The 115,951-nt window shown below is 33.0% G+C and overlaps 16 protein-coding genes and 1 non-coding gene across 30 annotated transcripts; 10 read left to right on the top strand and 7 right to left on the bottom strand.

Annotated features, from left to right (window-relative positions):
• Nucleotides 1–6,187: 6,187 nt before the first annotated feature.
• LOC123887209 lies at nt 6,188–8,910 on the top strand. The gene has a single exon (XM_045936492.1). The coding sequence runs from the start codon at nt 6,688–6,690 to the stop codon at nt 8,236–8,238; it is 1,551 nt and encodes a 516-aa protein (XP_045792448.1). The 5' UTR covers nt 6,188–6,687; the 3' UTR covers nt 8,239–8,910.
• A 3,971-nt stretch (nt 8,911–12,881) lies between these two features.
• On the top strand, nt 12,882–17,851 carry LOC123885754 (golgin subfamily A member 2). Of its 4 annotated transcripts, XR_006801240.1 has the most exons (9): nt 12,882–13,134; nt 13,272–13,334; nt 13,931–14,039; nt 14,316–14,895; nt 15,963–16,095; nt 16,257–16,424; nt 16,510–16,620; nt 16,980–17,097; nt 17,283–17,841. XR_006801240.1 is itself a non-coding variant. In XM_045935069.1 (7 exons), the coding sequence occupies exons 1-7, from the start codon at nt 13,054–13,056 to the stop codon at nt 16,534–16,536; spliced, it is 1,161 nt and encodes a 386-aa protein (XP_045791025.1). In that variant the 5' UTR covers nt 12,882–13,053; the 3' UTR covers nt 16,537–16,966. The 4 variants fall into 4 exon arrangements, 1 of the variants encoding a protein (XP_045791025.1); XR_006801239.1 differs by lacking the exon at nt 16,980–17,097 and having other exon boundaries at nt 17,283–17,851; XR_006801241.1 differs by having other exon boundaries at nt 16,261–16,620; nt 17,283–17,843.
• Nucleotides 17,852–18,329: 478 nt separating this feature from the next.
• LOC123885753 (replication factor A protein 1-like) lies at nt 18,330–21,628 on the bottom strand. Of its 3 annotated transcripts, none has more exons than XM_045935067.1 (7): nt 21,154–21,628; nt 20,844–21,023; nt 20,431–20,698; nt 20,239–20,335; nt 20,041–20,162; nt 19,860–19,944; nt 18,330–18,644 (listed from the first exon to the last, which is right to left on the bottom strand). In XM_045935067.1, exons 1-7 carry the CDS (start codon nt 21,265–21,267, stop codon nt 18,641–18,643), a joined length of 870 nt encoding a protein of 289 aa, XP_045791023.1. In that variant the 5' UTR covers nt 21,268–21,628; the 3' UTR covers nt 18,330–18,640. The 3 variants fall into 3 exon arrangements, with proteins under 3 accessions (XP_045791023.1, XP_045791022.1, XP_045791024.1); XM_045935066.1 differs by lacking the exon at nt 18,330–18,644 and adding an exon at nt 19,583–19,768; XM_045935068.1 differs by lacking the exon at nt 18,330–18,644 and adding an exon at nt 19,583–19,768 and having other exon boundaries at nt 20,844–21,013.
• Nucleotides 21,629–21,757: 129 nt separating this feature from the next.
• LOC123885752 (SNAP25 homologous protein SNAP33-like) lies at nt 21,758–24,704 on the top strand. The gene is made up of 6 exons (XM_045935065.1): nt 21,758–22,083; nt 22,679–23,298; nt 23,657–23,750; nt 23,836–23,966; nt 24,220–24,317; nt 24,456–24,704. Exons 2-6 carry the CDS (start codon nt 22,753–22,755, stop codon nt 24,553–24,555), a joined length of 969 nt encoding a protein of 322 aa, XP_045791021.1. The 5' UTR covers nt 21,758–22,083; nt 22,679–22,752; the 3' UTR covers nt 24,556–24,704.
• On the bottom strand, nt 24,681–28,459 carry LOC123885751 (heparanase-like protein 1). Of its 2 annotated transcripts, none has more exons than XM_045935063.1 (9): nt 28,105–28,459; nt 27,462–27,737; nt 27,013–27,233; nt 26,398–26,546; nt 26,076–26,309; nt 25,790–25,979; nt 25,572–25,697; nt 25,378–25,480; nt 24,681–25,274 (listed from the first exon to the last, which is right to left on the bottom strand). In XM_045935063.1, the coding sequence occupies exons 2-9, from the start codon at nt 27,669–27,671 to the stop codon at nt 24,870–24,872; spliced, it is 1,638 nt and encodes a 545-aa protein (XP_045791019.1). In that variant the 5' UTR covers nt 27,672–27,737; nt 28,105–28,459; the 3' UTR covers nt 24,681–24,869. The 2 variants fall into 2 exon arrangements, with proteins under 2 accessions (XP_045791019.1, XP_045791020.1); XM_045935064.1 differs by having other exon boundaries at nt 28,171–28,452.
• Nucleotides 28,460–30,839: 2,380 nt separating this feature from the next.
• LOC123885750 (non-specific lipid transfer protein GPI-anchored 11-like) lies at nt 30,840–32,717 on the top strand. Its single transcript, XM_045935061.1, has 3 exons — nt 30,840–31,272; nt 31,393–31,419; nt 32,299–32,717. Exons 1-3 carry the CDS (start codon nt 30,969–30,971, stop codon nt 32,337–32,339), a joined length of 372 nt encoding a protein of 123 aa, XP_045791017.1. The 5' UTR covers nt 30,840–30,968; the 3' UTR covers nt 32,340–32,717.
• Nucleotides 32,718–44,826: 12,109 nt separating this feature from the next.
• Nucleotides 44,827–53,147, top strand: LOC123885749. Its single transcript, XM_045935060.1, has 8 exons — nt 44,827–45,275; nt 45,609–46,904; nt 47,417–49,156; nt 49,386–50,468; nt 51,015–51,119; nt 51,370–51,459; nt 52,054–52,170; nt 52,247–53,147. The coding sequence occupies exons 1-8, from the start codon at nt 45,219–45,221 to the stop codon at nt 52,754–52,756; spliced, it is 4,998 nt and encodes a 1,665-aa protein (XP_045791016.1). The 5' UTR covers nt 44,827–45,218; the 3' UTR covers nt 52,757–53,147.
• A 732-nt stretch (nt 53,148–53,879) lies between these two features.
• Nucleotides 53,880–56,904, bottom strand: LOC123885747. 2 transcript variants are annotated; one of them, XM_045935058.1, is made up of 2 exons: nt 56,525–56,904; nt 53,880–55,961 (listed from the first exon to the last, which is right to left on the bottom strand). In XM_045935058.1, the coding sequence occupies exon 2, from the start codon at nt 55,924–55,926 to the stop codon at nt 54,151–54,153; it is 1,776 nt and encodes a 591-aa protein (XP_045791014.1). In that variant the 5' UTR covers nt 55,927–55,961; nt 56,525–56,904; the 3' UTR covers nt 53,880–54,150. The 2 variants fall into 2 exon arrangements, with proteins under 2 accessions (XP_045791014.1, XP_045791015.1); XM_045935059.1 differs by lacking the exon at nt 56,525–56,904 and adding an exon at nt 56,366–56,502.
• Nucleotides 56,905–58,885: 1,981 nt separating this feature from the next.
• LOC123884184 lies at nt 58,886–63,078 on the bottom strand. 6 transcript variants are annotated; one of them, XM_045933216.1, is made up of 6 exons: nt 62,793–63,063; nt 61,976–62,042; nt 61,790–61,813; nt 61,494–61,690; nt 60,583–61,213; nt 58,886–60,464 (listed from the first exon to the last, which is right to left on the bottom strand). In XM_045933216.1, the coding sequence occupies exons 4-6, from the start codon at nt 61,593–61,595 to the stop codon at nt 59,077–59,079; spliced, it is 2,121 nt and encodes a 706-aa protein (XP_045789172.1). In that variant the 5' UTR covers nt 61,596–61,690; nt 61,790–61,813; nt 61,976–62,042; nt 62,793–63,063; the 3' UTR covers nt 58,886–59,076. The 6 variants fall into 6 exon arrangements, with proteins under 6 accessions (XP_045789172.1, XP_045789173.1, XP_045789170.1 ...); XM_045933217.1 differs by lacking the exon at nt 62,793–63,063 and adding an exon at nt 62,424–62,592; XM_045933214.1 differs by having other exon boundaries at nt 61,494–61,813; nt 62,793–63,078.
• Nucleotides 63,079–69,162: 6,084 nt separating this feature from the next.
• LOC123884180 (septin and tuftelin-interacting protein 1 homolog 1-like) lies at nt 69,163–72,707 on the bottom strand. The gene has a single exon (XM_045933212.1). It carries the CDS (start codon nt 72,583–72,585, stop codon nt 70,243–70,245), a length of 2,343 nt encoding a protein of 780 aa, XP_045789168.1. The 5' UTR covers nt 72,586–72,707; the 3' UTR covers nt 69,163–70,242.
• A 2,815-nt stretch (nt 72,708–75,522) lies between these two features.
• LOC123884442 (probable LRR receptor-like serine/threonine-protein kinase At1g74360) lies at nt 75,523–79,498 on the top strand. The gene is made up of 2 exons (XM_045933539.1): nt 75,523–75,934; nt 76,126–79,498. The coding sequence occupies exons 1-2, from the start codon at nt 75,862–75,864 to the stop codon at nt 79,350–79,352; spliced, it is 3,300 nt and encodes a 1,099-aa protein (XP_045789495.1). The 5' UTR covers nt 75,523–75,861; the 3' UTR covers nt 79,353–79,498.
• Nucleotides 79,499–80,420: 922 nt separating this feature from the next.
• Nucleotides 80,421–82,809, bottom strand: LOC123885120 (myosin heavy chain, fast skeletal muscle-like). Its single transcript, XM_045934376.1, has 3 exons — nt 82,654–82,809; nt 82,217–82,399; nt 80,421–81,858 (listed from the first exon to the last, which is right to left on the bottom strand). The coding sequence occupies exons 2-3, from the start codon at nt 82,319–82,321 to the stop codon at nt 80,500–80,502; spliced, it is 1,464 nt and encodes a 487-aa protein (XP_045790332.1). The 5' UTR covers nt 82,322–82,399; nt 82,654–82,809; the 3' UTR covers nt 80,421–80,499.
• A 3,527-nt stretch (nt 82,810–86,336) lies between these two features.
• Nucleotides 86,337–88,322, top strand: LOC123885285 (uncharacterized protein At5g01610-like). The gene is made up of 3 exons (XM_045934561.1): nt 86,337–86,621; nt 87,296–87,350; nt 87,664–88,322. The coding sequence occupies exons 1-3, from the start codon at nt 86,535–86,537 to the stop codon at nt 88,044–88,046; spliced, it is 525 nt and encodes a 174-aa protein (XP_045790517.1). The 5' UTR covers nt 86,337–86,534; the 3' UTR covers nt 88,047–88,322.
• Nucleotides 88,323–89,489: 1,167 nt separating this feature from the next.
• Nucleotides 89,490–91,182, top strand: LOC123885284 (eukaryotic translation initiation factor 5A-2). The gene is made up of 5 exons (XM_045934560.1): nt 89,490–89,720; nt 89,818–89,940; nt 90,026–90,082; nt 90,674–90,748; nt 90,864–91,182. The coding sequence occupies exons 1-5, from the start codon at nt 89,598–89,600 to the stop codon at nt 90,963–90,965; spliced, it is 480 nt and encodes a 159-aa protein (XP_045790516.1). The 5' UTR covers nt 89,490–89,597; the 3' UTR covers nt 90,966–91,182.
• A 1,316-nt stretch (nt 91,183–92,498) lies between these two features.
• On the top strand, nt 92,499–95,320 carry LOC123885283. The gene is made up of 3 exons (XM_045934559.1): nt 92,499–92,813; nt 93,696–93,818; nt 94,685–95,320. Exons 1-3 carry the CDS (start codon nt 92,579–92,581, stop codon nt 94,822–94,824), a joined length of 498 nt encoding a protein of 165 aa, XP_045790515.1. The 5' UTR covers nt 92,499–92,578; the 3' UTR covers nt 94,825–95,320.
• Nucleotides 95,321–96,625: 1,305 nt separating this feature from the next.
• Nucleotides 96,626–96,728, top strand: LOC123887755. The gene has a single exon (XR_006801755.1). It is a non-coding gene; the product is annotated as a U6 spliceosomal RNA (small nuclear RNA).
• A 550-nt stretch (nt 96,729–97,278) lies between these two features.
• Nucleotides 97,279–101,936, bottom strand: LOC123884187 (protein IMPAIRED IN BABA-INDUCED STERILITY 1-like). 2 transcript variants are annotated; one of them, XR_006800710.1, is made up of 10 exons: nt 100,943–101,741; nt 100,438–100,722; nt 99,994–100,311; nt 99,520–99,747; nt 99,193–99,290; nt 98,951–99,038; nt 98,321–98,839; nt 97,842–97,974; nt 97,605–97,675; nt 97,279–97,557 (listed from the first exon to the last, which is right to left on the bottom strand). XR_006800710.1 is itself a non-coding variant. In XM_045933223.1 (9 exons), the coding sequence occupies exons 1-9, from the start codon at nt 101,267–101,269 to the stop codon at nt 97,656–97,658; spliced, it is 2,016 nt and encodes a 671-aa protein (XP_045789179.1). In that variant the 5' UTR covers nt 101,270–101,936; the 3' UTR covers nt 97,279–97,655. The 2 variants fall into 2 exon arrangements, 1 of the variants encoding a protein (XP_045789179.1); XM_045933223.1 differs by having other exon boundaries at nt 97,279–97,675; nt 100,943–101,936.
• Between the last annotated feature and the right edge of the window lie 14,015 nt (nt 101,937–115,951).

Below are 115,951 nucleotides of genomic sequence, written 5' to 3'. Positions count from 1 at the left end.
AAGATGTCAAAGATTAAATTGACAGATTTTAATATACTTTAAAACTGAATGACGAATTTCATATATTCAAAATAATATTTTTATATTGATATAATTTATGAACTAAATTGAAGAGAAAGTGGTAGTTTATTCATTTTTATTTTTCTTAATTTTTTTATTATCTTTGTGAGGTTGTAATCACTCATTTTATAGCTGAACTTTTCCAAAAAAGAAGGTTCCAACTGCCAGAATTAAAACACTAGCTTGTGATTTGATTAAAGTTTATCATGCAAAATTATAACAAATTATAGTATTTGCAGCTATCTAATCACCCACCAAAGAAAAAGAGAGTTCTACTTTCTAACCATTTTAAGAACTTCAACCACTGATATTTCAGCTACATCTAAACTGACTAATAGAAACTTGAAACCTTAGCAGAGTGGCTAAAATATCTATTATACATCTTTAACTAACCTAAACCTTTTGATTATAATTTTTATATTGGTGCTTCTGATAATTACATGAAAATGATGTCTGCAAATAGAAGCTAAATAAAATTTAAACCCCCTAATAAATGTTAATGATGGGAAAAAAATTAATGGTACACAAAGGTTCAAAATCAAGTGCATGACAGCAATTATGTTCATTGAATTTACCTATATGTAGGCCATTATGTATAATTTGTGTCATTCTTCCTCACATTATGTACCAAATGTAAAAGTTAGTTACACCGTTAATTAGTTATGCTCACTGGCGGTCTCGAGGGTTGGCAGAGAGTGTTACAAGTCTCACATCGAATATCTGATAACCTGAATAAGAATTTGTCAGAAGACGCCGTTGTCTATCATGTAATCAACAATTATCATTATCAATATCAATCCAATTTCAAAATAACTCTGTTACATTTTTTAGACATAGTAATTGTTTTGAATACACCAAAATAGTCTCACATCGCTTGATAATCGAGGCTAATAGTAGTTTATATACAACACTTACACCTTTCAAACCACCGAGGCGCCTCTTCTACAAAGAACTAAATCGTGACGGGTTAATTCCAAAGCAGAAAATCTCTCGGAGATGTCGACTTGAGGTCGGATCGGAACATTGACACCGTCTGTGGAAAACGAAACCGCGCATGCTCGCGGGTCGACACTTTTTAGCCCCTTAGCCTCGATTGGGGGCTACTGTTGCCTTTTCTATAAAGATAAAACCGTGACGGATTAACCCTAAAACGAACAATCTCTCAGAGATGTGAACTTGATCACAGATTGGAACAGTAATCAAAAGAGTGATATACGTAAAATTGTTGATTTTGTCCAAAAGTAATTTCAGGGTGTTTGAAATATAAGACTACAGGCAAGGAATATGAATCTAGATCTATGATATATGATTAAAAAATAAAAATTGAAAAGCTAAGTAGAGGTTGTTAAAGAGGGTGAGCAAAGGCAAGCTGTGTCTAAACACTAAAGCACGTGTAAGGCTAATCACTCTATTAACTACCACCGACAGTGGTTTATAGGACTTAATCACGGATTAGATTGGTAGCATTTGAAATGGTTAAGCTAGCATAAACCTTAAGGAAAGTATCTTATGCTAAATACACTATAGAGTAGAACACAATACTAATAATGAGTTCCCAATATTATTATTTTTTCCTCCTTTTTGTAGTAGTATATGTGTCAATTCTGAATTGCTGACAATCTTACCTCTCAAGTGAAGCTTTTGCTCTGTTTATAGTATACTCTAGTCTAGTGTATCTATACCATTTAGTAATATTAGCATAAGATATGGTACTCAACCACTTCTATGTAAACTATATATGTATTCTCTTTAATTTTATTTTTATGTACATATATTTATTTAAATTTCTTTGCTAGACTCCAAATTTTTTATTTGCACCTAGTCAGTTTTGTTAGATTTGTATTTGTATGCTTGAAATTGCATGTAGTAACAAGCCTACTAGTACCATTTAGTACAACTTTTAAAAAAATATTATTGGGGATAAAAAAAGTTGAGACAGATCTCAAGATTCAGATAATGTTGATATATGTATTTATAGATTATCTACTAACAAAATTCTCATGACGATAATAAGAGTTGAACTCACATTTTTATAAAGTATGAATCAACTTCTTATCAACTGAATCACTTCTGTTGGCCCATTTAGCATAAATTTACTTTAAACCTTTAAAAAAACACACAAATTTATTTTAAGTGACTTGTGTGCTCTCAATTTCAAGCTTGAAATACTCATTTTTGTAGACTTTGTAAAACATGCATATATCTTGAAAATGTAGTTATTTGTTGAACAATGAATCCATCCACAGCTATATAATTGAAGTTAGTTAGTTCATTCATATTGATGATGTATCAAAAAAAGGCATAACATGTTAGATATAGATATGGGCTCAATTTCAAAAATGTGGAGTGCACATCGAGTACTGTAAGGTAAGGTGTGTGTGGTAGCTAGCTCCTACTAGGCACACCTCATAGCCTGCACATGTTTCTCTTAATTTAAAATTAATGTGGATGATAAAAAGTCCAATCATATTATATATATATTTCAAACATACTATATCATACTAATAATGTTCGATGACTCTAATCCGAATTCCTAATCCATTTGTATATGAGACATATATCATCTGCGTGTAACTGTAAAGACTAAATTATCGAACTGAATAAGACAGTAAATGGATAGGGAAAAACAAAAAGGAAATGATAAAAATGGACAAATTAAGTACAGCTAAGCAGTGTACTAAGTTGCCGGCAAAAAGGGATACAGATTAAGTGAAGTGATTACGGAGAAGTTGCTATAAGATTAACATATATATATACTAGCAAACGCTAGCTTCTAATAAGACATTCATGTTACGGTTACTGCAATGAACGTGGCCGGCTTTTGATTATATCATCACAAACAAAGAAAATTAAAGCCGGCATATCACGATTCACTACTGTTGCTTCATCCTTCTTAAAGATTTACATGCTGTCATCAATCTCAAAATCACGACAAATGATATTCACACACTAAATCCAATAGGTTCGTTCATTGGTGTAGACTTACGACCATGAAATAACTTTATAAGAGTCGGTTTGATTCGTAAACTGGTAAGTATTGAATAGAACGATATAAGATAGAATAATACATCATAAAGTTGAAGATATTGAGCAAATATTATCTTGTACGATGTTTAGCGGACAAAAGGATCTGTTGCATCGGAAAAAAAATGGGATTCACTTCCTATTTGCCACAAAGTTGCCATTTATTTTGGTACTGTAAACAACTTGTTCAGAGGATAAAAAATTGTTCCGTGGTTTAGTACGAGACAAAAGTTTAAGTTTTTGTCCACTCCCTTGACCCCCAATTTATCCTTCATCCAGTTCAAGGAACAATTTAAAAATCAAACACAGTACAACTAAAGTTGTCCGGTCTAATCATTTAATTTTTAGCAGATCAAACGCATCATAAACATTATGTTCAAATTTTTTCATGCCAATTTTTGTGGGGTAGTCCTTACTCCATATAGAGTCATTGGATTTTGACAGTAAAATTGGTTTCCTGAACTAGTCGGTCATTAACATTGAGCCGAACACTGAATTAAAAAAAATGAAGTTTTTCGGACACTAATTTTTTACAATCATATTTAAAAGAAGGTTAATTTAATTAAGTAGATGATTAATTTAATTTACATCTAAATGTGGTTAAATTCAACCAGACAGTGATGATATAAATAAATTATATCTATTCAACTAAATTAACTACGATTTTACATGCGATTAACTAAATGTTACATGAATAGTGAAAATTGGGTGTTCTTGAAGCACTTTTGAAAAAAGATTTCAATTAGATAATGAACTCATTGAAGCTCATGCATGAACTTTGATCCAATACACTATCGTCTTTAAATAAACCGGTCGTCATACGAGTCACGACGCTAGACAGCTTGTAATATTAATAGTTTATTAATTATAATGGTGGATTTAGTGATGCTTAATACTATCTAAGACGATACTTTAAAGTTGTTAAGCTCTTAATCATATTGATGCACCTGATTTTATATCCCTTGTACAGTTGTGAATGATTAGCATTAGCATAATAGATACAAAAGCATGCATAATGTGTAGACAGTAGTAGTAGTAGGATACTAGACACACTGTACACATAAGATTCATCTATAAAAAATAGTCACATACTACTAATTTATAACAGTTCAATTAACCAAATTAATTGAAGATTCATCTTCACGTGTTAGGGATTTTGACTTAGGGATTTTGCTCCCTATAACACTGTTTTGCTTATTCTATGATTGAGTAGTGTTTTTAAGGTAGTTTCTATTGGTCAGTATCTGTTAAGGTAGTTTCTACAAGATGGACTTACTCCCTAACACCGTGCAAGCTCTCATTTGTACACATAATTGGTTGCATGATATTAAGGAAACCAAACCTTCTGGTAAGTTTAATTAATAATCCTTCAGTTTTATTTGCAACTTGCATTTGCTTTTCAGTTGTTGACTTATCAAGTTATCATGTATTATGAATTGAAGATATGCCGGAAATATAAGAGATACAATTGTATGCAAAATCAAATGTTCAATAGACTTAGGTCGGGAAGTTAATTACTTAATTTATAATTAACTTTGTTTTGTATTTTGAATTGTTACGTTGAGAATTTAGTGTGTGATGTAAGCTCGAACTTTATTAACTTTGATGGTGCAATTTGTGATTCATCATCCACAAATCTCTCTACTTTTGCATTGATGTTTTTATAATAACAATTCTGAATAAATAAATTAATTCAACATTTATAAAATCAATTTTAAGTCAAAAACAAAATTACACTTATTCAGCATCCAACATATAAGAGGCAACCTAACCAATTTAAACAATTCCTGCATGCCAAGAGAACTTAGCTGTATCATTGTGGCCTTTGTGATCAAAGATGGCATTTTACAATACTTTATATCCATGATTCCAAAAGGATATATTAAAATTTAAAACAAAACTAAGATATATGAAGAGGCAGGTCATGCCTCACTCTTGGACTCACATAAATGTGCCAATTTTTAGTTGCATTACTATTCCTCTACTAAGCTAGTCCCTGCCTTACATGACTTTTTTTGTGGTATTACAATGGTCCATGACTTATAAATAAATATAAAAAATGTGAATTTATATTTAAAGCTAGGAAAGGATCAATTGAACTGCCCAAATAAGACTAAGAAGTTGAAAATAAAATAAGCAAACTCAACTAGAAATGACCCCACAATTTCTTTTTTGAGGACTTCTCATTTTTGTATGGTTTATTACCAAATTGCCCTTAAAATTTGCTTAAAGAGAATAAATAAACAGTGACATAGCATTTGGCTTTGATTGGGAAATGAAGCAAGCAAATGGATAGAGGACCCACTTGAAAATCTTTTTTAAAATCATAAAAATAAAAAACTACTTCACTAATAGAAAGTCCAAAGAATAACGGCCGTAGAGTGGAACCTTTCATTTGAAGAGTGTGTGAGAGAGAAAGAGTGGATGCATTTTCTCAATAACAAGACAAAGGAAAGAATAGTTGGAAAAATGAGTTTTTATTTTTATACCCTATATTTCACGCGCAACCGCAAATATTAATAGGATTATTGATCTCTTTTAACAAATATATTTTCATACGCATGATCAAATATTCATAGCAAGACAAAGGAAATAATAGTTGCAAATATTGGAGGTTTCTTTTAACAAATGCGATTATAAAGATTAATTCTTCGAAGTAATATTGTTTTTCAATACGTAGTGATCATATATCAAACTCTGAATCAAATTGCTAAATGATCTACATACTGGATTGAATGTTGTTCAAAATAGTTAAATGTTCATATATCAAACTCTGAATCATACTAGATCGAATGCTGTTCAAAATACACGCAGTTTGATGTTATTTTTAATCACAGCCTTTAATTTGAGATTAGACGATTTAAATTATACATCAGTCCAACAATCTCAACCGTTAATCTAAATCGGACGGCTAACAGCATTAAATACGTACTGCGGCAAATCCAATTCCCTATTATAGGTTCCTATGCTATAAGGGATGGTTACTTGGACAAATCATATACCATTGGATTAAGAGTAGCGTAGTATCCTTAGTTGAGTACACGTGCTACTAAGTGCTATCCTCTTCTTTTTTTCCTTTTTTTTTAAAAAAATCTTTGCTTCCATGCATGGATTTCTCCTCCAAAATCCAAATATAGGGAAAGAAAGAGAAAAAGAAAGAGAGGAAGAGAGAAATAAACGCTTAATAACCCTATTTTTAATTCTTTAGTTTTGTTTTTCTCTCTTTGCCTTAGCTTGTTTAATATCCATCATTAGCAACAAATGTAACAACACAACTCTTCAAACTTTTGATTTTTTCTTCAAAACTCAACTACCCAATAAGCCACTACTTCTACTTCTACTACTATAGTAATAACCATTTCCAAACACTTCTTTGCTCTGTTTTGTTTCACTACTCATTCTCTCTCTCTCTCTCTCTTTCACTCTTTCTTTCTTTACCTTTTTTTCTGCCTTAGATCTTGCACTACCTTTGGTATTTTCTTCAACTGATGCAGTTTTCTACCTCAATTATCTGATCTCAATTCTCTTACTTTTTCTTCTTTTTCATCTTATCTTTCATCTGTTCTGTTCTGTTTCAGTTTCAGTTTCTTGAATAATATTTCAATGGAAGAAAAATCAAAATATCAAATTCAAGAATTCAAACATGCTTGCAAATTCTGTAACAAAAGCTTCCCTTGTGGAAGATCTTTAGGTGGTCACATGAGGTCTCATATCAACAACTTATCATCTGAAAAAACAGAACAGAAAGAAAAAGTTTCAATCAAAATCAACAATGGAAGTTGCATTGATCATTCTGGTAGCTATGGTTTAAGAGAGAATCCAAAGAAGACATGGAGAAAGAGAGTTGCTGAATCAAGTGAAGATAGTTATGTGTATGATAAATTCTGCAAAGAGTGTGGAAAATGTTTTCAGTCATGGAAAGCTTTGTTTGGTCATATGAAGTGTCATTCTGATCAGAAAGAAAGAGTTTTTGATGATAGTTTGGAAGATCAAGATTCATGGACTAATAATGCTAAAGATGTTGAATCAGATAATGAAATTACTGCTCCAAGAAGAAAAAGAAGATCAAAGAGAACAAGAACAAGGTATAATAACATGGTAGGTTCTTCTACTGCTGCAACTGTTACAACTGCTACAACTTCTTCTTCTGTTTCTGAAGTTGAACATGAGCAAGAAGAAGTTGCTATAAGCTTGATTATGCTTAGTAGAGATGTTAGTCCTTGGAGTGGTTTTGCTGAATCATCTGATAATAATTCTGTTTACTTCGAAGCTCGATCTTCTGTTCGAACTAATCTTGTTACTAAATTCGATGCGAAAAACAAGAATTTTAGTACTACTACTACTGTTGCTGCTGCTGCTGCTGCTACTTCTACTATCAATATTGCAAAGTTGATGAAGCAAAGTGAGAAGAAGAGTTCTGTTTCCAAAAAGTTAAACTTCAAAGGAAAAAGTTTAGAGATTTTGGATACTGAAAAAGGATTCAAGATGAACAAAACTGGAGTTTCCATTAAAGGGTTTCTGAAATCAACAAAATCTGAGCTTGATTATGTGTCTACATTGGAAGATTCGGAAGTCGAAAATGGGAAAAGCAGAGTCAATGGAACAGAATCAGCTATGAACATGGGTGATCATGAAGATGAATTCATCAAGAATTTTCATAAGAGAGGGAAATTTGAGTGTACTACTTGTAACAAAATTTTCCATTCATATCAAGCTCTTGGAGGACATAGAGCAAGTCATAAAAAGACTAAAGGGTGTTTTGCTTCAAAGATTGAGAGTAGTGAAAACAGCATTGAATTTGTAGAAACTGATCTATCTCATGAACCAATAACTGAAAGCAAGGTCATGAAGATTAGTGATAACAACATTGAATATGTTCAAAATATGAAGATCAAAGGTCATCATGAGTGTCCAATTTGCTTTAAGGTTTTTCAATCTGGTCAAGCTTTAGGTGGACATAAAAGATCTCATATGGTTGTTGCTGCTACTGCTTCTGAGAGTAGAGTTTTAGTTCAAGAACAAGTTCCACAGATTAGGGACTTTCTTGATCTTAATCTACCTGCTTCTACTGAGGAAGAAAGTAATAGTCATGCTGATTCTAATAGACCTTGGTGGATTGTTGAAGGAAATCAACAAGAGGCACTTGTAGGGTAGGGACTTATCTAGCTAAGCTTCTTAGCTTAGTCCATCACTGGTTCAACTTTAGAGTGAAGTTTTTTTTTCTTAACCTTCGATTACGAGGGGAAAGGGCCCTGGTTATGTGGAGTTCGGCCAGGAGAAAAGTAAAGTCTATTCCAACCAGGACTCAAAGTGAAGATTTAAACTGTACAGAAATTGTTCTGCATTTATTTCATTCATTCTTTACATGATTCATGTACTTTCCCAAGGTATTTTTGTTTTTCTCATTTTAGATTTTTTCAAATAGTAAGTGAGAGATGAACTTTCCTCTTTGTTTTCTTTTTTGTTTTTGGGATACTATATGTTATATTGATATTTGATACTTTGTTCATAATTTGTGCAAAGCTTTAGTTCAACATTTTGATTCTCTTAGGACTAATGTTAGTAGATTATATTAGTAACCGGAGTTCGAATTCTAAACCTTCTGATTAGTACTATTTGAATGTCTCTCGGCTCACCAATCGAGTTGTCAACTAAAGGAATTAATTTTCTAAGAGATTTTTTTTTGTAGTTGTGTTGTTTTCACCCACTTGAGATGTTGCATTCCTATAGATGTACTAAAATTGTATAAATTCCAAAAGTGACATGGTTGTGTTGTGGGGTAATTATATATTTAACTTTGTATGAAAGACAATGAATGAGGTGTTGAAAAAATGGGAATAGGTACTAGAAGTGATTTCATTACACATGAAGAGATAGAAAGGTTGATTTTATAATACTACACATAAAGAAAGCATGTGAGCACAAAGGTGGTTGTTTAGTCACCTACCATAATACCTGACTACCCATCCATCCATCTCTTGTTTCCTTCTCTTACTTTGCAGGCACACAAGTGGTGTGCTAATAAATCCTTCTCACTAATTACTATTATGTACTTTCATCACTATTATTAATAATTCATCAAGCCTGTGAGGTAGATAGCTGGACCACTACTCTACGTAACAAACTCAATGAATTTACAGCACCACAAACTACTTTAGCTCACAATAAAATTAAGCTCAGCAGTTAAAGATACACTTCTTTTTTTCTTCCTAAATTGCATTTTTGGCTGTTTAACTTTTACAAATTTATAATTTTGGTCTTTTAACTTTTATAATAACATTTTTAGCCCCCTTACTCTAGCCTTTTTTGCAAAGGTTGACCCTCGCTAATTTTGACAAAGTCGACGCACACATGGGCAGTTACTCACATGCTACGTCAGTATGTCACGTGAGTTACTGTCCACGTATGCGTTAACTTTTGCAAAAGAGGTTAAAGTTAGGGGGTCAAAAGTGTTGTTATGAAAGTTAGGGGCCAAAAATGTAAATTTGTAAGAGTTAAAGGATCAAAAGTGTAATTAATTTTTTTTTATTAAATATAACAATTAGACGAGTTGTGTTTTGAGGGCTCATTAGGGATTTTCACAAAAAAATAGGGCTCATTAGGGCTAGAGAAAATTCAATGTTTTGAGAGCACTAAATAAGATGTTAAAATATTGCCTACCAATGAAATCTTCACATCACCTCTAGAATTCGAACTCAGGTCTCTGTGGGATACAAGTTGGATTCTTATCAACTGAATCAACCTACAATGAGTCAATCAGTTTATTTTCTATTAAAATGACATTAATGTGTCGACATAGTATATGATGGGTATGCGGGTCATGTATTTGGGTATAGATCTTGCTCGAAGACAAGACATATATCAAGCAATTCTAAAGTTTCTATTGATATGGTGACAAATAAAATAAATTTGAATGGAAGGATTTTCACATTGGTGAGGCGTATTAGACAATTCTTAGAATTGAGTTGACAAGTTCATTTGACTCACACATTCGTAGCGTTAAGAAAATAGAAATGTCGATTGACTTAAGCCAATACTTCTTTTACACTATTACTGCATACCCTTTTAAAGTTTAACCACGATGAAATCTTAGATTCATGTTGAGCTGAATATGATATTAATTTGGGAAGGATGAGGTGCACCAATTGATATGGATGTTGCTATTTGTGCTAACTAGTTGAAAGAGAGTGGAGCAATACCTATATATGTGCCTGTTAATACGTCACTCACAACTAATTTAAACTGCATTTGTTGGCAACTTGGCATTGGCATTGGCATTTGGTCACTATAGTATGTAGGGAGTCCTATGTTTAACTGTAGTTTGTTGTCATTTGTTGCAAAGAACAAATATGTTGTTTGGTTTCATTAGTAGAGATGAGTGATGCTGTTGGTTAACTGTAATTTGTCTTCTGTTGGAAAGAACAAACTGCGATGAAAGCTATGCAATCTGAATAGTTCTTATTTAGTTACTAGTTAGGCAGCTATTTCTCTCAAATTGATTCTTTTTCAAGGCCAATTCTAGCATGGGAGACCCGGGAATGTCTCCTACCAGTGAGAGACCAACTTTTAGCCATTTGATTACTTTGAAAACCAAATAAGCGGTTGGGATGCAACATGGGTTACTTGCTGCTACAGTAATAACAGCTTTCCCGAGCAAGAGTATAAACAACCATATTCGTCTGTCTCCTAACAAACTTCACTTCGATGTTTATGCACGATAACATAATTTTGATAATTGCTCTCACTTGTAAACACATTCAAGTCATTTCGCTAGGGACTTCTTAATACACCCCTCGTGCCTAGCCTTGTTGAGTTTGGGGCGCGAATATGAATGGTGGGTGACCTGATCAGAAATCTGATAGCAGGCGGCTCAATGAATCGTGGAAGACACATATTCAGATAATCTCGCAACTGATGTGATACTTTTTAACCCATTTTAATATATAAAAAAATAAAGTCTAAATGAAAGTATTACATGAAACATAAAACTATATTTGTATTAAACTGTTATTACATATAGCAGCCATACATCATGATATGTATTAGCATAATTATTTTGTATATTAAAAAGATAAAGTCTGTATCAAATCAAAGCAAGAAAAAAGCTAAAATACTTGGTAGTCTGTCAACTTAGTTTATAGATAGAGTCAATGGTATTATTTATTCAGAAGTTTGATTCTAAAAATGTTCATATTCATAGTGGTACAATTTAATATCAGCATTATAATTTAAAAAACTAAAATAATATTGAAATGGAGATTAAGATCAGATGAACTATTTGATAACAGTGTGCTTCATGCACTAAAAAATGAACATGTGGCAATTAGCTTGTTATTAGTATAAGGTAGGTGTCGTGATATAAACAACAAATGATTAGTTCAACTTTTATTGGATCTTGAGTTTTCCTTTTCAATTACAGTAACAGTAAATTAAACATGGGACCCTTCTTGATGTCAGAGGACATGTATATGTGTTCTGTAGCACTAGTTGAATACCAAAAATTGCCCTATTGAGTTATATATATTTTTGGTCAATATATATATATATATGCTGGTTTTTTTTTTCAAAGATACTAACTAAACATATATTAAGAGTTGAGGAACAAGAATTGCAGTTTCAAACTCGCACTTCAGCATATATATATTGTATAAATTCGGTAAGTCTAAAAACTATAAATTGCATTGTAACTTATGTCTAAAGTTCAATCATTCATCATAACACGACTCATTTTCCAATGGACTAGATAGAGAGAATCGATCCTCCTGACATCTCATATTCCCCACATTCCATAACGTTCTAGTAAGTTAAAGACATTTAACGGCTATCTGATTTGGACATTGATGGGCGTCGTCCGTAACACCCCATCACATTACTCATCCCCTTCATCAACAATGTAAGCAACATTTATTTTTCCACGTGAAAACTTCTCACTTACTAACTTGAACATTGGACAATGTTTGTTGGTACACATTCCACCAAATTAACATCGACCAAAAGCTGCTACAGTTTGACCAATCTTCTCGATCAGCCAGATCAACATATTACATTTATCCTGGCCATATCTTAAAAGTCACGGAAACAGTACTTGTAGTGCCATTCCCAAATCAAAGTTTGACCAAAACAAACTTGGAATTACTTAAATTAACATCACTTATTGAAAATTTTGGCTGTGAATTAATGTCATGGGCACTTTCTGGTCAAAGTTAGCAATAGCATGAATATGATGATATCATATTCAAATCTAACATACACCAAAACTTCACATTATGACTCCCTACTCAGAAGTCTTATAGTTTGGTTTGGATCTAAGTCCATGGGACCATCAACCATGGACATGTACAGAGAATGTAACTACGCACTACCCACTCTACCGACTCTAATCTCTTCAATCCTTATAATTGTGCCAGTATTGCCCTTTAATGCAGTCACATTTTCTGTTTATTTTTTTTTTGTCGGTGAACCTAATGGTTAGAATTTGACTCTTGAATAAGTTGAGCGTTTGAGATTCGAATCTCGACTCCTACATATAAAATGTGATGTTTTTACCAATCAAACTAAGTTCACGGAATTATCGAAATACCTATGAAATACCGACTGATAGATTGATTCTGATAAAATGCTACATTTTACGTTTTTATGAGTGTATTTATTTCCGAACAAAGGTCACATGTAGATGAAATGGGCCTTTAGTTATCACTACGGATGATGGACCTGTTGTGGGCCAAAATTGGGCCTTTAATTTGCACATTTGGTTTGTCTGGATATACATGTGGGGTGCGAAAAGAATCTCCCATAATCAAAACCTTTCAAGGGCTTTCATGTACTATTTCATCATCATCATTATCATCACATTTTCAAAATCTATGATCCAGTAATCGATACTTTTCACTGTCTTTGATTTCGATTTCCAATTTCAGTAGTTCGAACTTGGAACAGAGTCACTGCACAAATTCCAATTTGCTTACATAAATGTCAAATTGCTTCGCAACTGATAGTGATTTTCCCTTAATTGGGGAAGAACTTGTTCAATTGGGAACACCATTCAGAGAGGTACTTTTTTTTTTTTAACCTAACTATGATATCCATTGATTGCATTTATCAATTTATTAGTTCACAAATGCAGCTTATGTATAATTTTTTCTTTTTTCTTTTTACCAATTTTTTATTTTTTTGTCTGTGATTTGCAGCATAGAAAAGATAAGTATGTTTTAGAAAGTTCTCATTCTGAAAGCTCTCAAGTGCCAACTCAGGTATATCACATGCTAAATTGCTTTCTAGATAGCATTATTTATAGGTTAAACAATCAGTAATATCTGTAATCAAATTAACTCATAGCCCATATTTTCTTAAGACTCTATATGTGGCTCAAATACCGACTAATCCGAGGGACACCAATTGAAGCCAGAGCAATTGCTCTGTGTGGATTGGCCGAACTCAGGAAGTGGCACCGGAAGGATTTGAATCTGAGACCATGAGAGGCGCACACTCCAAGGTCCCAAGCCTTCACCACCAGGCCAACCCATGTGGGTTATTGTATTTTAGTTGTGGCAATCTTAAGGCAGTAGCGAGATTTTAATTCTAGTTAAGCCATGTTCTATTATATACACCATCTAGATAGATATTTGTCAAAGAGAGAGGAATGAACAATACGATGAACACGTGGTATAGGAACAATAGAAAGTGAAGTTGTACCTTCAACTTTGACTCCCTTGGTCTTGGTTATTGAAATCTTGTCACTAATTGTAGGAATAGACACATGAAATGACTACGAAAATTCAAAATGAGTTTTTTCTTTCTTGCAAAACAACATACCAAACATCCAATCTGATTTATGACATTGATGCAGATACTAGAAGTAGAACAACATGAAAAGTCACTGTCAATGGCTCATATGGAAGATAAGAAATACATCCAGAGGTTGGAAAAAGAGCTGCTAAATTGTTCTCAAGAAATAGGTATTTTTTTTATTTCTCCATTTTTCATGGCATACAAGCAGCTGTGTGGATCAAATATATTGCATTGATGAACTTTCATTGGTAAACCGTTTTTGTGACAGTTGATTGTCATAGGAGAGTAATTTTTCTTTCCTTCTTGGATGTTATTTTGGCCTGAATATTTCTTCGTAATGACTGTCTGATTCCATGAAACACATTTATTTATTGAACAATGCACTAACATTTTGTGGTTTTGGCACTCTTTAATTTGCATAATATATTTTGTACTTTATACAGATTATCTTCAGGATCAACTCAGTGCAAGAAACACAGAGGTGACCTATCTAGAAGAGCGTGTTTGCGATCTTGAAATGGAATTCAAGGAGAAGGAAGATTTACGAAAAGAAGTTTCCAGCTTAAAGGAGAAGCTGAAAATATGCATCTCACAGCAGCTTTCCTTGGTTCAGGAACTTGAGACTAAAGAAGTGGAATTAGAGCAGTCGGCTCTGACTATGGAGGAATCATTTTCATCCATGGGATTAGAGTCTCAGTTTGAAGTCGAGAGTATGAAGCTTGATATGATGACCTTGGAGCAGAGTTTATTCGAAGGAAGGAAAGTCCAGGAAGAAACTCTAGAAGAAAATAATAGAATGGGTAGATTGATCGACAAGTTACAGGATGCACTGCAAGATGCACAGAAAACCATCATCTCTCTGAATGAAGAAAATAAGGTAATTAAAGAAAAGCTTGACACTGCCAACATGAATACTAGATTATTTTCCCAAAAGGTTAAAGACTGGCTGGAAAACAAGGACAGACCGCAAATCAAGGATCAGTCTTCTTTGAGTGAACAAAGGAGCAAAGGAGAGGACACAAGGTACATATGTCAAAGTTTTGTAATATGTATACGATTGCTATCGGGCGAATGACGGGAATTGAACCCGGGCAGCAGGTAAGGTAATAGGACAATATATCCTAAAAAGCCATTCGGGAATGTGCTAACTAAGAATGCGGGATGGACCACTTCCGGACATAGACATTGCGCCCTCCTGGGAATTATATGCAAAATTTGTCCTGCATATAGGTTGGCTTAACCTTCTATTCGATAGATTAAGAGAGTGGAATTGCCACTTCTGCTTTCAAATGAATAAATGGAAATATGGTTGGTTATAGGGTTTCTCAATCTACTTTTCCTACTCTTTCATAAAAATTCCTATTTTTACTTAAATAATAAAACAAATAGAGGGCTACTTCACAAAGTCGTAATTAATACATTATATGATCATAATTAATAACGGAATGTATGGTATTTTGAATTTGTATGAACCCAAAATAGATGGAGTGGATTGAGACAAATAAAGAAATGAGTATATCCTTTACTAGTTTATGCAAGTTGATTTATATTTCATTAGGCTCCATGTTCCTCGTGCCGATATTTCAGTTCTTAATTATATCTTGAATGCAAAATTTTGCAGCCAACACACATATTGAGAGAAACTAATAACTATCTAGTTTCAGTTTGGATGAGATTCTAGCTTATGAAAGCTTTTCAAGTAAAGTAAGTATTTAGTTTCTAACTCAAGGAAAAGACCTTTGAAAATTTGAAGTTTTTAAGTGTTTATGAAGGAGTTAAGTGAGTGAGCTTCAAAAAAAATTAAGGTTCTGAAGTTGATTTCAACTTATGAGGGAAACCATTAGTCACGGGTATTGCAAGATCATTTTGACCTCTACTGTTCTGCAAGTACTTGTGGAAAACTGCATCCAAACTAGCTTTAAATTTGGCTATACGGATAGTTATGTATGAAAAAGACTTTATCACGTCTTTTTACTAAGCGTTAGTGATAATGGTGTTGTCTGATTGCTTTCCTTTTGTCTTCACAATTTTACAATTGGAGGTACACTTTCACTAAACTTTCTAGTGATCATTTCATAATATTTCCTCAGAATTTATGGAGAAATATTGGGCCCACTCCTTGGTATTTTGGCAATGAAATTAGATCCAGCTTCAGAATTAAAAGGGAAGATGGAGATGTCCTGTCAGATACAAGAATATGAGTTTCTTGTGGAGAAACTCAAGGTACGACCATCCATCCATTTAAGCTTAATCATTGAAGTGGTCTTTGTGAATTTGTTTAACACAGAAGAGAACAATACTTATTTGACATAATTTCATGATTTAAGTAATTCCTTTGTTCTTGGAGATGTATATAATATTTTGATTTTGACTTCCTTTACTAGGAAGAATTAAGAGAGGAAAAGTTGAGGGCAAAAGAAGAAGCCGAGGACTGGGTTCAGGAAATGGCAGAGCTTAGATACCAACTTACAGGTCAGCTAGAAGAAGAATGTAAGCGCCGTGCCTGCATCGAACATGCGTCCTTGCAAAGAATTGCCGAGTTAGAGGCTCAGGTATGAATTTAGAAGCTAAAATTTCTCCTTTTTCCTCTTATTCATTTGAGGCCATTCAAAGTTGTAACTTTTTTTTTTTTTCAAGCTTCAAAGAAAGCATAAACACCCATAACTGCTGTCAGATATCTCCTTGAAACATAGAGGCTGGCATTTTTCTAATTCTTTCCGGACCGGCTTTAAAGAATGGACCTTCAAGGTTTGTATCAATGTATCATCTCAAAAGTTACCATCTTGACATAAAAATAGTTTGCTAACTAGTAGTGTCTACGAAGTGGAATAATTCAACTTAGTGTTTGTTAGATTGAGTTCAAAATCCAACATTTAATTCTCATCTCGTGATTTTCTCAACCATATGGTTTGGGTCAGTGACCTTCGAGTCTTTGACCCAGTTCCCTTGTATACTAGAAGGGGTGTGTAGTAGTTCTGGGTCCCCTTATAGCTGTTTGATAGTTGCTACACGGTACTTATGAGTTTATCTTTCGCCTTTTCATGTTAAAATTTAAAAGAACTCGTCTCTAGTCTAGTCATGATTTGTAACAAATTCCTGGCTCCCAGCTTTCCTGAGTAGGAACCAGAAGACGAATATTTTTGATGCCTAATTCAACGGAGAGAAAAAAACAACAGAAGTTTGTAATGATGACAAGAACATAGTATAGAATGACAATGCAATGAGGTTCGTTTCCTTTGATTCAGTTGTTAAAAAAATGGAGTTTGGTACATTCTTTAATACAAAATTATTGAAGTTTTCTTCATGCCAATTTCTATGTATTATCAATCTTCCACTTTCCTTTATGACTCTTGTGAAGTGTTTGTTTCTTAAGATCACTTCCACTAATTTGAATTGCTATTCTTCTGCAGGGATTGTAGTTTAGAAAAGCATCCGTGGCAAGAAAACTGATATAAATCGACTGTATTTTTTCTCAAGAAAAATTGAAATCTAGGATTTCTTCTAGTGCCTTGGTGCCAGCTTTTACTGAAGTGAATAAGTCAAAAGATTCAAAAGAAGCAAACTACATGAAACTCCATTGTATGACACCAATCCCACCTTTGACCATCACCGCTTTTGTATGACTCCATTGCTGTTGTTGTTGTTGTTGTTGTTGTTGTTGTTGTTGTTGTTGTTTGATGCCTTCATTCATCTCCAGGGCTACAAGGCTACAATATATACTCCCTCCGATCTTAAATATAAGATAAAGTTTATTTTTTAATTTCAGTATTATTAGTTGTTACGTATTATTTTTTTTAAGTTTGTTTTAATTTTGTGTCAAAAAGTTTTGTTTTAATGTAAGTATTATTGTTATTATCTTTTTTCAAGTTTTTTTATTATCTTTAGTAAATTTAGTCTAATTATGATTCCGATTGTAAGTCTATTTAAAGACAATCATATTTGAAATAAAAGGGAATTATCATTTATCATAAGATTTCAAGAGATTATTTTTCGGGTGGATTTCAGAGCTTTTATCCAACAGGTTCGTCGCTTGCAAACTTATGTTTTGTTTTAAGGCTTAGCCCTTGCTAATCCTCATGCTTCCGACTGCGTCAGTTAGCTATGATTTTTTATTTTTTTTTATTTTTACCATCAGTTTAATCCGATTCGGTGATGACATTAAGTGATCTGGTGATGATATTTTTATTTCACCATACTTCTTTTAATTGGAATTTGGATATTGAAAGAAAAGGTTATGTACCATTTGTTATATTTTTATAGTTTGGGGAGAGAGATTGATAGTTAACTAGTGTAAGACCCGTGCGGATGCACGGGTTTAATTAAAATATTTAATTAATACATAATCTAACAATTATTTTCAACCATAAATAGTAAAAATTATAAAGGATAAATTTTTTATAAATAAATTAAAAATAAAATTTCTCAAAGGTAAGACCAGATTATTAAAACTAATTGATATTTATATTCAAAGTCCGTACTACAGACACATGTTGCATGAGCATAAATAAATAAACTTTCAAATCATTGAAGCTAATGATAAGTTATCAAACATAATGACAATAAATCAGGTTCAATAACTTTGTCGATAAAACACATCAGAGACATGAGATTTATCACAAACAAAGTATTTCATAATATATATTTATCTTGAATGGAGGTCTTGCACATGATCGTAGATATGATGACCAATATATTCTTAATCCTTTAGCTTCTTTTTGAATCACTTTAGCACATTTGAATATTTGATCACAAAGTAATGATACAATTATTATCTGCACAGACCAACCCAAATAGATAAATTTCAATTCTAACTATAAGTAAATTACAAACCAATTAATATTCATCATCAGGAATAAGGGCATTCCACGACTTAATAAAATTACATACCATATATTAAAGAAAAATACCAAGACCTAGAAAACCATCAACAATTAATCATTAATATCAATCAAACGATACCGCGTCTACGATAATCATCGCAATCTTCACAATCTGCCAGATCTATTTCAACGACCTCAATATAAAAAACAATCTTAAATTCTTTCTCTCCAAATTGTTGTCCCATTGAAATGCAATTTTCAACAATATAGGGTTCAATATAATTAGCTAAATCCTTGCTAATGGGTAAATTGGCCAACCTTCGAGATAAAATGAAAGATAAAATAGAGAGATAGAAAAGAGGAATCTTGAAACTGTATTTATAGATAGGAGATACAATAAAATCACTTTCGGTTGGTATAGGTTGAAGTCCAGCCAAAGGCTGAACAAAAAGCTTATAGAATCCTTGTACATGAAGTTCTATTGTTATTGCTTTTTCATCGGAACTATTTGCAGACACTTTAGTAGTTTCTGCACTAATTGTGTGGTTATAGATTTTGCTAGGAATTTTAAGTTTCCATAGATCTAACATTTGGAGTGGAGTAAGGTTTGTGGGATTATTTGAGGAAGAAGACATTGAAATGGAGTAAGGTTTGTGGAGTAAGGTTTGCACACGTTACCTTGGTGTGAATAATCTCATCTATGAATATATGATTTTATAGAGTATAGATAGGAGAGTGTTAGAAGGTACTCCCTCCGGCCTCGTATCTAAGCAAAAGTATCATTTTTATGTTCATTGAAAAAATGATGTATTTAGTCTAAATTTTAGACTAAATACATCCATTTTTCAAATAATCTAAAAAAGTTATTTTTAATTACATATAAGGCCGAAAGGAATACGGTATGTTTATAGATTAAAATTAATATTTGCATTGGATCCTGCTCCCTCCAATCTTAAATATTAGTAAAAATTATAACGTATTTGATCAATAAGTGAAGTATGTTTATGTATTATGTACTCATAGCATTAATTTGCTCAATACTTTTTTCGGAGTTTGACATACCAGCAATGGCTAACCTATATAATAAAAATAAAACATAAACATATAAGATAGCAATGAGAAAAATCTAGTGCATACATTAAGATTGGCAAGACAACAATAGCATACCCCTTTCTTAACTCGGATGTCTCTTTAATCTCAGGGTCAAGAAAAATCCTTGTGGTATTCATAACATCTTGAATGGAAACTTTCCCTATGATTGGAAAAGATTGGAAAAAAAAAAAGGGATATTATTACACACTTGTACAACCACAACTAAGAGAAAAGAACTAAAATAACAAACACTCACCTCTAAATATTTTAACTTTGGCAAACTGTAGTGCAACAACGTGGAGACCGGAAGGACAATTACCAATTAATCTTTGCAACTCATCAACATGATCACCAAACAACGCGCATTCACATTTACCACTGATCCGATTGAAAATTTAGTGTGCAAATAAATTTAGGCAAAAACCAATATTAACCGACTTAAACTTGGTATTACCTATTGTCTGTAAGTTCAAGCACAACCATCTTGATGACTTTGCCAGCACGAATATACTCCCTCTCATTTGATATACCAGAGATTAAACCAATGACATCTACACAATGACATAAGAAACAAATAACTTGATACACAATGACCATTAATCGATGAAAATTACAAAATTTGTAAGGTTCTTCAAATCAAAATTACCTATTAGGTAATCATAGTTAACAGAGTAGCTAGCCACTTCAGCAAGATCGGTGAAAGAAAATCCCAAAATAGGAATATCAGAACTCGCAAAATTCTGAACTTTGGTATTCGATCGAAAAATCAATTTGTAAGGATGCAGAGTTGTACGATAAAATCCAACGACTGGAACAACATCAAAGTTTGATAGCTTATAAACTTCCCCTTCCTTTAATTTATTCTGGAATAGGTAAACCAATTCTTTCCTTATCAAGGCATGAATCTTACCTCCATGTGTATTATTCAAAGTTTCGTTATTTATAGATCAACCATCACCAAGAACACGAGAAACATATCAAAACAAAACCAAAAAAAAATAATCATACACAATAATCAATTCTATGAATTAGCAAACAAACCAAATATTACGAACAAACCTTCTCATCTATCAGCACCATTTCCATAGAGTTCAACTCATTAGGCTTCATAAAAGAAGAAATTGCCCACATACGGAGGACACGAACTTTGAACTTCCATGAATTATGCCCAGGAAGAACATCGCACAACATGTCAAATTGGGTTGCCATTTCGAAATCGAATTGGATGACTGATTCAGCCTCAAATGCAATGGAAGAAGAAAAGAAATTATGGATATTTATAAGTGAGAATCACAAACAATAACACACTGTTGAGAATAGTCTTATTCAAATGATTATAGAGAAAAGAAGAATCAGAATATATTCTTACCCAATTGCTAGAAACAAAGCCGCATAGTATTCCCATAATCAGAATCAATTTACGCGCGCAAAGCTTTTGAAAAACGAATCTAAAACACCCTATTAAGCTGGAACAATCGCACATGATAAGCTGGCAGTGTTTCTGTGAGCATGTTGGTGTGAAAGCTCCTGGAACGGCGAAGAGAACGGCTTTTTTGCCTTTTGTTAGGTCGGAAACTGTTATGGTTTGGACTTCGCCGGCGGGGTCGAGGTATGAGAAGGTGGATTCGGGAAGTTTGTCGCCGACGGAGATGGTGGCGGAGATTTTGGATGAAGTGGAAAATCGGAGAGGTTTTTGTTTTGAAACGGTTGAGTTTGAGGGGGAGGGTAAAATTGGAAGAGAGGGTTTTGGTTTTGGGAGATAAGAGTGATGTGGTGGTGGAAGAAGAGAGGAGTCTAGAGAAAGAGAGAGATGTATCCATTGATGAGAATTTTGAGGTACAATCTAATAGTAAAAACCTTATTTTTTCTAAACAAACAGTGGTCCAATCAAGGAGAGTTCAGTATTTTGAAAACTGGATGATTTTTGGCTGAAATAATTCTCGACGAATGGGTTTGCATTGTTAATATATAGGATTCAATTCCACATAGACATAGCACATCATGCACCTCAACGGCTCAATTCAGAAACAACAACAACCTATAATAATAAATAAATAAATAAATAAATAAAGAAGAGCGCATCATCACCAAAAAAAAACACGTTTACAAGAAGTTTTTGCAAACTGTGTTTTGTCTGCACTTTCCACTCTCCACAATCCGACTTTTTCTTGACGCGATTTTCCAATTCTCCTTACATTCTTCTAAACCCTCTTCTCTTCTCCGAGGATTTCTCATCAATTCTACACATTCTTATAATTTTCCTTTACGATTCTTTCTACATCTTCCGTTAATTCCCAAGGTACCCTCTTTCTTTCTCTTCCACAAGTTTCAATTTTTATTATTATTCTGCTAAATTAATCACTTAAATCCATCTGGGTCATTTTAGATTTTTCTTGTAATTATCGTATAGTCAACATCACTTCAATTTTCTTTCTTGTTTCATGTTCTTCTTTAGGTTTCTTCAAAAAAAGAATGTTCTTTCATTTTCTAAGTGTTGATTTTTATAGCTTCTTCTTGATTTTGCTTTTTTGAACTTTTAGGCAACTATGATGCAAATTTTGTACCTTTTTTTTTATGCATACTGGTTTTTTTTTTTTTGCAGTCTTTGTCAATGGTTGGTGATTGATTTTCTTTCTTTGTGTTGCTTTACTGTTATTGTATGAATGTTTTTATATATTCTATCTACCCTAGTTTATCTGTTTTTCCCTTTTTAGTCAATATTAGGTTATATAAAGTCAAACAAGTTTTAATTATTTGTATATGGTTTCTTGTGGTATGATAAAATTAATGGTTTTGTCATAAGTGGATTAAGAATATGATATTTGTGTTGCTTTTGCTTATTGTTGTTGTTGTTGTTGTACATTAACTGAATAGTACTTGCTTGCATATTACAGGGAGAAAATTCAATATATTTGTTCTTATTGATGAACGGTTTACCTTGATCTGTTTCTGATTCAATTCTGCGAAAATGTTCAATTCAAAGCAATCTCCTGTGAAAGTTGGTAAGCACAACTCCGTTAGTCCTGTTAATGATGTTAAAACCTGGTCGAACCCGTTTGATTCTGATGACGAGGAAAAGGATAACAAAAAGTATAATTCCTCAAAGAAGACTTCTTCAGAACGAGCATTAGTTACTTTAGAAGTGAACACTAACCCATTTGATGACATTGATGACACTAAGAAATCGTCATCATCTACGTATGCCCATCAGTCAGCAGACCGGAACAGTAAGAAATCTTCATCATCTATGTATGCTGGTCAATCAGTGGACCAGAACAGGTACAGGAATAATTTTCGTGATTCTGGCGGATTAGAGAATCAATCCGTACAGGAGTTGGAGAATTATGCTGTTTACAAGGCTGAGGAGACTACGAACTCGGTCCACAATTGTTTGAAGATAGCAGAGAATATAAGAGAGGATGCTACCAAGACTTTAGTCACCCTTCATCATCAGGGTGAGCAAATTACTAGGAGTCACCAAGTTGCTGCCGACATTGATCGAGATTTAAGTCGGGTATAATCTTCTTAACATACATTTCTTCAACTTGCTCCTATATGGTGGTTTCTTCATGTTGTTTTTACCTTTGTGAAAAAAATTGTGTCGCTTTTCATAGCACTCTTGTAATGAAACCCTTTCAAATTGGTATTGTGGACTAAGAGACAGTTTTGATAAACTTCTCCACAAGCACTAATAGAAAAAGAAATATGATAAGAATCTTGCAATACTATGAGTATTTAAACAATAGCTTCTCTTATAAGTTTATAACCACTTTTTCATAAGTGAAGAACCATAAACTTATTTTGATTTTGAGCAAACTGAAGCTGTGCCTAAAATTGACTAAATTTTTTACGCTCTTATAACCTGCTTCCAGGGAGAAAAGCTTTTGGGAAGTCTTGGTGGCCTCTTCTCCAAAACTTGGAAACCAAAGAAGACACGAACAATAACAGGCCCTGTTATTTTTGGAGGTTAATATTTTCTGTTTGTGTTTTCTTTTCCAATTTTAATTATTTTGGGTTGTGTCATTGACATAATGTGTCTCATGTTATGTAGATGATCCGGTTAGAAGAAAGGGAAACCACTTGGAACAGAGAGAGAAGTTGGGATTGACTTCTGCATCCAAAGGGCAGTCCAAGCTGCGGACTCCACCTCGGGAACCAACAGCTGCACTTGAAAAAGTCGAGGTTCGTATCAACTCGGTGAAAGATTAAATTGTTGCATAAATCCTATGAACTTAACAGAGCATTAGTTTCTGATATAAATCCAATTAATATTTGTTGGTTACTTTCTACTAGTTTGCATCAAATCAGTTTTATTCGCTGCCATTAATAATATTGTACACTCTCTTCATCTTTCATTTGTGATTTTTCTCATTACCTTGCACTTTATTGAGTGTTGATAAAGAATTCAAATGCTAAATAAAATGTCTTGAAACAGTTTGAAAAGGAGAAGCAAGATGATGCACTGTCAAATTTAAGTGATCTATTGGGAGAGCTTAAAGACATGGCTGTTGACATGGGATCGGAAATTGAAAGGTTTGCAATCTATTACTTTGTTTTATCTTAATCAAACTACAAAGTGATGGTTGATTTGGCATCTGTGTCAATCTTTTAGAAGGACTTTACTTGTTCTAAGGTTCTCATAATTAATAATTATTTTGGTAAATGTTGCAGGCACAACAAAGCCTTGAGTCATCTAGAAGACGATGTGGATGAGTTGAATTTCCGAGTGAAAGGTGCTAATCAACGCGGTCGTCGTTTACTTGGAAAATGAGATTGATTTTTTGACTTTTAATCATTGTTTTTTCATATTGTAATGGATCCATCATTTGGGTCAAAACAATCTTTAGTGTACACTTACTGAAATTTGAATTTGCTACAGATTAAATTCACCTTTTGTGCAATGCCACTTGCTCCTTTCAATTTTCTTTTCATCTTGTGACAATATTAGTAAGAATTACAAATGTGGTTTCAACTTTGATGTGAAGAAAAGTATACAGTTACTATATAAAATTTCAATGAGATCTTACAATCCCATATTCCTAATGCTCACTCTTCTGCAACATTCAAGAAACCTTTTTTTTTTAATTAAACTTTACTATTTCCAAAACAAACTGGAGCATCAAAGTTGGGGTATACAATAAATGCAATGGATAAAGGAGCTATATGTATAGGAGAATGTACATTATTGAGTACTGGATCCAATCTAGGAATTTCTCCATCATCTGTTAACTTTAGTGATTTACCATTCAGCAGCATGGTTTTGCTTTTAAGGTAATTATTTTTTGTAGTTAAATGGTACTCCTCCCTGAATATGACATCTGATCCTTTTGTTCCAACCCAAGAAAATGCTCTCTTGAGATGATTAATGAATGAATTATCTACATGGATGCTACTTTTAGCATCTTCATTAGTGACATTCGCGCGGCCATGAACATCGAGTATGAAATTAGTCTGATTGCTTAAATTGATTAGCAAAAATGTTACTCCATCCTGCACAATGAGACAAATTATTGTTATAAGAATTGTGCTACTAAGAGTATTGTTGAATATCAGCATGCAGTTTTCTATATGATCTTGTATCAGCTGAACTTACTCTGCCTTTTGAACAATGAGCATAAGTGCGTAAAAATGGCGAAAAAACATCACTGGAAACTGCAAGAACACTTTTCCCCATGAGCTGATGCCACAAAAGTGCACTGCTCAAAATCAAATCGAAAACATAGGATTAGCTATATTAAAAAACTTAGCAAACTTGCAACAATTTGACATTTTTCAATTTACACTTGCCTGTAGTAGTCAGGATTGGGAGTGAAAGTGGTGGTATTAAGAAGGCCATAGTTTCCTCCAATTAAGGTCTGTCTGCAATAGACCTTAGTGTTGTATTTGGATGAAATTCCAAGTTGATCTAAGTACCTACAGTTAATTTAAACTTCAGAATTTTGAATTTCATATCAATAATTTCTCATTTGTTACATGAAATGATGGAAGCAATGGCCAAACATTACCAAAAGCTATTCACAAATGTGTTAGAAACATAACGACCGCCACTGTTGAATGCCCCGCCAGCTTCTCCAACCCAAGCAACCGACCAAGGACCATGTTTCTGAATGGTTTCTGACAGATTGCCAAAAATTGTTTCTACCTTGCTCAAGCGCGCTGGATCTAGAATCTTATTTACAAGATTCCCATCACTACCTAAACAAAAACAAATCATTTATACCTCTAAAAAAATATCCTATCAAATGTTAAATATCCTCAAGTAATGACTATAGTATAAAGAACTATGTAAACCTGCTCCCAAATTATATACATGATGAGTCATCACGTCGACAACGCCTGAACCTGAAACCTCTAGAAGTTTATCAAACCATTCCTTTTGATAGAATCCTCCAGGTGCTATAAGTGAAGGTTTGAAGTTTGCATTCTTGTATAATGTGTTTAAATTTTGCTTAAGCTTTATCAAATCTTTCCCATATTGTACAGCACCAACACTTGCACCAATGCCTTTACCACTCAACTCATTACCTATATGACAGCATGCATAGAATTAAGTTCCAATGAAATATACTTGATCATAAGTCATAACAAATAGCTTTTCTTCTGTTTGTCTTACCAAATTCCCATGAATCAATTTTGTATCCCTTTGAAATAGTGTAATTTATTAAATCATAAGTATTTGTATTGTCCCAATCTCCTCCCCAAACATTATGACTAATCAGGTGCCTCCCAAGGAGTGCATTCAAACCAAAAGTGATCATGGCCCTGCAAGTGATTAACTCAAACTAAAGTTCCACCATAAAAATTATTTTTCTTTACAGTACTCGAAATTGTAAGGATTAAGCAATTTAATCTTTCAAATTTATGAAATAGCACGTTAGTCCATTAAATAACATCAATCGATTTAGTCCTTCCACCGAAATATGTTTTTAGACTTTAGTTAACATCCATCAAAGTCGATGAAAGATCTACATGTTGACTTTAATAGTCTATTGCTGTATCGAGACAAACATAGAATTTTTAAAACCGTGGTGCTAAATTTGGAAAAATGGCTTAATTGACTAACGTCGTTCAACTTAAGAGAATAAATTGCTATTTCGCAAATTTAAAGAGCTAAATTGACCAATCTTTACAATTTCAACTACTAAAATGTTGATTTAGTCATTGTTCCTACCATGCTACAAAGAGTGATAGAAAGTGACTTTTAATAAATAGGAAAATTCTCACTTACCCTGTGTTGTTGAAAAAATGATTCAGCTCATCCCACCTTTTCATTTGTAAACATCCCTTTGAAAATCCAAACAATCCACCTTTCATCTTTTGAAATGGTTGACAAGGGGACTTCAAATTTCCTACCTCATAGTACACTTGATCTTGCAATGAACCTCCAACTCTTATCCTCAAAGGCTTCAGTGCTTGGATTGCCTTTGCAAGGGTAGGATTAGATAAGTCCTGAAAAGCCAATCCACATTGAAAATGTGCAAGGGATATATATGAGCTATGAAGCAAAGACACAAACACGAACACCACACATGACACTGACACGTCTTTGATGAGAAATAATTTAAGAAATAAATTAATTAAATATAATCACATGTGTTGGTGTCGGACACCAGACACGTCTTTCATGAGAAGTGTTGGTGCTTCGGGGTATATGAGTACGTATATAATAATACTAACCAAATTCAGAACAGATGTATTGCCCCAGGGGCAATAATTGTAGTCACACTTATCATGAGGCCACCAATCAATAGTAGCACAAATGAAGTTATCATCATTTTCAGCAATTGCTTGAACTCCATCTACTATAATAGAACCATGTTCAACATCTTGAGTTAATGTCAAACGAACCGAAGCGAGAAAGAGAAACAAGACGAGGTGAAATCCCATTAATTAGTAGTAGAAGATCAATTGCAATAGCATCCAAGACCAACTCAACTTATCAGAATAAATTTACTGCAATGAAAAAGATAAGAAGTGAATACTACATGATTGCAATCTTTAGCATTAAACATATACTATAAGTTGCATTAATTTAAGAGTTTAATTTTGATACATTATGAGATCATATGTTGCATGACTTTAAACGTAGTTATGACTAAAATCAGACATTTTTAATGATCTGACGATTATCATTGATTAAGAATGTAAAATAAAAAGTTACATTGAAAAGGTATAGGAATCCTAAATGCTAAATCTTGAGCTATAAGCTAAACCAAATATTCCCAGAAGACAGGAATGAAAAGCAAAAGGAAAAAATCAAACTTGAAGAAACCCAGATGAAGAAATAATGAAAAAACAACAACATAACATAAAAACCAACCTCGGTCTTGTTTCGATCCACCACTAACGAAGAAGCTTAAGGCACGAATAATAACAGTTTTGTTACCTTAATTGCCAAAAAATGAGAAGTTTCTTTGCGTGTAAGTGACCCAGAAGAGAGGATTTACAATTGTGAAGCAACCACATTGAGAAGGAAAGGATCAAAGGACAATGTTGAAAAATTAAGATGGGATGAACCTGTCTCAGATAAGGTTTATGGCTTCAAGAAGACACCAAAAAACAATAAACATAAACAACTATAATGTATGTTTGATTTTGATTCAGCTGAGGTTGTTTGTATGTTGTGATGATGAGGTAGGTGGGTGTAGATTCTTGCCTCCAAATTAACCTTTCAAATATTAGGTGTCCTTTTGTTGGAGTTGTTCAACTATATACATCATTTTTGGTAAAACGCTAAAATTAAATTAACGCAGGATCTTTCCAAACTAAACCAACTGTCGATTCTCTTTTGTCTTTATTTTTTTTAATATAAATTTTGTAAACATTTATTTATTTACTTTTCTTTGAAACCAAGTCTAGTGGGCTTGGCTTCACCGAAATTTGATGTATTTATGGAATGAAACTTGGTCTATTAATTGTCTTTCCTTTAATATTCAAAGGATGATTGTCACCCTAACCTCTTGTTTCTCATCCCACTCAAGTACCAACTCGGAAGAGATACATGTTAAATGGAACAACAATAACCACTCCGGTGTCATTCTCAATGTTGATGGAAGTTGCCTCGGATCACCTGCTAGAGCCGGCTTTGGAGGAGTTATCAGAAATGACTCAGGCTACTATTTGTCAGGTTTCATTCATGGATCCTCAGACATATTACTTGCAGAGTCTCACTTTGGCGAAAAATATGGCTATTGATGAATTGGTTTGCTACTTTGATTCCCTCCACTACATCAACCTCATAAAAGGTCCCAATATAAATTATCATGTCTATGTCGTGTTGATTCAAGACATCAAAGAGCTGGTTTCTCAAAGTAACACTACTCTTTGCCACGCTCTCAGAGAGGAAAACAATTGTGCAGATTTCTTAGACTCTTCAGATTCTGATCTTACGACTCACACATCTCCTCCAGAAAGTCTCTTTGATATTCTTCGGAGCGACGCGGCTGAAACTTTCTACCTTTGAGATATTATCTTTTTCTCTTTTTATCTTTTTTTTTATTAGCCTTGTAAAAAAAACAAATATTAATGATTAAAATATAATACCATATTTTTCTAAGACTGCCCATTTTAAACAGAACTATGAGTCAAACATAGAAAACCAAAACTAAAAGTACAGTAAAAAATTGGAAAAGTCATTTTAGATGAAAAGTCATTTTCCAATCCTTTAATATTTAGGAAAATAATTACTTGGAGAGTAATTTTTATTTAATTTAATAATCCTTATCACTGAAACAGAGTCAGAGAAAAAGACTATTCTAAATCAAATTTATTCAACACTCGATATAATAATATTCAACTATACAATCATTTATGCGTAAAAAAAAAAAAACTATACAATCATTTATAATTAGTTGTAGGATCCAGAATTCCAGATCTACTTTTATTTTATAGATTTTTAAACACATAAAATAGAATCAACATTTTTTTTACACAAAAATCAAGAGTTTTTAAAAAATTTATAAATTGACAAAATCAACGGTTAATAATTCATTCCAAATAATAGTGTTTTCTTTTGAAGTAAAATTAGCTCATTTCATTTCATAAAAAGTACTAATAGAAAAAATACAACTAACAGGATGATAAAAGTTATAGGGACTAAGTTTTATCACAGAAGTTCTATCAAGATTATGAGCAACTCTATTGACTTATCTCCGTAAAGTTAGGTTGTAATTAACGTTAGAATAAATAAGAGTTTTTAGCTAATTCTCATACATACGATTACTAGTCACCGCATTGACAACAAGTTGGCGATCACTTTCAAACATGATTCTCTCAAAGTTGCAAAACACAACAAGTAGAAAAGCGTGTTGAAATGCAATGGTTTCAAATTCAATCCGTGTAGCAATAGGGAAACACCATCATATGAGCTTGAACGCGACCAAAATTGTCTCGAAAACAAATACCAATACCGAATTTTTCTTCGGTTGAGAATAGAGCTCATCAATGTTTACTGTCTATACTAGCACAATGAATAATGTTGTAAGGGTGTGTGCATGCTCGGATAATTGAAGATGGGTGAAATTAAGATATACAGTGTGGTGATCACAAGGTATATCTCCGCACGCAACTGCATGAACTAATATATGAAACCATAACCAGATGATTAAAGGACACAAGTATATATTGTTAAGAGTTCGACATTGATTCCACAAGTATGACCAAATTTTAACAAACAGATTCATGGTGGACCAGTGACAGAGCTAGAAAAATTAGAGGCTAAGCAAAATATATAAATAGTCCAATAAAGAATCACAGTTTTATCATAAATTAACCCTTAATTTTTTATATTTTTTTTTTCAGAACCCGAACAACTGTCCAAACTTGTTAGGCCTTAACTCCGTGGTGGACCACACTAGTCCACCCTACACTTCGCCTCTACTATAACCACAATTTGTACACCTAAAAAGTAGTTGAATTATAAATTTGATTTAGTCCACCTACTACTAGTATACTAGTAGTAATTAACTTATGAGTCACTTCTTTGAAGAAAAGAAATAATTATGAGTCACTTGAATTAAAAAAATAATAAAAAAATTAACAAACTTGTGAGTCAATGTGTGAGTTGTGTGTAGAAGAGAGATATTCGGGTTCCATTATTTACTATAACCATATGTTAGAAACATGAAGGTTAAAGATTTTAGTTGCTAACAAAATACAATAATAGAGAAGTTTGTGTGATGCAAGATGGCAAAAGTGTTTATTTTGGCATTTCTACTTATGTTGATGTTGTCTCCATCAAATTCCTTGTCTACACCAAATAATTATTGTACATCAATTATAAATGATATGGTGATAGAGTGTCTACCATATTTTGTAGACCACAATTCATCACAATCACAAGATTCATGTTGCTATGCTGTTGCATATGTTGTAGCAACAGCTTCTAGTTGCATTTGTGATATTCAAATGAAAATCAACAGTTTGTCATTGGATGTCTCAAAGACAATGAAGTTGCCTTCTGTTTGTGGAGTATCACTTCCTTGTGAATGTAAATAATTAATTCTTTTACTATATATATTTTCTTTTTTTTTTTAATTAAGTTTTATATGTTCATGATTATGTTTACATTGGTTGATACTAACAATATTATTTTATGTTCTTGTTGCAGTGCATGTTAGTGCTGCTCTATCCTCAGGTATGTAAATCATGTTTTGGTTTTATTTTTTGTGAGGAATTAACCATATACATTGGGTTGCTTATATGAACATTTTTAATTCTATTTTTAAAAATTAACATTGTCTTTTAGCCTATATTTTTTGGATTATTAGAGAGATAAACCAAATCGAGTGAAATGGTCATTTAAACTATTGAATTTTTAGTAAATGTAAAAGGGTCATGTTAACATGTGCACCAAGGGCATATGTTAAGATTCTAAATATAGAAAATTGCATTTAATGTTAAAAAAAATTTAATGCTTAAAAAGTTAAATGCACAAATTTCAATATATTATTTCTACTTTTATTTTCTTAACATGTGCCTTTGGTGCACATGTTAACATTTTCCAATGTAAAATACAATAGAATTGGTTGTAATAATTAACATGATGATTATCCATTTTACTATTTTAGCCTTCCTTAAATTTTAGATGGTAAGAATGTATGGGATGTATAGCACTTTGTTTTTTCTTTTCATTCCATTGATGTATTGTTCATTTTATGAGTTTGACTTTGGAAGTTAAGGGATAATTTAAGGAAAATGCGTTATTATTATTATTAACTTTTTTTTTTCTTTCAATTAATCTAGTCGCTAGATATTCCAACTTTAAGTCTTTAAGATGGATAAATGGTATGATCGGAGTTTGAACTCTAAGCCCCTGTATATATATATATATATAATTGAATGTTCTCTGAATATATAATGTGTTGTTTTATTTAAGTATGTAAAAGAATTAAATATGGTAATATTATTTTAGAAGTTGTGTCCACAATTTCATAAAAGGTTATAATTTTTTTTCTTTTCAATACAATTTTTTTCTCTTTTATCATAAATTTATGTTTGTTATGTGACATTGTAGTTGATCTTCGTGGACCATATGCTCTAGAGAATTCGATTTAAAGTCCATTTCTAAAAAGTGAAAGTTCATCACAATCTCTTTCACAACTTGTTAAGCTACTCAGCTATGGTTCAAATTCTCCAATAATGCTACATTTAGCACCAGAGCCAGGCCAAATCAAGAGTCAGATGATAGTTTTATAATTGTGACGCAATTTATGTTAGTTGTTAGTTTAATTTTTTTAATATTTTGTTAGGACTTGAATCTTGGACCTCCAACTCATTTTAACCGTTATTAATTGAGCTACCCATCTCACCCTAATCAACCATAGATTAAACGCAAATAATCTCATAGTAGACATAGCATTGTTATTTATGTAATTGTTTTTGTAAGAATTATTTTGTACGAGTATTTGAGTATTAAATAACTTTGTAATGTATTTTGGGAACTCGAATTTTGTATACTACTTATTAGTTATGACCTAACTGGAGGTTCGTTCCTAAGCCACTAAAATCTCAAAAACGGCGCCCCTAACGATCGGTGGTGTGGATATAAAAGACACTATGCTACCAAAGTTAGGTAGTGTGATATCATCATATAAAAAGTGAAAAAGCTGGTTGTGCTTCTAGATCTTCATGTTAAGGTGGGATGTCATATGTGGTGAACTTTCGAATTATACAATATCATTCCCAGCCCTGGATTGGGGCACCTCAAGTATGATCGATAACGGGCCCGTTGTTAGACCTTTATGACTGAACATTAACAACATTTTTATTTTAAAGATAAAAAATTAATTCGTGCACGTTTATAAAGATAAATGATATGTGTGGAAAAAAAAAAGATAATAGATAAACTCGTGCGCGTATGTGAAGATAAAATATCAATTTGAAAAAAGAAAAAAAAATATAGAACAAATTTGTGACAATTAAATAAGATAGATGAATTTGTCATAATAAATAAATAAATAAATAAAAGAAGATCTTACAAAAAAATTAAATAAATAAAAGAAGATCTTACAAAAAAGATAAAAAAATAAAAGAAGATCTTATTATATTATTGTTTTAAATTCCATGATTTTCGGAAAATATGAGTTTGTACGTTAAGTAATTCAGTGATTTCAAAAAACCCTATAAATTAATATCAAACCTCTTAATTCTTCATCACACATCGTCCTTCAAAAACTTCCTCATATATATTGAAGATCCATATACATATTGATTATTATTTCAATTCATAATATATAGAGAAGAGAAAGATGGAAAAAGTGTCCAAGACATTATTTCTACTTGTATTGATCATGATAACTTCGTTTCCATTCAATTCCGTCTCTGCATCATCACATTGTAAATTATATATGCTTTTGCTGCATCAAGTTTTCCATTTTATTTTTATTGTTACATAAACATTGTTTTTTAGCCTAGATTTGGATTATAATTATTGTATTTATTATATTCAATTAGTTATCATGAATTAATACTAATGTTTGTTATGTGATATTGCAGCTAATGATGCACCTAATGGTTTAGAGAATTTGACAACTTCAGCACAATCTCCTTCACAATCACATAGCAGTTCAAAGCCACAACTTCATTCTTCTCCAAATTCACCTGCGTCATTGACCGTTGATATCGTATTAGGTTTTTGGGGTAGTATGTTATTACTAGTCATACTCTTAGTTGGAGGCCTTCTTATTGCTTTGTGCTACCTGTCGTTGATCCTTACCTCTTTCTTTTTGAACGGTTTTCTTCTTCTCATGGTGGTAACTTTGAAGAGTAGTTTGTTAGTTGTGTGCCTCTTCGTTTTCCTTGTAGTTTTATTTGTTTTGTTTTCTTGTCTTATCTTAGAGATTTTTGGGTTTTTGTAAAGTGTACTTCTTATATCTTTTTTTTTTATAAGCATACTTCTGATACCTCTTTATTTTTCCTGAATTTTCTCCTATATCATTTTTTTTATGTTTATATAATATATTATATTTGCTATTTAAAAAAAAAAAAAACTAGTCATATACTCTTAGTGATATGATATGTGGACAATAAGCCTAATTAGTCGGTAGTGCTTACTTTGTCAACAAAAATCTTTCTTATGATAAAATTCCAGTCATTTATATGGCATTGCTAGAAAAATGTTAATTAGTGTTTTTGGAAGTTAAAGAATTAAATATTTTACTCATATAGGTTTGTGTATGCCTTCTCACATTCACCACACCACAAGGCCATTAAAATTACTCATATATTCATACCTTAAACTAGAATTAGAGAATGGATTCTGGAAACAAAAAGAAATGAATGGAGAAAATTTGTTTTGGATGGGCAAATGATGATGTCTCATTACTAGAAAACTCGCCTTTAGCGATCAGCTAAAATCAGCATCAATGACCTTGGTTGCTGATTTGTTGTGACCAAGCCAGCGATCGATTTGTAGCGACCGATTTTAGAGACCGAAATAGCGACTGAGTTTGCGATGCACTATGAGACGAATTGTGTGACACTATAGTGACTGATATAGTGACTGATTTTAGCGACTGATTTAGTGACCGATTCAAAAATAACTTCACTGTTCATTGCGGCCGAATTAGTGATGTTGTGTGGAAAATTCAGTCTCTGTATTTTGGTCGCTAATGATTTTTTTTAATTATTATTATTATTATTATTTTACAATCCCAGGAAAGCAATTTTTTAAATCTAATTTAATATCTCAAACTATTTCATACACACCAAGCAATTAAACACCGAATTTTTTTAACTATTTTTTAAATCCTCCTCGTCTTTATCTTTTTTTCCTTCTCAAATTGGTCTTTTATATGCACAAGTTAATCTTTTATCTTATTTATTTGTAACATATTCGTCTTTTATCTTATTTTTTCTCACACATGTCATGAAGATGAGGAGGATGAACAAGATAAACGTTCATCGTCATTTATGATTTAATGACATGTTTCAAACCCTTCATTATGTTACCAATGAATAAGATAAAAGATTAACTCGTCCACGTTTATAAAGATAAATTATATGTGTGAAGAAGAAAAAAAAAAGATGATGAATAAACTTGTGCGCGTTTGTGAAGATAAAATATCAATTTTAAAATAAGATAAAAAACAAATTTGTTACAAATAAATAAGATAAATGACTTTGCCATAATAAATAAATAAATAAATAAAAGAAGATATACTACACTATTGATTTAAATTCCATGATTTTCGGAAAAGATAAAAGTTTGTTAAGTAATTCCATAATTTCAAAAAAAAAAAAAAAAACCTATAAATATCAAACCCCTTAATTCTTCATCACATTCATACATCATCTTTCAAATTCCTCATATTGAAGATCCACACACATACGTATAGAGAAGAGAAGATGGAGAAAGTGTCAAATGTTGCTTTTCCATTATTTCTACTTGTATTGATCACGTTTCCATTGAACTCTGTCTCTGTATCATTACAATATTGTAGACGAATAATAATTGATGTGCTGATGCTGTGTCAACCATATTTTATGGTGATCACAATTACGTCGACTATGTATCATTACCATGTTGTTCTACTACTAAAGCTCTTGTAGCATTCAATTGCGGTTACATTTGCGATATTCAAATGGAAATTCAAAATTTACCATCATTTAATGTCACCAAGATGTTCAACTTGCCTACTCTTTGTGGAGTATCACTCCCTTGTCACCGTAAGTACTCCCTTGTTGCCCGTCTATCTTTTATTAATACTCTCTTTTGTTTTCAACAATATTCTATTATGTTTACATTGTTTATAAATACTAATTATATATATGATTATTTCATGTTGATGATGCAGTGAATAATGTCAGTGTTGCTGATGCACTTTCTGTTGGTTTCAAATGGCATTCTCTAGTTTATTCATCACATAACAAGTCCTTATATAGGAGTACATCACACACAAGCAAGTACACACACTTACAAGTACTTAACTTGTTAGCCAAGCCACTTCAGGCCAAGCCAGGCCAAGCCTGCTTGCCTTGCGCGCGCGCCTAACCTTGCTCATTGGCACGGCCTAAGCCTGCTGAGCCTAACCACAAGCTAACACCACTAACAAACACTCCCCTAAACTGAACACATGTGAACAGTTTATACAAAAAAACAATAACAAACAATCATTCTAGGCTATGACCATCACTTACACCTAGCTTATCCCTAAGATTACAAAACGTTTCAAGCTTCAATGGCTTGGTCATGATATCAGCAAGTTGCTCCATTGTGCTGCAGTGGCTGAGCTCTACCACTCCTTCTCTAGTCAAGTCCCTCAAAAAATGATACCTCACATCTATGTGCTTACACCTCCCATGCATCACTGGATTCTTTGACAGCTTAATTGATGAGCTGTTATCACACTTTATTATAGTACACTCCTGCAGCTGGCCAAGCTCTGCAAGAATCCTCCTCAACCAGATACCTTGGCAAGCACAAGAAGCAGCTGCTACAAACTCTGCTTCAGTGGTGGATAGAGTGACAATGGCTTGCTTCTTTGAAGACCATGATACTGCACTTGAGCCAAGCATATACACATATCCAGATGTAGATTTTCTATCATCTAGATCACCTGCATAATCACTATCAGACCATCCAACCAATGTCAACTTCTCATTCCTTCTGTACCAAATGCCAAGTTCTAATGTCCCTTTGAGATACCTCATTATTCTTTTGACTGCAGCCAAGTGAATCTCAGTAGGCCTCTCCATATATCTAGCCACCAAACACACAGAAAATGTCAAATCAGGCCTAGATGCAAGCAAATACATCAAGCAACCTGTCATTTGTCTGTAATTAGTAGCATCCACCAATTTTCCACTTTCATCTCTGATCAATTTGTTTCCAGGCACAATAGGGCTACACACTTTGTTACATTGATCCATTTTGAACCTCAACAAAAGTTCTTTTGCATACTTCTGTTGACAGATGAAAATCCCACCATCAAACTGCTTTACTTCTACTCCAAGAAAGTACCTCATTTTGCCTAAATCAGTCATTGAGAACTTGCTTTTCATAGAAGTTTTGAATTCTTCAAACATGACTTCATTACTGCCAGTAAAAATCAAGTCATCCACATACAAACTCACAATCAACACATTCTTCTTATCATCTTGTTTTATGAACAATGTATGCTCATGAGGACACTTCTGAAACTTTTCTTGAGCAAAGTAAGATTCTGATAGTGATTATGCAGGTGATCTAGATGATAGAAAATCTACATCTGGATATGTGTATATGCTTGGCTCAAGTGCAGTATCATGGTCTTCAAAGAAGCAAGCCATTGTCACTCTATCCACCACTAAAGCAGAGTTTGTAGCAGCTGCTTCTTGTGCATGAAGGAAGGATGAAGAGGCACAGAGGGACTTAGCTGAAGATGTGTATGTTGATCAACCAGCAGGTTACAATAAGCAAGAGGGAAAAGTGTATAAGCTGAAGAAAGCCTTGTATGGACTTAAGCAAGCTCCAAGGGCATGGTATAGTAAGATTCTATCTTACTATACCATGCCCTTGGAGCTTGCTTAAGTCCATACAAGGCTTTCTTCAGCTTATACACTTTTCCCTCTTGCTTATTGTAACCTGCTGGTTGATCAACATACACATCTTCAGCTAAGTCACCATGTAAAAATGCACTTTTCACATCCAACTGATATACATTCCATCCATGTGAAGCAGCTAATGCAAGAATGGTTCTAATTGTATCCCATCTGGCTACAGGAGCAAATACTTCATTGAAATCAATGCCATATTGCTGACTGTATCCTTTAGCTACTAGTCTGGCCTTGTACTTTTCAACCTTGCCTTGTTCATTATATTTTGTTTTAAAAACCCATTTCACACCAATCTTCTTCATACCTTGAGGAAGATCTGTCAATTCCCAGGTTCCATTTCTCTCAATAGACTCTATCTCTTGATCCATTGCCTCTCTCCATACAGCCAATTTCACTGCTTCTTCAAAGCAAGTTGGATCCTCATTATTACTAAACACAGCTAGATTTTGCAATTGTTCCTCCTCTTGCAATTCAGAACCAGTCACATAATCTCTCATCCAGCCTGGAGGTCTTCTGGCTCTTTGCCCTACACCATCCTCTGTGTTATCATAGTTTTCTTCACTAGTGGTGTCCATGTCACTATCACTTTGAACTGCTGGTTCAGTAGTGACTGGATCAACTTCAGCAGGTTCAGCTTGTACTGAATCTTCAGCATCATTGTCTATTAACTCAATTTCCTTTTTGTCACTTATTTCATTCCATCTCCATCCTTGTTTTTCATCAAAAACAACATCTCTGCTAATGATTATCTTCTTCTGCACAGGATCATAGAGCTTGTAAGCTTTTGATTCCTCACTAACCCCTAAGTGAACACACTTGACACTTTTGGGATCTAGCTTCTTTCTATGGACATCAGGCACATGTGCATATGCTATGCAACCAAATACCTTGAAATGAGATACTGAAGGCTTCATTTCACTCCATGCTTCTTCAGGTGTTCTATCTTTCACAGACAATGTTGGGCTTCTATTGATGACATGTGTGGCCCAGACTACAGCTTCTGGCCAAAACCTCTTTGGTACATTCATCCCTGACATCATACTTCTCACCATATTCATTAATGTCCTATTTTTTCTTTCTGAAACTCCATTTTGCTGAGGAGTATATGCTGCAGTTAATTGCCTTTTGATTCCATGTTCACTGCAGAAATCATTGAACTGGCTTGAGGTAAACTCTCCTCCTCTATCAGTTCTAAGACATTTAATCTGATGATCTGATTCCTTCTCCACTAATGCTTTGAATTTTCTGAAAACTTCAAATGCACTGGACTTATCTTTCAAGGGATAGGTCCAAGTCTTTCTGCTGAAATCATCTATGAAGGTTATGAAATATCTGCAGCCTCCATTGGAAGATGGATTGATTGGCCCACAAATATCAGAGTGAATCAATTCTAACTTGCTTGAAGCTCTCCATGATGCTGTTTTGGGAATAGAATCTCTGTGATGCTTGCTAATCACACAATCAGGGCATAATTCTGCTGAATCTTTCAATATAGGCAGGCCTTTCACCATTGTTCTCTTTGCAAGAGTCACCAAACCTTTGAAATTAAGATGGCCATACCTGCAGTGCCATATATGTTCTATATCCTCATGTTTTGCTACAAGACACTGAGGCATCATAACTGGTGCAAGCAAAACATACATTCTATTGGCTGTCATAGGAGTTGAAATGATCAATCCTTTTTCTTCATGAAATATCTTGCAGGTGTTCTTGCTAAACACTATAGTAAGATTTTTCTGTTGCAACTGGCCAATACTAAGCAGGTTGTTCTTAAGATTTGGAAGATAATACACATCACTAATCACACTTATCTTCCCTTCTAAATGCAGCTTAAGATTTCCCTTTCCCATGACAGACATAATGGAGTTATCACCAAGTTTCACAGTTTCTCTAAAGCTGGAATCAAAATCAAATAGCCATTCTTTGTTGCCTATCATGTGATTACTACAGCCAGAATCAAGGAACCAAACCTGATCACGTGTGTGAGCTGTTACTTCTTGAGCCATCATCAAGAGTTCTTCATGTTCATTGAATTCAGCATAGTTTGCACCTTCTTCCCAAGATGGACATTCACTCTGATAATGTCCCAGCTTGTGACATTTATAACATTCAACAAATTCCTTAGAGATAGGATTGGATCTACCTCTTCCACGCCCCCTAGAACCACGTCCTCTTCCTCTGGTGGTGGTGGAATTGCTTGAATTGTTGTTACCTCTGCCAAGATTGGAGGCTTTCAGAGCTTGCTCTTCATCCTTAGCTCTGTGCCTCTTCATCCTTCCTTCATGTACAAGAAGGCTGCTCTGCAACTCATCAATAGACATTGTAGTAACGTCTCTTGATTCTTCAATTGAGCAGATAACATATTCAAACCGCTGAGTCATAGATCTTGTGATCTTTTCAACAATAGAGGCTTGAGATAATGTTTCACCTTGTGCTGTCATCTTTGTAGCAATTGCAAGAGTTCTTCTAAAGTAGTCATCTACTGATTCATCTTCTTGCATCAACAATAGCTCAAATTCACGCCTCAAAGATTGCAATTGAGCGCGTTTCACCCTTGTTGAACCTTGGTATTTCTGTCTCATAGATTCCCAAATACTTCTGGATGTGCTTCGATCAAGAATTGTTTCAAGAATTGCTCTATCGATGGATTGATACAAGTAATTCTTGACTTTAAGATCTTTCAACTTACTTTCCTCTGCAGCACGTATCTGTTCTTGCGTTGCATTTGCAGGAGCAACGGATACACCATGTTCAATCAAGCTCCAAAATTCCTTCGATCGCAGCAGATTTTCCATGAGCTCAGCCCAATGATCATAGAATCCTTCGAACTTTGGAATAGATTGATGAAATGGTGTATTAGAATCTGCCATTGATAAAGCTTGGTGAAGCTTTACGTTGGAGGAAGAAAGAAAGGAGAAGAGAAAGAAACGGTTACACCGTTGTAACTAACTTTTTTCTGTTTTTGCAAAACTGGATTTTGAGGTCTCCTGATACCAATTGTTGGTTTCAAATGGCATTCTCTAGTTTATTCATCACATAACAAGTCCTTATATAGGAGTACATCACACACAAGCAAGTACACACACTTACAAGTACTTAACTTGTTAGCCAAGCCACTTCAGGCCAAGCCAGGCCAAGCCTGCTTGCCTTGCGCGCGCGCCTAACCTTGCTCATTGGCACGGCCTAAGCCTGCTGAGCCTAACCACAAGCTAACACCACTAACACTTTCTGAGTCACATGGTATGAAGAATTTGACCGTAAATTCAGCACAGTCTCCTTTAGAATCAAATAGTAGCTCAAAGCCACAACATCATTCTTCTCCAAATTCACCTTCGTTAATGACTATTGTAGAGTTAGGTGATCACATATTAGATATTTGCGCTATTATGTTATTACTAGTCATAATCTTAGTGATAGCCCAATGAGTCGATAGGGTTTTCTTTGTTGTTGGTTCTTACCTTTTTATTCTCTTTTTTTAGTATATTTGATACTCTCTGTACTTGATCGTTTGATCTTTTTATTTGTTATTAAAAAAATTATATTGTACTAGCGGGCCAGGCTGGCGTGGAAACTTATGTCCAAAAAAAAAGATATGTCTTTTGTTTTGGTCAGTTTGCTAATAAAATATTTTTGCTGCTAAAAAAAAGTGTCTTATGTTATGATGAGTTTGTTAATAAAATATTTTTGTTGCTATTAAAAAAATAAGGGTATTGTTGGTATTATGAAAAGTCCACACCAAAATTTATGTATCACCTTTTTATATAGTATAGATATAGATTATAACACTTATTCATTTTCTTAAAAAAATAATTCTTTTCGTAAATTTGATAGATAATCTCATAGTTTAAATGTAAATAATCTAATAGTAGACGTATCATTGTTTTTGAACAAGCAGATGTAACATTGTTATTTATGTAATTGTTTTATAGGAATTGTTTTGTATGAAAATTTGAATATTAAATAATTTTTTAATATTTGTTGAGAATTTAAATTTTGTATGCTAATTAGTTACAATCCAACCACATGTTCGTCAATAGGCTACCAAAATCTATGAAACGGCGCCCCTGGTGATGGGTGGTGTGGATATAAAAGGCACTTTGAAATAAAATAATATTTTTAATTTAAAAAATAATTTAATAATTAAATTTATTGAAATAAACAATGTTAAATTCGAATTAAGATTGAATATTTAAATTTATTGAAAATTAGGTTAGAAGAGAATTAGAAATAAAAAAAAATTGGTCGGATATAATGGTAATTTAAATAGTAGTTTGTTGAGATATTTATGCTAAAATGGAATGTCCTACCAACTGAACTAAGCTCACAGAACGATAAAAATGTCATTTAGAGCAGAAAATAATTTGAGAAGAAATGATACTTAGAGCTAGCATAGTTGTTAAAATCTCATTTTAAATCGTAAACTCTATCGATTTTACGTTTTTAGATATAACTTTCGTGTTAAATCAAAGCTAAAATAGTTTTTAGTAAAATTGCAAGTCAAAACAAGTTTACACGATTTAACTCTCTGTAAAATCAATAAAATAATTTAAACTCACATGTTTTTACCTTTTTTTGCAAAGAGCATAAATATTTTTAAAAATACATATAATATCATATTAGTAATAAATAATTAGAAGAGTAATAATTTTTTAAACACGTGATTATTTTAATAAAGTTCAATATTCGGTCTATATTATAGATCAAGTATATCAATTATTCAATTATCTTAATAGTGAATTTTTGCTTATAGCAGCCAATAACAATGTCTCTTATTTTATGCATGTGTGTGAAAAAAAGAAAGAAAAAAGAAAAATATACAAAAGAATAGATGAAAATGTCTGAGAGACGAAACATATAAGTAATTAGATTTTAATAAAATAATAGAATATCACAAAATTTTATGCAATTATCTAAATGTAATAAGTTATTTAATAAATGGTAGATACATAAATGCAATATGGTTCCGTTAAAATAAAATAACAAAGGTTAAAATTTACAATACAATCACTTTATATTTCAATATATATATATATATATATATATATATATATATATATATATATATAATATTCATTCTTACATGACATGCATGATTTAAAGAGTCATATTTATTACGTGAAAAAAATATTATTCTTTACAAGATATACTGTTGGTGTCATTTGTTGGGAAAATCAAGACTTTTCAACATTTATATTTTTAACTAATACCAACAATATTTGTTATTTAAATTGAAATGCATTATATAGTCGTATTTAATTCATGAGAATGAAAAAAAATCAATATGAGTGCGACTTATCTAATATTTAAAATTGATTTTTGAATTTAAAATTAATAATATATTAATTTTTTTATATTTTATTTAATTAATATTCATAACACTTAAATTATAGATTAAAAATAACATTATTAATTTTATATTAAGTTAAAAATTATATAAGTTATATATATAATTTTAATATGAAGTAAACTCTACCTTTCAATTCCACCTAAACTAAATGATTCTTATAATTTTGACTTAGAGAATTATTTAATGGACTTAGAAAATTTGTTTTGGATGCATATATCATCATATATAGTCAAATGACGATGTCTTGTGGTGTGGTGAGTATCTAGGACTTCTTTTTGTTCTATTTTTTTTTTGCCAATTTTTTTTTTGGTAAGGAACACAACTAATAATATTTTGATGGTGTTAGTAAAATTAATTAAATGGGAGTAAAAAGGCGCTGAATGTTGCTGTGGTAATGTGGAACGATTAATGGAATTTAATCACAATTAAGATAAGATGAACTGAAATCACAATTGTTACCAACCAAAAAATGTGATGTGAGTACAAAAAATGTGATGTGAGTAGTATAATTAACTTTTTTTTTTGTACTAATTTTTTATTATAAAAAAAAAACTTTTGAAGTGGAATAATTTAATTGTATTTCTATTCAAAACCAAATGAGTATTAACACTATATGAATATTGGACTTAACCAATACCTACACTATTTGCTATTGGACTTAACTAATAACACTATATGAATATGAATAATTTAAAAAAGAGCTAAAATTACTTTGGCTTGATGTCAACGAGGCAGTGGTGGGAAATACTTTCCTACTTCTTTGCCAAGCATCGGTGGTCGTACTTTGGCATCACATCAAAATTATGACAATTTGATTGTGTTGTAACGGAAATGAAGCATCAACATTGCATTTATATATCCTCTTCTTTTTCTCTTGCTGGATTTCGATCTGAGTACCTTTTAGTTGAAGAACAAATCATCAACCAAGTGACTTCTCAGAAAACAGGCACATCCTTTTTTTTTTGTTGCGCTAATCCTGATGTATTAGAATGTCAGGAAAAATAATAATTATCTTGTCAATTTGCAAAAAATGGATTCAATCACAAAATCTGATTACCTTTACTAATCAACATAATACTGAAAAATTGAGAACCTAACTCGTCCTAAAAAAGAATGAGTTGATCTTGAAGTCGTCAATTTGAGAGATAGCGCAACTCTAATGATTGTGGGTTAAGAAAAAAAATGTAAATTCTAATTTTTTTTGTCAATTCAATTGAACCTAATTTCTTATTTGGAGTTGCAATTCCTTCCGTCCTTCTTTTCCACTCTGTTTCTTTCACTCCCACTAAATTTTGTTGTAATGAAAATGAAGTCTCAATATTGTATTTATATCTACCCACTGTTGGTATTTTGATTTTCCATAGCATATCAACCTACATATCGTCATTGTTTCGCTGCGTTGAACATGATGCATTAGCATGTTAAGAAACAATATAATCATCTTGTCAATTTGCAAAAAAAATGATATCAATAAAGAAATCCAATCACCATCAATAACCAAAATGGTACTGAGAAAATTGACAACTCAACTTTTCCTAAAAAAAAACCGAATTAATTTTTGAATTCGATTTAAGAGATGGTACGGTCTTAATTATTGTGGGTTAAAAAAAAAATGTAATTGTTATATTTTCTAGTTAATTCTTAATTTATTTTTTTTCCAATTCAATTGAACTAAATAAATTCTTAATTGGAGTTGCAATTCCTTCCCTCCTCTTTCTTTTCCACTCCATTTCTTTCTTTCCCAAATATTACTTTCAAAACCCTAAAAAACCACAACCCCTTTTCTTCCTCATTTCCCTTCAAATTCCACCCACACTTTTCCCTCTCATTTTCCACCGCTTCCGAATTCATTTCCTTTTCCTTCAAATCTTGTTACCAATATTTTGATTTGCTTTTGAAATTCGTTCCCAATATTTTGAGTTCCCAATTGAAAAATCGTTCAGTTATCACTATTTTCAATAACTTTGTTCGTATTGTTTCATCTTTATGTCAATTTTGATACAATCTTAACTTCTTTAACGTGAATCACTATCTGCATTTGTGGTTTTGTGATGGAGGACAGTGAAGCAGTTGATGATCAGAACTCAGGATGGTTCCAAGTCAAAAAGGTTTTTTTTTTTCTTTTAAATTTTCATTTTTTATTATTATTTTTTTAATTTTTCAACTTGGGTTAATACAATCTATTGTGAATTCGTTGTTGTTATTGCTTTGCCTATTGAAGACAGATAAAGAAAAAATGAAGATTTTTTATACAGTTTTTAAGACTAGTTTGTAATTTTGTTGTGGCAAATGCTAATTCTTGTGTATTTTATTTTTATCCATATTTTGATATATAATAATAATCGAGTTTGCATTAATGATCAGTTCTTTTTGTTATGGATTGTTATACAAGTGTTAGACTTAGTTGCACTCTCTAATTTTGTTGTTTCTATTTTTTCCAGAAGCATAGGAATGTTTCAAAATTCTCTTTGCAGAGTTGGATGGGAGGATTTTCGGGGAAAAATGCTTCTAGCTCTCAACGCAAACAGCAATCCGTGGTTAAAAAGGAAGTCAATTCACATGGCAAACAGAAAACTCATGGTTCTAGGTCAGGGGAGAATTTTTTACAAAGCCCTGTCCCTGCAAGTGTTGCGAGTTCCCTTTCTGTGTCAAAGAAAGAAGTGGCCACAAGCTCTGTTAATACAAGCGTGGTTAGGCCAAAAAATGAAATTCAGAAGTCGGAACTGGAACCGCTAATTAGCACGGATTCTCAAGGTAAACATGAGGATGCTAAGAAGTTAGACCATACAGATAAGACTGACGTAGCCCAGAAGCCAAGATGGGGTGACATAGAGGAAGGGTGCTTGGCACTGCCGCCGCATGAAAACTTGATTGGAGTTGGAATTAAGTTTGGTAGTATTGGAGATGATAGTTTGCCTAGCTGTAGAAAGCAGGAGAGTACTTCTAATCAAGTGGATTCATATCATGCCCAAGAAAAAGACTCAACTGCATCATCTATTGGTGCAGAGACCGTTTCCGACCAGAACTCTTCGCTTAGATGTGAGGATGAAATATTGGGAGAGAATAGTAAAGGTGTTAAGAATATATCTCTGGAGCATTCTAACATTCAAGAAGTGAATGAGGAAAATATTGGTCCAGAAGATGATACATTACATTGTGATAATAAAAATGAAGAAGCAAATGAAGCAGCAACCGATTGTGGTGTTAATGATGAACACTTGTCCGCCAATGATGTTGCAAATCAAGCGCATAGCCTTATCAATGTGGCAACTGATATCTCAAATACGGAAATGGCAGAACAAAATTGCAGCTTAAGGAAAGTAGTACCTTCCTCACAAGTGCTCGAAGTTTTCAGTGAATCCACTTCTGTCGAAGAGGTTAAGGATCAACCAGATGGTAATGTGGAAAACGTTGCTTCAGGATCACATAATATGGATGCTCTAGAAGAAGGTGATTCAAATGAAAGCAAAGAAAGGTTTAGACAGAGGCTTTGGTGCTTTCTATTTGAGAATCTTAATAGGTCTGTAGATGAACTGTATCTTCTTTGTGAACTAGAATGTGATTTGGAGCAGATGAAAGAGGCAATTCTTGTTCTTCAGGAGTCTGCATCTGATTTTCAAGAGCTAATCACTAGAGTTGAGGAATTTGAAAAGGTTAAAAAGTCTTCTCAAGTAATTGACGGAGTTCCTGTCATTTTGAAGAGCGATCATCGCAGGCCACATGCTCTCTCATGGGAGGTATGATTGCTATTAGTCTACGTCCTTCCATTCTTCATATTAATATCTCGTGGCTTCAGTATACCACTATCTGCCTTTCATGGATTTTATATATTGTACCTGACATCACCTTGATAAGGGAAAAAGAATTTATTCGCTAATAATCATGTATAAGTGAATGCATATTGGAAGTTTCTCTCTACGTTTTATGATAGGTTATGAATATGTTAGGATCAAATCAAATGTGAACTTATTAATCTAACACTTTGAACAAGATCTTACGGTCTTACCCACCATCGGGTATTATTTATTTTATAACTTATGCTTGGTATGTCATTCCAATTTGTGCTATTATAAATGTTCTTGTAATTTAGACTACCAGTGGATATTGCGACGATTGGTAGTCTTTTCCTGTGTAATTTATGGTTTCCCGTACAGTCTTCTGACTTCACATATGAGATTATGAATATTGTATATTAGGAATCTGCACAATGCTCTCATATGCTAAATTTGTTCAGTTGCTCTGGTTTTAGGTCCGGCGGATGACAACATCACCGCATAGGGCAGATATACTATCTTCATCTCTTGAGGCTTTTAGGAAGATTCAACAAGAGCGTGCTAGCTTGCAGTCAAGTAATAACACAGAAAGTTCCATGTCTAAATGTTTGACTTCTGAATCTGTTGGCAATGGAAAAATATCTCGGGTCAGTGATGGAACACACAATGCCAAAGAACCAGCAAAGAAGTCAAGAAAGTATATTTCATCTTCTGATGCTATCACAATGCAAAGTGGATGCGACACACAAATAAGCATATTAACTTCAGAAGTTAATTTATCAAAATTACCTCTCTTGGAAAGTTCTGCTTCTTTTGCCACTACCAAGGGTAAAAAAGACCACCTTGGATCTGGAGCTGACAAGCTGCCTCCTAAGAAAGATAAAGCACCTCCAGAAGTTTTTAATGAGAAGAACCCCAGATCCACAGATAACCTTAGGAGGCAAATGCTGCTGTCTGAAAAGGAAAGAGAAAGGAGGAGTTCTGCACCAGGAAAATCCTTGAATGCTTGGAAGGAGAAGAGGAACTGGGAGGACATACTTTCATCTCCATTTCGTGTTTCTTCCCGCATGTCACATTCACCAAGCCTCAGCAGGAAAAGTGCTGAGCGTGTACGTACACTGCATGATAAACTAATGTCTCCTGAAAAGAAGAAGAAAACAACTTCCGACTTAAAAAAGGAAGCTGAAGAAAAGCATGCCCGGGCTATGAGAATCAGAAGTGAGTTAGAGAATGAGAGAGTCCAAAAGCTTCAACGTACGTCTCAAAAATTAAATCGCGTTACTGAGTGGCATGCTGTTCGTCATATGAAGTTACGAGAGGGCATGTATGCCCGGCATCAACGGAGTGAATCTCGGCATGAAGCTTTTATAGCTCAAGTAGCAAAGAGAGCTGGTGATGAAAGTAGCAAGGTAAATGAGATTCGATTTATTACTTCCTTAAACGATGAAAATAAAAAATTGATATTGCGTCAGAAGCTCCATGAGTCAGAGTTGAGAAGAGCTGAAAAGCTTCAGGTGATAAAATCTAAGCAAAAGGAGGATCTGGCAAGGGAAGAAGCTGTTCTGGAACGCCGGAAACTCATTGAGGCTGAAAAGTTACAGCGTCTTGCTGAGATACAACGGAAAAAGGAGGAGGCTCAAGTCAGAAGGGAAGAAGAAAGAAAAGCATCAAGTGCAGCACGGGAGGCAAGAGCAATTGAACAACTTCGAAGAAAGGAAGAAAGAGCCAAAGCACAACAAGAAGAGGCTGAACTTTTGGCACAAAAATTGGCAGAAAGACTTAATGAGAGTGAACAACGTCGCAAGATTTATCTGGAGCAAATTCGGGAGAGAGCAAATTTGAGGGACCAGTCATCCCCTTTGCCGCGTCGATCACTAAATAAGGAGGGACAAGGCAGGTCTACACCTACGAACAGCAGCGATGATCCTCAGACAAACATTGCCTCTGGAATAGGTTGTAGTCTTGGAATTGGCAATATCGCAGCACAACCCTCAATAAAGAGAAGAATTAAGAAAATTCGACAAAGGCTTATGGCTTTAAAGTTTGAGTTTGTTGAGCCCCCTCTTGGTGGGGAAAGTGCTGGCATTGGATATAGAGTAGCAGTGGGTGCTGCCAGGGCAAAAGTTGGCAGGTGGCTTCAAGAACTTCAAAGACTTCGGCAAGCAAGAAAAGAAGGGGCCACAAGTATAGGACTGATAATTTCTGAAATGATCAAGGTATGTCTTTGTTTTGTTTAGTATGAAATTATAGATCAATAATTCTATGGACGACTGTCCCACCAACTCCTTGTTTCTGACAACCAGATTCCAACTTCTTAGGGCATATTTACAGTTTAAATGTGCATGTTGCCTCTTCATATTGTGGAATTTGGGTGGGGGTAATAATGATTTTTTTTAATTGCTTTAGTTATTTTAGCATGTCAGCTGTACTTATTATTATTTGTAGTATTTGGAGGGAAAGGACCCTGAGTTGCAAGCATCTCGACAAGCTGGACTACTTGATTTTATTGCTTCTGCCCTGCCAGCTTCTCACACATCCAAACCTGAAGCATGCCTGGTTACATTGCACCTGTTAAAACTTCTGAGAGTTGTACTATCTGCACCTGCAAATAGGAGTTATTTCATTGCACAGAATCTTCTGCCCCCAATCATCCCGATGCTTTCAGCAGCTCTTGAGAACTACATAAAGATCGCAGCATCTTTAAGTACTCCTGGCAATGTCAGTTTGCCCTCAACTAAAGCATCAGCTGAGAACTTTGAATCAATTTCTGAAATATTAATTAATTTTTTGTGGACTGTTACTGCTATTTTTGGCCATATAAGCTCAGAAGCAAGGCAACTTCAGATGCGTGATGGTTTGCTGGAGTTATTGATTTCCTATCAAGTGATTCATCGGTTGAGAGATCTTTTTGCACTTCATGATAGGCCTCAGATGGAAGGATCAGCATTTCCTGCCTCTATTGTCTTAAGCATACATCTTTTGACGGTTTTGACTTCCAGACCTGGTAAATTGAGTTATATTGACTGGGAATCTTCCCCTGTGGCAATGGAGCAGGAAATCAGCTCTGAAGGGGCTAAGTTTGCAAATTCCATACTCTCTGTAGGGCAGAACTCCTGGGGAGATTACAATCCCTTATCGGTGATCAATGGGGGCTCAGCTATGCATTTGCCTGATGTCCCTGAGGACAGACCACTGGATGAAATAAGTAAGGTGAATAGGAATGAAGAATCAGTTGCTATTGGCAAGGACTGTGAATTGGAGCATGAAAGTTCTGTTAAATTGAAAAACAATGATATGGAGAAGATCACTAATCAAGATGAATCCAAGAAAAACCAGAATGATATTGTGACTTCTGCTATTCCTCAGAGAGATGAAAAACATACAGCGCAGAAAAATGAAAAAGAATCAATTTTGGCTCAGCCAGTGGTATTCCTTCTTTCGGCTGTTTCTGAAACAGGACTTGTCAGCCTCCCTTCTCTTTTGACTGCTGTTCTTCTGCAGGCAAACAATAGATCATCCTCTGAACAGGTAAATTTTCTGTAACATGCAAAATCATTTTTACTAGTATTAATTTATCCCAGAAGTCTTTATTATGAAAACTCATTAGATTTCTGATATGTCCATTATTCCATGTATTTTATTATTCCCTTTTCATTTTCTAGAAGGTACTACCTTCATCCCTAAATATAAGATCCTCTTGAATATTTTTTCAAATTTTCAACTGGATTAATTATTTATTTATCAACATACTCCTAATTATGTTACTTCTTTTTCTGCAACTAGTTATAAATACTATAATGGAATCATAAATTAATTCTCTCTCATGATTCACGAAGAGTAAAGTTGTAAAACAATATCAAAATTTAATGTTACTATCAACTTTCTTAATTTCCGTGATTAAGTCAAACAAGGTCCTATATTTAGGGATGAAGGTAGTAATTTACTTCCATGATGATGTGGATCTAGGCCATGTAATAGTTACTAATTAGTAATTACTTATTATCCTTGTGTCTCCTGGTAATATATATGTTTTTTTTAAGTTATTTGATGTTAAATGATTTCATTTTCTTCTAGGCAAACTTTATTCTGCCATCTAATTTTGAAGAGGTGGCAACTGGAGTATTGAAGGTATTGAATAACGTGGCTCTTTTGGATCTTGCATTTTTGCAGCGAATGCTGGTAAGTTTGCTGATTCCACTTATAATAATAATAATAATAATAATAATAATAATAATAATAATAATAATAATAATAATAATAATAATAATAATAATAATAATAATAATCTATATTTAAAAAACTGTATGTTAAGCTAAAGAAAGCTTAGATATTTAAATTTGATTTTGTATATTAGATTATATTGACTTTCTCTCCTGGTGCTGGTTATTGCTGATATTTTCCTGTGTTCCTTTTGCTGTTTTGCTTATAGGCTATGCCAGATCTGAAAATGGAAATTTTCCATTTGATGAGCTTCCTTCTTTCTCATTGTGCCAGCAGGTGGAAAGCTCCTTATGATCAGGTGAATCATCAACTACTCAAAAATAAAAAGATCATTAGTACTTTTTACGATCAAAAGACTTATGTTGGCTTTCGTAACCCTGGCTTGCCTAACTCTAGAACCTTCTAAAATGAAATCTCTTTGCCTAACTCTAGAACCTTCTAAAATGAAATCTCTTTGACCTGTGTATTCATTGTTAACGGATAGTAAACATAGGAAGTGTTACTCATTTGTAGTCAAGGTGTTCTACCCCAAACTTAAAGGGTAAATCATACCAAACTCTAGAGAGTTGATAAAATTGCATTAATATCCTTTCTGTTTTCTGAAATTACAACCACATCCTTTGTTTAGAAGTTCCACCCGACTAATTCAAGAGGATACATGCAATTTTCAAAACTAAAGGAATAGAGGGTGAGGTCTGAATGATTTCATCTAACCTCATTGGAGGTCAACATTATTTTCCAAACAATGAGTGCTTTGATTTATAAGTATTTATAGCACAGGCACACCTGACATTATTCTTCATGACATGTTAGTATCTAGACGCCTGCAGTGAATGTGTCAGGGTACGTAGCTATAGTAAGTTTAATGCTACAATCTGCATTTCTTTTCCAGGTTGGCTCGCTTATGCTTGAATCACTATCCCTTCTTGGTCACTTTGCATTGTTTCATCCTGGAAATCAAGCTGTCCTTCGATGGGGAAAGAGTCCCACACCCACCATCCTCCACAAGGTCAATATTTAAGAAATTCTGGTTTTTTTAGTCAATTTTTGTTAAGATAATCTAATGCTCAGTTGTAAAAATACAGGTATGCGATCTGCCATTTGTTTTCTTCAGTGACCCAGAGTTGATGCCAATATTGGCTGGCACATTGGTTGCGGCATGCTATGGGTGCGAACAGAACAAGTTCATGGTTCAGCAAGAACTAAGTGTTGATATGCTACTTTCCTTGCTAAGATCTTGCAGAAATGCTGCACCTGCAACTCAGTTTAATTCAAACTTAGACAATATCCCAACAGATGAATCTAGTGGGAGTAATCAATCAGGTATAGTAAAACACAGTCGTTCCAATGGCAAAGGTACTAGGGCTTCCTTGGGAAAGAACGGTGCTTTGGGAAATGGCGTGAAAAGTAGCAGGACAAGAAGCCTGCGGGACGGCAAGGCAACTAAGAATTCAGACGAAGCAGTTCCTAAGTACAAACAATTTAGTTCAGAGACGTCACATTCAATGTTGCACTGTAGATTTCCTCACAGTTTCCTTGATAAAGTAGAGCAGTTCTTTTCAGCTGATATTGCCAGCGAGGTTGATGAAGCCTGACTTTTAAGTTTTGCGAATTCATTTTGACATTCCAAAAGGATCTTCACATGCATATACAACAGCAAATGAACATAGATAAAGCTGACGAAGCTCTGAAGACATTAACCTGTCCGAGTAATAATATAGTAACATATACCAAAGCTTGGGAAATACACACAGTACGGGTTTAGCAATTTTGTAATATATAAAAATAATGTATAAGTGGCCATTATATGGTAGTATGGAGTTTAGTTAGCACAACTCCAGCTATTGATTTCTCATATGGACTTCAATCTTTACACGATGAATTTCACAATTAATATAAAACAGTTGAAAAATTGTAGTCTTTCACGGCATAGCTATGAAATCAATGGCTAGATAACTTGTGTATCAGCCAGCCTGTGATGAGTACCATTATACCTTTCCATTATAAGACTTTGTAATATTACGGCTTCTTTTTCATGATTATGACTTTGTAATATTAATGATGACAATATGATAATCAAATACTTGATTGATTAACTATATACTTCATATTAGCTGAATGACGATTAATTTAGGCCTTAAAACAAACTGATGGTGGGACTAAAGCTTCTAGAACCAGAGATGCAAAGATGATGTGAATGAAATCTATGTTGATAAAGGAAAGAAAAGAAGCTGTTCAGAAAACCCAGAAAATCTTCAGGTGATGAAATTGAAATCTATGATAAAGAATTATTTAATACTTGATATATTGAACATATATCACTTGTCACAATAAAATCAAACATACACTAACTAACAATTACTTGTTTTTTCAATTTCATATTCTGATGTCAATCAGAAAGATTTTGAGTATTATGTAGTTTCATTATTGTTTCTTGCAGCAACTTGATAGTGATAAACTCAACTGTTTCTCTCTCTCTTTTTTTTTTTTTTTTGGTACATCTCAACTGTTTCTCTTTATTTTGGTTTTATGCTAATCAAATGGATAATTATTAATGAATCTAATCTTCTATCCCTGAGTATTAATTTTGTGATCCCCAAGCTTTGTGGTTGATCCTCTTAGCAATTGTTAGTTATATATTGTTACTGCAAAATCTGTTGGTGATATATATTTCATAGGAGTCAACTTGTATATCTTAGATAATTAAAGAAAAAACTCTATATCAGTAAAGACTAATACATTCCAGTGAAATCTTCTCATTCATCAAATCTCAAGGGCACAAAAGGAAACAGGTAAAACACACATGAAACAACATTAACAATCCAAGCTTAAATCAAAGCCACAAACAGATGCAGTTTCAAAAAGGTTGAAGTTTAGAACCAAAAACACTTTCAGAACAATTTCAGTTATTCCTTCTTGTCCCATCACAATTATCAATATGTACAATAACACAGATGTATAGTATAGGATTGACAGTAGTCAGTAACACTCAACAAACTGTGCTCACTTCTGCATGTGCGGCGCCCTCTCTAGGTGAATCAAGAGATATTACAGTTTCAAATGCACCAACTAGAGCCTTGACCTTGCTCTTCCTCAGTTCGGTAAGTTTGCTTGCAGTCTCTTCAATGACATTATTATACAAACCTGAATTTTGTTTCTTCTTCCATTCCACATTTTGATGCCTCAAAACAACTTTGTCGGATCCTGATTTTGAACCATATATTCGGCTTCTATCTACACCACCAATCCTTCTCCCAAAATTTCCGTTTTTACTTCTTTCCACAGTCTGCTGTTTGAGATCAACTTTCTCAGTTTTGATATTTGCAGAATGTAACTCACCACCATCAACTTCTTTATCGGCAACGGTCCTTTTTCTTGTGCCATTTACATCTCTTCTGATGTCATCCCCGAGCAGGCGTGCTGACCTGAATTTGAGCCTCCTTGGAATGTTGTTGCTTTGAGGCTGAATTTCAATCACCTTTCCTCTCCTAAAAGTTAACTTCCTAGTTGGAATAACATTATTTGCTGCCCCAACTATTGTAGTCATCTTTGGCCTTATTTTGTACCCTACCTTCACATTTTCACCCTGATTACCGTGTCCTGTTTTGTTGGGCTTATATGTAGTACCATTTTGTTTTCTGAGTGAAGAAGAGTTAGACGAGGAAACGGTTGATAACTGTGATGGTGATGATCGCGAAGCACTACGTGTTTTATGCTGTATGTTTGTCTTGAATTTGTTCCCTGAGGATTGATGAGAGAGTGTCCCAGATACAGTTCCTTGTCCAACATGTCTAAGGCCCTTCCTTGAAGATGCAGAAACCCCAGAATTGCCGGTTTTATTAGTAGTTCTCTTCAAGCTTTTGTCTCCTGATGATGAATGTGAAGCTGAAGGTAAAGGTGAAAGTGACTTAGTTGCATCACAAGCCAGAGTAGGTTCATCAGATAAATTTTCCGAGTTAGGTTCAATGACATGCAAAATTTTGTCTGGTAAATTGTCATTGTTGGCTAGTTCAGGTTTCAGTTCTTCACCATTCTCATGATTTTTCTGAGAAGACACTCTTCTCAAGTTTTTGGAAGTATCACTTGAGCTTGAAGGTTTCTTGACATTTTGTTTTGTAGACGAGAGAAAATTTGATGCTGATGATTTATCCTTGCCTCCACTAGAAAATGTTCCTTTCTGTTTGCTTCTGATTGCAGTTTCTTTAATGCTGCTTGAACCAAAAGCACATTTGTTTTTGACTAATTCCCATTTTGTTTGACTTTTGGAACGTTGCTTCACATGGTGAGAAGATGTCTCTGAACTTGGTTGAACTATGTCACTGTTATCATGTTCCATGGAGACATCAGTTTCTTCAAAAGGCGGTGAATTTTTCTCTGAAGTGGCTGTTTTTTCGCTTGTTATCACTTCCTTGATGTCAACAGTATATTCAGGTTCTCCAACTTTTGAAGTTAGAGAATGATCTGAACTTCTTCCTGATTTCTTTGTTCCTTCCAATGAAGTTAAAATTTCTCCTGATACATTGGTTTTCCTCTCCCTCCTTTTCTTTGCTGTTTTCCATGGTTTTTCTTCAGTGGCATGCGGGATACCGTATTTGCACAAATCATGGCAGGAACTCCTACGATCACGACGATAACGCGAAAGAATCTTAGGTGGACCTTTTGTGATAATTAATCCCTCAAACTCAATAGGATTTTCTTTCTCATCAACTTCTTCAAGCTCAATTATCTCAGACTCCACTTGGTTAACAGTAATTTCCTCTGCCATCAATTATCAAGATCAAGCAACAATTTCAAAGATCCCTGCAACAGATAAGATTCCTTTCAGATATCTTCAACAAGGTGGAGAAGAAAAGAAGACTTGGTTCCTTTCATTAATACCACATAGACTATAAACTTATAAAAACATATCTAATATCTGGTAAATATGTTAGAAACCGACGAAACATAATTATGTTTTCAGTTATAATTTTGGCATCTTAAAGGAAACAAACAGGGCATATAAGACTAAAGACAATAAAACTCAACCATGTTCCATCATCCATGATTTAATTCCATGATCAGAATATCATTTAGTTAATTATGATTTGAAAAATAAAACAATAATCTTATATAGGATGCTAGAAAAAGCAGATCCATACAACATGAATTGATTCAGATTAATTTCAGATAAAAACTTAAAAATAATCTTATTTATGAGTACATACAGAGACCCTTTATAGGTATATATATATGAATATGATCTAAGGATATGAGAGAATAATTCCTTGAGAAGATTCCATGATACATCTTGAATAAATATATGAGGTTATAACTTATAAGAAAATGCATGCATATATGCATGAAGATGAAGATTGAAGACATACCTTGTTTGATTCTTGAAGAAAAGAAAGAGAGGTGCAAGGATTGAAATGGAAGAAGCAAAGAGTTGATGATGTTATTTTGATGTGTTGAGAAGGTAGCGTTTCAAAATGAGAAAACTAATATACGCGTTAGTTAATTTGTTGAAAGAAAATTAATATAAAGAAAGTAACCTTCCAGAGAGAAAAAGAAAAGGACAGAGAGTCCCACCACAGGTGAGATGATAAGGAAGGAAAAACAGTCTGTCAGAGAAACCACCACAACCTCCCTAACCATGGAACTATATCATTACGATGGACCAAAGATAGTATAGGGTAGAAGAAAGAGAGAACAATGCATGTCAATATGTCACCTTTTTCTTTCCCTACCACCTTTTTTACAACCTGTTTTTTTTTTCTTTCCCTATACATATTTGTATTTTTATAAAAAAAATTATAATTAATTAAAGTGGCACTAAACCATGAAGGTTGAATATGAAGGGCATTTTTGAAAATTCAGTAATATTTTTTATGAGAACAAGAAGATTAATTGCATTTAATTATATATATATATATATATATATATATATATATAGATAGATAGATAGATAGATAGATAGATAGATAGATCGGATGAAGTATTTTATAACATTAAATAGATATGAGATATAGTGGTGATTGACGCTGAACTTGGTAGGGAGAATCACGGTTCGATCCCCCGCAACTACAGTCAGGAGGTGGCTGAAACCACTTGATGCCAGAACTGACTCCCGAACCAAATTATACTGGTGGTAAAAGCCAAAAAAAAAAAATTGATATAAGATTTGTGTCACTAATCATTAGTTGGTTCAGTGATGATTAACGTTGAATTTGGTAGGGAGGATCACAGTTTGATCCACCGTAGGACCAGATACTGGTAGTGAAAAAAAATGTCTATTTTAAATTACTCATGATATATGACATATTTGACTATTTCATGTAAATTAAGAAAACTATATAAATAGAGAAAAATGTACCACTTTTAGTATATTACATATTGTTGTATTTTTATTTTTGGTTACATTATATTGATGTATTTATATTGCAAATATAAAGTATTGAATTATATTTATCAAAAAAATTATTGATATTACCATAATTTATTTTATTTTTGGTCAATGATATTACCATAAATTTAAAGTACAAGATATTGAAATTGAGATAGTGTATGAAATATTAATCAGGTACTATTAATGTTATTTTAAAAATAAAAAATGTCAATTATTATTGGACTTCTTTTAATGAGATAGGGAGTATATGACCTATCTTATTTGTAATTTGTGTTGCACCAAAAAATAGAAAAAAATAAATTGCTTGTAACATCTCTAAACACGTGACTATTTATCATTCACCACGTTTACCTTCTCCAAATTTTATCACTATTTATTGTCAAAATTTTTTTTATCACTATTTAGTAGTCTTCATACACCTACCTTTTATTTATTCATTGTCCAAGTTATTGACATCATTATAATTTATATCAAATCAAAGCAAACACTTAATAGACATGAGTCACTCACTTGGTTAGGCAGATTGAATTTGTTAAAGAGAGGCCAATTTATGTAGGACACATTTTTAAAGATATACCGTAATAATCAAGCCAAAATTATAGTAATTTAATACTAATATGACTTTTTTGACTTATTTAATACTAATTTAGCTTGAGATTGAAGAAACCATTTTAATTCTCATTTTAAAATTTAACTATATTCAATTCTAGACTAACATTTGCCATAAACAAAATGATGAGTTCACTTACCAATCTTTAGTTGATTCAGTGGTGATTGTAACTGAACTTGGTAGGGAGGACCGCGATTCGATCCCCCGCAACTGCGATGAGTTCACTTTGTTGATATAGAAAACAAAATGAGTTCACTTTTTAAAAATATGATTTCATCATATTTTTCATGGTTCATCAAATTCATTTATGTATTATGTACTTAAAGTTAACTTTAGCTACTCAACCTTATTATGATAGAGAATCAACACTGTGTGATCATAACATTGACCCTACCTAATGATATAAAATTCACTAGTAGTTGCTATTGTTGATTATTGATTATACAAGTATAAATAAATTATTGTGCCTCATCTGAAATTATGTTTTGAATCTTTATATAATTTGATAAAATAATTGGCCAAATGATTCAATGTGAGAAGTTGAAAACTTTTTATATCTATATTGATATCTTGAGAGTTAGTTATCAATAGAATTTTTTTTTCCAGTTTTATTAAGAACAACTTAACTCTAATATAAAATCTGATTTCACTATTCTCTTTTGCTATGATTGGCAAAAAGGAGGCATGATTAAGCTACTAGATTAAATTTCCAACAACCAAACAAAAAGATAAAAGCTATTCCATCTCCTACATGAGAGGAATATAATGGATTCAATCCCAAGAAAAAACCAGGATATACAGTAGAGTTCATTTTCTATCCTTCAGTTACTATATTGTATATCTTAATTTACAAATCATCCTATACTTCATAAAAATCTCATCCAAGGTCAATGGACATGGTCTTATAATTAGTTATATACTTAGCTCCAAATAAATCGAGGATTAGTGATGCGAAATCTCTGTCCCCTTTGCTTTTTGCACGTCTTTCCCCAACTTATTAGGCCCTTTTTCTCAATTCCCAATTCAGAGATATTAGTTAGAGGTTTCAAGTTCAACAGCAAGTCTGAGTCTTTAGTGTTAGAAGCTGAAGAACAGGATCTTCTCCTGCCCCTACTCGGCACTTTTCCACTTGCATTTCTTAGAGAACCCATCTCGGAGTGAGTATCGGCAGTTACAAGGCTTTCAATAATCTGAAGATCCTCAGTCACCTCATACCTTGACAAAGAAGCAATGCTTGGGAGGATTTCACTCTGAAAATCCTTTCGCCACCTTCCTCTATATGTCCGGACACTCTTCCTTGGTTGAGTTGGTGAAGCTGATGCACCAATTTGGTCGGTTTGGCCCATACTCTTAAAGCAGCAATCTCGGTCCTTTGTCTCGGTCAAATTTAAGGTCATGAACTCGAAGTAATCCATTTCATCAGACAGAAACTCGTCAAGACCATTAACCTTACCGTTGAAATCAGTTTCATTATCATTCTCTGCATGATCAACTGCTGTGGAAACAATTGCAGCAAACCAGTTAAGAGAACTATTCGCAGAAGATTCAGATGATGAACAAGTTGCCATTTGGATATCTTTCTGAGTCACAAATCCTGATATGGAAACCAAAGCTTCTGCTGCAATTCTGGTTTGCTCTTCTTGCACATGGGGATCCTCTTGTTCTGCAAATTGAAAGGGTGTCACTGTCGCAAGCTGGTTTTCATCGGATTCTCCTCGGGGCGGAGAGCATTCCTTGTTCTCTGGACTCGCAGGTGCATGAAAATCAACATCAATTGGCACATTCTCGTCCTCAATCATGCTTGAATTTAGGTCGATAATACCTTCCAAATATTCATGCTTCCTCTTCTTCTCATTCGTAATCAAATGCTCGCCTGAGGGTATCTGTTCCCCTATGTCAGACACATCTACAGAAGGTAACTCTTTCTCAATTTCTTCAATCCTTTGATTTTTGGCTTGGTTTTGGAAGTGTTTGGTGGCAAAGCCATGATCAGATGACGTGTGAGGATTTAAAACGACAGATTCAATTTGGGTTGACATTGTACTTTCTTCATTGGGTTTTCCTTTGACAACAGGTAATTCTTTAAGACAAGGCAACCCCATTGCCCCAAGAAATCTGTTACGTGCAGAGCTCTCACTACTAGAAAAAATTGTCTTTGTCGAAGGTCCTCGGTTAACTTGATGTGATGAGTGAAAAGATGAAAGGTCATCAAATTGCTCCATATTCTTACATGATGAATCAACTGAAACAGATTGCTTTTCTGTAAGAATATCTTTATCCAAAGAATCCAACAAACCACCATTTAAACCTGAAAAGTAAATGATAAATCATATGATCCAAGTTATAACTGTGTACAAGCTGAAAATATTTAGCAGTTGACAAATTTGAAAATAGAAAAAGTATAATAATAATTTTAATACTATTACCTGAGGACTTCCAATCACATTTCCTCTCATTGTCTTTCAGTTGGTTATGTGAGCTTCCTTCAAGATTCTGTCTTTTGTTGAAGACATCGTCGTGGAAATTTTGAGATCCAAATTTTGTTCTCATCGAGAGATCATACAAAAAATTGTTCATATGATTTGTAGGGGCCTCCATATTATTAGACTTTGCAGCTGTCTCTACTTCAAGCCTAAATGGTACATTTAAGTCGAGCTTAAACTGTACATTTTCTTCACCTTCATCGCTATCAATGTACTCATCAGCAGGAAGTTCAAGATCCAATATTTTTTTACCGACTTTTCTGCACGTGGACTCTGGTAGTGTATAATCTTTTAAAGATTCTTTAGTTACAGTTGAAGCACGAGCAGGAAAAATTTGCCTGCTTTTTTCTTGAGCAAAGGCCGGTGGCAACTGGATGCTTTCAGCAAATAAAAAAGATGATTGAGAGGTTGACCAGGGCAGGTTCGATGAGTAAAATATCTTTTCTCCGTGTTTAGATGACAAAGCGGAACTAGACCATGATGCCTCCAACCTTACATTTTGTTTATGTAATTCACTCCTAATTTCATCCATTAATTCCCTCTGTTTGTGATAAACACGGTGGAGCTCACGAATCTGAAGAGCAATGTACAATTCAAAGACATAAATAAACAAAAGAGTTTGATGAGTATTCAAAAATAATGAGAGAGCCACATCATCAGAAACAACAAAAAACTATAAAAGACTGTACTTCTTACTGCCATCTCAATGCATCATAGAACATAGTCCTCAATAAATTCAATCTCAACAACCAGAATATTAAGGCTTAAATAAATTTGGTATATTTAGCAGAAATGTGCAGACAGAACACAGAGAATAATCTAATCCAAGAATAGAAATTGCGAAGTTAACGTACTTGGTCCTTAAATATAGCTTCATGCTTGAGTATAGTCTGTTTTACAAGCTCCTGGTTGTAGCCTAAAAAGGTACACGGCGATGATACCGGGAAGGGACCCATGTGGAAGAAATCGGTCCTCAGTTCATTATTAACATTAGATGAGGTCCATGTGCTGCCTCCAGAGTCAAAGATGAGCTCCCTTGTTGGATAGTATCCTTGAAAATTGTCATTTAATTGCACATTTGCGCCCAATAATGCCATTAATGATAATGTAGGAAATTTCAATCACAATCAAACAAGATATAGAATGGTACCCTCAATTCCAAAACAAGGACACCCTGCATCCAAACCAAAATATGTTATTTTTTATGCATGTACAAAGAAGAATTACGCTAAACAGACGCAAGGTATTTCGGTTTAACTTTTAGGCTTTTCACCGGAAAAAATAGAACAGTTAATAGCTAAACTGATTTTTTTTCCTAGGTAACTTATATGCATACCTAAAAAATAGTAATACTAGGTTCAATTGGATTGTTCTTTTATCATGGAGATAAGATCAACATCGTCCTACAATTAAATTAACATATCAAATTAGTAAATAGATAATAAATCCAAACAATAACACTGTTTGTACATATATTCAAGATAATTACACGTGAATGAAAGACAGACAAACACATGGAGCGCGAAAATCTGCTTATCAAGAAGGTGAATTAAGAGGACACATGGATTTTGGGAGATATACATATCCAAACACTATTGTCACAAAACAGTGGCCAACATTTCAAGTACATTAAAAAGAGTATCTAAATAGGAATGCATATTAATGAACCTAAAACAGAATTAACTCCAAATTAAGGATGTTCTTAGTTTATCTTGATGACTGTTGAGGTAATTAAACAAAGCATAAAATTGCAGCCATGAAACAAAAGTGAATAACAAACATACACAGTATGAAATCACATCCATCAGAATAATCAATCTAAAGGGAGATGAAAGAAAAAGTATAAGCTATTATTTAGTCTAAAAAATTAAGTGAATTATTTGGTAGTTAAATAAAAATCATTTGACGTCTGAAAAACGCAACTGAACCAACCAACAATTGGAGTAGAAAAACAAAGAAACAAAAGTCAAATACATTAGAAACCAAAATTGTCCTTATAGAGTAGTAAGAAAGGAATCAAACCTCAACAATACAAAACAAAAAAAAAAAAAAAAAAAAAAAAAACACTTGTGTATAAACAAAAAAACAACAAAGTATGAATGAAGGTTAGAAAAATGTTGAACATGGATGAAATGAAGAAAAGTGAAGCTCACATAATGAAAGTGATTGTTGTTGTTCGATGATGATAGTTTGTATAGTGAAGAGAAAGAAGAAAGTGTAAAATGTAGAAGCAAAAAAAGGAGAGACCCAGAAGAACAGGGAAATCAAAAGGTGATTTTTTTAGGTTCTGAGATGGAGAATGAAAAGCAGATAAAATGGGGATTTGGATCTGCAGTGATGGGCCATTCTCTCAATGAAGATTTGTGAGAGAGAGAGAGAGAGAGAGAGAGAGAGAATGGGAAAAATAATGAAATGAAAGGAAACAAACTAAACTTAGATGAGAAGGGAAATGACATTAATGTGGTCAACATCATCATATTTTTCTTTCAAGTTTTTTTTTTTTTTTTTTTTTAATCTTAATGTTAGTTGGATTGGATTTTCTTTTAGCACCATTAGCATGATAAAATATATGCATGTCTTTTTTTTAAGGAAAATGTTAACATGTGCACCAAGGGCACATGTTAAGGAAGTAAAAGTAGAAATAATATATTGAAATTTGTGCATTTAACTTTTTAAACATTAAATTTTTTTCAAACATTAAATGCAATTTTCTATATTTAGAAGCTTAACATGTGCCTTTTGTGCACATGTTAACATGACCCTTTTTTTAATTGGGAAAGAGTCATTCTAATCTAAAATTTGTTCTTCGGTGAGTAAAGTATATGATTAAGAAATATTTGTCTCGAATAATTATGTGCAGGTAGTCTGTATCTTCATAGATTTGTTTATTTCAACGAGTCTTTCTTCGAAATAGTATTTAGATCGTTACGTTTTTCATGCCGGTTGAAACTTATCTGACAAGAAATTTCATTATAGTTACTGCTATCGTTCACCGAAACTTCGATCGCTGGTTTCTCTATCATCAGGTCACCAACTACCTTAACCTTTCGACACCAGACAGGTGTCAATTTCCATACATGGTCTTACGACTTTGCATAGACCTATATTTTTGAATGCCCAACTAAAAAAAAGTTAAGATTAAAAATTAGTCAACCAACAATTAATTCATACTAGTGTTAAATAATTTAGAATCTTAAGTAGGTACTAGTTTAATTTTTTATTATTGAAAATTCAGTTAAAATAAGAGACATATCCAACATTAGATTTCTGATAAATATTAATCATCGTTAAATTGTTGAAAACTATGTATATAGTATGTTTAACATGGTACAAAATATATTTAAAAAATTGTGATTTAATTTGAGGGCAAAGAAGAATAATTTGAAAATCAAAATCAGACAAACAGTACCTCACTGTCTACAGTACAGTACACCATTGGTTGCTGCAACAAGAAGAATCTTATAACTACCTTGATATTTCCAATTTATATTTTTTAATTTGGTTTGTTGCGTTCCTTGGCTGCTTTTTTATAATTTGATTTGTTTATAGGTTCAGTGGTCACCTGTGGACCCCATCTTATTTATCCTGTTTATTCATTTATGAACTTTGAAGCATCTCATTTCCTAATGATATTTGATGGGTGGCTTTTAGCATGGAGACATGCTTAGATAGGTCTATGGTGAACTCAAATAAAGTAAGCCATTGATATTGATATACTAGATTATTATATTATTATTATTACTATTATTGTTTTTAGTATTATGAGTATTTTTTTTTAATAAGCTAAATTAACTCATTCAAATTGACACCAGGGAGAATCGAATATGAGATTTTAAGGAGGAGTACACTCTTATGTCTCAAGCTAATATCACCAAACCAATCCAATCCAAGTGGGTTTCAATTTTTTTTTATGCAAGTACTATGAATATAATCTTGGTCTTTTTAGTATGAAATGGGTAAATGACATTTTGTCTTTTAAATATAGTATTAATTTTCCTTTTTAATCTTTTACTATTTTTTTGTGAATAATAGTTTATTTAAACTTTTTTGCCTTCAAATTTAAACACACTAATAGATATGTAAAAAATTTAATAATTACGAGATTAACCTCCCAACATAATGTTGTGTAAGGAGGTTAAAATGATTTAATTTAGCGCTTTTAGGAAATCAGTAGTGGAGGATGTTAGGAAGAGAGAGAGATTGTTGTTTAAGGCTCTTGTAGCTAAGTATTGAGGGAAGATGGCCGAGTTATGGAAAGCTTTGAGTTTTCTCATTATGTGTGTATATATATATATATGGGTCAGGATCAAATGACACCAACTAGTTTGACATCAATTGTTACACATCTCAATAACGTTTTAACCGTTATAAACTTTATAAAATCTACCATTGGATTAAAAGCTTATATCATACAGATCATTTGTGTAAAATTTCAGACAAATCAAAAATCATTTGATATGCTATTGCGACACATAAAGATTAACGGCATATAAAAAAAGAGGCAAACCGTTAATTTTGACGTATCTCAATAACATATCAAATGATTTTGGATTTGTATGAAGTTTTACATAATCTATATGATATAAGTTTTCAATCTAACGGTAAATTTTATAAAATTTATATCGGTTACAACGTTATTGAGAGGTGTAACAATTGGATCCGGATACTAGTGATGTCGGGAAAGGGAGGGGTGTTACATATATCTCTAATTCGATCTACTCAATTGCATGAAAATTATTCAGTTTGTGGCTCCATATTTGAGTGCACCGGCGTTTTTTTTTTTTTTTGTTACATTGAAGCTAATGAGACTCAAACTTTTAATTCCTACACATTTGGAAATGGTCGGAAGAGTAAATGAACAACTTTATAATGTTTCAAGTCCAACAACTTACGCAATCTTTGAATAGTAATTGATTTCAGAGCAGTATATATATATATCTCGCAACAAGAAATCAACAGAAATTGAAATACGATATGATTCCAAATGTGATGCTTGTGTTTGTTGTTGTAAGATTTTGTTTAACGGTAACAGGTCTTTGCACAAGACAAATAAAAATTCGTAAAAGATGAGCTACAAAATAGAGGCGTTGGATATAAGCATAACAACAATGAAAATATCAAATATGAGCTACAAAACACAAGTGTCGGATATAAGCAGAACACTAATGGAAATACCAAAACATACATCCACCTAATAGAGGTTCATTTCTAATTCTAATTTCATTTTTAGAAAGAAACTCCTCAACTTCCAGACCACCAAATAAGACATCAACTCGACCAGGGACGGATCTAGACCTAATATATTGGTGTGGCTAAAAAAATTATGTTCACAAATTTTATAGTTAAAAAAAAAAAAAATCAGGCTTACAGATTGGTTGAAGAAATAGTTTTACCTCTAGAAAGCACATTAAAAAATAACAAAATAACAAATAAAAAAAAATCATATTTGTAGTTGTAGAGTTGAGAGGAAAGTAAAAGAATAAAATTTAATATGCTATTGAGATCAATTAAAATTAATAGTATTATTCTTGATTCTTTGTAGTTAACTAGCAACAAGACAACAATTTCTTTGTAAGAAAAAGAAATTAAAAGCCAAAAAGAAATCTATAGGACTTGAACTGAGGACCCTTGAATAAATGGGAGGATACATAACCACTAAGCCAAAAGCATAACTGTGATAATATTAGTAGTTATACATATATATACAATAATTCTGGTGTGGCTATAGCCACAATCAGCCCCTACATGCATCCGTCCCTGAACTCGACCCATAAAAATGTCACTAAACACTAACTCCCGATCTCGAATAAAAAATGATTATCCTATCAGAAAGCTATAGTTGTTGTGAGATTTTAAAGATCGGAAAGCTATAGTTACTTGTTCCTTTAGGACCACTTTGTTGTGAATCTGAATGTGATCATCATATTCCTTCCCATCGTATCCTTTTCTTTTCAAATAGAGAGAGAGGCATTTTCCATATGCCATGAGACATCAATTTTATTTCCAAACTGTGTCTATCATCATATCTGATACATTATCTTCATTATATCCGATAAATTGTTCTCTATATTTTTTTTAGAGTTTAATGAATATATTTTGTCATTATATATTAATTTTATACTGATATTTAATAAAAAAATTAAGCATTTACGTGTTTGTGTCTCATTTCTTTTCTCTTTATTTGTTTTTGTTGATAAAACTATACTTTCTTTTCTCCCTACTTTTGCAAGTTGTTTTAGCAATATAGGAAATAATATGAAATATATATATATCATGTATTTGTTATGAAATTTTTAAAAGGAAGTGATGTTTTTAAGTTATTTTTGGTGGCCCTCAAGTTGCTACATGTGATTTAAGAATATTCGTCTACTTTTAGATTGATTGGAAAATCATAGTTGTATTCTTATTTCTTAATTTATCTTATGAGTTTTTTTATCATAGTGGTTAAAAATTTCACTCTTAAGGTGGATAAGTGAGATGATCAAGGTTCGAACCCCGACCTCTATATATGCAATGTCCTACCAACTGAGTTAAGCTCACGGAATACCTCATGAATTCATTTTGGTATCATACGGTTTTGTGGAGTATATAGTCCTTTCAAGGAAAAAAAAATAGAATTTTTTGATAAAAATTTAAATTTTAAAATGACTTCAAAATAATTAAGGGCACATGTTAAGAAAACAAAAATAGAAATTATTAAATGTTAATTTGTGCATTTTAACTTTTAAAGCATTAAATTTCTTGTATCATTAAATGTTGAATTTCTATATTGAGATATATCTTAACATGTGCCCGGGCACATGTTAACAAACCCAATAATTAAATATAAAAAAATTAACATTGATTGGATGTTGAATATTATACCTATAATAATTTATTTTTTTACACATACACAATAAAATTTTAAGATACTACAAAATCTACATTTAGTTGTCGCGTTTGCAAAGAATATGAATTCTACATGTTGTCTTTTATTCACTTTTACACATAATAATAGTATTTTATGACAAACAATCAACTTTTTTTTTTATTACTATGCATGAAGTTTTCATCGCTATTAGTCAGGGAATTTTGTGGGGCATATAAAAGTGAATTTCTCTTCTCCCATCTGAGTTTATTTCATCCGCACGAGTTAGAAATTGAATCTCTAACAACATGTTTAAGTGAAACAAGTCGCTTACGATACTTAGACCAATTCATTGTTAGTCGCAAGATGTTTGCTTATAGGGTTCCAGAACCTAATTTTAAGAGATCCTTGCTGCCAAATCAGCAAACTCCAACGCAAGAAAATATTAAATCTTTACAGTATGTGTGAAAAATCTTGAAAATAAAATATTTTGGGGATTAAAAAGATTGGTAGGATGCATTTAACAATTTTCATAAGATAAAGCAGGCTAGGCTGAACAAATGAACAAATTGAACAAGAATGGGCTATTTGTCACCTTCTCTCTTCAAAATACCACACACCTTAATTTAATTTTTCTCAAAAATTTTGATAAAAAAAAAATTCTCAAAAATTACAATCGACATAAAACACAACTTTAGGCCAATCATGGCTAATTAATTAAAAAACGAATGTTGGGCATAGTCCTAATTTTTAAGCTAAGCAATGATTAGTGAAAGTCAAAGCAAAGAACATGTGTACTTTCTCAAATAATGAAACATTTATAAATTTTGAGAAAAATCAAATAGGAAAGATTTGAATCATCCTTCTAAATAAAATCATCAAAGTCTTTTATAAATTTTGAGAAAATTCAAATAGGAATCATCCTTTTGAATAAAATCATGAAAGTCTTCGTTTTAACTTAAAATAGATTTAAACCCACTTGAGTTGGTCTAGTGATGTTGGTTTGGGTCTTTGGATTGGAGTATGCTCCTCTCAAGGTCTCAGGTTCGATTCCACCTGGTACCAATTTCGGTGGGCTAGGTCCATACAGAGAAGAAAAAAACTTTGGCTTTAAATGGACCCCCGAAGTGGGCGGTGAAATTTTTCTCATTAAATTAATCGATCCTAGGGCCGGATACAAAGTTTAAAAAAAAAAAACTTAAAATAGATTTATTAAAAGAAATGCATAAAGGAGAATTTTTAAAAAGTGTAAATGTGAATATGGCATTAATGTTTTGGCTGGCAATGACACAATCTTGATGATGGACAAGGAGGCGTAGCTAGATAAAATAGAAATAACATACTGTAATAAGATTGTGTTCAAGTGTGTGAATATAGTCAAATATTTATTGTTTAAGAGTTAACCTTAATTGTTTCAGTCTCATCTCTTTCGTTGCCATCATTAAGAAACAGTGTATTAAAAATATAAAATTTAATGATTGAATACTTCTCCGAATAGATATTGGAAAATAACGCAAATGTATATGATATTTTTTTATTAAAAAAATAAAATTTAATTGTTGGATACTTCTTCGATACATATCGAAAAGTATCAGATATGTATCCGTGTTGGATACAATATCTAACACAATACTTAAACAATTTTAGAGTACTGAGATTTCCTAGCTTAATTTTTTTTTTCATACAGACAAATTTCTTGACATTTACATAAAAATAACGATTTGGGTTTTTTTTGGTTTATAACCCTCTAGTTCCTAGGGAAAAGAGTTCCTAATAGTCCAGAGTTCGGCCGCGAGGTAAGTAAAGTCCGGCTAAAAAATTGTTCCACCCAGGAATTGAACCTGAGTTCTCCCGAAATTCGTCCTTTTTGGTGAAGGTCATTAACCACTTGAGACTAATGACTTGCTTATCGAAATTATGCTAGCATAAGGAAATTTAACACTTATGAAATTAACTGTATACTCATAAATTAAAAAGGTCAAAACACTTACGTTGAATTTATGGAATAATTTTCTACCCTCTTGACATTTAATTTGCATGCATTCAAACATGTATCATGTCAATGTTCAAATATATAAATAAAATAAGGATGGTAATGATACTTATGTATTGTAGTCATTATCTCTCACTTTATAAAGTGAATAATTATCTTCTTGCCATTAATTTAACCATAAATATATCATAATTTGAACCTAAAAATGGTTAGATCTTGTGTAGGAGATCAAGAACAAGAAGATGAAGATGATGACGACAATGATGGTGACTTCATATAAATTTTTCAAAATGTTGTATTCGATTCATCCCTACCAGTTTATGCAAATCAAATGCAAATGAATAACCCGGTGAATCATCTTCATGATACTTTAAAAACTTTGACACGAATTGGACCCATATATCAAACATATACTTATGGATGATAGTTTACAGAATAAAATTTTCTAAATGTCTCTGATGATATTTAGATGGATGATTTGCATATTTAAATCTCGATTTATTATTATTTATAATTAGATTAGATACATAGTCTTGATGTTGACTCCATAGCAGCCTATATAATATCTTCATTACTATAAGCTCATATATGGAGTGTATTATCTGAATATAATTTCACAATGTTTTGGATATTGAGACAAAACATAGGAAAACTACAATATCCTTAGCCAACAAATCAAGAGAAAATAAGTCATACAAAAAAAACTCTAAAGAAATAGAGTACCTGAGAATTGAGATGTTACTTCACATAACCAACACAGAATTCAGCGTCTTTTACTAAGAGATCTATTATGTAACTCTAGCAATCGCCCAAGAGTTTCTAAAGACCATCTCTCCTCATTTTGGGCATAGACCTTTTGATTTAGAGAATCAATTATTATGCTGACATTGCCAAACCCATATATTTGATGGCCATTATGCATTCTACCAGGTTTAAGTTTGAACAGTAAACCATGATCCCGAGCATAGGCTTCAATGATTTCTTTCATGCTCATTTCATTCGCACCATCTGCACTGATATAGGCTTCTGCTTTTTGATGAGTCTCAAATTTCCTCTGCTCACTTACCCTGGTATAATAGCTTATCTTCTCCTTCAAACCAGGTTGCACAACCTCCATGCCTTCAGCAGCCTGGTTCATCATAACAAGACCGCAATTGAGCTTGCATCGAATAAGTTCATTTGCCAAAAGTTCTTTTGGAATAAGTTCTTTCCAGCCCAAAAACCATCTCAAAACTTCATTAAAGTTAGGATTTGAGCACAACCAACGATACAAAACTGTAAGCCACTTGGTAAAGAAGATATCCATCGTGTCAACCATCAGATGAACTGGGATAACTGAAGCCCAGTTCATTACCCAATAAAACTGATCAAGTTTCTGACTTGCCGGGTTCACTTGAAAGTCATCCGATACAAATACAGCCTTCAGCTTTGGTACAATATAACGGTGCATAAGTTGTTGCCAACTATCAGAATCAAATACAGTCTTCCAAGGGGACAATATGGCATATGCAGAACCATCACTCGGATGCCACGCATCAAGAACAGTACTCAATTTGAAACGAATCGTCTGGTAGATACCCTCCAATTTGTGCCCTAGCATGGGTAGCCATGGATGCACCCATGTGTGGATAGGAATGGTCTCATGATGTGGTTCCCAAGTACCAACTGCACTTGATAGTTTTGGCATGACTATGGTGTCTAATATAGTAGCAAGAACTGAAGAAGGAAGTAATTTTTCCCATGACTCCAAAAACCTTAGCATCGGCTCAGGATCCCTTGCATGCCAGGTATTGATACCAGATATTCTAACAGCTGGTAATACAACCTCTGAAACCAAGTGAGTATAAGGTGACGACGTGTTCCAAATATCAAAACAATCATCACCTTGAAGCAATTCCTTCCACTGTGATACCAACTTCAAACCATGAGAAGGATTTCGAAGAGGATCCCATCCTTGGAACACTCTGATAAACAAAGGTAGAGCATATGAACAAGCAATGCATGACAAGTTACACAACTTATAGTCCTCAGGATATCTTTTGTGCATGTCACTAGAGCATTGAGCAAGGGAGTCCAGTGTTAATGTTCCTATGGTGTTCTCTTCTCCAACTCGGTCCAGCACATTCATTATTTTCTCATAATTATCCAGCTGATTCTTTTGAAATGATGCCTCAGCTTCCAAGTTCTCTTTTTCTTTTTTCAAGCTAAGTGCTATATCCCTCTCTTTCCTCAAATCACTATCTATCTTTTGGATGTCAGCCTCAGCCAACCGAACTAATAGTGCTACGTTATGCTGAAGCTCAGGCATTGGGACAAACTCTTCCTTTGCTTTCTCCTCAGCATTCAAATCAGACAAATTTGTATACACGCGTACCTGTGGGCCCCGCATATCATAAATTTTCTGAACAACCTCTGAATCTTCTTCTTGTTTGCTTGCCAACAAATCTTCAGCAGTTACATACTCTTCTTCTTTTTTCTTCTTCTTCTTCTTCCACTGCTTTAACCACAAACTTGCATCTGTAGGCTGCACATCTCCTACCGGTGCATTCTTCTTTTCCGTCTGCAAAGTAGGCAACGGCGTTGTAGTCTTCTTCGATTCATCAGATCCATTCAAAATATCAGGTTTCATAGACTCAATAGGATTCAATATACCCTGCTGATTCGTCCCAAGACCACCACCAAATTTATAACCCATCTTCGCCAGCAGCTTACTTCCAATTGCTTTTGTATGATTCTCAAAAGCCCCAAAATCCAGAGATACCCCCTGACCTAGACCAGCAGCCTTCTGCTTCTGCGCCTCCAATCTCTCCTTCTCCCTCCTCATTGCTCCCTCCTTAATCTTCTTCCCAAACTCAGTAGGCAAAAAATCATCATCATCACAATTATCATTCTCATCAGATTTATCGCAACCAAAATTCTTATCTTTTTCTTTCAAATTATCATCAACATTCATCGAATTTAGAGCAGGAACGAAAATTATGAAGTCCTGTTTCTTCGATAAATCACTGTATTTTCTTCGCTTTCTACCTGAATACTCGTCATCATCTTCATACTCTCTTCGTTTCTCTCTTGGCTTTCGACGGTAGAATTCATCATCGTTCTCCATTCCGAAAAGAAAAACCGAGTTGGGAGAGGTTAGGTCAGAAACAGGGCTGAGGGAAACGGCGTCGCAGAGTTGGGAGAGGTTTTTTTTTTGTTGCGTACATCTCTATCTATCTCTATTATACTATATATAGAGACTAGAGAGCTTATTAAAAAAAAATCTTTTCAAAAAAAGATTTAAAAAATCTTCTCAAAAAAAATTTAAAAAGAAGGAATTAAAAAAGATCTCCTAAAAAAATCTTCATATCAAAAAAATAAAATCTTTGTATCTCTCATCTTTCAACAATTTATGATTTTGTGCTTATGTTTATTTATTCTTTTTAATTTTGATACGATGAATATTACATGGATGCGGAGGTATCCAACAACAAATAATTTTATCGGCTAAGATGCATGTTTACAGAACATGTTTTTTTATTTTTGATTTTATTACTTAATTATTTATGATTTTTTTATTGAAAGACTTTATATTGTTCAAAAACTAACCTCATTCATAATCCACTTTTGCTTTGATATATGGTTTATTCAGTGGAAGACTAATAATGTGTTTAATAATAATTCTTCATTCATATATGATTTGATCCAGATTCTATTGTTTATCGGAAAATTGGATGTAAGTTTTAAGTTATCTGATTTGTGACTTTAAATAAATGTAGGGGTGAAGTCAAATAATAAAAGGGTAAAATAGGAATATTGAATTGTTTGTAGGGGTAAAGAGATAAATGTTGGGTTAGAAAAAAAAAATTTCCCAAAATACCACACACCTTAATTTAATTTTGCTCAAAAATCACTATTGACATAAAACACAACTTTAGGCCAATCATGGCTAATTAATTAAAAAACGAATGTTGGTCTTAGTCCTAATTTTTAAGCTAAGCAATGATTAGTGAAAGTTAAAGCATTTGTTTGGTATCAAAAACGTGTTTGGTATTTTTTGTATTTTTTTTTACACAGGTATTTTTATATTAAAAATATAAAATTTAATCATTGAATACTTCTTCGATAGATATTGGAAAATAACGCAAATGTATATGATATTTTTTTATTAAAAAAATAAAATTTAATTGTTGGATACTTTTTCGATACATATCAAAAAGTATCAGACATGTATCCGTGTTGGATACAAATCTAACACAATACTTAAACAATTTTAGAGTATTGAGATTTCCTAGCTTAATTTTTTTTCTTCATATAGACAAATTTCTTGACATTGTATTTAACATAAAAATAACGATTTGGATATTTTTTGGTTTATAACCCTCTGGTTCTTAGGAGAAAGGGTCTCTAGTAGTCCAGAGTTCGGCCGTGAGGTAAGTAAAGTATGGCCAAGAAATTATTCCACCCAGGAATCGAACCCGAGTTCTCTCAAAATCTGTCCTTTTTAATGAAGGTCATTAACCACTTGAGTCTAATGACTTGGTTATCAAAATTATGCTATAATAGCCGAAGGAAATTTAACACTTATGAAATTAGCTGTATACTCATAAATTAAATAGGTCAAAACACTTACGTTGAATTTATGGAATAATTTTCTACCCTCTTGACATTCAATTTGCATGCATTCAAACATGTATCATGTCAATGTTCAAATATATAAAATAAGGATGCTAATGATACTTATGTATTGTAGTCATTATCTTTCACTTTATAAAGTGAATAATTATCTTCTTGCCATTAATTTAACCACAAATATATCATAATTTGAATCTAAAAATGGTTAGATCTTGTGTAGGAGATCAAGAACAAGAAGATGAAGATGATAACGACAATGATGGTGACTTCATATAAATTTTTCAAAATGTTATATTTGATTCAGCCCCACCAATTTATGCAAATCCAAATGCAAATGAATAATCTGATGAATCATCTTCATGATACTTTAAAAACTTTCACATGAATTGGACTCATATATCAAACATATATTTATCGATAATAGTTTACGGAATAAAATTTTCTAAATGTCTCTAATGATATTTACATGGATGATTTGCATATTTAAATCTCTATTTATTATTATTATTTATATAATTAGATTAGATACATATAGTCTTGATGTTGACTCCATAGCAGCATATATATAATAAAATTGTTGCAAAAGCAATGACGAAGGCCGGCAAGTTTGTTGTCGGTTTCCATCATCAAGGCACTAACTATTCATAAAGAATGGTCTTTGTTCAACAATTCAACTTCAAAAAAATTTGATCTTGAACAATCTCTTAAAAAGTGATTATTTGAAAATCACCATTTTATTTATTGGATGTTGTAATCTAAAACTAGGAAATTCACATTAAAGTATGTTTTATTGTTTAACAGAGAAAACGGCGGCGTCATTTTCACCTAGTCCAAAATTAATTAACCATGTGAATCTGATGGCACCTTTTTGAAAAGTATTAGTAGTAACAAATTAGTACAGTAATTGACACCTACCTTATTTTAGTGGTAAGTGGCGTTGAACTTGGTTGAGAGGATCACAGTTTGATTCTCCGTAATTGTGATCGTTCGATTCTCCGCAACTGTGATCGGAAGAGGTTGAAATAATTTGATGTCAAAACCGACTCCCAAACTAGATTAGATGGTCCAATTAACCAAATACTGATGGTGAAAAAAAAAATATATAGTACACCCAAGAGTCTCAGACGAGACAGGTCCTTTTTAACTTAATCAAACTTTTGAGTTCGTTTTTTGACTTGTATATACAACAGCTTTAAAATCTTAAAGAAAAAAATTTGTTACCAACTTCACAAGATTATGAAAAATTAGTAGTCGCAGTTGCGCGCGAAAAAATGACTAGTATTGACAAGCCGTGTCCGTGTTACATACAGTATGCTCACCGTCCGTCAAAACTGAAACCCGTGCGAGGCACTACCGAAGCAGTCAACAAATGTGAGCTTCTTTGTTTCTTCTTCTAATAATACTAATAATAATATTATCATTCATATATGACTCTGACCCAAAAGTATAAAATTGCAACTCATTTCACATTTCTCAACTATGAATTAACCATCATTCATTTGTTATTATTATAATAAATACTTATATTTATTTTTCTCAACACATTTTATTTATTTTATTTTTCAAGCAAGGTGAAAAGTAGTAAGCATCTTGTTATTACAATTCCATGTTCCATTTTGTCTGCTCATATCCCAATGTATTCAACTTCCTCATGTTCTTCTTCTATTCACAATTCTTATTTTATATTCTAACAACTTGCATGTGTTTTTCTCAATAAACAAAAACACAATCCAGGAACAACCAACCAACAACAGTAACATTAACATAAATGTCAGACTTGCAGGAAACACATTCTTCTTGCTTCCTATTTTTACTCTCAATTTTCTTCATCCTTCTTTCAGGTACTTACTTGCTTTCTCAATTTTCTCTCTTTTTTACTGCTCTTTTATTTACTGCATGGATTTTGAGGTTGTTGTGATTCTTTTATAGTCGGTTCTTGAGTCGGATACCGAGTTTTTTTTATTAAAAAAAAGTATTAGTACCATGATGTTTGAGGCAATAATTGTTGTGTCTTGTGTACATGTTTTCATAGGTAGTTTAGTTGTTGGAGATCCTTTGGACAAAGACAAACAAATTCTGTTGAAGTTGAAAAACTACCTAGACAACAAAACTCTTGCAGACCAAGGAAAGTACATATATTGGAACACTAATTCTTCAAATTCCAATCCATGTCAATGGCAAGGAATCTTGTGTAGCAAAGAAGAAAGAGTAATTGGCATAGATCTCTCTAACAGTGACATCACAGGAGAGGTATTTCAAAGCTTCTCTCAACTCACCGAGCTAACACACCTCGATCTCTCGCAGAATACGCTGTTCGGATATATTCCGGATGACTTGAGGAACTGTCATAAGCTATTGCATCTCAATCTCTCTCATAATATTCTTGATGGAGAATTGAATGTGACTGGATTAACAACCTTGCAGATGCTTGATTTGTCCTTGAATAGATTTCATGGAGAAATTGGTTTGTTGAATTTCCCTTCCATGTGTAGAAATTTGGTTACTTTGAATATCTCAGGTAATAACTTAACTGGTGAGATTGGTGATAGTTTTGATCAATGTTCAAATTTGAAGTATTTGGATTTGAGCACTAACAAGTTGAGTGGAGGTATATGGAATGGATTTGCAAGGCTTACACAGTTTTCTGTTGCTGAGAATCAACTCAATGGAAACATTTCATATGAAGCTTTTCCATTGAATTGTGAGCTTGTGGAATTGGATCTTTCTCAAAATGGATTTGTTGGTGAGGCACCAAAGGAAGTTGCTAACTGCAAGAATCTAACCATGTTGAATCTTTCAAGCAACAATTTTACCGGTGTTATCCCTATTGAAATGGGGTCTATTTCAAGGCTTAAAGGATTGTACTTGGGAGGAAACAACTTTTCAAGAGATATTCCTGAGACTCTTTTGAATTTGACTAATTTGGTTTTCTTGGATTTGAGCAGAAACAAATTTGGTGGTGACATACAAAAGATATTTGGGAGATTTCAACAGGTGAGATTTCTTCTATTGCACTCCAATTCTTACACTGGAGGGTTAAGATCATCTGGAATTTTTACATTGCCGAATATTACGCGGATAGACCTAAGCTTCAACAACTTTTCAGGTCCATTACCTGTTGAAATCTCTCGTATGCAAAGTCTAAAACTTCTAATGTTATCATATAACCAGTTCAATGGATCTATTCCATCAGAATTTGGAAATATGCATAACTTGCAAGCACTTGACCTTTCTTTCAACAAGTTGAGTGGATCAATACCTCCTAGCCTCGGAAACTTGAGTTCACTCTTGTGGTTGATGCTGGCAGACAATTCATTAACCGGATCAATCCCTCCAGAGATAGGGAACTGTACTAGTTTGTTATGGCTAAACCTCGCTAACAATAACCTCTCCGGAAAGTTTCCTCGGGAACTTGCCAAAATTGGAAGGAATGCAATGACAACATTTGAATTAAATAGGCGAGACGATGTAATTGTTGCTGGTTCTGGTGAATGTTTAGCAATGAAGAAATGGATACCTGCAGATTACCCTCCGTTCAGTTTTGTGTACGATATCTTAACAAGAAAAAATTGTAGAGGGCTTTGGAATAAATTGCTTAAAGGGTATGGAATTTTTCCATTTTGCACACCTGGTTCCACCCTTAGGGTATCTATGATATCTGGTTATGTTCAGTTAAGTGGAAACAAGCTAAGTGGTGAAATCCCTTCAGAGATTGGAACAATGGTGAATTTCAGTATGTTGCAGTTGGGATTCAACAGTTTCTCTGGTAAATTCCCACCAGAGTTGGGAAACCTTCCCCTTATGGTCTTGAACATGACTAGAAACAACTTTTCAGGTGAAATTCCTATGGAAATTGGAAACTTGAAATGCTTACAAAATCTTGATTTGTCTTGCAACAATTTTTCTGGGAATTTTCCAACAAGTTTGAACAAAGTGTCTGAGCTTAACAAGTTCAACATCTCCTACAATCCCTTCATATATGGTTCAGTCTCATCAAGTGGCCAATTTGGTACTTTTGATAAAGACTCATATTTAGGTGACCCTCTTTTGATTCTTCCAAAGTTCATTGATAATAGTAGCACCAGAAACAATGAAAACATGACCTCTCCCCACAAACACCATAAAAAGCCTACAAATTTGTCTGTGTTTTTGGTTTTTCTAGCCATAACACTTGTTTTCATTATATGTGGTCTTCTAACAATAATAGTTTGTGCATTAGTTAAAAGTCCATCAGATCAATATCTCTTGAGGGATCATATAAAACATATCAATGATTCAAGTAGCTCAGGAATAGGATCCTCGCAATGTTTATCTGATTCGGTTAAAGTCATTCGTTTAAACAAAATAGCTTTCACCTATGCAGACATTTTGAAAGCAACAAACAATTTCTCAGAGAACAGAATCATAGGAAAAGGTGGATTTGGAACAGTATACATAGGAGTTTTCACAGATGGTAGAGAAGTAGCAGTGAAGAAGCTCCTAAGTGAAGGACTCGAAGGCGAAAAGGAATTCCAAGCTGAAATGGAAGTTCTAAGCGGTCATGGTTTCGGTTGGCCTCATCCGAATCTCGTCACACTCTATGGTTGGTGTCTAAACAATTCAGAAAAGATACTTGTTTATGAGTACATAGAAGGCGGAAGCTTAGAGGATCTAATAACCGATACAACCCGTTTGACATGGAAGAAGAGGCTACAAGTTGCTATCGATGTGGCTCGCGCGCTTGTCTATTTACACCATGAATGCAATCCTTCTATTGTTCATAGAGATGTGAAGGCTAGTAATGTGATGCTAGACAAAGAAGGGAAAGCAAAAGTAACAGATTTTGGATTAGCTAGAATTGTCAATGTCGGCGATAGCCATGTGAGTACAATGGTTGCTGGAACTGTTGGATATGTTGCACCTGAATATGGACAAACAATGAAAGCTACTACAAAAGGTGATGTTTATAGTTATGGTGTGTTGGTTATGGAGTTGGCTACAGGTAGAAAAGCAGTGGATGGAGGTGAAGAGTGTTTACTTGAATGGACAAGGCGTGTCGTGGGAAGAAAACAACAACATCAGCAACATCATGTGTTGAGTCATTTGGGTTCAAGACTTGTTGGTGGAGCAGAAGAAATGGGTGAATTGCTATGTATTGGTTTGAAGTGTACAAATGAGGCACCAAATGCTAGGCCAAATATGAAACAAGTTTTGGCTATGCTTATTTTGATATCCAAATCCAATGTTGGAGATTCAAGTGATCATGGACACATTGTTTAGCTATTTTTTGTGTAGGAAATTAATTGATATAATATATGGAGAAAAATGTGCATAGTTTACATTAGACAGGAAAAATAATGTCATGAACAGTTGATTTTTTTTTATATTGCATACAGAAAATTGATTATGTTGGTTTAGTTGCTCAATTTTGTTGTGTACGTAACACATGTTCATAATTCATGGAGCGATTTTACGTTTGTTTTTCCCTTTCGATGTATATTCAACAGTGCCCGTCTCAGTTCTTTTGTCCTAATTTGAAATAAAGAATGTAAAGGCCAAGTTTTGCATACAATGATGCATTCTGCACATGCTCTTTCACCTTGATTTTTAGATGTAACGTTCAATTTCGTATGAAAGTGCATTCAAACGACAAAGTGATTCTAGCTGTCATGTTCCATGTCAAAAGCATACAACAGCGGTCCTAATGGAGTGAAAAAAGACAGGTTCCACAGTTGACAAGTCATGGTCTCATGCATTTGAGTCTCTGACTCCATTCAATAATTATATAAGTTCTCTATAAGCTGTGGCAACAAAGATCCAAACCAGCTTATGTTGCAGGATCATAATCATCTCTCAGCTATCATGGTTCATTCCATTCATGACTTTCATAAACATTTACTCTCTAAGATACACATATATAATTATATATGTAAAACAAAATAGACAAAATCTCTGATCCTCTATTGCTAGATACAAACAAATATTGCAGCAATACTTAAAATAACTGTAATTGACAATTAACAACTCACATAGTATTAGTCACATTTAATACAGTAAAAATATCAGTAAAAACTTTTAGGCTTAACTATACATTTGGTCCCTTACGTTTATTTTAGGTTTCAATTTGGTCCCTTACGTTTAAAAAGTATCAATTTGGTCCCTTACGTTTATTTTAGGTTTCAAGTTAGTCATTTCCGTCAATTTTGTCACATGTGGCAGTCAATTTGCATATGTGGACTGACACGTGGCACTTGGACACGTTGACACGTGTACTGTTCAAACGGTGTTAGTGACAAAACTAACGGAAAGGACTAACTTGAAACCTAAAATAAACGTATGGGACCAAATTGATACTTTTTAAACGTAAGGGACCAAATTGAAATCTAAAATAAACGTAAGGGACCAAATGTGTAGTTAAGTCAAACTTTTACAACTTCATATTAAGAACTTTACCTAATGGCTGATGTATACTTGGTGTTCCATATGATGTTGAAGGAGTAAACGGTTTTGGTGTAGATTCCTCCCGAAGCGCGGTTAGGGCCGCCTTCTTTCTCAGCCTATGTTCACGGTGTCTCCTTATTTTCTCCTCCAATGCTGCTTTACCATTCTCAGCTAACTCAGCTCGGCTCATAGCCTGTTCTGCACGAGTTCTCATCTCTGAAATCTTCAACGATGCATTTTCAAGCTCCTTTTTCATCAATGCTAACTCTAAATGGTTTCCTTTTCCATTTTCTTTTTCAGCTTCTTTAACCAAAGAGATTGTGATATTGTCATTGTTTTTCTCACTATTCCTCTCTTCAGCTTCACCCTTTGAGTGATCAGTGACATATTCATTCTTGTAAGCCGACCTACATTCTTGAAGATGAGATTTCAGCAATGCAATCTCCACTTCTGCTTCAATGTCTCTCTCCTTATTCATCTTCAACTCATCTTTGGCCTTGCGCAACTCACTTATGAGCGATTCAATGCTAATATTCAATTCATTTATCTCCTCCTTTGCACTTGAAAGTTCATTTTTTAACTGATTTAATTCCAATTCTAATCTATAAATATAAGCAGATTGATCCATCATATATCTTTCCTTTTGCTCAATGTCATTCTTTAACAAGTTTGAATCCTCAGACAAAATGTGTGCTTCATCAACCATTTGTTTGTTTTGCAATCCATGTAGAATATCTATATGCTTTCTCATATCTTCCATCTCCTGTTGTGCTTGATCATTATCTTGTGTAGCCAATTGAATTTTCTCGTCTTTCTGATACAACATACCGATATTTCGTTTCTCAGTTTTAACAGCAGCAAGTTTTGACCTGTGAATAATTTCACTAAGCTCAAATACTTGATGAAGAAGTTCTTCTTTCAGTTCCTTTTCCAACTTCAAATCATTTTCCAACTGTTTCGCTTTAGTGACAGCGTTCGATTCTGAATCTCTAGCAGCAAAAATCTCAGTATCTTTGTTAAGAAGCTCCCTTTGTGAGGCCTTCAATTCAACCAAAACATGTGAAAGCTGGTCCCGGAGTTTTGCAGTTTCTAATTTAAGATCAGCCATCTCTTTCATCGTTGATTCAAGTTCGTCTTTGCTAGCTTTACCCTCCGAACATTCATTCATGTACTTGTTTCTTTCAATATCAGAGTTTTTCAACAATGTAGACAATTCATGAATCATCTTTTGGTTTTGTTCCGGCTTAAGAAGCGCTTTGATGTGTGCAACATGCTTTGCTTCTAATTGTGTCTTGTAGTTGTCCAATTCCTTTGTCAAATCTTCAATCTCTTTTTCATAGTCACGCTGTCATACAATAAATTTTATTTACACATTCCATCGATGTATAAACACTTCAAAACATAATCTAATTAATGCTATTCATCTAATTAATGCTATTTACATGTAGAAGTACACTAAGGTTTGTATAGCCAATTATGAGAACCGACTAATCTAACTAACAACTCCCTCCGTTACATATTATAACCAAAATTCACTTTTTAGATTCATTGAATAATTGATGTATTTGGTCGATAATATAAATCAGATACATTAGTATAACTAACTGATATAACTAACTTTATATCAAATACTTGTACATGGATGAAATCAATATATTAAGGTATTATGATTTGAAAGTTTATCAATTTGACTCTAATCTTACCTTATTCCTTGCAGGAAGAAATTTATCCGAATCACCTTTATCGTCAAATAAAGAGACGCCAACCCGGACAGGTTCAATTGATGTAGTATCAATCCCACCAACCATGGTTTTGTGAAAGTAGAATGTTATATGTACCAACAAAGTCTCAAAAAAGTCAAAACCCCAAAATCTCCAGCTGATAATCTGATTACAGAAAAAATAACACATAAAGTGGTAATAAAATAGACATGTGTACATGGATTTAATCCATATGCACATTTTTTACACGTCAATCAATCATAACCATTGAATTACTAAAGATATTTGACTTTAAACATATCTATCTTAAAAGTCGTACAAAAAGTCGTACAAATTGTGACGTGCGATTACATTGACAATGCATGAAAATAAATACTAAAAAGAGATTAATATTAGACAATATAGAGATAGATAAATACCTGAAAGTTTGGAGAGGAGTTTAAGGTTGGGAAGAAGAAAATGGGGAGAAAAGAAAAGGATGAATGAAGACAAAAAAAAAAGTAAGAAATGAAGTTGCATTGAATTGAATTTAATTTGTTTTGGTTTGCGGCAAAAACTATGTTGTGAAATTGTCATCAAGTACAGCTTAGAAAGAATTATTCTCATTCGGTTCTCGGAATTTTCAAGTAGCTACGGAACACATTCTCCTCTCAATGACTTCATTAATGACTTCATTTCATGCAATTGAAAATTTTACAGATTTAAAATTCTAAGCAATTGAAATAATTTTATTTGAATTACCTTCATTTTAAAAATAAAATAAAATTGGTATCCGACTTTAGGACCGACTAATTTAAGAGGACAAATCCCACCGCCCACTTGCGGGAGCCCCATTTAAAGACATAGTTTTTTTTGCTTTGTATGGACTTAGCCCACCGAAATTGGCACCAAGAGAAATCAAACCTGAAACTTTGTGAGGAGCATACTCCAAGGATTCAAGGTAACACTACAGGAACAACCCAATGGGTTGAATTAGCTTCATTTTTAAAGGTGTGTGTATTTGGACAAAGTAATACAAAATTTTATTGTGAATATTTTTGGGCTATTTTGAAATAAAAAATAGGGAGTCAATTTGAAATAGGGACCAATTTGAAATTTTTTGGGAGTCAATTTGCAATTATTGAGAAAAAACAGCTATGTTCAAAATATAAGTACTAGATACCGGACAATACAAGACAGAATAATACAGGACAAATGTTTAAGGTATTGAACCAACTTTATATTGTACGATGTTTGGTGGACAAAAGGTTTTTTTTGTAGACAACTTGTACAGAGGACAAAAAATTGTCGTGGTTCTGTGGGGGACAAGAATTTCAGTTTTGTCCTGTCCCTTGACCCCTAGTTTGTCCAGTAACAAGAATAGTTTTAAAATCAAACACAGTACAACAGAAGTTGTCATGTTCAGTCGCTTATTCTTTAGCAAATCAAACGCAAATGAATCTTATAAATTAGGATAAATGTGTAATTTTTGTAAGTTATTTAATATAATGTTATTGAAATGATTTGTTTTATTTTTTTGACAAATTGAAATGAACCTTATACCAAAATGAGTTAATTAGCATATAGGCAAGCTATTGTAGTGTTGTTTGTGAGTCTTGTGTCATGGCACAGTGATTCACAGACGAGATCTCACAACAGTTTTTAACCATATATACATGATTAATGCTTAGATATACATTGTGGTTAATTTAGATTCCAAGGCAAGTTATGCAGCTAATTATATAACACATCACATTGAGCTAATTATATACTTTCCTTTCTTTCTTTCCAAGTGTTTGCAAGTTCAATGTTATATAATTTCAGTATTTATTCGTGGTTGCGAGTTCAATGGCTCACGCGGTTGTTGGGTTGTGATTAAAGTGGAGCGCGTCATTCTATGTGGTACGATTTAAGGGTAATGTTGTAATATAAGTCGTAGTATTTAAATATAAGTTGTACACCGTAAACATAAAATATTTGTGTTTTTTCTTGTTTAGCATTTTGGTATTTCTAATTCTTTTGTAAAATGTACTTTAAGCCACTTCTTCTATGATGAATATTATGCACTTTGAAGATGATATAATAAGCTTTACAATAGGAATTTTGTGATCAAACAATAAACATAAGTTACTTCCATGTTATGTGTCAACATTACTCCTAGTACTTTTTGGTACTACTTGTAATGGCTTTTGGTAGGTAACAAAAATCCGAGGTTGATAATTTTGAATATGGTTATTGATCGAGACTTAACAGGAAATAAAGCACACAAAAAAAAAAAGTGTACTACGTGTTAAATAACCGATTATCCAAAAAACTTAAACTGTTAGGATAGGATCACATCAATGATTTTATATTATTTCTAACACGCCTCATCACGCAAGTGCCCACTAAAATATTTAGAGTTCCATTCATCTTGTGAGAAACAAAAATCAAGACCTAAATTTAACCAGAAATTGATTTTTACATGTTTAGTTCCTCTAAAATATATTAATTTTCTCCTGAATTGATTCTAACTTGAAGCTAGTTTTTTTTTATCTTATAATTGATTTTTATAGTCAAATTTCTTATTCAACTCAATTTTATATAAATATTTATTCAAACATAAATTATTTTATCTTCCACTAAACTTTAATCAGAATCAATTTACTTGTAATCAATTTTTATCACCGCAAAAACAAATATACATTTCTTCTTTTGATATTAAAGGACCTTGATTAGTTGCGACAACAATTGAACCTATACTTATTAGGCCCCTATTAAAAATATTCCCAATAGTGTACTGAATTAATTAGCATATAAGCAAGCTATATATTGTGAGTCTTGTGTCATGGCATGGTGATTCACAGATGAGATCTCACATTAAGTAGTGATTGAATGTGAAACATCATCTACCTACCTTCACAACAGTTTTTAACCATACATACATGACTAATGCATAGATATACACTATAATTAATTTAGATTACAAGGCAAGTTATATATGCAAGTAATTATATCTCTTATATTCTAAGCTTATTCCGATAAGCTAACTCTAAATCTTATCTTTTTTCCGATAAGCTAACCCTAAATCTTATCTTTTTTCCGCTCATTTTTCCTCTCATTTTAACATTAATTTAATTCAAATAAAATGTTAAAAAATACCTTAACAAGAATCGAACTCATGACGTTTAAAAATTATTTGGTGCATTTTCCACTAAGCTACATCAATCAATCTAATATAATTTGGTAACCCACGTGTAATAAATATGAAATCAATGCTTAATTTTGTTTAAATAGAAATTAACTCCACTTTTTTTATACAACTCCAATTTTTTTTTATGTAATACACATTCAATTTCTTTTTATACAACTTGTTCAAAAAAAAAAATTCTTTTTATACAATTTTTTTTTGTTTAACTAGAAATCAATTAATTTCTTTCCTCTCATTTTTTCTCCCATTTTTTACATTAATTAATTTTTCATTAGATTCTTGCAATATTCAGTTCCAAATTAATTTAAATAAGATGCATTATAGATTTGCATTTGAGTTATATATATTAATGTCTTCCATTTATTTTATTCATTGGAATCATCTCAAGTACAACTATTTTCAGTCATACACTTTATTTTTCTTGCAACCTTTGATCATGTCTCACAATTTAATGGAAAAAAGATCTTGATATTCATTGTTTGAGAAGTGCATTTTTGTCATGTTTTGTTTCTTATAGTTTTTTTTATTCACTTCATTTAGTAATTGTTTTCTTTATGGTATAATAGGGTCATTAGACCAAAATCTCATAACAAATCAAGACAAATACACCAATGATGCATTTTTTGTCATATTTTTTTTTCGCCACCAGTATGTGTCGCATTGGCCCAGCTAATTTGGTTCGGGCTGGGGGTTAATTTCTGACATCAAATGGTTAATGTTACTCTAATTTTTCATATATTTTTTAATATTAAAATATTTTTCTACCGTGTTTTCTATTGTTATATATTACAGCTAATCAGACCCGTGCGTGCACGAGTCCTATATAATTACATCAATGTTAATCAAAACAAATCCCTAATTGTAGCTCATATAATTACTGCACAGTAAGCAATCACTTGATTATAGCTATTACAATAAATTGGCAAAATCAGTGCCCCGGACACCGGTTAGAATGACTCATCAAATTAATGTGAGATGGTTGGTCTAACACAACGTACGTCCAGAGTTGTTATGCAGTATACTGTCTGAGTTGTTTACTTTACCATCCAAGACAGTGACACACAGACACACACATTTAAACACCATTTTCACTTTCCATTCTTTCTGCAAGAAAAACTGAGAAGGAAGAAAATGGATAAAGCTCTGACTAAACTTGGTAGCTATTGGGTCTCCAAGAAAGCTAAAGAAGAGTTTTCCAACATAACCAACGACCTATCTGTATGTATTCATTTCAGTATCTCAGCCTTTTTTCTTATCTGTAAATTGCATTTATATCTTGAATTTCTGGTTGTTTCTTCTGAGTTTATATGATTGACATGTAGAATGCTAGAATACAATTTCATATATAATACAAGGGTCTTATTTTCTAGGAATCTTGAATGACTTGAGGATAAAGATACAGAACATGTAACTAGCCCATGTTGACTGATATCATTCATATTCATATAGTTGATTGGTTTTCTTGGAATAATTAGGGAAATGAATTCGAGTCTTTTAGTTCTTGTGAAATAAAATGATTGAATCTGCTTGGCCTATATTAATTAGTTTATATCAAATAATGTTCTGTCTATATATAAGAGTGAGAGGATTAGTAATGCTGTCAAAATTAATTTTGTTCACGATTTCGCAATTGCAATGATATGAGAATTAAGGGGTGTTTGTTCTTGTTTAGAGTCATAAACTTCCCAAACTTGAAGAATACAAAATGATCTTAATGAACAATGAGTCAACAACATGAAGAGTGATTCCTAGGAGTGCCTTTTAACTCTTAGTCTTAGTCTTAATCAGTCTTTTGTTCTTCTTGTTAATGTGAATTAATTTGTTGCAAACTTTTAAATAGTAGTATACATACTTTTATGTACAACAATACTGATATGCATTTCCAATTTCAGTCTCTCTCAAATACTGTTGAAGACAAGGCAAAACTTTTCATCAACAAGCTCAAAGGTACTTCCTATTTTTAACATACATTTGCAGTAATGTTTTAAAAACCATACAAAATTGGTCAGTTGAACCAGAAACCGGCTAGGTAACTCGATTCCAATTACATTGTAGCTAGTTGGATTGAACCGTGGATGGTTCAACCGGTTTTCATTTTTATAACGTTTATTTATATTTTGCACCTTAATACTTTTGAGTTTTGACCGATTGAACTATGATTTTGAGGTCTCATCTCATGGTTTGATTTCTTGCGGTTCAAGAATAGTCTATTTTTCACACAAGTGATTACAGTAACATTTTCAAATCTGTTTTCTAACAGGCAAAACTCAGAAATCTTTACCAGATCTCCTTAAAGAGCACAACCTTCCTCCGGGTCTGTTTCCGCGTAACATAACATGCTACGAGTTTGATGAATCAAAAGGAAAGTTGATAGTGCATTTGTCCTCCCCTTGTGAGGTATGCTTCAAGGACTCATCCATTGTGAGATATTCAAACCGTGTCAAAGGAACATTGTCAAAGGGGAAACTCATTGTTGTAGATGGAATGAAGACCAAAGTTCTTGTTTGGGTTAAGGTCACTAGTGTTTATGTTGAGAGTTATAAATCTGACAAAGTATGGTTCACTACCACTGGTGTTAAAAAATCAAGGTCTAAAGATGCTTATGAAATGCCTCGTGATGCTGTTAAGGTGGAAGATTATTGATTCCAATGAATATAGGTCATAGCCTTATTAATCATTAAGCAATTCATTAATTCAATTTGTTTGTGTAAGCTTAGAGATGTGAAGCTATGGTACAATATTTAGCATATTTGGAAAATATGTACATTTTACATTGTGACTGGTTTTAAGAAGAGCACTCTAGTCTATTCTAAGATTCTAAGTGTTTGCAAGTTCAATGAATGTTGCAATCTAAGTCGTAGTATTTAAATATAGTTGTACACCATAAACTTGAAATATGTGTGTGTGTTTTTTGTTTAACATTTTGGTATCTTTATTCGTTTGAATAGGGGTTGCTATTCTAACTATTTGTGTGTTCTCTGATTGTATTTTAAGGGTGTGTTTAGTTTGAGAGAAAGAAAATGAGAAGAGAAAAAAACACGGATTTCAATGAATGTATTTGGACTAGCAATAGCCTAAGCTTTCACAATAGAAATTTTGTGATCAAAAGCAATAAACAGAAGTCACACCACCACGTTCTGTGGTTCTTTCTGTTAACATCACTCCTAGTACTACTAGATTCTTGTACTACTTGTACTGGCTTTTGACCGGTAACAAAAATCCAAGGTTGACAATTTTGAAATGATTATTGAGACTTAAATAAACATAGCCTTAATTAGTAAAATGTCCCTTAAACACATTTTTTGTTTTACATTGGTCGCTTAAAGAAAAAAATGATCGAATAGGTCTCTTAAAGAAAAAAAAGTCTGAATAGGTCCTTTAAAGACATATTTGTTAATCAGTTTGGTCTTATTCGGACTTTTTTTAGGGACCAAACTGATTAATGGAGATGTCTTTAAGGGACCTATTCAGACTATTTTTTTCTTTAAGGGACCTATTCGGACCTTTTTTTTCTTTAAGGGATCAATCTGAAACCAAAAATATCTTTAATTTACTAATTAAGCTATAAACATAAGATAAAGCACATAAGGAAGATAACTAAACTTTTATGGATTAAATCAAAATTTGTAATGTAATTTGTATCGTTCTAAATTAAAAAATACCAACTTAAAATCTAGATTGTTTGATCTTAATTTAAGGATTGAATGTGTTGAATGCCTAAATGCAGCTTTTTTAGCCGATAACTACCCCATGCCAAATTTTGAGTTGAACTTTTAGCAACCATACCAACCTGCATGTTTATTTTAATCTTTCACGAAAATAAAACTCAAATTAACCCGAGACATGAACAAATTAGTGATTTATTATAACAAGTACTAATTTGTTTCTAGTATAAATTTTCATAGACTAATTTAAATTTTATTATTTTTAGGGAGTAAATTGAATCGTGAAAAAATTGTGAAGGTAGAAAAATGTGTTCCCTCTCTTATTTATTTTCAAAAATAATAATTATGCATTTAGATTTATCTTTTAAATAATATTGGGCCTTGAGCCCAAAAGTTAGCGTCCATTCCACGCTGAAAGCAAATCTAAAACTTAAACATATAAACAAAAACCCTAGTTTTACTACTTAATAATTCTCTCACCGCTCTTCTCCGTCACCGCCACCGCCACCGCCACCGCAAATTCCCAACGATGTCGGACGAAGAGCACCATTTCGAATCCAAGGCCGATGCTGGTGCCTCCAAAACTTACCCTCAACAAGCCGGTACCATCCGTAAAAACGGTTACATTGTTATCAAAAATCGTCCCTGCAAGGTACTTATCCAAATTCTAATTATTATCGTAATAGTAATCGTTTTGTTTTGATTTTGCTTATTAGATCCAGTTTTTCTGATTTGTTGATTTTGATTAGGTTGTTGAAGTTTCAACTTCTAAGACTGGAAAGCACGGACATGCTAAATGTCACTTTGTTGCAATTGATATCTTCACTGCTAAGAAGCTTGAAGATATTGTTCCTTCTTCTCACAATTGTGATGTATGCATCTATTGCAAGTTTCTGTTTTCAAATTTTTGTTTTCCATTGCAATATTTAATGTTATTGCAATTTTTGTTGTTTTCAGGTGCCTCATGTGAATCGTACAGACTACCAGCTCATTGATATATCTGAGGATGGATTTGTGAGTTTAACTTTTTGTTAATAGTTTCCTTTGATTAATTGATGCCCATAGAAGTGATTATTAGCTAAATAATTTAAGATTACTTATAGAGGTTTTTATGTGAAGTTCAAGTTGATTTGTTGTTTTGAAAAAAAGTGTAAAGTTGATTTGTGTTTGTTTATAATATTGAAGAACATTATTTAATATTCTCTAATTCACATTAAAAATGTATTATTTTTTAAGCTACTAAACAGCTTTCATTTAAATAAAAAAAACTTTTTTTTTTAAGTTCTCACTAATTTACAATGCTTAAACAAACAATTAAACCCCTAAAAAATGGATCTTGCTAACGCGTGTCTTAAAGGACACATCATGTTAAGAACCCAAAAGTAGAATTTTTGCATTGAAATATACAATAATTTGACTTAACTTTTGAGAAAAATATTTCTATATTAAGGTGATTACCATGTGCCATTGGGATACATGCTAGCATTTGCCCTTCAAAAAATATTCCCATAACCCTTTTAATAGCTGTATGGTCTGTAAAATCTAAATGTATAGTACTTATTATTATTATTATTATTGTTTAATGATGATGTTGTTGTATTGTAGGTGAGCCTGCTCACTGAAAATGGCAACACTAAGGATGACCTCAAGCTTCCAACCGATGACAGTCTGCTCACTCAGGTTTGTACAGATCTAATGTTGCATTGTTTTGGGTTTTCACAAAAGTGATGTTATTTTACTTTATGTCTTTGTTTCATCTGATTGAGTATGTACCATTTGATTGCTTTGTTTTCAGATCAAGGATGGATTTGCTGAGGGAAAGGACCTAGTTGTGTCTGTTATGTCTGCTATGGGTGAGGAGCAGATTTGTGCCTTGAAGGATATTGGTCCCAAGTAACTAGTCTATATTTTGGCCAGTTTGTTGTTTTCAATTAAAGCAAGATCATTTTTCTAAGTTTTTGTTTAAGATTATTGTCATACTAGTGGTGGTGATGGTGTTTATGGATTTTCCTTGGTTTAATCTATTTCTCTGTTGTCCTGTGACTATTATAAACGAGGCCCATGGGAAGTTGTCCTTTATCTTTTTACGGTGTTAAGTTATTATCTTTTTACGATGGTATAGTCGCAGCCGAAGTTTTGTTAATCACCCGATTTCAATTCTGTTACTTCATTTGCGTGTATTCAGCTAACTCGAAACTATCATTAGTAATAGTAACCACTTTAGTTTATCCTCGAAAGCGCATCCTCTTTTAAGGCGGAAAATAATGGTTTGATTTTGTACTAATAACTTAACAAGTAAAAAGTAAGTTATAGTATTTGAAAGGTCATTTGAAAAATTCATGTTTCACTAAATCCTTTAGTCATCGCAGAGAATCCAATCTCCCGAGACTCTTGAATCTTAACCATTTTCTTTTCATATTTGATAAAAGAAAGGGCAAAATGTCTATTAGTAGTAAATTGTACAATGTTTAATCAATAGACATTAACCAAATGGTGAAATTGAGTAACAACGTTTATGAATTAAAATATTTACAATCTCATTGATGAGAAAAGATCCCTCAAATGTATATTTCACGCTAGAGAATTTTTTAATTGTTAATTTGAAGGTTAAGAATCCGCTGCATGGTTGGATGACATTCAGTAATCTAACATTTTTAGTAGTTATTTTATAATATTTTAGGAAGATTTATATGAAGAATTTAGGGAATTTAGTCCAATTGAAGACAAGAGTTCGAAGAAAAAACACAAAACAATGTGCAAATGCTGAACAAATCATGTATCGTAGAGGATCATATTATTGCAATTCAGTCTTTATATTTATTCAATTATCATCCGTGTTTAATGTTTTTCACAAATATAATTTGTAAATTGATTCAAGTGCCGACTAAGTACTAACACTAACATTTCGTAGTGGAACTGATATAATTGTTCAATCAAGTAGTTTGGGTACACATATCGAACTTTTGATTGTGACTTTAGAATTCAGGTACTTTAATGTTTTCAATAATTTTGGACTCACCTATGACACTAGGTGTTGTTATTAACAATAGGATTCTAAATACATTGGCCTCAACTATTTTTGTGTTAATTCGTCGGTATTAAGAATTTTGTAATGGATAACCACAATTATTCAATAGTTATTCAATAGTAATAGAGAATGAATTTGAAACAATGCAAAAATAACTCTACTTCAAAACCATTAGATTATATATCGAAAGAAAAAGTATAAAAATAAGGTATTTACGATTTTATCAGATCTATTTGGGACTTTTTTTTACTGTTTTTCTCGTCTGAAATTCAAAACAATTTTTTTTTTGTTATTCAATCAAATCTAAAAACCCCCCAAATTGCTACTTTAATCCTAAATTTATTTAAATTAAAATGTCGACCATATAATTTTTTTTGGTACATTTTTATTATTGACAATTTAGTACATTTACTAGTTTACATAAAATTGTTCATATAGCTCTAGCTTTCTGGTTTCTCACTATCTCTCCCGTAACTGTTCCCATGACTTCCTCGCCGCACCGTTCCGGCGGCGAAGGCGACGCTAACGCTGATAAAAGGCCGAGATTTTTCGACACAAAGACAAAAAACATCTGTTGGGCAAAGGCTGACACTGTTCCCGGCCGTCACCCAGAAAGGTGGCGCAAAGACGCCGCCGGTAACATTGTCTGTAAACGTTTCTTCAACTGCCTTGGCTGTCTCTGCTACGAGTACGATCACATCATCCCTTATTCCAAAGGTTCCATTTTTCTCTCACCCTTTTACCTTCTATTTCATTTTCATCCTTTATTTTCTTCTGGGTCCTTCTTATTTTTCTATTTGCATCACTTTACTCACTGCTTTCATTGGAACGATGTCCATTAGATTAAGTATATAGTTTTGATATTTTCTTTAGAAACTGAAATTACTGAATATTGAGCTACTTACTAGTGAAATGTGGGTGGTTTCCAAATTGTATTGATGTTTCCTTTGAACAAAGTGTGGCTTTTTATGATCACTTAGGACCTGTTTGAATCGCCTTATTTGAGCTTATGGAAACAGCTTATTCATTTCTATGAGCTGTTTTCAGCTTATTTTCATTAGCTCTTTAAAATAGCTTATGAAAATGGCTTGTAATTTATGTGAAAACAATTTGACTTTATTTTATCTTTTGTTTATAGAAATAGCTTATACATAAAAGTGGTTGTGCTATAAGCATTTAATCAAGTATTTTATCCAAACAGCGCTTGTCTATTGTGGGCGTTCTTTGTTTTTTATATTGAGGTTTCTTGTCTTAACATGTTTTGGATAAAGAGAACATAGTGAGACTGTGTATGGAATGTAGAAGTGTAACCTAAGATACAGCTTAGTATTTAGCATTAGTGAAATATGGTAATGTTAATTTTTTGAATTTATATGATTATTGCTTCTATTGTGGATATACAGAAACAAGTATTTTAGGTGGCCACCGGTAGGTATATTTCTAGACCGACGAAAAAATACTTGATATTTGGTATTTTATAAGGACAAAACTTAGGTAACACCAAAATCAATTCTCTCTCAGCATGTACCATATAAAAACAGCATCTAAGTTTTGTCTTTTTGATAATTGATCTATTTGACATGTGAAATTATGTTGTAGGGGGTGAATCAACAGCCGATAATTGCCAAATACTTCAATCAAGAGTGAACAGATTAAAATCAAACAAAGATCAGATTGATTCGGATAAGTTGAGAGGCTACTCTTGTGATATTAATTTTACTGGTAAGCATGATTCCTTATCTTCCTTTTTTAACATTGAACCTGCCCTTTAACCAATTGTTATGCATTTTATCCCGAGGGAGTTATTTATTAAACACTATAATAGTGGAATAAAATGTTAATAAGTTTTATTCTAAAACCCATGTCACCTTTGTAGTATTAGAAGCTCAAGCCACTCTCTTGGAGAACCCTAAATAAAAAATGTTAAAGATTATAATCATACTTTAGTTCAATTTCAGGTTTTTACACTTCATATATTGCATCATTGAAGAGCATCTCCAAAAATATTTTTTGTTCGTCTTCCTTGGTCAGACAGATTGAATGAATTTCCTAAATGCTTTATAAATTCATTTACTATTGCACCATAAAAAAAATAATAATAATTCATATGAGTTTTCCCTCCCGGGTGCTCCTGTAATTTGCTTTTCTCAGTTTTATATGCTTCATGAGTTTGGCCATTGATGCACGTGTGTTATATTATAGCATTTTGAAAACTAGTGCTTTGTATCCAAAACAAAAAAACGACAGTGCTTCATTTCGGTTGAATCCATTAATTAAGAACATTTTCTTGTTGCTATAAATTGCTGACCCTGATTCTGAGGACCTCTAGAATCAGTTGTCATTTGTCAATATTCTTTATGTTGTATCACAAGGCGATTGTTCGGTGTCCTGTTATAAGAATTTCTATGTAAATCTTGAGATCTTGTTCTATTACATTTTGAGAGGCGATCCATTATTGACTTGTTTGTGTGAGTTCTATATCTTCCACACAACTACTTGTAGACATATTATTGTGCAAGGAAAATGTTTGATGCACAAATTTCTCCCAATTCATTAGCAACCTACTAATAATTTTGATCAATAAACAGAAAAGGAGCTCGACATAATTGAGATGGCTGTTTATGGCGATGTAATCCGGCCAGGAAACCAGTGTAGATGCAGAACTATTGATGAAATGCTTGGAAAATACAAGGCCAAAGACAACACAAATGCATGCAAGTTACCATAGAAGGAGGAATCTTAGCCGCGATCAACAATTTTCAAGACTTGTATTTATTAAAAGAAGCTCCTTACCCTATTCTTATTTTTTTAGACAAAATATTATGATTTCCTCACTTTCCGTCCTTGGTCTTGTGTAAAGATCGACATCTAGATGGTTAATTAAATATAACTTGACGAGGAAAAGGAGGGTGTTAGACAGATTAGAGAAATCAGGAGGTGTAGATTTCAGATAAAAGTACCCAATAGATTGTTGGGGAAGTGCATTAGCAAAGGTTTATATTACAGTACTGCATTGTTGCGAATTCTCAACTTGGGAAGTCTGTTATATTTTCAAACTACACGTGGAATGCATGTTCTTTGTTGTTCACAAGTGTTCACTTGTCTTAGAGATTGATACACTATATGGAACAAATTCTATGGCTTGTATTTAGATATTGTGGTGGTAGAATGTGTAATTTAATTTGTGATTGAAGTATTGAACTGATTCTGTGACTGATAATAGTACATTGTTTTTGTTTAGTCTCTCATTATCTGAAAGTTGCATAAGACATCGACTAATACGAGTTTAGTTAAGGAACCGATATAGTTTTATGCTTCATTCGCTCGTTTAATTTTACGATTTTAAATCATTTTTTCGAGTCTTTTGCAGCTACTCAGTCTGGTTTGGTTTCAAAAATAAAATTCTAGTCACGTGTTTTTGCAAAAGAAGATCCAATACTATCAAACAAACAAAATCGATGTAGTTTTTGCTTGATAGTTTTTTCTGGATCAATTTGCAAGTTTTATTTAGACCGGTTTGGATGTAAAAACTCTTATTCAAAAGGACAAAAAAGATAACTGTATTCTTCTTTCAAACACAACACATAAAGTTTTTATGATTTCCTCCCCTCTCATCCCTTGACACATTGAATTATAAAGTAGCCTGAAAAATTCACCCCAAATGACTTGCATTGCTGATAACAAGTATAATATGGACACCAGACAAGTATTTTCCCTTATTTTGAGATACAGAACATCACATAAAATTTAAATAGAGAGATTATAAAAGACAAATATGAAACATACAAAATAGTATTGGACAAAATGTGATGATAGTACAATTACAATATAAATGATGTGCCAAGAATGTGAAAAAGGCATAAGGCTACACAAGAGGTACCTAATTTTGTGTACACAACACATTTGGTGGATTCATAAACATAACCCTAATTCTGTTTACATAACTTTTTCTACACAAGAATGTAGAAAAGGTTCTGAGCTGCAGACAAAACGGAGTTTGGCCTTAATTGCAGAACCAGGCAAGACACGAACAAGATCATCGTACATAAGGTCGACCACTTGACAGAAAATCGCAGCTTATTTTAATTTTAATGCAATTGACATCGACTTCAATTAACATTGCTTCATAAACATAACCTTAAAGTACAATAAATTATACTTCTCACATGTTGGTGGATTGGTCCCCCAAAAATGTGAAAAGGCACAAGACAAGATTACACAAGAGGTACCTGATTCTGATTCTGTGTACAGTACACCACACATTTGATGCCTTAAAAAACATAACCTTAAAGTACAATAAAATTATTATAATGATCTTTGTATACGTATCCTGTGAGGGAAGAACTTTCATGTTCTATCTACAGTGACCGCGATGCATCTTACTAACTTCTGGTTAGGGGTGTACATGGATTGAGATGAAGGCCAGGAAAGTACAGTACATGATATTTTGCAGTTTTCATTCAAGTCCCACATCGTTGCGTTTACAAATATTATCAGTGTTTATATAGCGCAGGCATACAACATCTAGTGTCCCTTCGGGGACGTCCGATAAAATTGGAACGATACAGAGAAGATTAGCATGGCCCCTGCGCAAGGATGACACGCACAAATCGAGAAATGGTCCAAATTTTTTTGTCATTTTTTCCCTTCGATTTCTGAGTTAGGGTTTCGATTCTTCCTTTTATTCTCGTCAATTAGGGTTCTTTTTCCTTTGATTTCTACTTACTGGTGTGTTTTCGTGTTTGCATTTTGGCTTTTCCCTTGCTCATTCCTTTCATTTTTGCCACTGAAGTACAGTAATTGTAATGGATTCTTTTGATTATCAATTTTTCATTGTTGTGCAACAGTGCTTATGAAGAATTTTGTAAGTAACACTGATATTATTCAAAACTTGAGAAAGTTTTCAACAAAGTAAATGATGGTTGCATGCTAATTTACTTTGATTTTGGTGTATATACTGTATCATTCTAAAGACACAAATTTGCAGTAAAATCTGTGACCTATATAAAGGGTCAATTACATTGCAAACTAGATTTAATTCTGAGCTGTCTTAGTTATATAGAAAAATGTTCAATTCATAGCTTATCATAGGATAGGATCCATTTAATTGTGAAATTAGGGATTACTGGATCTGATTCATTTTAGCATATTTTTAGCTAAATTATGATAGTATATTTTTTTGTGAACTGTAAGATTTTGAAAAAGCATAAAAATTTGAGGAATGTGGAAGTGGAATACATCAAAATTGTGCTTCTGCTAAGTAGTATATGCTAACTCTCCTTGATTGAAAAATTACTATATCTGATTCCTTTGAAGTTTAAAAGAACTGTGAAAAATGAAAGCTATGCTCAAATTGGTGTTTAAAGCTCTTAGGTAACAACTCATGCTGCTGTATACACTGTACATCCTGATGTTCCTTTGTTCTTCACAGTCACAGCATTGAGCTTGGGGCGGTGGAGGTTGCGCTTTTGCAAGGACATTTTGACTCCATATCGAGGGACCTATCATCTATATCCTTCCGTAATGCCATACGAATAAAATATTAGATTTGTTGTTACTTTAATTCCCACGCTTTTTACCTGCAATCCAGGAATCTTCTCATTACATAAAGATTAAATTTTGAGTAGCATAGTTCCTAATTTAAATTTATAAGATTATTTCGAGAAATTTAGTCCAATGACACAAAAGTTAGAAATATGTGTTTGTTCTTATGGCTACAATCTTCTTGAAATTACTGTCATGTACCTCTCTGAAACCATGATCTTCGGACTGTATGCCGAATGTGGCGCTCATGTCTTTCTAAGAGCTCATCAACTGTATGCATTTGAGATATTAGAGGCCCTGAAAATTCAACTTTCTCTCCTTGATCCTGATAACTCTGTAAGAATAGAAACAAATAAGGATCCTGTCTAGGCAAGGATGCATGTATTATATTTGCCTACTTTGGCTTCTGCTGCCAAAAGCTTTAAAGGGTTAACTTGGTCAATTTTTAGAATTACATGTCTCAAACATTGCAAATATCAATACTTCAACAAATGTGTATTGTGAGTATCTTATTTGCTTTTTACAGTTTAACTTAAATTTTAGTTTTTATATTTTGAATATCATCTCATATGAATCTCTAAATATTGAAGCACAAACAGAATAAAATGCAGAAAGAGGCGCATAAACTGCATTTCTCATAAGATAATATCGCATCTCATATGCAATATTCACAAACTTACCCTGTTACTTCTCCTGGACAGTGAATCTTCTCTATGATAAACCATCATAGACAGTTCTTGTGAGTGGTACTCTTCAGAAGTATCAAAGGAATCCGGGCGGTCAAACTTACTCCATTGATTTTGCATTACTAGCTTAGAAATTTCAAATAGATCACGGCCTCTTGAGCTGGTGCGTTCCCCAAAAACTTCCTTATTTTCATTGTTTCTATTATCATCAGAAACTTCCCTTGAATTTATTGTAGAAGTTTCTAATGAATTAAATATATGTCCTTTAGAAATAGATCGAGTGTGGGATCTAATTGAAGTAGTGTCATCTTTACGCCTTTTTGCCCATGCAAATCCACTTGATTTTGAAACTTGTAATGGTCCATGAAAGGGAACATCTGCTTGAGATGCATTCTTCATATGAGAATCATCTTCTGCTTTACCATTGGATGGCTTTGATGCCTCATCACATATGTTAGTGTTCTCTTCTTTAACATCTATTTTTTGTGTAGTTTGAATTTGACTTTTCAAATCCTTTAAGAGAAGATTACGAGCAAGATGTTATTAGGTGAGAATTAAATTTAAGCAATAGACCATTGTTGCAAAACAATGTGCATGCACACAAGGAAAGAAAGCAATGTATACCGGTGCAAGGGGTAATTTATTCGGTCTTGCTGGCTTTCTTGATGTTCTTCTTGATTCAGGTCCACCAACTCTCCCAGCAATCTTTTTCCTGAAAATTCATCACCATGTATGATTTAAAGAAAATACTAGTACAAGTAATAATTTCTGGTTTGACTTTATATTCCTAGAGACCAGTTGGTATGTGACAATCAAGAACTTTCTTAGCCGATAAAACGGAATAAAATAGACAGTTGGATGTTTACCTTTTTGTCTCCTCCTCGTGTTTTGCATCGATCTCTTTGCTAGGTGGGTATACTGGTAAGCTTGATGGGTCACATGCATAAGGTTTTGTTTTGAAATACTGAAATTGGTAAGAATAAAAGATTTTAGTATCAGAAGAGAATAAGAGTTCAAAACCATATATGCATAGCAGAAAACAAATTTGTGCTTATGATTAAGTATGATCAAATTCAAAACAGACAAAGCCGATAAAAAATAGACCATGTTATGCAATAGAGATTAATCACTGAAAAAAGAATGCTGCAATACTTTACAAGAAACACAAATACAACACTGCTAAGTTAATCTACCTCCGACGAGAGAGCAGATGAAGCAGTTCCGCGTTTGTTTGGTTCAACAGAAAGAAGTGTTTGTAACAAATTTACACTGGTTGCAGGAAAATCTTTAAATGTTTCTCTTAGGCAACTATCATATGGTTGTTGTGGCTTGAACAAAGTTGCATGAGGAAGTCTGGTCTTTTTCCAGTATTCGTCTGGCGGAGAGCCACAAAGCTTGAAAATTTTGTGCAATTGTTCAACCTGTAAGCATATATCAAAGATGATTTATGAGAGATTCAAAACAACAGGTAAAATAAATTATTGGATTTGTAATTCCCATTTCATCTGTTTATAATCCACTAGCCTCATGCAATAAGGGTATTGGACTAAGATTTTTACATTACTATAGAAAGTAAAATGTGATTTTTAAAACATTTACACTAACTGGTATCATCAAATGGGGGAAGGAGAAAAGTGCATACATTTTGAAAAGATAGGTATTACTACCTCTGTTCTTCCCTTAAGTATAGGCTTCCCAACTAGTAACTCTGCAAAGACACAACCAACACTCCAAATATCCACAGATGGACCATAATCTGTTGAACCAAGCAAAAGTTCTGGAGGACGGTACCATAATGTGACAACGCGACTAGTTAGTGGCTGCTTGTTCCCGTAACTACAGAAATTCGCCAATCCAAAATCTGCTACCTTTAATATCCCTTCATTATTCACCAAAAGATTTGACCCTTTAATGTCCCGGTGCATTACACCCCTTGAGTGACAGTGCTCAAGACCAGATAACAACTGTTTCATGTAGCATTTGATCTGCACAACAAAATCATTTTGTCCTTTTAATCAATCTTTCATCACAATTCATAACCAAAGTTTTAAACTATTGTTGCCAATATTCATAAGGGAAAGTTAAGTTAAGCTAAGGTAAGCTAAAAATACCTGTGCTTCAGTAAAGTTGATTTCTGGTTTTGACAAGAGCCCTGTAACATCATGCTCCATGTACTCAAATACAAGGTAGATGCTACAAGACAATCTTGAAGTAATCAAGCCTTCCAGTTTAATGATATTGGGATGATCAAGCCTTCTAAGAATCAATATTTCTCGTGCCATAAACCTCACACTTTCTGGCTCAAAATTGTCAAATCTCACCTTCTTTAAAGCCACTATCTTCCCCGTCTCAATCTCCTTCGCTCGGAAAACACTGCTATATGTTCCCTGCCCAATCTATTCATACAGGTTCCAAATAAACACCAATTGTCAAAATAATAGTACCGATATTTCGAGCATTAATTACAGAAATTTGTCTATAGAATCTACATTAAGAATCCATATAAACAATTTATATGACTTCAACAAGATTAAGAATGTGCTACTGCTAGTGCTAGCCAAATTATAATTAAGAATGAGTTTGAAGTTAACCAAATTATAAATAAAACAAACAAACCTTGTCAAGTTTTTCAAATGCATCAGAACGGAGAGGAACCCAACCATGAATAGCTTCGGCGGCAACGGAGGTGATCCAAGCCGGCCAACCGGCGGCAGCTTGTTCTCCTTCAACATACTTACTGAGATTCCCTAACCTGAAACTCAAAGACCCAGTTTCACCATTCAAACTGGTTCTCCCTGACTCACCTACCTCACTCCAACTAACTCCAAACGACTCATTACTCTTCTTATTCTTCTTCTTTATACTGTTATTCCTCTCTGAGTCAACTGAGTGGTCAATGGCAGGTGTCACAGACACCCCTTGCTTCACAAACACACAACCCATGAATGTTGCCTCATCAACTCTGATGAAAGAAAGACAACACCTTCAACTGTTTAAGAATGAATGTGAAAATGGGTTTGGTTTGTTTGATACTGTAATGCACCGCACAACACGAACAATAGCAGAAAGCTTTGTTTCTGTCTGTCACTTTTTGTTTTTCCTGAAATTGCGGAGAGATTATGATGTTGGAATTTTAATGAGTCTGGCTCACAAAAACAAAGCACCGAAATCAGCGGAAAAACATAAAGATAATTCACTCTTATGTTATAGTATCTGTTCTGTTTCTGTGTATCAATCTATGTATGTCATGTATTTGCCTTTTCTATGAAAAGTACTATTCATTCATTCATTAACTCAAATGCAAATGAAGAAAATACTGTTTTTTTGTTTGTTTGCAAATTGAAATGTAATTAATACGTTGGTTTGGTTTCTTTGTGTATGAAACAAAGAAAATTTGCATGGGTTTGATTGGTTCTAGAATAGAGCGCGTGTCACAATATGAAGACTAGTAGTTACATATGTTTTGTTTCGAATCCGGATGGCATACACGTCTGCTGTCAGTCAGAGAAGATCTGGTCATCCAATTAATATTATTTTAAGTCCGAACATTCTTATCTTAATTGAACGATCAGATCTTCTGCAACTGCATGACTGCATGGAATCCAAATCCGTTTCTTTATTTGGGTCATGTCAACATTAATAATCAATTATTATGAGTCACGTATTGCTTTTACACTTGGCAATGGTATTGGGTCGTTGTTGTTGTCTTCATTAATAGCTCCCTCTAATCTCCTATTTTTTGCTTTCAATTTCAATTTCAACTTTCTCTTCTTTTTTTTCCATACACCATTTTAATTACATGGAAACATGGAAATGAAATTTGTTAATTAGTACTAATATAGTTCTCCCCTTAGTGTTACTGACATTAATTAAGTTATTGTTTTCTTGAATGAATTATGTATAGAGTATAGACTTGTAGTACAAGCATTGTTGTGTTTGATTTTGAAGGATTGGAATAATAAATGGGGCAGGGAAACTATATGTCTATGAGACTATATGCTACAAATTTAAATGTTTGTTAATGGTTTGAAAAAATTTGCATTAGGAAATTAAAAAATGTAACAATCTATATATCTTTCCCCTATCCTATATATGTTGATATTGACCACAGTTTCTCACTACCTTAGAGATAACGCTACCTAGCTAGCTAGCTTTGAAATATTGGATATCTATGAGTGGGTACAAAGCGTGCTTGATTAATTAGTGTAGGACACACTAGTATGAAGTGCTCAATTCATAGTTGGGACCATTTTTATAATTACAACTCAATGAATTTTCTCAAAATGCAACCCCTTTGTTTGAATTCCATTAAAATTCATTGTTGTCAATAAGTCTCATTAGTTGGATGAAGATTTTGGATTATTCATATTCTCATTTCACTAAATGAAATTTGAAATACTAATACAAAATATAAATTTGTCGAATCGAACGACTAAGATATATTGATCATAGTGACTACACAAATTTTTCAATGTGTCAAATATATTTTTAGACCTTGAATATCTATAACATTTTCAAAATTTATCTTTTACATGCTAATTTCCTAAAGGAAACTACTAAGAAGTGTCTTCAAACATTGATTAAGAGTGTGTGGAGAAAATAAGAAAAGGTAGACCAACATTTGGGTCAATTTAAACAATAAGAAAACTTGAGTTTTACTAATACTTAATGATGATTCCTTTTGCTAATGCATTTTGGAATTTAATAATATAATGATTGGGCATGGTGTATTCATAGCTGACTTAAGTAAAAGAAGGATAGCATTATGATTTGGTGACTAAATCCATGCCTCCCATATTAATATTCCCACCTTATTTTCAGTATGGATGTTTTTTAAGTAGCCTAAAAGAGAGGGAGCATAACTTTCTTATTTCCCCACTATCATTTTTTTTTGTTATTGAAAAAGGAAAATGGGATCCAAACCTCTAGCAATTATTTTTTACCACTATCATTACAAATTAGTACTAGTTTTGGAATCCTAGATAATTAACAGCTAGGAACATAAAGTAGAATGAATAAGTGGGTTACTTAAATTTAGGTTTAGGTTTGTGCAATTATGCTAATTGAAATTTTAATTCATATTTTTTTTTATAAGAAACAAATCAGAATCAAGATTTTGACTGGTGTTCGGAAGAAGCAGCCATTCAGGGCACCAAATTTTTAGGGATACCAAATTTTTCACACACTGCATGTTAGTCGGTTACACCAGATGCATGTTAATGTAGTATTTTGGAAAAAGTTTGAGAAATATGATTTTAAATTAAATGAATTTGTAAAATTGGTTGTCAAATTGAGTTTGAAATAAAGTGAATTGTGTTTCAATATTTTTGTGAAAGCAAATATAATAATGTAAAATATCTAGTGCAAAATTTTCAACCTAACATATACTTTAGGCTTAATTAATAAAATGGTCACTTAAAGACATTTTTGATTTCAGATTAGTCCCTTAAAAAAAATGTTCGAATAGGACCCTTAAAGACATATTCGTTAATCAGTTTGGTCTTATTCAGACCTTTCTTTAGGTACCAAACTGATTAACGGAGATGTCTTTAAGAGACTTATTCAAACCTTTTTTTTTTAAGAGACCTATTCAGACCTTTTTTTCTTTAAGGGACCAATTTAAAACCAAAAATATCTTTAAGGGATCATTTTACTAATTAAAGCGTATACTTTATATCATTTCTAGGCTTCTAGTTAAAGAGAGAAGACAAATATTGTCCAATAGTAACCAAACTATATTTTTCTGTAGTACAAAATATCGAATTTCTTTTCCTTTGCTGTAAAGTTATATATATAGGTTTCTTTTTTATCTATTCAACATGTGGTGTGTCTGTCATCACACTGATGTTCACTGAAAATGGTAAGCCTCTTTAACAATCCTTACTCCATCACTTTCCTTCAAGGAAAAAAATATGATTATAATATGTCATAATTGCTGTCTCGTACCTCCCGTGATCTAAATCAAGATCTCCCTTCTATAGCATGAGGTGCACACATGACACATGCAGAAGAATCATACAAATAAAAAAAAATATGTATACACATTTATATATATGGTATGGTTAAATTTTGAAAAATGATCTGGAATTACATTCTCATTCAAGTGATTTTTATAAAAGGATATTAAAAATAGGAGAATGTTAACATGTGCACCAAATGTATATGTTAAGAAGATAAATGTAGTAAACATTAAATGTTAAGTTTGTGAATTCAACTCTTTAAACATTAAATATTTTGTATTATTAAATGTTATATTTATACTTTTAGGTAGCTTAACATGACCCTTAAAAATATATACTAGTAATAATATTTGGTTTTGTAAAATTTGAATTAAACCCTTGTATTGAATCAATGTAAATAAATGTAGACAGCATTATGTAAACTTTTGCATAAAAAAAAAGTGGGAAGGGACAATGAAGTATGGTAAACTTCACATGTACAAGTATTTTTATTTTGTTTACCAAAATGTACAAGCTTGCACCCATTATATTCCCCTAAGAAAGTTTCATTAAGAAAAAAATATGATGATGAGCACCAATTATTTACTGCAGGGGTCAAAACAAAGAAGAAAAAGTCCACAACTTTTTTTAATATATGTATACTAGTCGATCATAGAAAAAAAATTGCTTTTCTTTCATGCAATTGTCAAATGCTACAAACATTTTGACAAAGTTGGTCTGATAATAATAATAATGATAAAAGTTGTTAGTGCCATAGTGGGGTAATATAGTGTATTTTAAATTGCAGATTGAGAAAATGAAAAGAAACACTAAAGACAAACTTGTACACTTTTTTTTTTATTATTACATAAGCATGTACACTTTAAACATTAATAGTACGTATTAAACTAATAAAAAAAAAAAGAGAGAGACAAGTGATTTAATGTACACCAAATGAAACAAGTGAGTAAGGTAATAAAATTAATTCCTAAGAAAAAAGATTGAGACAAATAAGTTAATGTACACCAAATTAAACAAGCTATAGTAAATGTAATGTTGAACAAAACATGTGAAGTGACTTTAGTGATTAATTTTTAATTCATTCTATTTGATGGAAAAAAGATCCATAGGAAGATATGTAAAGGAAACTTAAAACCAGCTGTAGTAATGTAAAAAGAATAAAGTGTAATGAAATGAGTAACAAAAGAAGGTGGTTGTGGTAGGTCAAAGTTTGGTAACAAGTGGGGATAGATATAAGGATTTTCTTTATAAATATTAACTATGATTTTTATTTTGAAAGATAATATTAGGAATATTGACTTATTCTTAGGAATAATAGCATACTTGGGAAAAACTACATTACATATATACACAGAGAGGCTCGCATGCATGTGCGAGGTGTGCGACGGCATAGGATCTCAAAATTTTGAGGGCCTCAACTCAAAATTTTGAGGTCCTATAATATTACTTATATATTATTTATACCTATAAAATATTAGATGTATATTAATAGATTAATTTTTAGGCCATAAAATAATAGTTATATATTGTTAATGTTCATAAATATCATGAGTATCAATATATTAGTTATCTATACTCGTAAATATAGTTCTAGTCCATTTTAATCTTTGTATAAAATTTAATCTTAGATTATGATGTTCCTTTTTGACGTTATATTCAAAGATAATTATTTTGTATTTCCTGTTCATTTAATTTAATGTAAGATTTAATATTGATAATTTATATGTTTACAAGAATGTTTTTTTTTATATTATATGCAATTTAAATCGATAATTTTTTTAATCTTTTTTATTAAGGGGCCACTTTTATATTTTGTACAGAGCCTCCTAAAACTCAGAGACGCCCCTGTATATACATATGCATGATGCTATAGGGAATTTTACCACATGAAGAGTGAAGACACACATCGATCGGTCATCTATTTAAGAACGAATGGTTTAAATTTTAAGTTTGATTGTTAGATTTAAAGAAAATCCAAATCAACTATAAAATTTAAATCGTCTGATTTTGACTGTCATTCAATTTTATAAGATGTCTGTCACAAGGTAAACCAAAACCATAACACTAACTACTAAATTATGTTTTGCTCATTAGGCTATGTAAAATGTTTAATGAAGCTACATATTATCAATTCTCCAATAAAAAAAATTACATGCTTGTCTGTTGTTAGAACTTGGGTCAATGTTATGTTAATCTGGAAATCTGTAAACAAATAAATTGTTTCAGTCATCACTAATACTAATCATTATTAGATTCCTGGTTTAGTGAAATTAACTTTTCTTTAAAGTTAGTGCTATTGTTCTAAAGCCAAATTTCTTGGCGGAGTTAACCAAATTTCTTGACAAATAATTTATTTTGTTCATCCTATATTCGTTCATCCTATAAAAAAAATATTGGTGGATATTGTATGTCTTTAATGTAGTAACCAAAAATATACTATATTCGTTCATCCTATAAAAAAAAATATTAATTCATTCAGTTCTACATAAATACTATTATAGTAAATACAATTGAATATTCACAAGCATCTACTTATCTAAAGTCTAAACTACTCACCTTATCAAAAATAAGGCAAATGCTAAATAGTGTTCCCGGAACACTCTTTAAGCCCTTAAATAGTAAGTTTTTTATAGAATTTTTATCGGAATGCATAAAGTCAACGCATTGAAAATTGTAGTATTTAACTTTTTGAATAACAAATTTCTTTAAATGGAATGCTTAAAGAATGCCTCGGGGGCACTCGTTAGCAAGACCCCAAAAATAAAAACAACAAAATATGCTGAGCCATTTTTGGCCTATATGTTTTACGAGTACTGTAATGCTTGGGCCTAGGAAAGTTATCCATCAGGTTCATGATGTTTTCTCTGGAACTCCTGCTTTTCTTTTATACTCGCAAAAATCTCATTTTGTCTCTTGCGGTTTGAAAAAATTTGGCCAACTTATTTCGGTTTATACAAATCGAAATTTTTAAACATGGAAAAAAAATCGGTTTATATAAACCGAAATAACATAAATGTTAAGAAAAGAAGAAAGATTTATGTGAAAATTCGTGTAGAGCTACATGTGGTAAATTTAGCATATCTCTCTGAATATAAGTCATATGCTAATGGTTTTTAATCTAGTGTAAAGAAGACAAAATTTACTACAGGGTTGATACCGGAATTGTTAAATTTCATTAAATATAGTATGAGAAAATCTACCTACAAGTTTGGGAAAAGTTTCTGCTCTGTTTATGTATCAGTACCCATTATTTGGTCAAACTGAACCAATTAGATAGTTAACCCTCAAAACAAAAATTATATTTGTAATCTTAACACCCTAAGCTTTCCAACGAGTGGTCGTTTACTCAAATCGGACATCGTTTAGTATTTAAAATAAATTGTGGAAGTTGAGGGTCTCATGCAGAATTTATGCAGGAAATCTGGAAAAAAATTTGGAACACAAAATTTCGGTTTTTATTAACCGAATTTTTTGAGCATGACAAAAAAATTTGGTTCGTACAAAGCGAAGTACCCCCCAAGGGCAAAAACAGAAATTCAGGGGGTAGAAAAGAAAGGCGGGGGGTCGGGAGAGAAAACATCCAGGTTCAGTCTATATAAATCTGGGCTCTTCTGAAATTTCATCTTCTTCTTGTTTTTTTTTGTTAAAAAGTATAATGAAAATTACTCTTCTGACCTCCGCATTGTTCTAAGACCCCTTATATGTTCGAATTTACCCTTCAGTGTCGTTCAGAAGTTAAAATCTAAACAAACAGAGTTTTGGAATGTAACTTCCGAAACTTACTAACATAGGGAAAAAATTTATTAAAATGTATGGGATCCGGAAGTTACGAAACACATAGGGAGAGTTTTGGAATGTAACCTCCGAAAATATACTATTTGTGTCAGATCACATAACCTGTTTGGAAGATAACTTATGAAGGAGACTAGTACCTGAATTTTCTGAAATTTTCCTGGCACATTTTTATGTACAAAGGAAGCAAAAAAAAAATTTATATGATATTGTATAATGGGTTTATTCTCAATGTATTGTGCCTTAAACATTTGAAAAAAAAATCTTTAGTCCCCTCAATATGTTCTTAGGCGTTCAGACTTTACTTACCCCACGGACAAACTACATAATATTAGACGGTCTTCCCTTGAGAATCGAAGGCCTTTTTAAGAGTTTCACATTGGTTGAGAGATGGCTTGAACATATTGAGGTCCAAGCCAAAATTCTAAAATGGTATTAGAGCCTCAACCAAAATTCTTTGGACCGTTTGCTATTAGGTTTTTGCTATCGGACAACTCACTATTTATATTCACATATTTAAGTTCAATAGCGTGAGTGTGAAGGTGTGTGTTAAGAGTCATATATTGGTTGAGAGATGATCTAAAAATATGTTTACAAGTTGATGCAATCTTCACTATACAAGTCAATTTTGTATATGATTGAGTTAGATTTAATCCAAAATTTTAACTTAAAGACAAACAAAAATTAAATAAATTTGTTATTATTACACAATATATTAATTCCAACATAAAATCAAAAGGCAGCAATGCCTTTTAACATTTATTTAAAATATAAAAGAAGAGAAAGTTCGACATAAATTAGATTGTTAAAAATATTAAATAGAAAACTTAGTCATGATGGCTGACTATAATATGAATGTATAAATTAGAAGCGTCACCGGAAGTGTGATTTTTTTTTTTGTCAAATAGTTTGATGAATATAATTTCATATTTTGAAGGTGATTGGAAGTGTAATTTCTAATAATAAGGAACCTACTTAGAATGACTGAGAAGTGTAATTTTACTTAATAAGGAACCTAATTTTACTTAGAGAATTACTTCTGCCCCCCCCCCCCCCCCCCCCCCCCCCCCCCCCCCCCCCCCCGGCATATATGAGCACCTCCTGAAAACCCCATTTTACCGCTCTCGCTACTTATGATGTGAGTGTGTAAATAGCAAAAAATGGGGGGCAAAAAGTTCGCTTTCTAGAATGCAAACTGCAGCTGAGTTCGCTTTCTAGAATGCGAACTCCTTTTTTCATGATTTTTTCCATTCTAAAGGGGTGGATTTGAGCTAAAAATATTGACACTCAGTACTTAGAGTGCGAAAAAGTGATCGCATCCTAGAAAGCGAGAGGGTTAGTTTGATAAATTTAGGGGGTGGCCGAGGATATTCAGGGGGTGCAAAAAGTTGGATTCTTTTACTTAATCTTGTTTGGGCCGAAAATGTAGGCCCGCTTTGTATGGACTTTAGCCTTGTTTGATGGAAATTGCTCTTCATCCACCCCTCCCCTTTAGTTGTTCAAAGTCCTCCCAAAAATTTTAAAATTGCTCGTAAAAATGTTTACTGAGAGTTAAAACTCGGTGATACCTTACTAGAAGATAAAATCTGGTAGATTAAAATGCACATTCCCTAAATTCTAATTTTAACACCTATTAAATTATATCTCCAATAAGCATGAATTTTAAATTCGGAAAGAATTTGAACTAATTGTGTCAAGTACGTTGAGTGTTTTTGTCCAATCGCTACATAGACACGATACAATGTCTTGCTCTCAGAAGTGGCCCTTGAGTTCGTTTACTTTTTGGTTTAATATGGTATCAATAGCAATAATTGTATTTCCAGTTTGTCGGTCCCCATTTATAAGTTCTCGTTGACCATGGCCTATAGGAACCAGGCTATCTATCGCTTTTAACACGTGTTTACATTGAATATAAAAATACATACTCCTATAATAAGATAGAGGGTGAGTTTGTTTAAACTTTTTAAAAAATATTTTGTTTTGAAGAAATTTAGAGATTTTTTTAAAATAAAATATAAAGCTACTTTCCGTTTGTTTATTATCACAAATTATTTTAAAAAAAAAAAATGTTAACCTCCTTCACTTAGGTTTGGGTTCTAAAAAAGCTATTAGAATTAGTTTTTTATTTTGGGGTTAAAAATGATTTTTTTATAAATAATTTTTACAAAATAAATTTATAACAAATTATTAAAAAATTTATAACAAACTATTAAATTGATAAAATAAATTTTTAAAAAATAAATAGATTTTTTCGAAAAAATCTAAAACAAATGCACCTAGAGTCTAACCCTTTGACACAATAGTTGTGAATTGCTTTTCCCTTAGGGTCTCTCAAGCTAGAAATGTTGGCTTCAAGATAAACATGACGAAATATTAGAAAATCACATTAGGGTCTCTCAACGTGAATCCAAACACCTACCAATCTTTTACGGTAATGATTCATTCTCTACATACAAAACATTCACTTTCAAAAATATTTTTAAATTTTATCTATTGACAAAAATTTATTTTATGAAATTATATCGCGAGTCAAATCTAATTTTTTTTTTTTGAAGAAGTCAAAATGATATATATTGACACTAACAGCCTCCCCAGCACAAGGCGAGTCAAATCCAATTATTGTTGCTGTTCGAATGGATAAATATGAGCATAGAAAATCAATGTCTACTAACACTGACCATATACCTGATAGCCTTTGTTTTAGGCTTTTGTCTTGCTATTAAAGAGTGACCTTAATTTTATCGGTTCATGCATGCATTTTTTTTTAAACAAAAACCCCATAATATGCACAACAAGAACTTGCTCCAAAACTTTGTCCTTGTTAATTACACACTCTTCATTGTTTATAATTAGTGTTTTTAAGATATTCGTTAGTACATGTAAATTCAGACTACATGTGGATTGAAAAGACTCCACCTTGTATTTCTGCAGTCGGTCAGTCATGGCTATTAATTTCCTTTTATCCGTGTTTCATTATTTATTAGTTTCCTTTTTCTCTCGCACTATTAGACACACATGTGACAACCTTTTTTTTTTGTCAAAGCTTATTATTCAATTTTTTGATTTCTAAATGATTTCTTTTATTGTTTTCAAAAAAAAAATGATTTCTTTTATTGAAGATATTTTCAAAAAGAATTTAACAAGTTGACATAATAATGAAATACTAAAGATTAGTTCATAATTGGACAAGATATAAGGCATATATCTATATCATATGTGAAGTCTTTTTATGAGATATGTGTTTTTATCATCAAGGCTAAAGTATTAAGACAATAGTATAAGGCACAACGTTGCCATGATTGTGTTTCTTTTGGATCTCCATTATGAGTATTAAAAATAGATTGATGGGTACATAACCATGCACCATTCACTTGTGATCATGAAAGCATGAGGGACCACTGACTTAGCATGTCATACATTACCATGCCAATTAACAAAGTAAATTAGACTTATAATTTGGCAAAGTAGATATGTTAGAGTTACGATAATCTCTTACAATTTTACAAAAAATACACTTTGTAGTTTTTATAAAATTACAGCTCATCACCGTGATTTTGTCATATTTACCGTGATATCAAATATGCACTAAGCATATGATTAATATCACGGTGAATATATTAAAATTATGGTAACTTGTCATAATTTTGCAGAGGCTACACTTTATATAGTGTTTAGGAAATTAGACAAAATCATCATGATTTTAATATATCTATTATGTACTGCGATGCTAAACATATACTAAGAATCACTACGAGCTACTTTTTATCATAATGTACTATTTATTCAAAAAAGAAAAAGTAAAAAACAACAGACACATGATCATATTTAATGATTTTTCTTCCCCTATTGGTTGCACAAATTTTGCACGAAAACTTTTCAACCAATTAGTACAATTATGATGCACATTTCTTATTTAGTAGTTCTAGTTTCTTCCACAAAAAACCCGAACCAATAAGGTAAAGAAAACGAGGTGGGATAAGTATGAAGGTGTGAAAACACAAGAAGGGGGGGTTGAATTGTGTTTTAGCTAAGTTAATACTTTTTCAAGTTCTTAACTCAACTACGTTAGCAGCGGAAAAGTAACACAATAAATAACAAGATAAAGGGAGAGAGAGATCACACAAACAATTTATACTGGTTCCTCTCACAAAACGAGAGTAGTCCAGTCCCCTTGCACTTCCAAGGGATTTCACTATAATCACACAAGATTACACCTGCTCAAGCACACAAGCAAGAGACTTCTCAAACAATGCTCAAGCACACAAGCTTAAGACTTCACACTTAAGCACACAAGCTTAAGTCTCACACTTAAGCACACAAGCTTAAGTTACACACGTAACAATAAAGTATATAAAAATATATAAGTGCTCTTAGATGAACCTAAAAGAGAGCAAATACAAATAGTACAGAGTATTTGACTAAAGTGCAAAAACACTTGATAAGATTCAGAGCTTGTATATCAGAGTTCAGAGTTTGTTCAGCACACGTTCAATTCTTGATTATTGTTATATTTGTTGTAGCTGAATCTTCTAGTATATATACCACTAGAAAAGAGTCGTTGCAAAAAGAACCGTTGGAGTTGATAACCTTTTGTCTTCAAGCAGTCTGTCTTGATGCAGTTGGTTGTATCCAAAACTAAGAAAGAGTTTCAGGTACTTTGACTACTGCAGAGTGGACTTTCCTTATTCAGCTAACAAAACTGAAGACCCACGTTCTCAAGATAGGACAGACAAAACAGAGGTAGCTGAGCTGATCAGACTTGAAAGGTCCTTTTCTCCATTGGTAAAAGAGTTGACTAGCAAAGGGAATCTTCACAGCTTTCAAAGAGATCTTCAGAGTTTGATCAGACTTTACTGAAGTCTTCATCCTCTGAACGTAGTAACCTCTGAAGTCCAACATCTTCTGAGCGCTTGTGAACTTCTGAGTTCACATCCTCTGAACTTCACTCAGAGCTTATATGATGCTTATATCTGCGCACTTAAAATAAATTTTTAGTCCTTCCAATTGTTTATTAATACTTTGTTATCATCAAAACCTTTATAGATTTAGGGGCAAACATTTTTAAATCAATTTTGTTCCAACAATCTCCCCCTTTTTGATGATGACAAACATAAGTATTAATTGACAATTGTTGTTAAATTAACTTATCATGTTTCTCTTAGGTTTATGAGGTTTGCAAGCTCCCCCTAAGATTGATACTCCATAAAGTCTGAACTTTATGTTTTATCCATGATATTTTAATTTAGTATAAGATTAAGATAATTTTGAAATAAAATAAGTTTCATATCTTTCTTCAGAGTGAGAGGTTTGCAAGCTCTCCCCCTAAGTCTCATAAGGCTAAGTTAAAATTGCACTCTTAACTTATCCTTACTTATGAAATTTATTTTAGTTTCAACTAACTTAGTCTTCACCTTGAAATACGTAAAACAATTTAAACGTAACAACTTTTAACATAACAGATAAAAGCGAGATAAAAGGCGTGGTTTCAGTTTTGGAGTATATCAATTAATGCGTAACTACTCCCCCTTTTGTCATTATCAAAAAGTAAAACAAAGTTATAAAACCAAGTCAGTCAAAGAAAGAAGAGTGGTTGTTACAAAGGTGAATTAATTTCAAAAACGAAAACCAACGCGCTCAAGGGTTTATAAAAAGTGAACGAGTAAACATGCCTTCTTCACGTAAAAACAAGAGTAAACAAGTGAAGCAAGAGAAAGTAGGAATAATGAAAAGATTTAGTTTACGCATCGCAGAGTTTAAGAGAAAGAAAAACGAAGAGAAGCGCGAAGACGAAGAGAAGGATAAAGAAGATAACAAGATACCCCAAGATGCTGAGATAATAATCATCTCATCAGACTCTGAAGCTGAAGAGAATGAAGATGATGCTGACTATGTGGAGTTCTTGGCTAGCTATGTTCCAGAAGAGGAACAAGAAGAAGAAGAACAAGAGCAAAACCCAGATCCCATTGAAATATCATCAGAGGATGCTGAGGAGAAATCAGAGATTTCTTCTGAGTTTTATCCATCTGATTAGGATTAGGTTGTCTTTTTCTTTTTCTTTTTACCAATGTACTCTACATTATCAGATCATTAATAAAAAATTTTCGTTTTTAAAAGCATCTTGTGTTCTTGTGTTCTTATTTATCAAGAAAATATAGATATCAAGTGAAAAAAAATAAGTAATCAATCAAAACATAAACAAAATCTTGAAATAGATAAACCAGAAAAAGTGTTCAGAAGGTAAACAAGGAAATAAACATGACAAAATAAGCAAGCAAAACATAAAAATATGAAGAAAATGTGCATAGAATCCTAGGGTTTCTTAAGAAAGGCTAAGAGTTGGTCAAATTTATCATTCAATGATCCCACATTGGAAACTAAACCATCCACCTTGGTTTCCAATGTCTCTTGAGCAGCTCTTTGACGCTCTAGACCTTCTTGCTGTTCCCTCAGGGCTTCTTGAAATATTTGCAACTGATCCGCCATAACAGGAGCTTGATCTTCAATCACAGGTTCTGGTTCTTCAATCAAAGGTGCCTTGCCTTTATCAGAGGGTTCACCTTCCTCTGGATAGTCTATCATCAGCACATCCTCTTGATTCTGAGAAGCAAGCACATTCAGTACATCCTCTTCTGTGGTATCTTCATTATGTAGCTCATTTGCTAACTCAGCAACTCTAGCAGCAGCTTCTTCCAGACGTGCAGTCTCAATCCTTTGATCCTCAAGACGTTGCAGAAGAGTAGAATCAACCCAGCAATCTTTGAATTCAGACATACGCCTCACAGCAGCAGCTATAGCAACAAGCTTAGCACGCTCATGCTCTTCATGATTGAATGGCGTTAACCTTTTCAACTCAGCCCTAGCCAGACTGTCCCTCATGAAGCTTATACCTTTCAGATCCCGCTTACCAATAACAGCCTTAACCTTTGCAGCAGCAACATCCAAAGCATTGCAAATCCTTGCCTTAATGCCTGATACTTCGAGATCCACATCAGAAGGACAAACTAAGAACCTGTCCTTTATTGTAGATAATCTAAGCAAGTCTTCATGAAATTGAGTGGATAGATTTCTAAAAGTGTTGGATGATGATGGTGAAGGATTGGGAATGGTAGAGAGAGTAGGTATTTCAGGAGTAGGGTTGTCAATAATCACAACTTCTACCTCTGAAGGCTTGGGAGCACAAGTGTGAATACGCTCAGGAGAAGCATGTTCAGCACTTGGGTTAGGATGGGGTTCAGGGGTTGGTTCAGATGATGAGATGTCAGAAGTGGATTCAGGGTGAACATGTTCAGGAGATGGTTCAGGAGATTTATGTTCAGGAGTTGGTTTAGAAGCAATTTGTTCAGGGGTTGGTTCAGGAGGTGGAGAGGATTGTTTTGTGGGAGAGGTTGGTTTAGTGACAGGAATATCTGGTTGAGGTTCAGATGGTGGAATGTCAGGTTGAGGTTCAGGTTGAGGTGATGTAGGTTTTGGTGGAGATGAAGGTTTCTGGATGAAGGTTTGATTATTTAGAGGGTCAGGGCTAAGATGTTTTTCTAGTTCAGATAGGGGGTTATCAGAGGTTGGAAAAACAGTTTGGAGTGGTTTGGTGTAACCTAATCCAATCTCATTTTCATTAAAGACATACGTAGTAGACTTACCTTTATCTTTAGGAGTAGGAGCAGGTCTTTTCCTCAAACTAGCAGCAATAGTCTCCTTATCAGAGTCAGTCTCATCTTCTGATGTAGATCCTTCAGATGAACTGTCATCCTCAACAACAATAGGCTTTTTAGAAGCTCCTTCAGCAGCCTTGTTTGTAGTTTCTTCATGCTTCCTCTTAGTTCTTTGCTCAGCCATAGATTGCTCAACTTTAACTTTCTTCTGAGCCAGAAGACCT

The sequence above is a fragment of the Trifolium pratense genome, linkage group LG5 (genome assembly GCF_020283565.1).
Source record: "Trifolium pratense cultivar HEN17-A07 linkage group LG5, ARS_RC_1.1, whole genome shotgun sequence".
Lineage (NCBI taxonomy): Eukaryota > Viridiplantae > Streptophyta > Magnoliopsida > Fabales > Fabaceae > Trifolium > Trifolium pratense.
Note: the sequence above shows the minus strand (reverse complement) of the source record. Positions and strands in the feature narration are given on the sequence as shown.

Coding starts and splice junctions, on each gene's coding strand:
- LOC123885747 (XM_045935058.1), bottom strand. CDS start 55,926: ATGGCAGAGGAAATTACTGTTAACCAAGTGGAGTCTGAGATAATTGAG.
- LOC123885754 (XM_045935069.1), top strand. CDS start 13,054: ATGTCAAATTGCTTCGCAACTGATAGTGATTTTCCCTTAATTGGGGAA. Junction 14,040..14,315: donor AAATTGTTCTCAAGAAATAG/GTATTTTTTTTA, acceptor TACTTTATACAG/ATTATCTTCAGGATCAACTC. Junction 16,096..16,256: donor TTCTTGTGGAGAAACTCAAG/GTACGACCATCC, acceptor TTCCTTTACTAG/GAAGAATTAAGAGAGGAAAA.
- LOC123884184 (XM_045933214.1), bottom strand. CDS start 61,736: ATGGCATTATTGGGCGCAAATGTGCAATTAAATGACAATTTTCAAGGA. Junction 61,214..61,493: donor AAGCTATATTTAAGGACCAA/GTACGTTAACTT, acceptor ATTGCTCTTCAG/ATTCGTGAGCTCCACCGTGT. Junction 60,465..60,582: donor ATGTGATTGGAAGTCCTCAG/GTAATAGTATTA, acceptor TTTACTTTTCAG/GTTTAAATGGTGGTTTGTTG.
- LOC123885750 (XM_045935061.1), top strand. CDS start 30,969: ATGGCAAAAGTGTTTATTTTGGCATTTCTACTTATGTTGATGTTGTCT. Junction 31,273..31,392: donor AGTATCACTTCCTTGTGAAT/GTAAATAATTAA, acceptor TTCTTGTTGCAG/TGCATGTTAGTGCTGCTCTA. Junction 31,420..32,298: donor TAGTGCTGCTCTATCCTCAG/GTATGTAAATCA, acceptor GTGACATTGTAG/TTGATCTTCGTGGACCATAT.
- LOC123885285 (XM_045934561.1), top strand. CDS start 86,535: ATGGATAAAGCTCTGACTAAACTTGGTAGCTATTGGGTCTCCAAGAAA. Junction 86,622..87,295: donor ACATAACCAACGACCTATCT/GTATGTATTCAT, acceptor TTCCAATTTCAG/TCTCTCTCAAATACTGTTGA. Junction 87,351..87,663: donor TTTCATCAACAAGCTCAAAG/GTACTTCCTATT, acceptor GTTTTCTAACAG/GCAAAACTCAGAAATCTTTA.
- LOC123885752 (XM_045935065.1), top strand. CDS start 22,753: ATGTTCAATTCAAAGCAATCTCCTGTGAAAGTTGGTAAGCACAACTCC. Junction 23,967..24,219: donor CTGCACTTGAAAAAGTCGAG/GTTCGTATCAAC, acceptor GTCTTGAAACAG/TTTGAAAAGGAGAAGCAAGA. Junction 24,318..24,455: donor ATGGGATCGGAAATTGAAAG/GTTTGCAATCTA, acceptor TAAATGTTGCAG/GCACAACAAAGCCTTGAGTC.
- LOC123884180 (XM_045933212.1), bottom strand. CDS start 72,585: ATGGAGAACGATGATGAATTCTACCGTCGAAAGCCAAGAGAGAAACGA.
- LOC123885283 (XM_045934559.1), top strand. CDS start 92,579: ATGACTTCCTCGCCGCACCGTTCCGGCGGCGAAGGCGACGCTAACGCT. Junction 92,814..93,695: donor CATCATCCCTTATTCCAAAG/GTTCCATTTTTC, acceptor ATTATGTTGTAG/GGGGTGAATCAACAGCCGAT. Junction 93,819..94,684: donor TTGTGATATTAATTTTACTG/GTAAGCATGATT, acceptor ATCAATAAACAG/AAAAGGAGCTCGACATAATT.
- LOC123885120 (XM_045934376.1), bottom strand. CDS start 82,321: ATGGTTGGTGGGATTGATACTACATCAATTGAACCTGTCCGGGTTGGC. Junction 81,859..82,216: donor TTCTTCCTGCAAGGAATAAG/GTAAGATTAGAG, acceptor ATTGTATGACAG/CGTGACTATGAAAAAGAGAT.
- LOC123884187 (XM_045933223.1), bottom strand. CDS start 101,269: ATGGGTTGTGTGTTTGTGAAGCAAGGGGTGTCTGTGACACCTGCCATT. Junction 100,723..100,942: donor CATTTGAAAAACTTGACAAG/GTTTGTTTGTTT, acceptor CTGTATGAATAG/ATTGGGCAGGGAACATATAG. Junction 99,748..99,993: donor TACTTAAGGGAAGAACAGAG/GTAGTAATACCT, acceptor ATATGCTTACAG/GTTGAACAATTGCACAAAAT.
- LOC123887209 (XM_045936492.1), top strand. CDS start 6,688: ATGGAAGAAAAATCAAAATATCAAATTCAAGAATTCAAACATGCTTGC.
- LOC123885284 (XM_045934560.1), top strand. CDS start 89,598: ATGTCGGACGAAGAGCACCATTTCGAATCCAAGGCCGATGCTGGTGCC. Junction 90,083..90,673: donor ATATATCTGAGGATGGATTT/GTGAGTTTAACT, acceptor GTTGTATTGTAG/GTGAGCCTGCTCACTGAAAA. Junction 90,749..90,863: donor ATGACAGTCTGCTCACTCAG/GTTTGTACAGAT, acceptor CTTTGTTTTCAG/ATCAAGGATGGATTTGCTGA.
- LOC123885751 (XM_045935063.1), bottom strand. CDS start 27,671: ATGGGATTTCACCTCGTCTTGTTTCTCTTTCTCGCTTCGGTTCGTTTG. Junction 25,980..26,075: donor TGTATATAATTTGGGAGCAG/GTTTACATAGTT, acceptor GTTTTTGTTTAG/GTAGTGATGGGAATCTTGTA. Junction 25,481..25,571: donor CCCAATCCTGACTACTACAG/GCAAGTGTAAAT, acceptor GATTTTGAGCAG/TGCACTTTTGTGGCATCAGC.
- LOC123885749 (XM_045935060.1), top strand. CDS start 45,219: ATGGAGGACAGTGAAGCAGTTGATGATCAGAACTCAGGATGGTTCCAA. Junction 49,157..49,385: donor TAATTTCTGAAATGATCAAG/GTATGTCTTTGT, acceptor TATTATTTGTAG/TATTTGGAGGGAAAGGACCC. Junction 51,460..52,053: donor GGAAAGCTCCTTATGATCAG/GTGAATCATCAA, acceptor TTTCTTTTCCAG/GTTGGCTCGCTTATGCTTGA.
- LOC123885753 (XM_045935066.1), bottom strand. CDS start 21,267: ATGTGCGATTGTTCCAGCTTAATAGGGTGTTTTAGATTCGTTTTTCAA. Junction 21,024..21,153: donor GCTTTGTTTCTAGCAATTGG/GTAAGAATATAT, acceptor ATTGCATTTGAG/GCTGAATCAGTCATCCAATT. Junction 19,769..19,859: donor ACATCCGAGTTAAGAAAGGG/GTATGCTATTGT, acceptor TTTATTATATAG/GTTAGCCATTGCTGGTATGT.
- LOC123884442 (XM_045933539.1), top strand. CDS start 75,862: ATGTCAGACTTGCAGGAAACACATTCTTCTTGCTTCCTATTTTTACTC. Junction 75,935..76,125: donor TTTCTTCATCCTTCTTTCAG/GTACTTACTTGC, acceptor ATGTTTTCATAG/GTAGTTTAGTTGTTGGAGAT.